Consider the following 144179-nt stretch of genomic DNA (forward strand, 5'->3'; position numbering starts at 1 on the left):
AAAATAGTCTTTTATTACTAAAATAGGATTTCCGCAGTTGTAGTCTTTAACAACAGAGCATGCATTTATATAAAGTTAACTGGCTACGAAGAAGGGAAAATATTTAGCTATAAACTAGACTTACAACTGCATGCCACTATTTCTCCAACCACATCTCTGTTTATTAAATATATATGAAGATAAAACTACAAAAAGCTAGTTATTCCAGTATTTACAGAGAACACAGAGTTCTAATTAACTATGTTCCAAATCTCTTTCTACAGCACAATCAAGATAAAGGCGGAATATGATACCGCTAATACTTTGTTGCCCTAGCAACAAAGGTTAGCACCACCCCCTGTCTGAAACATGAGTTGATGCTTTCAACCAAGCTAGTTTAATGGGGCAAAGGGTGGGCTTTTCTAGGGTCAGCCCTCAACTGTCTCACTCGGCCACAAGAAAGCTGCTCAAACATTTGCTCACACATTTATTTTTGGGGGGTTTCACCTGAGATTTAATCACTCACTTGTCTTCCTGCCAAAGTATTTGTGTGAGCAAAACAGGGGCAACCGAATCTAGGCAGAACCTGCTGTTTCTGCTTTTGTTCAAGGGGCCAGCCAGGGAATGACCGATCACTGTGGTTTTATAATTGAATCGGTAATTGCTTCATGTTCTTTTTCACTCCTCTCTCTTAAAAATCCCTATGGCTTGAGTGCTCTAAGATAAAGAGAACAAGCCACTTAAAATCCTATTTGCCATCTCCCAAATCTTTAGTGAGGAGAAAACACAAGAGCTTTGTTATATTTGGCTGGATAAAGTTGCACACATAATTTAGGTAATTGAGGCCAATGAAAAGGGTTGGACTTTTTTTCTCCGAGACACTTTTGTTTTCTGACTGGAGTTAATGGACCTAATTCAGGCACCTATCTTTGCTTATGGAATCCCTTGCCAATTCCTTGGCTTTGTTTAGTATGTTCATATGCTAAGACATTCAGAAGTCTGTGATATTTTGCATTATCAAGTTGTGAAGTTGTACACGCTGTACTTCATCATTCTATGGTTTTGCTGTTCGGATCACTGGGAATGTATAAAGCACGTGTCATTGAATTTCTGACACAGCGTACCTGGGAAATGGGAATACCATCCGTTTTATTTACTCCAATAACCAAAATATAATTATGATATTGCTTGGGAATATATATTTTAGGAAACGAGTGGCTATTTAAAAAAGAATCAAACTTTTTACCTAGGCAGATAAAGCTTTGCAATCTGAATCCAGCTTCATGTTTTCAACTTCTCTAACAAAACTCCAGCTTTTCTCCTTTACAAAGAGGCCTTGCTCCTGTTTTCCATCTGCAGACAATAGTCCTTTCTCATTATCTTCTTATCCATCTGAGCATGGCCTTCAAAGTTATTGCCCTCTGCCCGTGACTCTACGCCTCCCCAGACCAATTCAACCCAAGAGGAATATGTCTTCTTTACATCCATTCACAAGGCCTATGTTCTCGCCCACCCACGTGACGCTCATCTATGCTCACACTCATTTGGCAACATCCGACTGTTACTGAAGCGAATACATCCAGTTTCCTGTTTGTTATAGCTGGTGTACTTGCAGGTTACTAACTTCCTTGAGAGTCAGATCATATCTTAGATGTTGTAAATTTGCACACAGTCAGCAAAGAGGTCTAATAAAGAGCACACATTTACTAGCATAGTTTTCATGCACAATTTTCTACCTTGGTAAGAAATATCTGGGGTTTTGAAAGTATATGAATGGCCATCTAACAGGCAATTATTAGTTTCTCTCCATCTGAAACAAAGACGAGTGAAGAATATTTTGAAAATGCTTATAAATAACTAGTACAATGAACCAATGGACCAGAGAAATCCTGGCCCCTGTGCACCAGAAACCAAAAGAACTGGATGGTGCCCAGCAACCACTGCTGACTACCCTTAAAGGAATCATTGTAGGAGGTCCTGGATAGAGGGGAAGGAAAAGGTAGAACAAAACTCAAGATCATGAACACGGTGAGGTTTACTGGTCTGATACAGACTTGTGACATCCCCAGGGTTATGGCCCTCTGCTACCCATCAAGCCTGGCACTGAACAATAGGCCTACAAGGTGAACAGTAATGCCAGGAAGCATATGTACTGCTAAGGACATTCAACCATGTGAGATCAAACGGATACTTGCTCTAGGATAAAGCTCAGAGGCAGGGTTGGGAAAGAAGAAACAGTAAAAACCATAAACACAGGGAAAAATTGAGAAGACTGCCATTGCACTGTGGGAATTACAGTCAAGGTTGCAAATCAATATGTGTATAAATTGCTGAATAGAAAGTCAATTTTTTTCCTGTAAACTACAACCCAAATTAAAGCCAAAAGTCTTAACAAAATATTATAGTCAGCAGTCACTAGGAAAAATCAAGTCCTGGGATGAGCTTGAAAACATTGTGCCGAGTGAGATAAGTAATCACAAAAGGATACATATTATATGTCCTCACTTACATAGAAAGGCAAGAGACAGATGGATAAAGACCAAAGCATATTACAGGTCACTAGGGGTGGGAGAGTGGCATAGTGGCAAAGTGATGACGCATTGGGCTGCTAGCCTCAAGGTCAGCAGTTCAAAACCAGCAGCCAGTTCTGAGGGAGAAAGATGGGGTATTTTGCAACTGCAAACAGTTACAGTCTTGGAAACTCACCAGGGGGAATACTTCCCTGTCTTTCCGGGACACTATGAGTTGTCTTTAACTCAATGGCAGTGAGTTTGCTTTTGGGAGTGGGGGAGAAGGAATCCTGGTGGCCCAATGGTTAAGTACTCAGTTGCTAAGGGTTATTGGTTTGGACCCACTACCTGCTGCATAGGAGAAAGATTTGGTGATAGGTTTTCATAAATAAGTACTGGTTTGGAAGTTTTATGAAGCACATCTATACTATTCTATAGGGCATCTATGAGTCAGACTTGTTAGTAATGGATTTAGGTTTTTCAGATCCAGGTGGAGAGGAAGAAAGTCGTGGTTACTGCTTATAGAATACAGCATTTCTGTTTATGATTATAGAAAAATAGAATTAAGGGTAGGGTTCCACAGCTGGCCATTGTAATTGTTGTTAAGAAATTATACCCTTGTAAGTTGAAATGGAAAAGTTATGTGCTAGCCATCTCTAAACCAATGGCCTTCACCCCTCAAACAGAGTACACCTGAACACTGCTTCAACTATGCAGTTTGCTGTCTTGGTTGGGAGGTTGACAGCCAGTTTCATGAGACACCCAGTTAATTGGCCTATCTCAGTGGTTCTCCACCTTCCTAATTCCATGACATTTTAATACAGTTCCTCATATTGTGGTGACCCCCAACTGTAAATGATTTTCATTGCTACTACATAACTGCAATTTTGCTACTGTTATAAATCATAATGTAAATATCTGATATGCAGGATGTATTTTCATTGTTAAAAATTGAACATAATTAAAACATAGTGATTAATCACAAAATAATATATAAGTATATATTGTGAAATATTTCTAATCACAGATAAATGAAATGTTGGCTGGCAGCATGGTGTAGCATGGGTAACAGTCTTAATTTAACAACAGTAAACTACATTGCTACATTTTGTGACAGTATGCATAAAAAGCCAATGTCACTGGGAAGGTTGAGACAGCTTCTTTCTCACCAGCTCAGAAATGATCAGGGTAGTCTTTGCAAGAGCACAACGAAGATCATCTTCCACAACAAGTCTACTTCTGTATTTAGACTTGATTGCCAACAAGTTGGAAAACCCTGTTTCACAAAGATATATTGTTGGAAATGGAAGAAGAAGGCACAATACAGTCTGAAACAGAACAGGATATGACTGCAAACACTGATCCAGAATTTTGTAACTGGCATTGTAGAGAAATCTGTTCTCATTGCATCGCTGTTAATAAGTTCAATGAACTCCTCTTGTGCTGTCTCAGAAACATCTTCAACTTTGACTGTGAGTGGGCAAGTTCAAGTGGGTTATCAGGTAGATTTGGAAAGTACAATGAAATTCTGTCTGCAAGCATGTGCAAGTGTTCTTTCACAGAAATTATCATCGTAACCCTTTTGTCTGGTTCAATGTCATGTTCCTCAGAGAAAGCAGATAAGGTAGGAAACATGTAAATTTCATTTTCATCCAATTTTTTTGACAAAGCTGAAGTGTCATTTGGAATGATTGTCTCTTTTCAGACAAATTGAGGCACGTTGTATTCAGTCCACGCAGTGATAAATGTAACTTGTTCAAGATGACAAAGATGTCAATCAAGTAACCTATTTTCTGCAGTTCACTTTTATCGCTAAAAAGTGCTTCAAACTGCGGTCTTGCTTTCCGACTTAAACACATTTTGGGTTGATCACGAAGCTAAAAAACACGTTTTAAAACTTTTCCTCTTGACTACCATCTCACTTCAGTGTGAAATAGAGTATTATTTGGCGCGTCCAACTCGCCGCACAGTTGCCAATACAGTCGACTCTTTAAAGCGCTCGCCTTTACACAACTGACAGAACTTATGACGATTTTCAATACTTCTTGTAACTCTTGTGGCAGCATCTTCACTGCTAATATTTTCCAATGAATCATACAGTGAGCTGCGATAATGTTGGGTGACTCATTCAGTACCAAACGTTGAAATCCAGATCGACATCCTACCATAGCTGGGCTCCATCTGCGCAAACACCACACACCTTTTCCCAAGAGATCTCATGCTCTCTTAGAAATGAACCAACTGTCTCAAATCCACCACATGCACTAGTTGTCATTTCAAGAGCTTTGAAAAAAGGAAACTCAGCTTTAAATTCGCCATCATGAAAATTAGGAGGAAATGGGTAACGAGGGCACGGACACTAATCCACCCAAGGGGAGGATATTGTTTATATTTCCACAGGGAAAGAGGGACCAGACTTCAACCCTGTACCCCAAGGTATGAATGCAACATTCTGACATGGAGTAGGGAACCAGTGGAGAGTTCTGAGCTTAAAAGTAAACAAGCAACCATCTAGCTCAGAAGCAACAAAGCCCACATGGAGGAAGCACACCAGCCTGTGGGATCACAAGGTGTTGAAGGGATCAGGTATAAGGCATCATCAGAACAAAAAGAATCTTACCATAGTGAATGAGGGAGGGAGTGCAGAGTGGAGACCCAAAGCCAATTTGGGGAGGAGACGTGTCAGTCAAGGTGCAAAGTAGCAAGGATTAAAAATACAACTTTCTTCTAGTTCCTAAATGCTTCCCCCCACTCCCCTTACCCCCCACTATCATGATCCGAATTCTACCTTGCAAATCTGGCTAGAGCAGAGGATGTACACTGGTACAGATAGGAACTGGAAACCCAGGGAATTCAGGGTAGATGATCCCTCCAGAACCAGTGGTGTGAGTGGCGATACTGGGAGGGTAGAGGGAGAGTGGGTTGGAAACAGGGAACCAATTGCAAGGATCTACATGTGATCTCCTCTATGGGGGATGGACAGCAGAAAAGTGGGTGAAGGAAGACGGATAGGGCAAGATATGACACAATAAAAATTGATAAATTATCAAGGGCTCATGAAGGAGGGGGGAGCAGGGAGGGAGGGGAAAAATGAGGACCTGATGCTGGGGGCTTAAGTGGAGAGCAAGTGTCTTGAGAATGATGAGGGCAGTGAATGTACAGATGTGCTTTACACAATTGATGTATGGATGGATTGTGATAAGAGTTGTATGAACCCCTAATAAAATGATTTAAAAATATGAATAAATAAAGTTGCCATCCTTAATATACTTCATGTAAACCAGTAACTGTGAACAGTATGCAATGTTGGTAGATTCATCAAGCTGGATGCTAAATACTGGAAATGAAGCAGATTTAATTTCCTGGACCCCCTGATCAAGGATATCAGCAGACATGTCATCTCTTCTTCTGCAGACAGTATCGTTAGATAAGGAAATGGCACTCAATTTTGTAACAAATTTGTCTCTGATCATAACTCAGTGTCTTCAGCTAATGGCAACAGTAAATCCTCAGCAGTGGAGTGAAGTTTCATAGCTCTGGCCATTCTGAGTGCCACCAAATATGAAGCTTCAATGGCTGCTACGTTTTGTTTGTGGGAATTGTCACCAGTGTCAAGTCTGGCTCTCTTAAATCCACCAACTTTGCTTCTAAAATGATTGGTCTCCTTGCCGCCAAAGCTTGAATGCTTGCTATCAAATGGTGTTTTAGTTTGTTCAGCTTCACAACAAATAACACATGCTTCACAACAAGTAACACATTGCAGTTTCTCAATTCCTGCTGTAATTATTGAAGTGAAACCATGCTGTAAAAACATTCTCACTATATTTTCTTTGCTTAACGTTCTTCTCTACGTGATCCATTGTCATGGGATGGTTTGCTAATGAAAATAATATATAACAATAGCTTTAATAATACAAAAGATGATACGTGGCATAGTTCAGTCAATACAGTTCATTAAAGTTTCCCATGATTTAAAATTCTCTGTTGTTTTTGTTTTACATACCTGTTAATATCACAAAGGACAGTATTCACAGCAACCACAACTTAATATAAAAAGCTCAATCAGTATCCATAGTTCCCATGGTACAGATATATATATTTTTGTAGTAGTTGATGATTTTAAAGTACATGATTTTCCATTTACCTAGTAATTATAATTCATGAAGTATCATTTTACCTCCAATATTGCTGCTTTCAACACACTAGCTGCTTTTAACAGAGTAGCTGTTTACAACACAGCAGTTGCTTTCTACACATCTTCCCTCTACACATGTGTGACTGGTTCATATAAGCACATTATGGCACCAACCCTGTCACATACACCTGTATTTGTACGGGGTGTATGTGATGGGATTGACGTGATGATGTCATCATGCTGGGTACTTATATGTGGGCATGTCTGCATGTGGGTGGACCCGCCTGGAGATGGATAAAGGAGTGGTGTCTGGGATCCTAAGACCATAGGGAATATGTGTTTTCTGATGGTTTTAGGTGACCCCTGTGAAAGGGTCATTTGATCCCTAAAGGGGTCATGACCCACAGGTTGAGAACTGCTGGCTTATCTGCAGTTAGTGCTTCTGTTCTGCCCTCTAGCTGATTGCATAGTGTCTGAAGTCTTAGAAGTTTGAAAGCTGCATCCAAACACATTAATTGGCTCTATTCACTGAGAGCAGCAGAGGAAGAACCAGAGTCAGGGTTGAGAGAAAGGTATGGAACATGTAAGAATTACCTCTATGAACTGCTTCCTTTTTTTTTCCCAGGAGTTAAAAAAAATTGCATGGTACCTAACTATTATTACTGAGCATTTGGATCAAAGATTCCATAGAAGAATTCTGATCCAAAGAGAGGAAATGTAGAACAGAATTTTGAATTCTCATGGACTCCAAACTTTCCAGAACTGTGAAGGGGGATAAACCCCTGAAACTGGTACTTCCAGATAATCTTTTAAATGTCACCAAAATTATCCCCAGAGGTCTTCTTAAAATCAACCAACAGCTTAGTTTAACTTTAAAAAGAAAGTGGCTTTAGTGTTATGCTCTTTTAAGGACTAGCTAGCTACATGGGATCTAATAGACACAAGGAACAAAAGGTTTGATAAAGAAGCTTAAGAGGTGGTGAGTTTATGTTGAGGAAGGAAGACTGACTCAGAAAGGGAGACTGGCCATCCTTGCCCAACGTGAAGGATGTAACTGAATTATACACGAGGAAACTTAGCATGGTGTCTGTGTTGCTGTGCATGTACTCAATAACAACCTTTTTAAAGCTTTGAGAGCATATACCCAAAAAGTAGACCAAGAGTACATATTTGGGGGTTAGAATGGGACAAATAAGAATAAAAAATTAGGATAAGTACCATAAAGAACAGTAACTTAAAGTATCTATTTAAAAGCACATTGGGTTAGAGTATAACAGACCCCTCTTCTTTTTCTTCTACTTTTTAGGTTTGTGTCTATGGTGTTAATAGTGTCCATTTTCATACAGAATCAAGTTCTCTACAATGCATTTCACATATGTTCTTGTTACCTTAAGTCTGGGTATTCACAAGTACAGAATAGACTATATCGGCCAGATATACGCCCTTTGTAATCTATAGCTACTGTACTTTGTTAAAGAGCAACCCTATAAGATTTTCAACACAACTTGATAATATACTTGTGCAGGAGCAGTGAGTTATTGAATGTGGCTCTTCTATCCAAAGTCTCTAACTCCAACTAAAGGCCTTTCCTGCATGAGTCTGGTAAGAAGGTGGGGGAAGATACTGTTAAGATTCACCTATGAGTAATTGTCAATGGGGTTCTGTGGCGTGACACCCTGCTGTGTATACAGTGAGCCCTCTGGGAAGCAGGAGGAGGGAACTCATTATGAGTAAGACCCAAGAATGGAGTACACTTTTGAACCTGAGATCCCTGCACACGGAACCAGAAGACAGCTCTAACACCAGAGGAGCATTGGCAGAAGCAGGAACCAGAGCGTGTACTGGAGTGATGGACTGTCCATCCCAAGAAAAAGAACGATGCTTTAGTGCAGGAGGCTGGCTTGTGGAGCAGGGTGCCTCAAGGCATTTATTTGGGAAAGTTGGACTTGCTGACTCAAGGAAATAGAGCCCAGTGTTAGGGCTGAGGCTCAGTGAGTCTCTGGAGTGCCTCTGGGCACTTAGTTCACAGAGCTGAATGCCCTCGGGTTAAGGGTGACATCAGAGGGGTATGCCCCCCCTGAGCAACTTTTAGCAGACCTGACACTGTCAAGTGGCCCAGTAAACAACTACCCTGAGCTTTTCTCACTGGAATTACAATGGGTCAACGTTCTTAATAAACCTTTTAGTCATGAATTTTGCCTATGAGTTTCTGTGGAGCCATTGAGATGTATATTAGAACCGAGAGGTAAAATATAGAACATTAATTAAGTCAGTGTAGTCTGGCTTAGACAGTTAGATACCTTTTATACTGTTGGAAGGAATTAAACTAGCTACTAGTCTATCAATTTTCAATGACTGAAATGTTGTAAAAACTTTCTCAGAGAGAGCGGGAATAAAACATGGCCGACAATTTCAAATGTTGTCAAATAAACTTCCAAGGGTGGGTATGGGATGATGATGATGATGATGATGATGATGATGATGATGATGACGATGACGAAGAAGAAGAAATGAGAGTCCACACTTTTCTCAGAAGAGCAGAAAAACACCAAAACACCATGTAGCAAATGGTAACTTGTTCCTTTCATTCCTATACAAAATATTCAATGATCCTTTAGTTTATGTTGACCATCCTTATGTGGCAAAATAATTGAGGGTGGAAGTATTTTTTTAAATTTATAGCGTTTGAATGCCATTCCTTTCTAGAGGCCTGAGCTGCCTAGCTTTCTGTGATTTTTCCCTACCAACTGAAATCCCAAGGAGTCTTAGTGGCAAGTAGTTAAAGCAATCAGCTGCTTACCATAAAGTCAATGGTATGTCTCATCAGCCACTGTGTAATAAATTCATAAAGATTTTCCGCCTTGGGAGCCTTTGGAATCAACAAGACAGTCGTGCATTTTGACATCATAAAGCCTGGCTAGTAAGCAGGCCACTTTGTCGTTGTTAGGTGCTGTCACGTTGATTCTGACGCATAGCACCCCTATGTACCACACAACAAAACACTGGTCCCCTACCCTGGACCATGCCCACAATCATTGAGAGTCTTCCTCTTTTGTTTGCCCTTACACTTCTCTTGGCATGATACCCTTTTCCTTGACTGGTCTATCTTGATAACATGTTCAAAGTATGTGATAGAAATTCTTACCATCCCAGTTTCTAGAGAGCATTCAGGCTGTACTTCTAAGGCACATTCGTTTGTTCTTTTGGCAGTCCATGACACTTTCAATATTCTTCACCAGCCTCATTCTTCAAAGGCATCCATCCTTCCTCAGTCTTCCTTATTCAAGGTCCATCTTTCACTTGCCTGTGAGATGAGTGAAAATCTCACAGCTGGAGTGAGGCACACCTTAGTCCTCAAACAAATCTCCTTGCTCTTCAACCCTTTAAAAGAGAGCTTGTGCCGCAGATTTACCCATCGCCACAAGTCATTTTATTTCTTGACTGCGGTTTCCATGAGTATTGATTGTGGATTGAAGCAAGATGAAACCCTTGACAACCTCATAGCTTTCTCAGTTTATTCTGAAGTTGCCTATTGGCCCAGTTGTGAGGGTTTTTTGTTTCCTTTACATTGAGCTGTAATCCAGACCGACAGCTGGCATCCTTGATCTCCAACTGCAAACGTTGCAAAGCCTCCAAACTGATCATAAAAGAATATATAAAATTCTCATTTATGTTTCACAAAGAGGAAAGCAAATGACAAATAAAAGACGAAAATAAAGGACCAACTACTTGTGGATTGAGGAAATGTGAAAGCTATGAGGTGTTCTCAGAAATAGTCCTATAACACTGGGAAAACAGAGAGCCAGGTATTGATGCAAGAACTTGTGATTCATGTTTTCTACCACAATTTCTCTGGGGTCTAAGCCAACCAGCATATTCATCTACATATTTCAGACTTCTTAGCCTAAGAGAAATAACAAAATAACATTTATGTTTATTTAAGGTTCTAAATAAAAATGAAGATAAAAGTAAACATCAGTGAGTTAGATTTTATGGACTTGGCCAAGACTGTCTTTTGGTGCACATTTTCCAGTGAATCTAGCAATATTTTCAAGTAGAGAGGTCAGAGACAGAGTTAATTGACTTTTCAATGAGTCAAACTGTTTACAATACTGAAAAAAATTGTATTGATAGGTAGTCTTGAATTTGTATAGTTGAGAAGTTGTACAAGTTGGAAGAATCCAAAATCTGTTAGTATTATGTAATAAAAAATGTGATATGTGACACACACTCTCTATACATTGTCTATATGCATACACTGTATATATAGGGTCCCTCTCACTATCTCTCTCTACTCGCTCTGAGTTAGTGTACCCAGTGACATCTGGGAAAGTTCTCTCTGGTCAAAACTAATATTTTCATTAAAATATTTTCTCTCAAAACTCATTTGTTTTGTGTGATGGCCAATTTAAGAGAATAGCATCTGGCTGTGAAGTTTTGTTTCCTGCTTGGAGGGGGGAATTGCCGTAGAAAATGCTGTGATGTTGGACACAGCTTACAAAGACAGATCTATGGGAAAAACTCAAGTGTACCAGTGTTTTTCTCATTTCAAAAAGTGCCAGAGGTCGTTTGATGACAAACCTCATTCGGGATGTCCATCAACTTCGCAAACACACAAATGTCGACTGTGAGTGCATTTGGAGTTTGTTCCACCAGGTCTGACTGTTAAGCAAGTTTTCTATTTAGAGGTTCTGAAAAGATTATGTAACACTGTGGGAACTGGTTTTCACAATGCACCTACTCACACAGGCATCGCAGTGCACCCGTTTTTGGCAAAAAAGAATTGCATGTTCCTCTAGCCCATGCACTTTACTCACCTGACCTCTCTCCGTGGGACTTCCTTTAATTTATCCCAATGAGAGGGACATGAAAGAACAGAGATCTGACAACATAGAAGAGGCGAAGAAAAAAACACGAGGGAGGTGCTGTCGGCTGTCCAAACAGATGAGTTTTAAAAATGTTTCCAAGAAAAAAAAATGTTTCCAAGAATGGAATTGCAGATTTGACAACTGAATTAATTATAATGGAGATACTTTGAAGATGATAGGATTGTTTTGTAAAAATATTTAATACAGAGCTTTGGAAAAGTATCCATATATCACCAAACTCTTTCAGTTAGTATTGTGTAGTAAATATGTGGAGAGAAATAATAGAGAATGAGAGAGATAGATAGATAGAGAGAGAGAGAAAGAGAAAGAGAGAGAATATAGGCTCAGAGGATGAACTGGGAAAATATTTAAATTATCACACATAGTGGGTTAAGCACCAGTATGAAGTTGCTCTCTCATATTTATTTTGCCACCATATCATCAATTTTTATCTTGAGAGACCAGACCATAAATGACAATGCTATTTTGACATACAAAGAATGGTGCAATGCTTAAGCACTTGACTGCTACCCGAAAGACTGGCTATTCAAGCTCAGCCAAATGTTCCATGGGAGAAACGTAGCAGCTTGTTCTGGAAAGATTCTAACCTGGGCCATCATATAGGACAGTTCTAACCCGCTATATGGGATTGCTATACAAGTTTCAATAGACCCATTGGTTACCTGCCAGAGTGGCGGTTTACAGATGGTGCAAGGATCAGTGTAAGAATCTAAACTACAACCTCTGTAGTCATTGGCCCCAAATGGTCAGGCCAGTCAATGATTACCAACTTCCCCAATGTTTGCCCTTGTCTTCAACTCAGGACCAACCAGAGAAAGTAAAACATGCCCTCCAACCCAATCAAATAGGATGTATTTAGTCTGCTTTCATTTCCCCCATGCCAACCCAAGCCCTCTGAAGCCTTCCCCTTTTTCCACTATTAAACTTTCCCATTCTTCTGCCTCCTTCTGAGTCTCTGCCAAATACAATTGATGTTGGCTGACCCTTTTGCTACAGCAAGCTCTGAATAAATAACTTCTGCTTGTTCTCATTTGGGCTGCCCTTGTTTATTTCCACAATCTTTATTATGATCTCTATATAGAAATCTTTAAATGTCAAGATGAGCCATGCCTGTAGCTTAGAAAATCATTTAGGGCCCCAGGATACCAAAAGTGGTGCCAACTACATTGAATGCCAGAAACAGTATTGGAACTGGTTCAAGCTTGGGTCAAGATTCCTTTGACCTACCTCAAATAAGAGATACTCTGTCATTGGTGTTGTGAGTGCTGTTGGGAGTAGTAGAGTTGATCCCCATGCCTAGTGGCCCTGTGTGACAGAGGAGAATGGTCTGCTTGTGTTTTCTTGGCTGTGCCCTTTCTGGGGCTGGATGGCCTGGCCTTTCTACTGCAGAGCAGCTGGAGAGGTTTGAACCACTGATCTTTTGGTTCCAACACAAAACTCCCTGACTTCAAGTCAATTCCAACTCATACCGACCCTCTCTAGTGTTCCTCGGGCTGTGAATCTTTATGGAAGCAGATAGACCGGTTTATCAGCCCAAGGCTTACTCAACCGTAACAGCTTTTTTTTTTTTTTAAGAAAGGAGTTTTAATTGGATTTGGATTTGAGAAAATCACCTCTTCTTCATTAAAAAAAAATCTACCATAGTAGGAAGGGAACATATTTATAGTTGGAAGGATATATATATATATATATATATATATACATAATGTGATCCACCTTTTGGTCGCCCACAGTGGAATCTTATGCTACCGGGATTCCTTGGCATTTGCATTGTTATTGTTGTGTGTTGTTGAGCAGGTTCTGGCTCATAGCAACTCTTTGAAAGCTAAAGCCAACTGCCCCTAGGTCAATTGTAACAATAAAAAGTAGAATTGCTCCTTAAAGTTCCCTTGGCTGTAAATTTTTACAGGAGCATAAAACCTCATTTTTTTTGCCCATTGACTGGGGTTGAACCACTGACTGGGTCGTTAGCAACTCAGTCCTTGACCCACTTCACCACAGGAGTTCTTTAAAGCCCTAAGACACCCCCCCCCCAAATAATACCCAACATCCTGAGTCAAATATGATTCATAGCAGTCCTGAAGAAAGGTGTACACCTGTCCTCTGGGTATCCACAGCTGTGACTCTTTCTCCTGTAGAGTGGGGGGTGGCTCCGACTGATCACTTTGCATTTAGCAGCCCAACACATAACCACTATGCCACCAGGACTCCTCTGAAGTCCTACTAGGTGGTACATAGCCAATAAACAATAGCTGTTGTATTAGTGTGTCAAAGAAGATCTTTATATTTCCACATGAACAATCCTTTGTACATCTGAGGTGGCATTCCTACACAACATCCAGCAGTAAGACTGGAGGCTTTTGGGAGACTAGTGAGTTTTTCATATTTTACTTGGTGTCAGATAAGTCCTAGTGGCACTGCCAAATAAGCATTGGGCTGGGGGACCACAAGATTAGTGGTTCAAATCCACCAGACACTCCACAGGAGAAAACTGAGGTTGTTTGCTCCCATAAAGGTTTACAAAGCCTTAGAAACCCAGATAGGGGGTTGCTATGTATTAGAATGATTTTTTGTTTGCTTATTTTGTTTTCTCATGTAAGCAGGGGCCCTGGTGACACAAGAAAGAAGCACTTGGCTGCTCACCAAAAGGTTGGTGGTGTGCGCCGACTCAGAAACTTTTCAGGAGATAGACCTGGCGCTCTGCTTCAGTAAAAGTTCCAAGTATGACCATGCTAGGGGCCGACTCTACTCTCTCACATGGGGCCCTTATGAATTGACATAGAATGGATGGCAAATTCTGGCAACAAGATTGGATAGACGTTTGTAAAAGCATGGGCATTGTGTGGCCTAGAAAATGACAGCAATAACCTTGATCCTTCTGGTGATACTAATCTATTCTGGAACTCAAAACCCAAACTCAAGCCCATTGCTGTAAAGTAGATTCTGATTCACAGCAACCCCATAGAACCAAGTAAAATCACTGTTATAAGCTTCCTAAGGTTTCCATCTTTATGGAACCATTTGTCTCTCAGAGATCTGCTGTGGACTTACAGTTCACACCTGAGCACTCAACCTCTGTACCACCAGGATGCCTTTCTGTAAGTCGAAGACTCTTAGACTTGAGATAGTTTTGTGTGAGGCAATCAGAGATGTGCTTTGAACTGGACACTCTAAGAGCTTCTCCTGGTTGAGCAAGTTGCAGACAATAGCTTGGTTAAGGATTCAGAAGCTAAATGGACTCTCTGAAATGCCGGTAATTTCGCACATTTAAAATATGAAATTTAAGAGTCCCAGAAAAGGGAGAAGGTCGCATATTCTCAGATAGCTTACTGGCCATGACTCCCTTTGGTAGCCTCTTACATTTAGAGAGATGATTTGATTGGGCGGAATGCTCCTTTTATAGGAATGACGTATGAGAACTGAATTTCTGAATAAAACAAAGGAAATAGCTCCCTTTATGTGCATGTCTCTTAAGAGGATCACAGATCGAGTTGGCCTTCCCATTCCAAACAAGATATGTCCTTCCTGGAGCTTAGTTCCTGGACCCAAGTGTGGTGTTCCTTACAAAAGACAGCCTCCACGGCTTCTCCTTTCTACTCCGGTGTTCTCCGGATGGCAAGGCTCTTTCTCAGGGCTGTCGCTAGCACACAATTTAGGGACAAATGTTTTGTGGTGTTTTTCAATGTTCTTATCCCACAGGCTATGTAAGAGTCAAGCAGGAACCCAAGAATGGAATAAGTCACCGTGTTGAAATTCCAAAATCAAAAACTGTTTGATTGGTTCCGTGTCCTTGATTAGAAATGAGGGGACTGGGTGGTGATGGGGAAGAGGGAACACCTGGAGAGGTTTCCGACATGCACGTATTCTAATGGATTCTAGAAGAACTTACTAAGACAGCACTCGCAGTGCAGCCTCGCGTGACATGGACTTTCCGTTTCCCCGTGGTGACTATTTGAAGTGTTTTCCATTCCCTTTGCATCTCAAGTTGCTCTCTTTGTCCCCCCTGTCTACCAACCCCCCCTCGAGTTCATGGAAAAATACAACCATAACCTTCTTGCCACCAAGCCTCTAGGCGTGACTACAGCTAGAACATGCCTGCTCTTTCCTCCTGGAACTTGTCCTTGACTCATGTGTCTTCTATTTCTCTGGCTCCTTCCTTTCCATTATTTCCTCTGATGGATATCTGATAATGGTAGACGCTGGTGCCCAAGTATCTCTTGCATTGGATCACTTTGCTTTACTCCACTTGCTTATGCAATGACTTCCTTATTGCCCTCTTTGCTTCGAATCTGGCAATCCTTTCTCACTATCACAATCAGCATCTCACCAATCACAAACTCACTGCTATTCAGTAGATTATGACTTATGGCACCCTTGTAGGATAGGGCCGACCTGCCCCGGTGGATTTACAAGACTGTAACTCTTTATGGGAGTAGGAAACCCCATCTTTCTCCCATGGAACTGCTAATGGTTTTGAACCTCTGGTCTTGTGGTTCGTAGCCCAATTTGTAATCACTGCGCCATCGGGGTTCCTTTACCACATACTGAAGTTAAAACCTGCTTCTGAGATTGTGTCACTTTCTTAATTAAAATTCCTTATTGGGTCCTGAGAGTAGTTACCAGGAGGGACCAGTCCCTGCGGAAGGTTATCATGCTTGGTCAAGCCGAGGGCCAGTGTTGAAGAAGGCTATCAGTTAGATGGATTGACGCAGTGGATACAGGAATGAGCTCAAGCGTGGCAAGGATTGTGACGCAGGTACAAGACCAGGCGGTGTTCCCTTCTGGAGCACACAGGGTCACCGTGAGTCAGAAATGAAGGAATCTGACCCAAACAGAATAGTTCAAATGCCTTCCCCTGAGTTATCAGATACTGCTCACCATTCTAGTGTCTCTTACTGCTCCCATCATAGACTCCATGATCCAGTTTAAAAACATTTGCATTCCCCAACCCCCCTGCTGATTCTCCTTCTGCCTGCAAGACTTAATTGTGATATCACATCTTCCGGGAGAGATGTCATTGAACTCCCACAGTGAAGTTCTTTTCCTGGATGAGGTGAAGCCACACTGAGGAGCTCCCATGTCATAGTGTCCACCTATGGGCCACGACACTGTGCTTCTTAAAGTCCTAATGGGATACTTTAGCTGGATGGGATACATAGTAGGACTGCTGTTCCAGCAAGGTCAGTCCTCACTCTCTTCAAAGGACGGCTGCGATTATCATCAGGCTGCTAGAGGCAGCCCCTTTTAGAAGCCCCGAAGAAAAGATGTTGAGCAAGAGGCTGATTGCCTTAGGTGTAGGATCACATAGTTAGATAGGGTGTGTGTTTGCATAGAAAGCTCTTCACTAGATAACAACAGAGCACCCGCAGGTAAGAAGGCAGGCTGGGAGAAGTTGTTTAAATCCTAGATCTGCTGTCTGTCAGAGGAAAATCCAGCTTCCGGGACAATAGAACGTTTAAAAGCAATTTCTAAGATGTGCATAGATCCTTGTTATCGAATAAATCCACAATGAATTCATCGAAGGACAGAGATGAAGATGGACAAGGAGGAAGGACAGCTATTTTCTCTGCCTTCTTGTTTTCTGTAAGCGACCATGGCAAGACTGTCTTCTATGGGTAGGCATGGGAACGAGTTAAAGAAAGTGCTCATTCACCAGAGTGAAGGCGAGATCCCAGTGGCCTTTGTCCGTGGCAAATGTGTCCGGAAAGGCAAAGAGAGGCGAGATTCTCCTTCGGGTTGTCTGATCTCCATGGCGGTAGGTGCTGCCAGCTTCTGAGCGAGAGGAAACTCAGAGGTAACGAGAAAAGAATCCGGAGCTATTTCTCTGAAGTGCTCTGGCAAGATGGAAAGAGGAAGAAGAAGCTTGGATAGAAACCTCATTCTGTAATCAAGGTAAGAATATTTAGCAGATGACAAAGGGGATCCAAGCCTGAACTCATTGCTTGCTTGCTTAAGTGCTGTTTCTCTTCCAGATGTACCTACCGGTACTCAAGGGCACCTTGCTGGTGTTTTCTCTGGCTTGGGAGTCGTGCTTTATTGCTGTACTTTCTATGGCTGGGAATTGTGTTTGTTTCTCTCTGGCCGAATCTCTGGGGAGTGCTGAGACCAAGCAGATTAAGCATGTGATAGCCATTTATAGATTCGTTTTGGGAAGTACCATGCAGAGAAAGTGCCGAAGAGGGGGTGACTTAGCCAGCTGGCATTACTTATTGACATGGCACAACGAGAAGAGCCTGGTGCATCTTTTATTTCCTGTCGAAAGAGCCATTTACGAAGCTGTCTTGTGTCACCTTTCCCTGGTGACAAACTGATAGCAAATTACTGCCCGCCGTGGACCGGAAACCACGTGCGATGAAAACAGATGGCAATCGATTTGGAATTTATTTTGCAAAAACCATAGGCATAAAAACTGCTCTGGGGAGAATCAATCATGAGCCATCTTCCAGAGCATTGATAGCTGATTAGGCAGAGAAACACTGGGCTTTCTATATTTTAATGGTTTTCTTCATTGTCTTCTTTCGATTTGCGCTCTAAGACTAATAATACCTGATGTGTGCCAGGCCTCCAGGATTGTCAGTCACTAGTCGTCATGGCAGAGCTTGAGAAGCCCACTTATCAAAGTGAAACTTTCAGGACTGGATAGACGTCGAGTCAGTCAGGTCTCTGACCACAGCTCTGTCGTATTGGGGCCCTGGTAGCGCTGTGGTTAAAGCCTTTGGCTGCTACCCAAGGGTCCGGCCGTTTATGGGAGAAAGGTGTGATGGGCTGCAGACAATCTTGGCAGCCCTCGGGGTCATTCTTCTCTGTCATGTAGGATCTCTGCGGTGGAATCCACTCAGCAGCAGCACTTCCCTTTTCTGTTTCCTGTCCTATTTGGAAGCAGGTTTTCTTTCTGAAAATCATTACCATCGTATAAATGATCTCTCCAATACCCCCTTGTGCCTTGAAATGCTTCTAGGAGTTGAGAGGGAGTGAGAGATGATATCCCCAGTAATTATCAATATCCCCCAGGACAATACCTCCGGGACTTATTTGCAGCGTGGCTTTCCCAAGCCCTTTAACTTCGCTCTGCCTCGTTTTCAAAAGCTGTTAATTTTATCCACCCCTTGAATATTTGTTCATCTGATTTGCTATCTTACCTGATGCAGACTGAGTCCTAACTTAATGAGCACAGCTAGCCTCAGTTCCACTTTAAAGAAGAAGAAGGAAATATGGATAGAAAGCAAACCTGAGTAAATTGTCCCGATCTACCCTGGTTTGTTTCCACTACTAGAGTGAGTTAATATCGACACGTAGAATAACATCCCAAGTGGCTCAGTTCCAAGCAACACACGCTTTATTGCCAGGTTTGAGAAGATGCAAGCCATAACATAAAAGGCAATTTTGTAATAAGGATGGGCGACATTCTCTTGCCGTCTCAAAGGTGCTTCTGGAAGCTCCGTATGCCCATCCTGACCAGCTCTTGACACAGGTTTTGACCAGCAGTATTCAGCTTTCAGCTTCAGCTGTGCACATTCCATCCCTGAACCTCACCCCACTGATGAGTCCCATCTGTGCAGACCAACCATGCAGCTGAGGTCAGGGAAGGTAGCTGGGAGGGGCTGACCTGAGGAGTGAGAGATGAGGGTCAGGGAATATTTTTTTGTATGCATAACAACACAAATAATCCAGTCATTGCACATTTCGGTCTTTTAAACAAGTTCACTTCCAAATCTTTGGTTTATAATGGCTGTGTCCCATGGCCTCCACCATTGTCACCATGGCTGCTTCTAACCAGGAAGCCCATGCTCTGTTTCGTGTTTTGTCCATGTGCGTAAACTTCAGGTGGAATCCACAGACACCAATGAGGTGTGTGCAATTTCACCACACTATCAGATATCACTATCATCATGATCAGTTTTAATGGAATGGATGACTCATCTGAATCCATATAGGTAAATGATGGAGATGAGATTTAAACAGAAGTCATTTAGAAACTGATTGATGAAGGTAGGCGTGTTAGGTTGCCTACATGAGTTGCATACCTATATCTGGAGTGACAGGTCATGGCCAGAATGATTTGGATCCCTCATGGCACTCAGACCCTCTTAGTATCCAGATCCCCATAGAATCCAGACCATCAAATCCTGAACTTAGTTCCATTCCAAGAGACAATAAACTCAACATCACAGTGAAATTCTGCTACCCAAGGACAACTATTGTTGCCTGCCTCTGGGAATTTCCCTGGAAGCCATTGTCTTGGATTTTTGTTTAGTGCCTCCCCAAAAATCCCTTCTGGGCTGTAAACAAAATTGTAAAACAAAAACAAGTACTTTGTATGCTATGATCAAAATCATAGATTAACACCAAAACATGTGACACGGCAGGTCTTTCCCTTCAGCAATACAGGATGGCTCGTGATTATTGGGAAAATTGACAGAAGGGACATTCGTTTTTGTTTATTTATTTACCGTTTATACTCATTTATAAGCCAGTTTCCAGCACATTTTAATGCAGTTTTTGTGGTAAAATTAGGTGCCTTGGCTAATACTCAGGTCAGCGTATACTCGAGTATATGCGATATTTGGGTTTTTTCCTTTTTTTAAAGAGATGCACACGATCATGCAACTCCACAACACTGTTGAATTGTCATGCAAGCCTCATCTAGTGCTTCAGAGTAAATGTTCTTCACTCATTATTGAAAAAGCAACACAACAGATCACCCTTCGATCTTTGTGGTAAAATAAGACCACCCAGGTTATCTCATTCAATCTCCTAACTAAATTAGAAACTTCTCTATATTCTTCAAGTTGGCCAATCAAATTCTGTAAATACTTCCAATCTTCACGGGAGCATCCACTGTCAGAGCAACATCTAACCTTGGACACATTGTTTTGTTCCTGGTTATAAAATCAACATCTCTGTAAATTCCATGAACAGCCCTGCTGCTGTAATAGGTGAGCACTCAGCTACTAACAGGAGGGTTGGCAGTTCAGATACACCTAGGGGGTCTGTGGAAGAAAAACCAGGGGCTCTGCTTCCAACAAGAGTATAGCCAGCGCCCCTGGGGTAGGTCTACCCTGTCGTGTGAAGATGCAATGAGGTGGAATTAACTTGCCGGCATGCCACTACAACATATTCCACGTGGAAACGGTTCCACCCTCTGTAGCTTCCTAGAGGACCCCCTATCTCAACCGCAGGGATATACACAGCACAGCTCTTCATTCAAAGGTATAAGCTACATGGAGTAGGGATCTTGTTTTTATGATGGCAACACACCTACATCAGAGAGTACATGAATGGAGGAACATAGCTGGTATTCAAAAAAGGTTTTGAATAATGAGTGGACATCTTCAATAGTTACTTCTCCTTCATTTCTTATTCCCTGAGCAGCTAATCTCCTGCTGCTTAAGAATTAAATAGTATGCCTCAGAAATCATCTACAATTAAAATTTTATTATTCTCGTTGGAATTCTTTGTGGATGAAAAACTATTTTTGTTGCATCTTTGCCTTCATTTTTCTGGGAAAGATATATTTTTAACCCCATTGGCTACCCGTTTCTTTCCCAGTGCTCATTTTGGGGTAGCCAACTGAGATATCACAATCAGTTTCCAAAATTCCCTGAATGTATTTCTCCAACCCATAAAATGGAGGGCACTTGGTCCCACGTGCAAGTCCTTCCACCCAGAGGTGGGCCTCTGGGTGGGTCCATTCTTGTAACCTCTCACTGGCTCTAGAACACATCTCCATGGTCTGAGCCAGCAGCTCCTGCAGCCAAAGATGCTCTACATTTGTGGCTCCATGCCCACGACTGAGTTCCTTCGTATGTTTTTAAGCTCAGATCCAAGGACCTAAATTCACCCTCATTCTACTGCTAACAGCATTTTCTCATGTAGTATTCCCCCTCCCTGACCCCAACTTTGACTATTTAATTATAGATACATATAAGCTTAACTCTTTCATCCTTCACTGGGGATAGTAATATTAATATTGGGCTCTTAGGGGTATTGAGGGAATTTATCAAAGGAACACCTGTAAAATGCCCATCTTGTAAAAAACATTTCTTGTGAGGCTAAGGATTTGATCTGACTTGTAGCCCGTCTCAGACTGGAGCCCTGCTCCTGACCACTGACTCCAAACGTAGCCTTCTACTTCTTTTGGCCAGAGTTCTTTGACGTCGAGTGTCGCGCTGCCTAAGTATCTGCATGCTGCCGCCTCTCATCTCTCTAAGCCCCCCCAATCCCACAGCACTGTTTCATTGTCCTTCTTTCCCTTGGCCTCTTCTGGGGTCACACTGAGTAACTGAAGGCCTGTCCTTGATTTATCCCAATATTCGTGTCATTCAGAAGCTCCATTGGACCGCTGTGAAGCTCCCATTCCAGAGAGACCTTCCTTGGAGCTGTACTGGATTCTAAAATCTCAGACCTGAGTAGTCTGGGCATTACACGGCACAGTACTCTGCATGAGCCAGATTTTATCCTTAGGAAATACTTATCGTCTTCTCCTCAGGGACGTTCTCCCAGGCACTTGGGCGGTCATCTCTGCTCCACAGTCCTATATGTCATCGAGCGGGTAGCTTTGAGAATTTTATTGTCTAACTAGCTCCTTGGGCAGCATTAATAATAATCTCCCAGGACAGCAAGACTAAATACACACCACGTCTCCCCTTTAAAATATTAGGAGATCATCTCTTCCAAATGTCACCATCTCCACCTAGATAATATTCGGCACTCTAATGAGAAGACAAGCTTTCTCCTTGAGAAGTCGCTTTGAAAAGGAGCGTGGGTATGTTTGACTTTGTTTTTCTCAATTTCGCTTTGGACAGTCATACAGCTCGGACCTGAGGTGACACTGATTCTCATTCACCACCTGCCAAGCAAGTTCTGTCTTTTGAAATGGAGACTGGTCTGTCATTGATATGAGATTCCTTTTGTTCAGCAGCTCCACTTGGCCAGCCTCCCCCTTTTCATAGGAAAAACTCAGTCCAGGAGAAGGCAGATTTGACCGGTTTGAGAGTGTACTGGATCAGGACAAATCAAGTTTCTGTCCACTCTCCTAAACGGGGGCTCTGCTTATTCATGACAACTTTATAAACATCTCAGAGCGTGTGCAAGGAGAGATTGGAATGTTGAATCTCTAACTCACCCAGACCAGGATCCAGACGTTCACACACACACCCTCCTTTTCAACACCACGTCTGTATGATTAGGACAAATCCTTCTAGAAGAGCCAAGCTGCTGGTCGCATAAAGAATTCATGCCCGGACATGCTGTGTACTTTGGATCCATGCCGAAGGAAGCTTGAGCCTTGCAGCCTTCCTCAGGATGCTCTCTGACATCACTGGCAAGGGATTGTGTTTCCTTTGTGTTAAGGCATTTGGGCTCAGTTCCAAAGGGCATCCAAAGACAACAAGCCTTCCCTGATGTCAATCCCACACCATGAGGGCAATCTCAAGATTGGAACCATGATTCTCCGTGAAAACCCGCTGCCATCAAGCTGATTGTGACATAAGGACCCCATATGTGGTTTTCAAGACTATAAGTCTGCATTGAATCCCACAGCCTTGTCTTTCTCCCAAGGTGCAGCTAGTTTGAACCATCGACCTGGCAGTTAGCACACTAGAGCTTAGCCGACAGGGTTCCCTGAAAGGACTCCACAGATATTTGATCTTTTGACTAACATTGTGCAATAGGAAGAACCGAACCTTACTGCGGAAAGGAACTGAGTCACATGTCGGCTAGGTCACTCATCCCAACAGGTTGGTTCTGATACAAAGAGGGTTCTTTGATTCAAATGAGAAGCATGGATGCCATGGGTCACCCCAGCAGGGATAAGAAGTGAAAACTGGCTTTATTTGATGACACAGGCAAAGATGGTGGGTCGCAATTCATAAGGAACGCTGGAATCAAGAATACTAGAACCAAAAACCAACTTGTAGTCGCATTGCTCAGGGCTGGTCTTGTAGCTCTCTGATGTTTATAAGAGTTTTAATGTCAGAGAGAGAGAGAGAGTTTGAATGTCTACAGCTATGAGTGACATGCTCTTACATGTGTGTGGACATGGAAACTGGCATGGACATGTTCACATGAAAATGGCCATGTTCACAAATTGTGGGCAATCTGTCTTAGGGGATTGGCTTCCAGGGTTTTTCAATCGAGACATCCCATATTTCCTTCTATGGGAAAGGGACACAGATTTGGGAATGCCAGTGATGTTTCTTTTTCTGAGCTACACAAGGCAGTACTTTTGTCCTTAGCCTAAGCCTTATGCTGGTACCACTTTTAGGTGCTCTTGAGTTGGTTCTGACTCATAGGAACCCTATGTACAACAGAAGGAAACACTGCCCCATCCTCGACCGTCCTCATGACTGTTCTTATATTTGAATTCATTGTTGGAGCCACTGAGTTAACTCACTCATGGAGAACCTTTCTCTTTTTTTTTATTAAGTGATTTTATTGGGGGCTCTTACATCTCTTATCACAATCCATACAATCATCCATTGTGTCAAGCACATTTGCACATGTGCTGCCATCATCATTTTCAAAGCATTTTCTTTCTACTTGAGCCCTTTATATCAGCTCCTCATTTTCCCCCTCCCTCCCCAACCCACCTTCCCTCATGAACCTTGACCAGTTACAGGTTATTATTATTTCCGTATCTTACATCATCCTCTGTCACCCTTCACCCACTTTTTCGGTGTTCATCCCCCTGGGAGGGGCTTGTATGTTGATCCTTGTGATAGGTCCCCCTCCCCCCAACCCACCTTCCCCTTATTCTCCTAGTATCTCTATACACGTTGTTGGCTCCGAGGGGTTTGTCTATCCTGGATTCCCTGTGTTTCAGGCTCTTATCTGTAGCAGTGTGCATGTTCTGGTCTAATCTGATTTCAAAGGTAGAATTGAGGTCATGATAGTGGGGGGAAGGAAGCATTAAGGAACTAGAGGAAAGCTGTGTGTTCATCGGTGCTATACTCTACCCTGATGGGCTTGGCTCCACCTCACGACCCTTTTGTAAGGGGATGCCCAATTGCCAAAAGATGGGCTTTGAGTCTTCACTCTGCACTCCCCCTCATTCACAACAATACCAATTTTTTCTTATGGACTTTGATGCCTGATACCTGATCCTATTAAAACCTCATGACCACACAGGCTGGTGTGCTTTTTCCATGTGGGCCTTGTTGCTTCTCAGCTAGATACCCGCTGGTTTATCTTCAAACCTTTAGGACCACAGACGCTATATCTTTTGATAGCTGGGCTCCATCAGCTTTCTTCACCACATTTGCTTATGCACCTATTTTGTCTTCATCAATCATTTCGGGAAGGTGAGCATCACAGAATGCAGGATTATTAGAACAAAGTGTTCTTTTGTTGAGGGAGCACTTGAGTTAAGGCCCAGTGTGGGACCTTCCTCGCTCCTCTACTTTACATGGTGTCCTTTTTCGGGGATTAGTCTTTCCTGACAACATGTCCAAAATATATTAGGTGAAGTTTCACCATCCTTGCCTCTAATAAGTATTCTGCTGTACCTCTGCCAAGACAGATTTTTGTTGTCATTGTTCTGACAGTTCATAGTACTTTCAATATTCTTCTCCTGCACGATATTTCAAATGCATGTATTTTTCTTTGGTCTTTTGTATTCAAGGTCGAACTTTCACCTGTGTATGAGGTAATTGAGAATATCTTGGCTTGGGTCAGGTGCATGTTAATTCTCAAAATAGCATCCTTGATTTTCAATAATATATAGGAGTCATGTGCAACAGATATACCCAAATGCAATGCTTCATTTGCTCTCTCAACGGCTGCTTCTGTGAACGTTGATTGTGGATCTAAGCAAGATAAATTCCTTGACAACTACAACTTCTATGTTTTCTGTATTTATCCTGATGTTACATATTGGTCTAGTTGTGAGGATTTTGGCCTTCTTTACATTGAGTTGTAATCCATAAGGAAGGCTGCAATCCTTGATCTTCCTTAGCAACTGCTTCAAATTCTCATAGCTTTTAACAAGCAAGGTTGTATTATCTAAATATTAAAGTTTGTTAATAAGCCTTCCTCCAATCCTGATGCTGCATTGTTCTTCATATAATCCAGTTATTCTAATTATTTGCTCAACATACAGTGAGGAAGTATGGTGAGAGGATACAACCTTGACACACACCTTTCATGATTTAAAGACATGCCATTCTTGTTCTGTTCACACAATTATCTCTTAATCCATGTATGGGTTCCACACGAGCGCAGTGAAGCCTTCTGGAATTCCCATTCTTCTCTCCTTCTCTCTCCCTCTGTTTTGTTCGAGATGGGCTTATTTGTCTCTCAGAGTTCCAAATCCATTTTAATTTTACTTTTCTTCTTTTTTAAGACATTCCAGCCACTATTTAGATTTGAGGAGTAAGGAATCTGGAGGGATTTGGATGGTTTGTTTTATAGAAACATACTGTATATGTTTACATAAGCCATATCAAGAAATGAAATCACCAGTACCCTACTCAACCCTACATAGATGTGAGGTTTGGGGCCAACTGCCTCCCCCTGAGCTCCTCCCCATTCTATTCAAGACTATTCATAGTTGGTTATTATCCAGACACTTGAATGCCTTTGTGTAATCAATGAAAAATAAGTAAACATCTTTCTGGTATTCTCTGCTTTCAACCAAGATCCACCTGGCATGAATGATATTCCTTGTTCTGTGTCCAATTCTAGCCCAGACCTCTCAAAGCCCCTGTCAGTGTATGGGGACAACTATTGTTGGATGATCTTCTGCAAACTTTTATGTGATATCATTGATATTGTTCTATAATTTCAGCATTCTGTTGGACCACCTTTCTTTGGAATGAGTACAAATGTGGATCTCCTCCAGCCAGTTTACCAAGCAGGGTGTCTTCAAATTTCCTGGCATAGATGACTGGGTGCTTCCAGTGCTTCATCAGCTTGTTGAAATGGTATTCCCATCTATTCCCAGAGCCTTGCTTTGGGATAATGAAAGTATAACTTGTGCTTCTTCCTTTAGTACCATTTGGTTCTTAGTCATATACTACCTCTTGCAATAGTTGGATGTTGACTAGTTCTTTTTGGTATGGTGACTGTGTGTGCACCTTTCATCTTTTTTTTGGGGGGGGTGCTTCTTGCATCAGTCAATAATTTGGCCAGAGGATATTTCCATATTGCAGCTTGAGGCTTGGGGTTCTTTTTCTTGAGTTCTTTGCGTTTAAGATGAGCAGAACATGCTCTTCCTTTTTGCTATTCTAACTTGACGTCTTTGCCCAGGTCATGATATTGTTTTTACTTTGCCTTCTGGAGCTGCCTTTTGAGCAAAAAGTTTTCGATTCATAGGATGTTCTTTCCTTTAGAATTTATACTCATATAATGCTCAGTGAAGCTCAGCAATGGAATTCATTTTTTAGAAATAATATATGAGTATAAAATAGGTATTTTGGAGAAAAGTGTTTGGTTTTTCATCAGAGAAAACCTTTCTTTGTGTTCCCTCTTCAATTGATCTCAGATAAAAGACATTGGGTCTATAAGTTGCAATCGTTATAAATACTTCTTAAAGAAATCAATAGCTCAAAATTGCTGAATAATTAAAAATCCTGCAAATCTTTTTCTACATAGCTCATGTTGTATATACTTTGCGCTAAGTACTAGATGTCATGTGGATATGGAAAACCTCTTTAGCTCAAGCACCTCTTAGATTTTTATAGGCCTATTATCTGCTCAGTGATTTAGCCTCAGGAATAAAGGTAGGGTGTGTTTTTATTTGGGGGGGGGGGCAGAAACAGATCCTAAGCTACCATTTGCTCAAAGTGTTCCCCTTGATTTCATCTTGTTAATCGGCTTCTTTGGAGTCAGGGACCAGAAAATCACTTTAATCGCCTGCCATGTATTGAAATCAGGCATTTCCCCCCAAAGCAAATGATTTGTTCCAAGTTAAATGCAAATTGATTTCTGTAAGGTGCAGAAAGCAAACTGGCATTTGCTCTAAGTTCCTGAAGCATACTTGAAGTTAATGAGTGGTTGAGGAGGGGAGGGGCTGACCAAACCAAGATGGATCACTCGAGGGCCTAATGTTGCCTCACCTCAGAAGCATGATGTAACGTATCCTGGCTACTTGGTAAGATTAGTGGACGCCGAGTCCTAAGGCTCTGATGCGCTTCTTTGTGGTTTAGTTCATCCCAGGCTATGTTTTGCCCTATGGGCCTCTTTATATCCTTTGGAGCTATACTAAACCTTTACTTGCTTTTGTAAGTTAGGAGCCTTCAAATCCGTCCTGGCTCATAGCCACACTACACACAACAGAACAAACTGAGCGCTGCCCAGGTCTGTACCAGGATCCCAATTGTTATAGTTGAGCCCCTGTTACAGCTACTGTGCCAATCCACCTTGTTAAGTGTCTTCCTCTTTTTGCTAACCTTCCCCTCCCCCCACTTACCAAGAAAGTTGCCCTACGCAGGGACTCGGTCTCCCTGATAACTGGTTGGCAGGACAAGAGACCAAGTCTCAGGATCCTCAAATCCAAGGCACAATCTTGCCGTACTTCCTCCAAGACAGAGAGATGAGGCTATTGCTCGAGTCAAGATTGACCGCCTTCACAGTCAACAAAACATGACTATGAGGCAGGTTGACTCGATGGAAGAGGGTTGGGTTTGGGGTTTATTCCCCAAACTCAATGTCCTAGGAACAATGCAATGAATATGCCATCATTCAAAAATATTGAGAGTGCCAATGTGTCTCTTTCTAATACAGTTTGTACTAACTTGAATTACCTCTATTTGTATGGACATTCATGGGCAGTGAGATGCAAACCTTCTGACTCAGGGCAGGAAGATTGATTCTTCTTCGATAGCAATAGAGGGGAAACAAAAGCGTAATTTGTGAAGAAGGCCAAGAAAACTGAATGCATGGAAATTCAAGAGTCTATCAAATACACTAACTCCTGTCAGCTGCCTAAATCTTCTATTATCTGTATCAAGTGGCTGTGCTTTCCAGCCAAGTGACCTTGAGAAGGCGCACACTAATCAAAATCTAATCTGAAGAAACAGGCAACCTATTGCTTAAGGTATTGGCTCAAGAGCCTATCTGGTTCCTCCTTCGAAAATCCTTCATCTTCTACTTTAAAGCTTCCTCAATTTATTTGTATCCCCAGGAGAAAAGGGGAATGGAGACACCTTACAATAACAGCTGCTTTGTTTTTTCCAGGAAAGATGCCCTGAGCTCGCCTTCTGACAGCTTAAAATAGAAACATAATCATTCAAAGGCCAACTAAGTTGTAGGCACGGCCCAGGAAGTGACTGGTCAAATAGCACATCAAGTTGTGGGTTCAGTGGTTCCGAAAAGATTGAACAGACTAATAAGTAGCCTCGCTCTGACCCACGGAGACAATCTGCAGGCAGCTCTCACTCCCAAATGGAGACAGAGGCACAGAGGGGTAGGACTCGGATTTCTGTTGCAGTATGATGAGCATCAAAGTTGGAGCTGATGAGACATTGGGGCATGTGTGCATTTCATAAAGGAGATTTGTTGTGCAACGAGTAGCTGGGTGCAACAAGGTCCCCTCCCTAACATTTGGGAGCTAGGAAAGGTCCGTCACAGGCCATCTGGCAGCTTGAATCGCTGAAGAGAGTGCTATTGTCAGGGTGTTGTTGAAAAGCAAAGTGGGTGACAAGTACAAAGTTAGTTCTATTCTTGATGGGGTAGGTAGTCCTTCTGGGCATCTGCACTGTCCTGACACCTTCCCTGTAGACAATGGTAGCAGAGTAATTAAATGTATGTAGTGAACTCTTAAACAACCCTAGGAAATTGGCAGTGTTCTAATTCAAAATGGGAAGAAAAAAAATTGGTCCCTCTGGCCCTCACCTTTACTCCTAATTTGAATCTCAATTCCACTGAAGAATTAGATGAATTTCCCTTTCTGTTAGATTTTAGGTACTAAGGAGCTGAGACTCATAAAACTCCCTGCCATTGAGTCCACTCTGGCTCATTGTGATCCTATCAGACAGAGGAGCCCTGGTGGGTTTCCCAGGCTGTAAATCTACAGAAGCAGGAAGTCTCACCTTTCTCCAACAGATAAGCTAGTGGTTTCAAACTGCTGACCTTGTAGTTAGCAGCTCAACACAAAGTCCAGCGTGCCAGCAGGACCCCCAGGAGTGACAGCTACAGTATGATAGCAGCAAACCCTGTGATTAGGGTTTTACTAAGTATGCGGCATGTGATAGGACATTCAGACATTCATACTTACCTGGCAGGGGAGATACCATGATCATGAAGGTAGTCTTCACAGGGCGAGGCTTATCCATTGCACTTCGGATGCGCTGACCCCTGTGATTTCCCCAAATGCGGGAAATTCGACTGCATACTTTGTGGTAGTGGGGGACTGCGTTCACGTTCTCCCCTGATGGAAAAAAGAAAAGTAAAAGGATATTTAGACATCCAGGAGCATGGCTCATTTCATCTACAGAGCTACCCCAAGATCTGTCTTTTTCAGGTGGATGAAGGAAGATTTAAAAAGGTTGAATGACTTGTCTTCAAACTGCTGCACTAGAAATATAGCCATATTTCAAGCAAACACTTGAGCTCAGAACCTTGACTTCAGAATTCAGTCTCAGGTCTAGAAACTTTACACTTGGTAGATGCCAGTCTTGAGGCTGTTTAAGAATCAACAGGGACGCAATGGAATCAGGAGGACGGGTGGAGACAAAGGATCTGCAAATGTACCGTGCTCCTCCAAGGCTTCAGAAGACTACCAGTTGGGTATCCTTGAAGAAGAAAAGAAATGCTACCTTGCTATAATCCTGTGTTGGCATTGCTAATTGTCATTGCTATTGGCACTGTTCATATCACCGAAGGTGTCTCTTGCTCTCACTAGCCCTATCTACATCCTCAAATATGTTGTTTTCCTCTAGGGATTGAACTCTCTGGATGGTGGGTCTAAAGCCAGCCAGTCAGAGTTCAACATTTTGTTGTGTTCCATAATTGTCTAGTTATTTATTTATTATTTTTAACAATCGGCAGTTTTTTGTAAGTAGTTTGCTAGGTCTTTCCTCCTAATCTATCTTAGTCTGGACGCGCTGCTGAAACCTATCAATGATGAGTGACCCTCCTGGTATTTGAGAAATCCCAGTGGTACAGCTTCCAGCATCGTGGCAACAGGCAATCCACTACACTGTGCCAAACCGACAAGCTGCTTTAGGTCTGTCTGCATGAGGTTGTAGAGTTAATGAACATGCTTTTATTAGGAACTGGTGAAGGTCAGCCGTGTAGGCAGTGCGCCATCACAAACTCCGGCATTCTTCCTAGAATCCATCTGTTTCAAAAGGACCATTCCCTTGGATCTTAAAAGTCTATCAACACAGCCCTTTCAAGTAGCAAAGTTGCAAAATAGCACACGTTTTAAGAGGCTTTGTTGTTGGGTTTTTTTTTCAAGAGTTTCGAAAATATTAAGATAAAAGAGAAAGATTCCTAAAACAGACGTTGCCTGGGAGCCAGCATTGAAGGCCTCAATCCTTTCTTATGGGTTGGAATGGGGGACGGTGGAAAGTGGGAACCACGAGGGAGGGCTGCATTTCAGAGCCTGCTTCATTCGGCCTCTGCTTTCTTCTCTCCTTGTTAGGAACCCAACCACTTTCAGGCTCTCACCAATTGGTCTCCGGGGGCCAAAGCTGACCCAACTTTCCCCTTCCCCTGCCTCGTTTCAAATGCGATCTGGTTTTACTTAGATGAATTAAATGTCACTATATTTGTTTCTCTGTATTATTCCAGCAAAAATTACAGCATTCATGTCTGAAGTCTGTAAGACTGTCTGCCTTTCTGGGCTATTTATAGTTGCCTCTTAAAAACACTAATAAAGGCTTTAAGATTGGTATTGGTTTGTTTTCCCCGTAAGAAGCCTCAGAATCAGTACAATCCAAAGCATCAACTCAGAGCTCTCATTTTCATGGACTCATTGAATTATACAAGAGTGATGCACATTCAGAGTCAAATGTCAGCGGTAAAGCAGGCAAAAGGAAGAGGTTACAGAAAAAATATGACTGATAAAATGAACATGTTGTTGCCTATCGTGTTTCAACAATGGACTTGAACTGGAAGCAAATTCTATTTTACAAGGTTTTTCTACAGCCCTGTGTTGGGGTGCTTCTTCAGTGACCAGTCAATGTATTTATTTTTTGCACTGTGTTCCTTTTCTCTACCACTTTAACGACTATGGAGTCACTAGAGACTTTTCTGCGACACCCGTCTCCTATGTAACAGGCAGTTGGGGTCAGCGAGAAAGAGGAAGGTCCTCAACCTGATGAAATGGCACAGTGGCTGCAGACATGGGCTCAAGTCTACCAAGGGTGAGGATGAGTAGTGTGTCCTCCTGTTTGCTGTAGGTCGCGATGAACCAGAGCGAACAGCAGCTACCGTGAAGCACTAACAGGCCCTAGCCAAAATGTGGCCCCATCACCAGTCTGATAATGTGTCCTTCTCTCTCTGCTCATCCAAGCTGACTCCTTTAGGAGACATTTCTAGGAGAAAATTTGCTGGATCCGGAGGGGGTGCCAAATCCATTGAGTATTATCGTAGATTGCCAAAATACATTTAGAAATAGCTTGTACTTAAAGAGAAATGGAATTTTCTTCTTAAGCACGTCACAAGACTCGAAAGGTCAAGGCTTTTAGCATCCTTGGATCTGCAATCAGTGCTCATGAAGGCAGCAGTCCAGAGATCAAATGCCCTTGAAAAGCAAGGGCATTCCTTTCAAGACAAGGTGCGCCTGACCCGAGCCCGGGTATTTTCCAGTCACCTCATATGCATGTGAAACATTGAATCAAGGAGACTGCAAATGAATGGGCACGTGTGAATTCGGTGCCTGTGGTGCCTGGGGGGGCAGACATATGGAAAGTGCATGAACTACCAGAAGAACAAGCATCTGGCTTGGAAAAAGACTGCCACCACGCTGCTTGCTCAGAGGTGGGGACTTCTCTCGTGTACTTTGGACACGCTATCAAGAAAAACACGAGTCCCTGGGAAAGGGCATCGTGGTTGGTAAAATGGAAGGGCAGCAGAGGAAAGGAGGACTTTTGACCTAATGGATTGGCACAGTGGTTGCCACCACAGGATGGAGCAGGGCGGCGATTGCAGGAAGCCATTGTGAGAAGGTCACGGGATCAGACGGAATTCATTCTTTTGTGCACGAGGTCCCTGTCAGTCAAAACCAACTTGAAGACACGGAACCGTCATGACAACAGTTCAACTAAAACCACCATCAGTGGTTTTAAAGATTCGATCAAGCACGTCCCATGGCTGGGTGCACTTTTTTCTTTTTCACTACAGATTTCCAGGGATCTACAGCAGAGTCACTTATAGGCAATTGCCCTGTTGTTGTGTACTCTCAAGTTAATTGTGACACACAGAGGCCCAGTCGGAAGGAGTAGAGCACCCACATGGGTTTTCTTATGGGGCCATAGTCCTGGCAGCACAGTGTTTAAGCACTTGGCTAGCTCGTCTTCTTATTAGAATTCAAATCCCCTGAGGGTAAATACTGGCACTCTCTTTCCATTGCTCACATATATCTTCATTCATTCCTGCAACATAAATTGATGAGTGTGAGAATTCCATACCTTGTCCTGGCCATTGGGGATATAGTGTAGATAAGACAAATGTGGATGTGCACACTCAGCCATCAGGCGATCTGGTCACCCACCCTATCAATCAATCATGGTAAATGTCTTGAGGTAAGTAAATCCTGTTGATGAGATGGAAAATAGGGAGCGAGGACGGGTTTTGGTTTTTACGTCCTCATCAGAAAAGGCCTTGCTGAGAAGGGAGCATGATGGGGAGATTTGGGGCATGATACGAAGCCACACAGGCTGGGGGCGGGGTGGGGGAGAAAAAAAATGCAAAGGCTCAGGACAGGAATGTCCCTGAGCATTGACAGAGTAAGATTTGGTCAACTTTTCTTGGAAGGGCAAAGCAGAAACTGTCTTAGATTCTGCAATTCAGATGGTCTCCATTGCAAATATTCAAATGTTCCATGTTAGCGCAACCACAGGGGCTGATAGATGGACCATGCGTTACATGGATGGACCAGGTATTAAATAATAACAGCAGATGTGGCCCTCAGGCTGTTGTTTCCTGACTTCTGTGTTAGCCAGGCACTAAGGATAGAGACTGTACAGCGCTCAGTTGAGAGGGGCCTGGGTTGGATCACACATCTTGTGTGCCTCAATCTAAGTGCAAGAGGAAACCATGTAGAAGTTCTAAGCATGAAGTGACATGTTTAGAGTTTGTTTCAAAGAGAGAACAAAGACAGTAAAGATAGAAACAGAATGCCTGTTTGGAAGGTGTTGCTGTGGTTTGTTGAAGAGAGACTCATTTAGATGTATCTCTTACTGTCATCAAATTGATGTCAACTTCTTCCCCCCTCAGCTATGCACCATCCCATTGCTGGGATCTTGGCTCCTTATGAAACCCCAAACCAAACTCAGTGTAGATGCATAGTAAACCTATAGGATAGGGTTGAACTGCCCCTGTGGGTCTCTGAGATTGTAACTCTTTATAGGAGTAGAAAACCTCATTTTTCTCCCATGGAGAGGCTGGTGGTTTTGAACTGCCAACCTTAAGGATTGAAGCCATGCTCATAACCACTATGCCAGCAGGGCTCTTCTGATTCCTTATAAACCCAAAGCCAAATTCTGCCATCCAGTCAATGCTGGCTCACAGTGACTCCCTGTGGGTTTCTGAGACTGTAACTCTTTACTGGAGTAGAAAGCCCCATCTTTCTCCCATGGAGTGGCTGGTGGTTTCGAACTGCCAACTATGCACATGGCAGTGCAATGCATAACCACTGCGCCACCAGAGCCCCATAGAGTTGCCTCACATGGTAAGATTCAGCACCTTTGTGTCATTTCCTCAAGAATCAAAGTCTTGCTTTTGGAGTTCTGATTGGGAAGGCTGAGCATCATGATGGAAATCTTCCCGGCCTCACCTGAGTGTGCTTTTCTTTGTGTACTTCTAGGTTATCATGCATCTGTACTGGTTACATATTGGGCTGCTCACTGTCAGGCTAGGAGGGTGAAAACACTAGCTGCACCATGGGAGAAAATATGAGGCTTTCTAGTCCCAGGTACAGAATTATGGTCTCAGGAAATCCACAGGGGCACTTCTACTCTGTCCGATGGGGTTGCTAGGAGTCACAATTGAGTCCCATGGTGGTGAGTCTGGTTTGGGTTTTGGAGTCTCTGAGTTGTTCTAGTGAATTATTGAACCCAAAGGGGTAGTGGGAACCATGATGTCAGACAGTAAGGGTGTCACGGGGACTCCTGAGCTGGCAGTTGGCATGATGAAGGGGTGGAAAGAGCCATACCTGAATCTGAAGCCTGCAGGGCATAGAATGGGAGTGTCTTCTAGACTATCCAAGCTTAGACCGGCTGCCGATTTGGCAGTCTGAAGGCTGGGTGCTTTCAGTTTGTAAGCTCGGGCTAGGCAAGGGCCCCAGGGGAAGATGGTCAAAGGACAGTTCCAAATCTCATGCGGAAGCTCTGACCCCGTGGTTGGCGAGAGCGCCCATTTGATAGCTGACAATGAGGATGGAGAAGTGGGAAAGGGAGGACTGGATCCATTTCCATGTTGTCGAGGTTGGATGCAGGCTGAGTCTTAAACCATGCAATCGTCAAAACTGCTGAGAGTTCCCCCACTTTGCTCCTCCTTAGACCCGTGTTTAAACCACGTGCTGTCTACTGGTTTCTGACTCTTCGTGACTCACCTTCTAGGACAGAGAAGGTACCCAAGGCTATAGTCTTAATGAAAGCAGACCACTACATCTCTCTCCTGAGGAGAGGCTGATGGGCTTTGTCTATAACCCTTTCCCTTAGCAGCCTACGGTTCTAACCATGGTGCAACCAGGCCTCCCTGCCCTTCAGTTCAAACCCCAAAACCAAACTCACTGCCACCAAGTTGTTTCCACCCATAACTGTATAGGACAGGTAGAACTGCCCCTGTGAGGTTCCAGGACTGTAATTCTTCCTGGGAGTAGAAAGTCTCGTCTTTCTCCCTGGAGCTGCTGGGTGGTTGGAGCTAGTGTCTTTTAGCTAGCCACTATGCCACCATGCCCGGGGCTTCTTTGCTTGTCACATACTCCACCTAAATTTTGGGTATAGAGCACGTTCTTCAGATAGAGGGCTGAGAAAAATTAGGAGCCTGTTACATAAACCACGTGAACGCAGGTGAGAGATCAGGAAAGCCTTGGTTCTGAGATCAAATGCAGATAGGTTCCTGCAGTGATAGGTGCTGGTGAAAACCAGGTTTTAGAATTAGCTTCGAACAAGGCATACTGCAGCCAAACTCTACCTATAAATAATGCAAGCCATAGCAATCAGCTATCGGAAGCCTAGGGGGCAGGCATAGTGGTTATGCTGGATCAGCAGTTGGGAACCACCAGCAGCCGCTCCATGTGGAAGATAAAGCTTTCTACTTCCATAAAGAGTTACAGTCTTGGAAACCTACAGGGGCAATTTAACTTTGTCCTATAGGGTCATTATGAGTCAGAATTGACTCAAGGGCCAGCAGTTTTTGAGTTGGGTAACAACCAGAGAGTGATTCTTAGGTTTCCTGTATAGATTGCATACCTAAGACCCACCTGGAGATCCTATTAAGCTATCACTTCTGATTCCATGTTCCTGGGTCAGAAAAGCAAATACCCATCCAAAGGAGGCCCCGGCACCACTGGAGAACAGGTTGGAATTGAGAGTGTTTTGTCCTAAATCCAGGGCCAAGGAGAGCAAAGAGCAGGTGTGTAATATCAGGTGTCCATGTGTCTTCTCCAGTCATTCAACTCTCAACTTGAACCTCTGCTCTTCTGCAAAACCTTCTCTGGTCACCTGTCACAATAGCAACCTGTCCCCCAACCCTTGTTCTTGGTCCTTCTCCATACTATTACTTTTGTTTCCTTTCCCAGTTTGTTGTGTTTGTGTATAGAGGCTCCCAACCCCAAAGATGTAAACTTCCAAAGGCAGGGGCTCGGGTCAACAGTGTCTAGAAATGGGTGGGTCTGACACATGTTCTCACTCAATCTCATTGCCACTGAGTTGATTCTGATGCATAGAGACCCTCTTAAAAAAGGTAGAACTGCTCTTGGGGGCTTCTGAGACTCTTATTCTTTGGATTTATACAGGGTTAGAAAGCCTCATCTTTTCCCCAAGGAGTGACTGGTAGTTTCAAACTGCTCATCTTATACTTAGAAGTCCATCATGAAATCCCTTGACACAAGCTAGGAGCTTAATTAAAATAAACAAACAGATATTACAAGAATAAAAACCACCAGTGACAAATTCCTCAAGGGGAAATCTAGAGATCACTGTAGACATACTCACTTTGAAAATAAATGGGGGAATTAACTGTGGATTTCTTGGGGACCATCGCTTTTAATGGGCCTCACAATCGCAGGATACCTACCTTCCGCAGGAACCAAAATCCAGTTCAAGTTCCCATCAAAGCAACGTGGCTTGCCATCCAGGCAAGACAGGGATGTGCATGCCGACTTAGCATGAAAAGAACAAGAGAAACCTTCAGAACCATCTTAATAAACATGACCACATCATTCACAACAAAAAAGTAGGTGGGTAATGACCTAGTGGATTTCTGTAACCTTTTCATTCTGTCGATGTTGTAAATGTTGTTACTTGCCGTCTGATTCCTCAGACTAAAGAGGAATGGAATGCTTCGATGAATGAGAGGTAGATGTGGGCATAGATGTAGAGGTAGAGAGAGAGAGAGACGGAGTCCAGGGCTTTGAGTAGCTAGTGGAAGCATAGGGAAGTGAAGTAGGAGCTTTGTGGTTGGAAACAGCGGTCTCATCTCTGAGCTGAAGCTGAAAGAATGCACTGGACACCATATTGTCTGCCTTTATGTCATTGCAAGTGGACATCTCCTTGACCGAGTTGAAACAGATGTTCTGATATTTTGCAGAGGTCGACACTGATGCTTCATGAGATGCAGATTCAACCATTTAATTAGTAGGGCCTTGCTCAGTGAAAAGCAGCTTCCTATTCCTTATTCCATTCAAACGTCACAAACCACCTGGACGGACATCTACAGGAATAGCCCCATAGCATGAAGAAGACACGCAAGGTTAGGGAGAAGTGACCCAGAGAAAGCCACCAAGAAGTTAAGGATAGACCTGGATCCTGCCTCCTGAAGGGCACTTTGCCCACCATGTGCCAAAACACCATTTTATTTTGGACTATTGCATCTTCAGGGAATTTGTTTTTTAAACCAGAAAAATTTGGAATTATCATTCGTATTATTTGAGTATAATCTTGACACCCAGAATGCAGAAACATAATCCAAGCTCCAAATTTCCATCCCTTTTTAAAAATAAAACACAGCAGCATTTTTATATATATTTTTTGGGTGCGGGAGGACTTATGTAAGGATGTAGACCTTACACTTAGGGAAAGCGGTCTAGAAAGATGTCCAGATACAGACAGGAGCAATCTGCAAGTTTAGATTCCTGGTCTTCCTCCCCCTCTCTAACGCTTCCATTCTGTTATTTGCTCACTCCTTTATATTAGGAACCCCCCACCCCCAAATAAGTTATCATATAAGTTTTTAGAATGGAATTGGGATAAGGATTAGTCACTACAACCAAGTAAAGGGTAAACTCCATGATCATTGGAAAGTTAAGAGGGGCCAGGTTGAGGGGTTCAGGCAGAAGAGAACAGATCAGGAAGGTAGGGCCACTGCGTCGCCACCTGAGACCTGTTGTAGAACGATAGCAACTGAGAAGGGAATATGAGAATGCCACCAATTGACAACAAAGGAGAAAGCGTTTGAAAGCAAGAAGCCAGCGAGTAGTTGCGGAGGCATGAGCCGCATCTAGGAGGTTCTCTGTGAAGCAGAGACTCAATGAAAAAAGAGCTCCGCCTAAGCACGTCAGAATGTCTTAGAAAGATTCTAGGCAAGATAAGGCTCGGGTATCCTTCCAATGCAAGAAGTTGCAGGACAGGTTTTTAGCAAAAAAGCCCAACTAGTTAGACTTCAATCTTTCTTACGGATACCCTCTGCCTTTCTCCTGAGAAGCCAAGGCCCATCCACTTGTAACCATCTTCCTGCAGTCTTCCATTGACCCCCAGCGCATCCGCCCTCGACCCCACACACAGAGTTCTATGCAAGTCTATCTTCAAGGGCAATGACCGACACAAGGAATTAGGCCATCTTTTCAACTCTCTACCTCACCTGCTCTCACATTTCCACCAAAAACGTATCTCATCGAATCGTTCCCAGGGAAGTAACTTGATTACTCTTGACTTCTTCTTTTCTTCCTTGCTGACCTCACATGGCTTGTTGCTATGGGCCGTGATTTAATTCCAAGTCACAGTAACCCTACAGGACAGAGTAGAACCGCCCCGACAGGTTGGCAAAGCTCTCTAAACCTTTATGGAAGTCACTGCCACGTCTTCCTCCCACAGAGCAACTGATGTGTTTAAGTTGTCCACCTTTTCATGAGTAAAGCTTCATTCATTAGCTTAACCGTGGTACTGTTCAGTCTTTTATCAAAAGGTTTCCAAAACATAAACAGATAAGTAACCCAACTCACTTCTCTGGAGTCAATTCCGACTCCCAGTGACCCTAGAGGACAGGCTACAACTGCCGCCGTGGGTTTCTGAGACGAGAGCTGAAAAGCCTCATCTTTCTCTCCTGGAGCTGCTGGGGATTTCAAACCGCTGACCCAGTCAGTCCCTGAGTTTTGCGACAACAGGTTTTGTGACAACAGGCGGAGGAATGCTTTCAAATTTGGTGACAATGACTGGAATATTGTTGTGCATTGAGAAGCAGGCCAACCATGCAGGATACTCATTGGTTTTGCTGTGAAACTTCCGTGTCATATGGCTGGCCCACTGGCAGGCGGCTCATGTATAAACGTTTCCCCTGAGATCCATACAGAAAGGAGGCCTGAGAGCACATCCTACCAGCAGAAGCTGGCTCGGAAAGCAGAACTGTCCCCTCATCTCCTGCTCACGGTGGCGTCCACGTGTGTCAGCGAACAACTGTCCGATAGAATTTTCCATGGCTGTCTTTTCAGAAATAGCTTGTCAGGTCACATTAAAAGCAGCATGTTAAAAACAAATGAAAGGAGACCACCTCGTGGTTTTGCTGAGCCATTTCGAAGTTCAGATTTCCATTCCCTGCTGTTTGCTCAGTACATAAACAGAAACATGGGTAACGCTCACCTCCTTCGAATGGATTCCGACTCATGGCCACCCGAGAGACAGGGTGGAACCGCTCCCGTGGGTTCCCGACACTGTCACTCTTTACAGAAGTGGAGCGCTTCCTGAGTCTCCAGAGGAGTGGCTGGCGGTTTCAAACTGATGACCTTGTGGTTAGCATCCCACTGAGTCACTGCTAAGCCACAAGGGCTCCCTCAAACATGAGACTGAGTATAATTGATGTGGGTACCATTTCTCACTTACTTTAAAGTGGATTGGCATTTAGGAAATGTGCCCTTGATAGACCCGTTTGATGAAGCAAACAAGAGAGCAATAGGGTTGGAACTCCAATAGAACTGCCTGTTTTTGAGATTTCTGTCAGTTGCAATTCCAAACCAAGCCAAGAGTGTTTTCCTCAGAATAGACCTGTCCCAGTGGGCTTCCAAGGATGTACAGCTTTATAGAAGCACACTCCCCTATCTTTTTCTCCCAGGTGGTGGCTGGTGGATTTGAACCACCAATCTTTCAGTTAGCAGTCTAGGGCTGAACCACTGAGCCATGGGGGTTCTGAAATGGAAATTAAGACCCACCATAATGAGCCCTAACAAAGAACATGTGGTTTGGGAGTGGAAGTCTCACAGCTGCCACTTGCCTCCTGACGTGGCTACATTACTCAGAAATAAATTTTCCACACATATCCAAATGTCTTCACTGGTGGCCTGTATTCATTGGAAATCGGTTTACTGATCAGCAGACTTTTGAAGGGGCTGTAAAAGTGACTTGTTTATGACAATTGCTGAACCACTGGCATTCTAAGTGATGCCAAGGAATGCCATTTCAAATCATCTCTTTTTTTTCTCTCCTCCCTGTTTGGCAGCCAAAAAAAACAACCAAAAAAGCAGCATCCCACAGTCGCTGTTGATTTATGAACTGTGTTTTCTGACCCACAGATTCCCACAAAGTGTGTCGTTCCCTTTAAAGAACAGAGTTGGCACCGGCCAACCAGAGAACAACCCCATCTCCAAACAAGGGTTTCCACTTGAAGTCACCTGGGCCTGGGATTCTTTGTTGTCCTGGTCTCCTGCCTCCTCTGGCCAGGACAGGGAGTGGAGCCTGCGTGTTCCTTCCCTCACAGCATCCTCTGTGTGTAAGGTCTCATTCTCTGACAGATCAAGTCAGAACCCACAATCGGCTGTGGACCAGATCAGTTCAAATACATCTTGTACATTCAACCATCTAGCAAGCATTTCGGTAGCCCTGGGTCCCACCCTGAAATGGCACTATTTGGGGGCAAAGAGTGCCAACAGGCAAATGTGCCCACTAAGAAGAAGCTGCAGCCATGCTTCACAGGTGGGGAGAGTGATGTGTGATGGGGGGGGGTGGATGGAAAAGGATGGGTCATGCTCAGGTAGATATTCAGTATCTGCTCTATAGGGATTTTTTGTTCTGTATTTTGTTTTAAACAAGGAGAGATTTCCCATCTGTAATCAGAGTCTGTCCTCACAAGTGGCCCAGCAAACAAAGTACATATTGTAAAGTGGGCCTGGTCCCTGGAGAAGGGAGCAAAATGATTCCTTTTCAGCAGGAGAAACGTTAACCCTTCCTCTCCCCTGGCAGTTAGGAATTGCTTCTCGGGTTGGTTCCAAGGCTGAGGACAAGGGTAGTCTCTGCGTCAGGAATAACATTGACTCATCCCGCCTCTCCTCTCCCACCGTTTTTAAAGAGACTCTCTGTCCCCCAGGACTTCTGTCCACACAGGCAGAGAGCACTCAAAGCATCTTCCCACCCTTATGAAGCCCTTGGAAGAGGACTGCAGGCTCTTCGCCTTCTTTTGCAAAGAAGCAGCACCAGGACGTTTGCCCTTGCGCTTTTCAGACTTATTTTTAGACCACGGCAGCTGGGAAACGGGTTTCCCTGTACCGTGGATGCTGGCGCTGCTGTGAACTCTCTGCTTGACCTGGATCCGGGAAGGACGGCCTGTGCAGGGGGAAACCGACCTTTGGCTGGGCTGGCTTTGGGAGAGCAGCTCGGGATCATCGCAGAGCTGTCGAGAAGGATCCCTTTATCACATGCCTGCCCCCTTTAAGAGGGAAACATGACTAGCCCCGTTGGCAAATGTCCGCCTCCTGTTCCGAGGGAAAGAGAGGAGGTGTCAGTGTCCAAAAGGGATGAAGGGAGAGAGGATGCAGGTTACCGAATAGAGACCGAGGCAATTTTACACTGCGCTGAAAGCTGGCCCAGGACTGGTTTAGATTCCTCTGGGATTCAGAGAGGTGTTCCGTCTTGTTTGTCATCTTTCAATCTATTTCAAGACTAAAGGTGGAGCTAGGGAAAAAGGCATTTCATCCGAAGGCGGGTGTCCGGTCAGTTCGCTGCCTTCAGTTCGTTCCATTCTGTCCCGGGAAGAAGTCCATGGGGAAGAAAAGGTGAACAAAAGTCTCGGTGGAGTTGAGAAGACACAGCAGATCCGGAAGGTGTGGTACTGTACTGATGATGATGATGGCGGCAACCAGAAGGACGTGACTTTAGGACGTAAGGCTGGAGCACACTGACTGTGTTCTCTTTAAACCGCTAGAAACCTTGCCAGTCAGCTAGCCAAATGCCTGTATCCTATTCTGTGGATTGCTTTGCTCCCTGTGGGTCTTCATGCGAGAAATGCATGGGGTCGTGTTTATGTCAGGTCAGCAAAGGAAGCTCGGGATTCATTTGGGGTGGATTGTAGCATTTCCTCCAACCTCACGCATACGTAAACATTTGCTCTTCTCTAATTGCACCTTATTATTCCCCACCCGCTCCCCCCCTAACAGCCTGGCCTTCTAAACAGAATTGTATGATACAACTGGGGCGTCTCTACGGGTCAAGCTCTGTCGTAACGGTTTCGGGTGGCATGCAGGAAAATCTTGTATGAGACCACCTGAAAGTCTTGTATAAGACGACTGTTACCTGTGTGCAGAAAAGCAACATAAGGGTGTGCATTCTCAAAGAGAGACACTTGGGTGGTTAGGAAGTCAGGAAGGGGGAGGGTCCTGGAAGAGAGGGCAGACAGACAGGTGTTAACTTGGTGAAGAAGATACATTCCTGTTTCAACAGGAAGGCAGTGAGGGAAAGAGGGGAGGGGCCAAACTATTGGGAGGTTTGATAAGCTTGTGAAGTTGTTAGACACCATGGTCTGATAGGGAAAGCCCAAGTGAACTCTCCATAAACAGGCTTTTCAAAAAGGGCTTGCAGTTTGGCTGATTGCCGTAATATGGGACATTGAGAGCTAAAGAGTGTCTTGTTGCCTTTCCCTAGGTCTCCTCTGACCACCACAGCATCACCCAGCTCCCTACCTGGAGGGTTTGTTCCTGGAAACCAGCTCGGGGCCCGCGAAAGAATGAGCTATTACGGCAGCAGCTACCGGATTGTAAACGCAGACTCCAAATACCCGATCTACCCTCCGGAACACGTTATTGCGGAGAAACGGAGAGCCCGGAGGCGCCTTTTGCACAAGGACGGCAGCTGCAACGTGTACTTCAAGCACATTTTCGGGGAATGGGGGAGCTACGTGGTCGACATCTTCACCACCCTCGTGGACACCAAGTGGCGCCACATGTTCGTGATATTTTCGCTCTCTTACATTCTCTCCTGGCTGATCTTCGGCACCATCTTCTGGCTCATCGCCTTTCACCACGGAGATCTCCGAAATGAGCCCGACATCACGCCCTGCGTGGACAATGTCCATTCCTTCACGGGGGCCTTTCTCTTCTCGCTGGAGACCCAAACCACCATAGGCTACGGCTACCGCTGCGTCACCGAGGAGTGCTCCGTGGCCGTGCTCACGGTCATCCTGCAGTCCATCCTAAGCTGCATCATAAACACCTTCATCATCGGGGCCGCCTTGGCGAAAATGGCCACGGCCCGCAAGCGAGCTCAGACCATCCGGTTTAGCTATTTCGCTCTCATTGGCATGCGGGATGCGAAGCTGTGCCTCATGTGGCGGGTGGGAGACTTCAGACCCAACCACGTGGTGGAAGGCACGGTGAGAGCCCAGCTCCTGCGCTATGCGGAAGACAGTGAAGGGCGCATGACCATGGCCTTCAAAGACCTGAAGCTCGTCAATGACCAGATCATCCTGGTCACGCCCGTCACCATTGTGCACGAAATTGACCACGAGAGCCCTCTCTACGCCCTGGACCGCAAGGCGGTGGCCAAAGACAACTTTGAGATTCTGGTAACGTTTATCTACACGGGCGATTCCACGGGGACATCCCACCAATCCAGAAGTTCCTACATCCCCCGGGAAATCCTCTGGGGCCACCGCTTCAACGACGTCTTGGAAGTGAAGAGGAAGTACTACAAGGTGAACTGCTTACAGTTCGAGGGGAGCGTGGAAGTCTATGCCCCCTTCTGCAGTGCCAAACAACTGGACTGGAAGGATCAGCAGCTGCACAGCGTGGAAAAGGCCCCTCCGGGCCGCGGTTCCGGAGCTGCGGACAACAAGGTCAGGCGAAGGTCGTTTAGTGCCGTGGCCATTGTCAGCAGCTGTGAAAACCCCGAGGGGACCACCCCCTCTACCTTGGAGGAGTGTAAGGAAGCGCCTTATCAGAAAGCTCTCTTAACTTTGAATAGAATCTCTGTAGAATCTCAAATGTAGCCTTCCCCTTGGTGAGGCCAGGGATGTCAATGCCATCTTTTGATGGGCCAACCATCTGTTAAGATCACCTTGTAGAACATGAAGTCACTATTATTAATGGTTAGGGGTCGGGGGATAGAGGATTTAATAATGGTGGATAAGCCATGAACTTAAAAAAAAAAATCTCTTGGTAAGCGATGGCATCTACTTTTTTATCCCCCTAGGAAAAGTTTTCATTAGAATGCTTTTAAGAAATCACGCTGATCACTTGATATTTCATTTCCTTTTATCCACCCTCCCCATCCCCCACCCCCACTTGTATCTTTCCTCAGAGAAGCATTTCTCAGAGGTGGGGAACAAAGGCAGGATGCCATAGTAAACACAAATAGGAAGACAGGCGGGCAGCATGAATATCATTCTTAAATACAAGATAGTATGCTATCAGAATTGTTAGTGTCATGAGCGATTTCCTATAAACAACATGATGTCATCTAACCAAGAAATGTGCTCAAGACATTCCATAGATTGTGCTGCTTGGATATTTCACTTCAGAACCCGCTGGCTAGTTTGAGTCCCTGTCTCGCTCCTTGGTAGCTGCACAAGTGGTGACTATACAACCATCGACAATACCGGCAATGGAGACAGTCCTTCTGCCGGCATTTGCCCAGGCAACGATTGATCGTTATTAGTAGTAGTTTTGTCTCTGGCCCATGAGGCAGAAGAAAAGTCAACACCATTATTCACTGCCGAATTTCCTTCTCTACTGTCTGATCACCGCCAGTGAATGGCTTTATAGGAAAGAGAAGAAATGAGGCACACGCATGACACCTCTCAGGTTCTCCAACACAGTGGCTTCCGGGGGCCGTCTCTGACCTTCATCGCGAACATGATGAATGGGCAGGATCAGAGAGAGATGGGGTAAGGGACTGGACAGCAGTGACAAACTCGGGAACCCTTGGAGAGAAGATGTCCCTGAGAGACTGCAGCCGGGAAGGCAGGAACCCTGTTGGTCATTCTTCTTTGCAGGGGGGTTGGTGGTGGGGGATGTTGGTGCCAAGAAGCAATGATGCCTCCTGTCCTGCTTATCATACGAGGTGGTGGATGTTCAGAAACTTGTCCGTTGCAGGTTATTTTAATGGGTGACTTTTGTGAGATTGAGTGAAAATTATTATATGCAAATCAAGGAGAGTGCTTTAGAATTGTTACATTTTAGGACAGGAAAACAAATTTTGTTCTGTGATTTATTTAACCACCAATCCAGTTACCTTTGAGTGAAGAGTCTGTTTCAACCTCATAAAGAGTTATTAACCACATTCAGAACATCTGTGGGGTTGTTTAACATTGTTGCTGCATTGGTAGTCTCTAAATACCAGTTTTTATTGATTTTATTTTACTATCTATCACATTTTTTGGCTTTTCTTTCCTTTCTGTCTCCCCTCCCCTCTCTTTGTATTTAAATTAGACACAAATCAATCGAGCTGAATCATAGTTTAAGATTTCAAATAAGGCTTAATTATATACACGGATCAATAACCCCAGTGACACTGCAGGATGGGCATTGGGCTGCTAACTGTAAAGTCGGTGGTTTAAGCCCACTAGCAAGTCTGTGGGAGAAAAGTGAGGCTGTCTACTCCCATCAAGATTACAGACACCCAATAGAGAGATCTTATAACCTGTAACCTACTTGATGGCCATGGGCATGGCTGGGTTTAGATACACATATAAAGTATTTCCTTTTTCTCTCTTCTTCCTTTGTGCATTTCTTTCCCTGTTTCAACCCACTCCCCTTTCTGTCCTTCTCTGCATCCTTCCTTACTTCCTTTTTCTGGCCTCTGATCAATTAAAATGACTTTTTAAAATGCACTGTCTTATGGTCCTGTTTTATGTATAAGAGGCTTGTTCAGGTCACAGGTTGGAGAAATCTTGAAGCTTGATAGTCAGAGATCTGACAGGCGTACTCCCCCCTCCCCCATCTTACTTCAGGAATGCAAAATCTGTTCTTGAAATGTCCCGTGCACTGTAGATTGGGATTTTGTCACAGCAAATACTGAGCCGTTGACTAACTAGCAAACACCACAACCACATACACGAGCTGTTTGAGAAAGAGAACTGTTTTAGCTCATTTCTCAGACTTCAGGTTTCAGCTCACTTCACTTCGCTTCCCGGACTCTGGCTTCCCTCTAGGCTTGCCTTGTTAACATCAGAGTAGGGGCAAGAACATGCCTCCCGTGAAAGACATTCAGCTATCCTTCCTGTGTGTTTCCACAGGCAAATAAATCCTCTTTGCCTACATAGAATGGAAAAGTCGGCATTGAGATGTAATACATGTCTCCAATTTTCTGTTTTGATTTTTGGCACCCATTGATACCCCGCTGAGTTACATGACAATAAATATCTTCAAGTTATGCAAAAAAAAGCATACACATATTACTATATTTCAGGTGGTATAAACTTCCCTTGCAGATTTGGGCAGAGTAGAATGAACTGCACCAACCATGATAATGCCACTCTTGTAATCAGGGCAGAAGCAGGAGTGTAAACTGTTATTTATTTATTTATGATTAACTCCTTGTTGAGCAGCTACCTGGGAAGGGACATTCCATTGTTTTTATAAGCATTCCTAGAAGGCTTTATGCAAACTGATACATCTAGAGTTTGAAGACTCTCTTAATGATTGGTGCAAACAGTTGGCACTCATCTACCCAGATTGAATGTTGGAAGCACCCACCCATCCAGGGGTATCAGGAAGAAAGTTCTGGCACTCTATTTCCATGTGACCACAGACAACTGCCTGGAGCCGTTCTCCTTTCCCATGGCTCCATCTGAGTTGGGCTGGACTCCACGATGGGTGGGGATTTGCAGATGGACAGTGGTACACTACTGTTTGACTGCTTTCTTCTATGGCCTCCACCTTCTCCCTTTACATGGAATTGCTCAGAGGCGTTAACTGGTTGGAAAGCACCAGTCCACCTTTCGTTGTCCTCGTGAAGTGAGTGGGAGTGGGGAGGGAGAGGAAATGCTGACTGTCATGTGCCATCAATTCCTCACTCCTTCTTATATGCTTTAAACAAGTTAACTTAATCCCCACAACAAAACAGTGCTGGAAATATATTTATGTCTCATTTCATCAAAATAGTCAATTCTTTCTTGCTGACTGAAACTTTCCAATTGTGTTTGGAAGGATAAGATTCTTAGGCTAACAAATAAAATACACCCATGCTACCTGTGACCTTAAAAGCTTGTGAGTCACCACCCAAAGGACAATAATTGCTCTCTTCACCTGGAGCAAGGGAGGAATAGGAGGGCAATATGGAATGCGTGGCCAATGAACAACTGCGTCCTTTGCCATGAGACCAGGAGAAGTGGACAGTGCCCGACTACTGTCTCTGAGCCCTTTGAGCCACGATTTCATAGCAACATCCAAATCAAAAGGGGATAAATGTGGAACAGAATTGAAAATTCTCAATGACTCCAGATTTTCGAAAGCCACAGAGGGTAGATACACCCTTGAAACTATTGCCCTAAGGTCACTTTTAAACCAAAGATAGTCCCTGAGGTCATTTGAAAACCAACCATAGTTCTGTTTAACTAGTGATAAGTGTGTGTTTTGATAATAGTGAACCATCTATGTGGATTTAAATTGGCAGCAGCAACTCAAAGCATTACATAGGAACCTGAAGGGCAGGAAGTTCATGTTACTAAGGGAGAGACTAGTCCGAAATGGGGGGCTGACAATGATCTCACAGCGGGAAGAATGCAATCGATGTTATTAAATTGCATATGTGGAAAGTGTTGGGTTGGTGTGCGCTTTGCTAGGTTTATTCACAACCACAATAACAAATGAAATAAAACGTAGAAAAAAAAGACAACGATGCTTACCCGTTTCCTTGCCAAAACCAAAAACCCAACCCCATGCCAGAGTCAGTTCCGTGTCATAGTAGCTGTACAGACAGGGGAGCGTCGAAGTGCTTTGTAGGGTTTCTGAAGCTGGGAATCTCTACAGGAGCAGAAAGCCATGTCTTTCTCCCAAGGAGAAACAGGTAGGTTCAGACTGCCAACATTCAGCGACACTCATTACACCACCAGGTCTCCTTATAATTGGCACCACTCTGGCCAATGAGACGTCAGCACAGAAATCTGGGTGTGGACTTTAGGAATTACATAAACTCATGCAAAGGGTCCAGCTAAGCTGGCATATGCCCAATTATCCTTCCCTTTCATCTGTCTTCCCATTTGGACCTCAGACGGGGAAGCTGGAGCTCCCACAGAAAGGTTGCGATGGAGAGTCTCAAGGGGAAAGGGCGTGGTAGGGAACAACCCGGAGATTACAGCTCACTCGAGTGTTTTGGCATGAGCGAAAAGTCACACGATTTCTAGCTGACCACCTTGGCCAATGGATTAGAGGGAATTATCTAGGAAATAGAACTAAAGTGATGTCCCATTTAGGCCCCACTTGTGTTGGTACATGATGTCTGATGGGGCTGGTTACTGTGGAAACGGCATAGTTTCTGGGGCGCTGAGGAAAAACATCTATTAGCATAAAACAAACAAAGGAATTCCTTTTGCCCTGGAAACCCCTCTGAGATGCTGGTGGCTGAGTGGTACTGATAAAAGAATCCAGCAGGCTTGCTCTTTGTCTTCCTTCCTTCCTCCTGCCTGGTCCCCACAGAATCTTCCTTCCTTCCCCCTGATCCCTACAGAATTACATCCTCCTGTTTCTCTGGGGCTGTTAGCTGAAATCCACCAGGACCCAGAAGAGCAGGTACTGTACCACGTGGACCAAAACTAAGGTGCTGCTCCTGTGTTCGTGATGTGAAACTAAACCACATCCATGTAAACCATTTCAAAGGACTTCAATACACACCAAGGGACCCTGCTCCTTCCGTGAAGTATTTATATGTCCATCACTTCTCCGAGTGATCTGGAAGACGTTGTGAGTGACTTTCCTGAGCCATTCCATGTTAATGGATCAGGAACCAAATTCTACCCAAGTTTAAAATATTCCATTTGTACCATCCATTAAAAGTTTGTTTCTTCTGTTCCGAATATTCTGTAAGGCACGTGTCTCAGTCCTTGTGCTTTTTCTGAAATATGGATGATAAATATATATATATATATTCTGGTACACTTTGTCTGTGAACTCCTAGGAATCACCCCTGTACAACCACAAAACTCTACATTACTCTCTAAATCACAGAGCCAAACCTACTCCTAACTCACAGACACCCGTGCTTGTCGGAGCAGAACTGTGTCAAGGAGGTTTCCATGGGTAGATGCTCTGTTTTGTCTTTTTTTTTTTAAGCAAATCTCCATATCTTTCTTCTGAGGTTCTCTGGGTGGGTCCAACCTCCGACTTTTCCATTAATGGCTGAAGCCATTATGTTGCTCGGGAACTTCACAAACGATCCTCCTTGCCGCTGTTCAGTCACTTGTCAGCTCTCTGGACCCTACAGGGAAGAGCAGAACTGACATGCAGGGCGACTAAGGCTGCCTCATCTTACTCCCTTGGAGAAGCAGGTGGATTCAAGCCATGGACCTTAAGACTGACAGGTGGAGTTCTTCAGTCACTGTGACACCAGGGCTCCATCCATTTCAACCAACCAAAAAAAAGATGCCAAACTTCCAGCCACCAATTGACTCTGACTCATAGTCACCATACAGGACAGGGTAAAACTGCCCCTGTGTGTTTCTAAGACGAGCTCTTCCAACCATCCCAATTAATTGTCATCAAATCCAGTCCTACTCACAGCCACCCGGAGACCAGAGTAGAAATGCCCCTGTGGGGGTGCAAGACTATCACTCTTCCCAGGAGTAGAAAGCCTCCTCTTTTCCCCTTGCAATGGACCTTGCGGTTAGCAACTCATTGTGTAGCCTTGACACCACCAGGTCTCCAGCAACGACAAAGCCCTGCTATCATGCTAGCATGGGTGTAGCAGTTTTTTATTTCACTCTCACTTTCGTTTTTAAATGAGCCACGTGACCCATCCTCTGGAGAGCAGAAATCCTGGCAGCACACACAAATGCCTATTACGACCGGAGCCTGGGACAGGCAGGTCAGCAGCGAGGAAGCCCTTGGCAGAGTTTGTGCAATGGTGCGGCTGCCTGTGAGGTCTTTGAACTGGAAAGCTGGCAACGGAGGCTGCCTTCAGAGACCTCTCTGGAAGACCTTCCTCGGGGCAGTCCCTGAAGAGGCCCCAGCCCAGCATGGACTGCAGGGCTTTGGGAGCTTTTCCTCAGGAAAATCTATTCATCAAAAGGCTTTCTGAATGCCCAAGTGCCTCTTTCTTTCCTGGCTTTTCCGTTTACTAAAACAATTTACCAAAATCCTCTCATGGCTGTAGGTTTGGGTCCTGGTGCTTGACTGGGCCCAGCAGGTTCTTGTCTCACCATGTCACCCCGGGCCTTTCTTCTCTGGGAATTTCATGCCTTGGGGAGCCTTGGGGTAGAGTTGGGAGACCTAACTCTGTGCCCCTTCATGTTTTAAAGGCAGGTAGCATCTCTGTAGCTGATGACTAGCAGAGGCCATCAAACCTGGTAAGATTACCTTTATAAGGAGCCCTAGTGGCATAGTGGTTATGCATTGGGCTGTGATCCACATGGTCAGCAGTTTGAAACCACCAGCAGCTCCATAGAAGAAAGAATGGGCTTTCTCCTCCAATAAACAGTTACAGTGTTTGGAAACCCATTGGTGGGTCTCTATGAGTCAGCATTGACTAGATGGCAGTGAGTTTGGCTTGGGTTTGGAAGATCATCTTTGAAGGAACCTTGGTGGGTTAACAAGTTGGGCTGTTAGCCTCATGGTCCGCAGTTTAAAACCACCAGCTGCTCAGCTGGAGGAAGATGAGGCTGCCTACGCTCATAAAGAGGTAAAGTCTCATAAGCCAGACTCAGAAACCCACAGGGAACTTCTGCCCTGTTCTATAGGGTTGCTATGAATCAGAGTTGACTGGAAAGCAGTGAGCCTGATTTTGAGTCTTAAACGATCTTTTGTGCCTTGGTATCGTGGGTCTGATTCCTTCTATTTTATACAATCTGCAAAGTCAAAGAAACCTCATTTCTGTCCTCCGAGGATTTAGCAGCCAGGCTTCCATGGCTGGGGCCACTTGCAGATCCCCTCCCCACCAAGGGCAGCCCCACACATACAGAGTAGGGCTGTTCCCTGAGATTGTGTGTTCAAGCCTGTGGCCTTTCAGGAAGGAGATCGCCTGGCCTATTTTTCAAGGAGCTTTGAGCCTTGAATTGGGTTCAAATTTCCCACCTTTTGGCCAGTGCTTCCCATTTGTGTCCCTCAGGGATTTATCTAATCAATAGGGCAATCAGCGTCTTAACCACTGTTAGGACGGGTGGTGTGGAAACTTGGGAGTCTCTGCCGACTGTAGAGAAAGTGGTTAATCATCCAGTGTTCCATCCAGCCAGAGGACAAAAACACAAACAGATGCATCCCTATGTCAGAGTGCTTTCTCTCTGCGCTTGTCATTCACCCACTGGGGCCTAGAAGAAACGTCCCTAACCCCCATCAAAGTCACTTGAACTTGAGAGAGAAAGGGTCCTCCAGAGGGCTAGTCACTGTGAAAACCTCTTCACAGACAGTTATCAGAAAGTTTTGAATTTCCACACAAAGTGCTTCCATCACAGGCAGTCCCCACTGTGGTTAGATGCCCTTTATTTGAATTCGAAGCACATGTTCGAGATCAATTATTCATTTTGCTGTCTGCTGATTCCATCTGACACTCAGTTTTGCCTGGGGAAGGAGGCTAGCCTTCAGGGCCTCTGTGGGCTGCCAATTCCAAACCAGAGTGCCTGTGGGGGTGGGGGCAGGAGCTTGTGGTATGGATCATCCCAATTCATTCCGGACAGGGCCATGGTTCAGAGAAGTGCGGGAGACACGGTGCAGGAGCAGCGGCTGAGGAGACTTCAACCCACCTCTGACCACTGATGTGTGGAGGAGGTGGCTCAGTGCTAGAACTTTCCACCTCCGTGTGGGAGATCTGGGTTCCATCTTTAACCATTGCATCTCGTGTTGAATCCCAAGACCAAGACCAATGAGAGGCCTGATGGTCTATTTCTGGAAATCAGTCCAGTGATCATTTTCAGACCCCTTTACTTAAGGGAAGTTCTCATAAAAGCATCTCTCCCACAAGCTCAAACCAAACTCTTTGGTGTTGAGTTGCTGCAGACTCATGGCAACCATATAGGACAGAATAAAACGGCCCCTCATGTAACTAAGACTGTAACTTTTTTACAGGAGCGGAAAGCCCCATCTTTCTTCCATGACGTGGCTGGTGGTTTCGAACTGCTGACCTTGAAGATAGCCGCCCAATGAGTAACCATCATGCCATCAGGGTTCCTTGACCTCTTACTGGAGATTGTTTAGTCTGACAGGCTATGAAGTCGGCCTTTTCCTTTCTTCTCTTTCCTACTTTTTCTTCTTGTGAGTTAGGAGGTTTACAGAGCAGATCATCGATCTTCCCTCCAACAATGCACACCTTTTGTTGCAGCTCACCTGGCATTTGCCACAGCAGGCACCATCACCTGTGCCACTTCCGCCCTGTTTCCTGCTCTGTTCCTCCTTTGCCCCTGCCCCTCTAGACTTTGTCCCTGGGCCGATGCCACCCTGTGGATCCTCAGTGGCTGGTGACAGGGACACGAAGATAAGTTCAGTTCCAGACACAAAGGGTCACTAACACAGAATGGCAGGATGAGTGGGGCATTGACATTGGGTCATTAATATGCAGGGAGCCCTGGAACCCTGGTAGCATAGTGATTACATTTTGAGCTGCCAACGGCCAAGACGAGACTTTCTGCCCTTGTGAGGAGTTACCATCTCAGGAGCTCGCAGGGGCAGTTCTTCAACGTCCTATAAGGTGTCTAGAAGACAGCGTTGAGGTTGTCTGTCTGTTTTATAGGGTTGCCATAAATCAGCATCAACTCTATGGCAGTGAGTTTCATGGTTGGCTGGTTGGTGGGTGATATAGTGAGCTGTTCCATGTTGGGCTAGTAACTGTAGAGTCGGCAGTTGGAAGCCACCAACTACTCCCATGCTGAAAAATGAGGCTTTCTGTTCCGTAAAGAGTTACAGCCTCCGAAACTCACAAGGGGAGGTTCTGTTCTGTTTTGTAGGGCTCATTAGGAGTCTGAATCTATTCTTGATGGCAGCCAGGCCATTTACATTTCATTATTTCAATGTTAAATAAATATAATTATAATTTTTAATGGGAAACAGCAGAGACCAAAACAGCCATAACAAAGGTGGGTCGTCTTCACGTAAGCATAGGAAAACAAAAATGGGTGAATTAAGGAACAATATGCATCACACCTTAGTTGGGGCGGGGCAGGGTGGAGGTGGCTCGCTCATGTGCCCAAATTCAATGCTTCCAAGCTTTGGGCTGAGGAAGCAGAATCCCAGAGTGCCATGGTAGCCTCCCCAGGGGGGTGCCCAAACACTTCCCAGGGGTGTGGTCCATGTTTGAGGCTTGGGGCCCACCAAAGAGGATTCTGAGATGTGGGAATCTCAACCACCTGAGCTGACAGCAGAGAGCAATTCATTTGGCCTTTCTGCTGCGTCTTTCCCTTTGCTTTAGCTACTTTGTTGTGCTGTACTGAACTATAATTAAGAGCAACATTGCTAAGAAGAAACCTGCCAAGGTCCGTATTTCTATGATTTTCTTGCTGGGTGACTTCGGGCAGGTTTCCAAACCTCTCTATGTCTTAATCTCCTCAATTGGGAAATGAAACCCATACTAATACCAATCCCAGACTTGTTATAGAGGCTGGTGAGTTGGTGCCAACTGAAAATGACCCTACCTCCAACAGAGTGGAACGAACATTTCCCGTGTCGGCCTCCCAATCATTGCCATGTTCGAGCCTGGGTTTGTAGCCACAACGTCAACCGAACTTGCTGAGGACATTCCTCTTGTTCACGGATCCTCAACTTGACCTAGCATGATGTCCTTCTCCAGGGATTGGTCCCTCCTAATAACATGTCTTTGGTATATGAGATGAAGTCTTGCGAGCCTGTCTTCCAAAAAGCATTCTGGCTGTACGTCTTTCCAGACAATAGGTTTGTTCTTCTGGCAGTTCCAGATTCTTCACCAACACCGCGATCCAAATGCATCAATTCATCATGGGTTTTTTTGATTCGTTGTCAGACTTGGACAGGCCTATGAAGCAATTGAAAATTCCATGCCTTGAGTTAAGCCTACCTGAGTCTTCAAATTGACATTTTGGCTAATTAACATTTTAAAGAAGTCTGTGGCTGCAGGTTTGCCTGATGCAGTGAGTCATGTGATGCCTTGACTCCTAGGTCCATGAGTTGGTGTAAGAAGAACTATTGGGGGAGAGGCAACACTGACTCTGGGTGGCCCCTTGGGGGCCAGATGTGAACTGTGCTCCAAAGAGTTTTCGCTGGCTGATTTTTGGGGGGTGGGGTGGTGGTGGTAGAAGTAGATAGCTAAGCCTTTCCTCCAAGAAGCCTCTAAGTGGACTTGAACTTCCCATCGCTCGGTCAGCAGGCAAGTGTCTTAACATTTTGTGCCACTCAGAGACTCCCTGGTAAGCAACAGATGAGATGATATTTGTCAATGTCCAGAACAGAGCCCGTCACGCCGTGAGCAGTGTACTCTTCATCATGTTTGACGTTGCCTCCGGACTTTACGTTTCCTAACTTTTGACACTGAGCCAAGAGAACAGAGTAAAATTGCTGTAACCATTTCGTAGAGGCAGATGAGTTATTCCCTTCCGAATGTAAATGGATTCTGTCTGGGCTTACCAAACACAGTCCAGCTCTCCGAAAGCCCACCCTGTCTCCCCTGGAGTACAGTGTCAAGATTCCATGGAAAGACACTGTGAAAATATCAGTACGGCTCAGAAAGACAGCGAGCTTAGAGAAGAGTGCCAAATCAGGAAAAATGCAAGCTCCCTATTACATTGAGTGAGGACCCCTGGGGTTGTGCAGTGGTTACAAGGCTCCGCTGCTAACTGAAAGGTTGCAGGTACAACCCCACTACAGCCCCTCCCAAAGAAAAAGATATATAAATCTACTTTGTCAAGATAGTTTCCGTAAAGTTGTTTCTAAAAGTATTCATACTACTGAACGTCCTACTGGTAACATGACTGAAGATCATACTATTGTAGCTGTCTTATATCCCACTGTCACACGTCGATTTCTAGCTGAAGCAAATGCTCACTGTGATCCAGTAAATTAGAGAAAATTCAAGAGGTGGTGGCTGTGAGGTGCTGTGGAATCAGTTACAACCCATAGGCACCCGATGCACCACAGAAGGAAACCCTGCATGGTCCTGCACCATCCTCACAGTTACCCCTGTGCCTGAGCACATGCTTGCAGCCACCATGCCATTCCATCTCCTGGAGGGCCTGCCTCTACTTCACGGCCCTTCCACGTTACAAGCATGATGTCCTTCTCCAGGGACCAGCCTCTCGCAATATGTTCATAGTAGGTAAGATGAAGTCCTGCCATCTTTTCCTCTGAGAAGAATTCTAGTCATAATTCTTTTTAAAAATCGTTATATTATGGGCTCATACAACTCTTATCACAATCCATACACACATCAATTGTATAAAACATATTTGTGCATTCATTTCCCTCATCATTCTCAAAACATTTGCTCTCCACTTAAGCCCCTGACATCAGCTCCTCAGTTTCGCCTCCCTTCCCGTTCCCCCCTCCTTCATGAACCCTTGATAATTTATAAATTATTATTTTGTCATATCTTGCCCTGTCTGACATATCCCTTCACCCACTTTTCTGTTGTCCATCCCCTCAGGGAGGATGTCATATGTAGATCCTTGTAATCGGTTCCCTCTTTCCAAACCACCTTCCCACTACCCTCCCAGTATCGCCACTCACACCGCTGGCCCTGCAGTCATCCACCCTAGATTCCCTGTGTTTCCAGTTCCTATCTGTACCAGTGTACATCCTCTGGTCTAACCAGACTTGCAAGGTAGAATTGGGATCATGATAATGGGGGTGGGGAGAGGAGGAAGCATTTAGGAACTAGAGGAAAGGTGTATTTTTCATCATTGCTACATTGCACCCTGACTGGCTCGTCTCCTCCCTGATACCCTTCTGTAAGGGGATGTATCAGTGGCCTACAAACGGGCTTTGGTTCTCCCCCCTGCACTCCCCCACCCCATTTACTATTATAAGATTTTTTTTGCTCTGATGATGCCTGATACCTGATCCCTTGGACACCTCTTGATCCCACAGGCTGGTGTGCTTCTTCCATGTGGGCTTTGCTGCTTCTGAGCTAGATAGTTGCTTGTTTACCTTCAAGCCTTTAAGACCCCAGATGCTATATCTTTTGATAGCCAGGCACTGTCAGCTTTCTTCGCCACATTTGCTTATGCACCCATTTACCATCAGTGATTGTATCATAGAGGGCTGCACACAATGACATGATTTTTTTGTTCTTGATGCCTGATAACTTCTAAGACAGATTGGCTTGTCCTTTTAGGAGTCCACGGCATTTAGTACTGCAATTCAAATACGTGGAGTCTTCTTAGATCTTCCCTATTCATTGTACAACTGGCACATGCACCAGAGACCGGAAAATACCATGGGTTGGGTCAGGCACACATTAGGTCTCTAAGTACCACCCTTGTTTTTCAATGCTCTTAAAAGATCTTGTGTAGCAGACTTCCCTAATGCAACTAGTCTTTTGATATCTCTTGACTGCTGCTTCCATTGTGGAAAGAGTAGGCTTATTACCCAAAAATGATTGCTACCACTCAATTAATCTGGTGGAGTTGAACCTACATTGCCTGGGGACAGTGTTGTACTGGGGACCCCATGAGTCTTTAAACTACGGAATGTTGAATTCGTTTCAGGTGAGGAAAGGATGGTCCTTGATCTACAATGTAAAGCACACTTTAGTATGAGGGCACACTTTAGTACAAGGATTGTGCCTTTAAATCAGAAAAAAACTCTGGGTTCAAATTCCAGATGTGTTTCTTATCAGTGGTATGATCTTGGACAATATCTTAATTGTCACTAAGCATAGGTTTTCTCATGAGCATAAATGGAGAGATTACTATTTGCCTTGTAAGCTCATTGTGAAACATATCTCTACATCCAGAGTGACTCCAGTATTTACAAATACACCTGTTTTTGCTCAGTCTTCCTGAAGAAGAACGGAGGCTCCAGTCTCCAGAATGGGTTACACGTCAACCTAAACAAACACAAACCCTTACAACAGCACCAAGAAGTAACATCACGATAATTGGAGAAAAGATTGACTTTATTGGGAATTTAATTGTACTCTGCTCATACTCATGGAAGCAGCAGTCACAAAACTTCTTGCATTTGACAAGTTTGCAGTAAAAGGCCTCTTTTAACTGAAGATGTCACTTTGGAGATTGCGGTGCGCCTGACCTAGTCGCCAATCTTGTATATAAAAGCTGGGCACCAAAGAAGAAAAATCAAGGAATTGCTGCCTTTAAACGATGGTGCTAGTGAAGAATATCGAACGAAGTGTGGGATGTCAGAAGAGCAAACACAGATGTCTTGGAGGAAGCCCCTTCAGAATGTCCTTCAGAAGCGAGCCTGGTGTGACTTGCCTCGTGTCGTTTGGACATGTTAACAAGAGGGGAAAGTCCCTAGAGAAGGATATCATGCATGGTTGGTTAAGTAGAGGATTGGTGAAAAAGAGACAAAGACCCTGACTGATATAGACTGGCACATTGGCTCCAACAATGGGCTCAAACACAGGAAGGTTGTGCAGATGGTGTACGACTGGGCCGTGTTTTGTTCTACTGTAGATGGGATTGCTTTGATTTGGAACTGACTGGACAGCACCGAATGACAATATCATGTGCTCATGAAACCATTATTTCCTTGTTGGCTTCATATACATCAGTGATCATATGGCTCAGTAAAATCTAAAAGCAATATAAGCATTAGCTGGGATACTCTCCCATGGGAAATCACCCATAGTTAGGGCTTTAGTACTAACTGAGCCAGATGCCTGGGTACACTGCCTGCAACAGTGAGCTCAAACACAGCAAGGATTGTGAAGATACCGCCGGACCTGGCCAAGTGGGGTTCTGTCATACGTACATAGGGTGGCTATGAGTTGGAATTGACCTAACAGCAGCAACAACAAACTTCAATCGCAGCCTTGGAAGATAGATCACAACCCTGAACACCCTTGAAATGAGTGGCATTCTACTCAGAAGATCATGTGCCTCCTCGGGGTGCATGCCTTCTTCACAGCACCTGGCTAAGGTGACGCGCACGAGAGCACTGTTTCTAAATAACAATATGTCATCATGGTGTCGACTATAAAGCCTGAGGTCAAGTGTCTGCTGCCATCTTCTTCCTGCTCCTACAAGAAACTGATTTTGCCCTCCGCCCTGATATTAATGACCTGTGGGATTTGAGAGGAAAATCACCCAACCTCATTGATCCATGGTTTCAAATACGTCCACAGAAGTGTTGCATTAAGTTACTTTCTGATTCCTAGCAGTTGTCAACTATGATGGTTTCATCTGTTTTCAAACAAATGGCTTTAAAAAAAAAAGAGTGAGGTAGTTTATTGTGTCAACCTGGCCAATAAGCACATGTGGGGTAAATTGAAGGGCAGAGGGATAAACTGCTCGGTGAGACTCACCTTTCTAGTTCGTGGGTCTCTTGCTTTGTGATGGTAGAATCAGGATGCAGTTGCCTTAGCCAGTTCCCTGCTTTAGTTAGCAAGGTTGACTTCCTGCAAGACATCGCCAAGGAGAAGCCACATGGACCTACCCCAATGCAGCCCTGGGTGCTGGAGCAGCCGTGTGGAGACCCCTGCCAGTGCTGAGATGCTTACATGTTCACTGATTCAGCTTTCCTCCTGCAGTCGGTGTCATTGGGTCTGTTTTGTGAGATGGAGGAGGACTTTGTGGATTGGTGGCGGACATATGGGTTAATGTTGGACTTGTGGGCTTGGGCAGCACTGAGTTGGGATGTTTTCTTGATGTGCACTTAAACTTGATATAAAACTCTCTCTTATACTTGAGTTTCTGTGGATTTGTTTCTCTAATTTACCCAGACTAACTCAGGACAGAAGAAAAGGGTTTTTTTATTAGCATATGAAATTTAGTGCATTTTGAAAAATGTTCACAATTACTGCCCTCTCTGGGGAGGAAGAAGTAGCCTTCTGCTTTCATAAAGATGTACTGCTCCAAAACCCAAAGGGGCAGGTCTATTCCATCCTCTAGGGGAGCTGTGAGTTGGAAACAACTCAAGGGCAATGTGTTTGTTTGTTTGGGGGTTGGCTCATTTCTGAATTCATCTGGAGAGTCCCAACTTCGGGTTTTTTAATTGTTATTTTTCCTGCTTCTTTCAAAAACACAAGGCTGACATCTACCTATCTGTAATGAGCATGCCATACTTACCAAGAGAGTGAATTGGAAAGTCAATGGAAGTTCTCTGTATCAGGCCTACCCCGCAGGTCAGCTACCATGTTCCTTTTCTCATAACCAGGCGCAATCAAGAGCAAGCGTTAAGGCATAGTTGTAGCCTGACTTTTTAAAAGGTGAAATACCGCCTTGTAACAGTGGTAGCAGGAGGCAGGTGGTAACAGGAAAATATGTAGCAGCATAGAGAGTGGGCATTGAGAGTCTGGTGAGGGAAAGGACCTTTCTGCCGTGAAACCACAACAGGGCATCAACAGTCCCATTCCATTCTGTGAAGCACCACAGCTCCGAAAGTAAGCAAGTTGGAGAAGAACATGTGTAGTCAGTGGTGATTGATCCTTTGTGCGCCTCTATTTTCTGATCTGGGGAAGCCATCGCCCAGTGGTGGCCCTCCCATGTGTAAAACTGACTACCACGTCAGCATCTTGACTTCCACAAACCCCCGCTTCTGAGCACGAGGAGGGCTGGGCTGGTCTTAGGACCACACAGTGATACAAAGCAGAGGACCGAGAGCTCTACACAGTATTCCAGGTGCTGTTTCCAACCCCAAGCCTGGTGTGAGACCCCGGGAAGTAGCAATGCTCCTGTAACAGAGCTGAACCTTGACTATGAGCTGAAGTGTGCAGAAGGCCTCTCTCGCTATTCCATGACATCTACCGTGGGGAGTCCTTGGGGAACGGAACGGTCAACGGTCAACGATATAAAGGTTCGCTAATCTTTTCCCCAGAAATGCGACTTATTATGCAAACAGCGGGAGCACTTTTTTTGAAAGCTCTGGGCGATTAGGACACAGAAGACTCTTGAGAACGTATTGTCCTTCCAAGACTCGAGGTGGGGAGGGTAACAAAAGAGGGGGGTGTCTTCATAAATTTTGTGGGGGGAAAAAGATTCCAATAACTTTGAATTCCATTGTTTTTGAAAGAATCACCCCACCCCACTGCCATAAGAATGATTTTGCAGTCAGGAGGAAGGCAAAAATAAGTAAATAAATAAAATAAATTTCTAATTTTCACCCAAATCGAGGACTATGTTTTGACGTACATACATTGTGAAATGCAATTATGACTATGAAAAAATAACTACCTTAATAAGAACAATTATTTTTTCGAAAAGCCTCTGGTAATTGCCATTCTATCAGGAGGCTGAGTATTCTTGGTCACCATTGTGCCACCTTGTGGTCACAAGAGAACACATATTTTTCCATTAAGTAAATCCTTTCAGTCCCTCCCTACCCCCTTCACACACACACACACACACACACACACACACACACACACACACACACACACCCGAAAGGATGATGTTTACATGACTAACTTGGAGAGTGCATTGCACAAAGCACATATGAACCAAATGAAGAGGATCCCTCTCAAATCTGTAATACAGCTCAGCTTAGGCTGGAAAGCAATACACGACTTGGTCTAGGTATGAATCATAGTCCCTAACTTTCCCTTCACTTCCCCAAGAGGGATTAGACATATTTAGAAGATGAAATTGAAATTCCTTGATGCTGCCATTCTCGATCTATAAAGATAAATACAGAAGTCTGCATGGAGTCCACTGAGAAGTTAATTAACAATTTATCCGTCCATTTATAGCCGGAACTTAGATATCAGTGCTCAATACTATCATGAAAACCAAATCAGCCTTAAGTGTATCTAGAAACATCTGACTTATCGCAATTTTGCTAGCACGAGCATAAGCTTGCTTTGTACATATGTGTATCAAGATCTCATACTGCTCATGAATTTCAAAAAGTCGGAATATTTGTGTAGAGAATTTTTATGCTTTATAAATTCCATTTATGTCAGCAGCCAGATGTGAAGAACAGAGCAAGATATGATTGGCCACCTTCCCATAGAGCACTGTCTGCTAAGGACTAAGTAATACATTTGGTAATGACTCAAAAATTTCACGGTCACTGTCTTATACTACCATGGATTGTTTTTTATTAAGGCTACAGTTTTTCTGTTGTTTGTTTCTATCAGGAAAGAACATATTACAGAAAAGGAAGTTCCAACGATTGTCTCATTATAATATGTGTGCATGTGTGAATGTGTGTAGAGACATAAGTAATCTCTACGAGAATTTTAAAAATTCTTACAGATGTTTTGTCATGCTAGTATTGGTTTTAAGTCTCTTCCTCTCCATTTCTCTTTCAAACTCTGCTCTCTGTCTCTCTCTCTGTCTTCCTGGCTATATTTTAGTGTTTTAGTGTCTCTCACTGTTTGCCAATCTAACTTAATTAAAATCTCAATCTAGTGAGTCAGTGGATTAAGATTTTCTGTGCATTGTGATCAGTATGGTCCTGGAAAACAGTATTCCAATTTTTGAAGTCCTAGTTTCCTTATCTGTTACATAGGGTGACAGCCCATATGTCACAGAACTGTGACAATTATATGACACACTGCACGGAAAAGCACAGTAGGCAATGCCAACATGGAGTAGTGCCAACACATGGTGTTGGTCTCTGTTTTTATTGTCTAAAGAAACTGTTCTGTTCATAAAATTCAACTCTCTGTCAATTACAGAAGTTCCGAGACTTACAGACTTAGAAGTTTGGTATAGTCATAAATTAGAGTTTTATGTCGTAACAGTTATGGACAGATTCTCCCATGTACCTTTCCCACGAGAAAGGTACACCTTTCGAGGTGACAAATTATGTATCACAAAGTATCTTGCCTACCCACTCTCCCGATACCATCGCTGAAGACAACATGGGTGCATAAACAAATGTGGTGAAGAAAGTGGAAGATGCCCGGCTATTAAAAGATGAAGTGTCTGGGGTCTTAAAGGCTTGAAGTTCAAGAAGCAGCCATCTAGTAGGGAAGCAACAAAGCCCAGATGGAAGAAGCACACCAGCCTGTGTGATTATGAGGTGTTGATGGGAATAGGTATCAGAATCTCAAGAAACAAAACAAAAACAAGCAATCAAATATAAATGAAGAAGTGTGGACAGAGTGGAGGTCCAAAACCCTCCTGAAACATAATTGGTCAGTCCCCCACAGAAAGGCCACACAGAGGGAAGTTAAGTCCAGGATGCAGTATAGCACTGATGAAATACACAACTATCCTCTACTTCTTTAACATTTCCTCCCCTCACTATTGTGGCTCTTGTCTTACTGCACTAGCTCATTTAGACATGAGTACGCTCGTGTGTATAATTCAGATTGTTTGATGCCTGAAAGTCAAGCTAGACAACCCTTCAGAAACAGTAATGGGAGTAATGATTCCCTGAGGGAATGGAAAGAGGGGGTGGGAATGGGGGGACTGATAGCAATAATAACTGTATAATCCGACTCAAAGGGAACAAATAACAGAATTGTAGGTGAATGGATATATTGGACATTATAGGATATAGATGCTGATTATTTATAATATATATAACATAAAAATAAGGACTCCTGAGGAGGGAGAGTTGGGGAGGGAGAAGCTAAATGGGAGCTGATTTGAAGGAGTTCAAGAAGAATGGAAATGTTTTAAAACAGATGGTGGCAGCAATTGTATAATCATGCGTGATATAATTGAATTACAAATTGTTACAACATCTGTAAGAGCTCCCAATAAAATGATTTTTAAAGTATCTTGCTTGCCTAAAATTATTTAATTATTAAATGGCAAAACAGACACATGATTCATATCTTCTAAATTCTCACCCACAGTTCATTGTAGTGAATACTGACTCTTATTCTAAATCATGGTTTTATTTTTAATGTCTTCATTTTACCCTGTCTTTAATAATCTTCTTTCTTCTTTTTTCTATTCTGCCAAGCCTAGAATCAAACTTACATAATAGTTTTCACTCGTCTGTACCTGATTTCTTTCAAAATCCATTCATTCATTTATCTACTGAGCACTGACTGTATGCCAGGTTATATGATAACCACGATTAAGGAAACAATTAACTAAACAGAAAATAATATTGCCCTCTTGGGACGTACATGCCAGTCAGATAGACACAAAGTAAATAAATAACTATGTAATATCATTTTAGATAGTATTTAGGTTTTATTTTTTAAAAGTTTCATTTTTAAAAGATTCCATTGAAGTAAAAGAGGAGGACCTTCGGCAAGATGGATTGACCCAGTGACTGCAACCATGGGCTCAACCATCAGAGCGGCGGGAGGATGGCGTAAGACTGAGCCCTGTTTCACTCGACGGCTCAGGGGGTTGCTCTGAGTCAGAACCGACTGGCTGGCACCTAACAACAATAAGCGAAAATTAACGGAGGCAGCGCACCTCTACAAAGAGTGATGGAGATGGGGGTGTTGGTCTAGTGATGGTAGTCGTCCTGGAAGGCCTTTCATCTGAGGGGATGTACATGAAACAAACAACAACCAAAAAAAACAACCTCAGAGGTAAGAGCGTCAGTATGGTGGCTAGCTGAGGAATAGTGCTCTAGGGATGTGCAAAGGCCCGTTGGAGAGTCTGAGGGAGTAGCAAAGAGTTCCTTGTGAGGCAGGGTACATTTAGATACCTGTTGGATATACAGCAGCCCTGGTGGTGCAGGGGTACCTGCTCCGCTGCCCATCCAAGAGGCTTGCAAAGAGAGCGGCTCTGGGGGAGAAGTAAGTCTAACGACTTTAAAAACCTGAAGGGCATTTCTACTCTATCCTGTATCTCTCCCTGCCATCTAGTCGATTCCCACACAAAGCGACCCTTTCTATGGTTACTGAGGCTGGAAATCTTTACAAGAGCAGATCGCCTCATTTTCCTCCCTCAGAGCAGCTGGGGGTTGGAAACACTGACCTTATGGTTAGCAGTCAAAGGCTTACCCCAAAAGCACCAATAGGACTCCTACTTTGTCCCGTAGGGTCACTATAAATTAGAATGAGCTTTAATGGTATTTTTTGTTGTTTGTTGTTTTGTGAATTCGATATCCAAGTAGGAACCAATTATGGAATGTTGCATACATGAGTCTGAAGTGGCTGGGAAAAGTCAAACCTCAAAATGAAAAATTGGGAGCTGGCTGTCAAGGGGTGATATGTTGTCCTGACGTGCCATGCAGTTAGTTCCAACTCATAGCAACCCTGTGGACAACAAAACTTACTCATTGTCCAGCTTCCACATGTGTAAGAGGCACTTGAATGTACCACGACTCAGCCATCCATACCTGACTTCTCAAAGTGACGGCTTTAGCTTTTGACACGTGTAAGACACCTTTTGCTCTAGATCTGTTCAGGACAGTCATTTGACTTCTTTATTGTTGCTCTCCTGGGAACTGATTGTGGATGCAAGGGAACTGAAGTCTTGACACCATCCATCTTTTCTCCATGGATGATGATGATGAAGATGATGATGAAGATGCCGTCTATTGGTTTGGTTGCGACGGTTGCTTTTGCTGTATGTTGAGGTATCATCTACAGTGAAAGCTGTGGTCTCTGTCTTCATCAGGAAGTGCCTCAGTCTTCCTGCTTTTAATGAACCAGTCTTCCTCCACTCCTAATGTCAAGTTTTTCATCATGTAGCATTTAATCTTACAATTAAAAATTACATCCATATGGTAAAGGATATAACCCTAATGCACACCTGTCTAGATGTGAAAGTACACAGCACCCCTTTGTTCTGCCTTAATTACTGCCTCCTGGTCTATGTACAGGTTCTCCATAAGCCAAATTAAATGTTCCGGAATTCCCTTTCTTCACAATGTTCTCCATAATTTGTTATGTTGCTGGTGTTTTCTGCTGTCGGTTAAGACTCGTTTGCCAACAGCAGTGATATCACTCATCTGTGTATTCTTCTGAATTCAGATATAATTTCTGGCAGTTTCCTGTCCATGTATAGTTGCATTCATTTTTTATTTATCTCCGTACAAATTTTGTGGTGGGTGATATTAATGACATTGCTTGATATTTTGCATATGATTGGATCACCTGTCTTTGGGACAGGCACAAATATAGATCTCTGCTAGTCCATTGGCCAAGTAGCTGTTCTTCGATTTTCTTGGTACAGATGAGTGAGTGCGTCCAGTGCTTCATCAGCTTGCTGAAACATTTCCATTGGTATTCCATCATTTCTGGAGACTTTGTTTGTCATTCAGGCAAGCCCAGTGTCCTAGCAGTTATGAGTTGGTCTGCTAACGACAAGGTCAGCAGTTTGAAACCACCAGCCACTCCACAGGAGAAAGATGGGGCTTTCTACTCCCATAAAGAATTACAGTCTTAAAAACTCAAAGGGGCAATTCAATCCTGTCCTGTAGGGCTTCTGGGAGTCAGTATCCACTCAACAGTGGTGAGTTTGTTGGCTTTTTATTTGTTTCTTTGTTTACTTTTGGTGTTTTTCAGTAAACCTTGGACTCCTTCCTTCAGTATTATTGGTTCTTATTCATATTCTACCTCTTCAAATGGTTTAGACTAGTTCATTTGGGTACAGTGACTCCGCGTTTCTTTTCATTTTTAATGCTTCATGGATTATTCAATATTTTCCCCATCAAACCTTTTAATATTACAACGTGAGGCTTGATTTTATTTTCCCCTTGAGCTCCTTCAGTTTAAGATATGCTGACCATGTTCTTCCTATCTGGTTTTCTAATGCTAGGTATTTGCACATTTCCTTCATAATATTTTTACTTTGTCTTCTTGAGCAATCCATGTGCCTTAGCTAATCTATGATGAAGAGCAAGTTTCAGAGTCTCTTCGACAGCCACGCCGATCGTTTCTTTCTTTTTCTGTCATTTTAATGATGTTCTTGATGTCCTCCCACAACTCCTTGGGTCTTCTGTCATAAATGGTCAATGCATCATATCTGCTCTTAAAATCAAGGAGGGATAAGCTCAAGCTTGTGTTTTGCTTCTCATAGACTTGTTTTAATTTTCTTCACCTTCAACCTGAACTTACATATAAGCAATTGATGGCATATTCTACAGTCAGCCCCTGCCCTGGTTTTAGTTGCTAATATTGAGTTTCTTCCTCTTCTCTTGCCAAAAATATAATCACTTTGATTTCTGTGTATTCCACCTGGAGAAGTACATGTGTATAGTTGCCTTTTGTGTTGTTCAAAAAAGGTATTTGTGATGAAGATGACATTGGTTTTGCAAAATTCTCTCATGTGATGTCTGACATGATTTCTATCACCAAGGCCATATTTCCCTGTTCCCTTTCCTTCCTCTGGTGTCCAACTTTTGCATTCCACTAGCCAATAATTATCAATGCATCTTGATGGCATATTTGATCCATTTCAGACTGAAGATGTTGAATTCTTCAACTTCTTCATTTGAGTAACAGTTGAATGATAAATTTGAATAATAATTGGATTGATTAGATGTCCTTGAATGAGGATATATAATATTATCAAGGACAGCCTTGTACTTCTAGATAGATCTTGAAATGTACATTTTGTTGATGGATGTCATTTATCGATATCAAGAACATAGCTCACATAATTGGCAACATGGCGAAGTCTGGTTCAGACATTAAGCTAGAGACTTTCTCTAAGTTGAGTAGTGGCAGAAGATGATGAACCAGGAAGCTGGAAGAGCATGGCTGGTGTGGATACAGAGGTAGAAAGGTCTTGTTGTGTGTTGTCATGTCTGCTCAGACTCATAAGGATCCTGTAAGACAGAATAGAATGTCCCTATAGGGTTTTCTAGATGTTAATTTTTATGGGAGCAAATTACCAGGCCTTTTCTCCCACAGAGCAGCTGTTTGAACCACTGACATTTCAGTGAGCAGCTGAGCATTTCAATTATGGAGCCACCAAGCTTCTTGTGAATTCACCAGCAAAGTAGACTTTGCATGTAGTCATCCCTGTCAATGTGTGTGATCAAACTTTAAAGGTATACAACTATGTGCATTTTCCCTCAACTATTATATTTGTCCCAGTATTCCCAAGAACAGATTTTTTTGACCTCTTCTTTTTAAGTCCGGCTTTTGAAATGAACATGCTTCTTTTCATGAGTGGCACCGAGTCATACATCGAACGGGTAAATAATGAATTTTGTTTGTTATTGAAACATTGCTGAAGAAAATCGAGGAGTAAGTGGCTGGGTCATTATTTTGATTGAAGAACACCCACCACCTAAGTACACTAATGACTGAGAACTTCTGATGCCAGCTCCCTCTGTCTTTGTTCCTATATGACAGCCAAGTGTGGAAAGGAAATGTGGAGAGCATGTTGGGTGTTAACGAAGTACCATTAGTACCCCTGTGTCTTCAACCAATGTCTGTTGGCATATAAAAGAATAGATTAAGTGAGGAAACAAGCAAGCAGAGATGGGGGAGGATGGATGCCATTCTACATGCAGACCCCCCAGGAGCCAGAGAGCAGAAGCTAAAGGAGACACAAAGCCAACAGAGAGGGAGAGCCTTCCCCTAGAGCCTTCACTCTGAGTTTGGACTTCTAATACCATAACCTGTGATATAGCACTATTTGTTAAAGGCTCCCACTCATGGTATTTCCATTATAGCGGCAGTCAATAACCCACTCTGTTTCTCCTTACTTAGATCCGAGAAAGGATTCCAGAAAATTGGGCCCACAGATATTCTGAGATTTGATGGGTAATTGTTTTTTATCAAAGCACAGCCATCAGTTCTACTAACTCATTGTGTTAAGAAAATCAATATCAACTGATAACTGCATCAGAAACAGTCTCACCGAGACCCAGAATTGTCAGGAATATTTGTACACATTGGAATTTGGTTGTCAGGGCAGGCTGTAGCCTTTGCCTTCTGTACTCTCGATAGCACAAGGACCAACAATGGAGGAGATGTGCTGATGATGTCATGGGCTTTCTCTTCTCCTTTTAAGAAGCTTGTTCAAGTGACAGTGAGTCCCAAAGTCCCATATAGTGAATGTTGAACTTGTAACATTAAAATAAGCCACTAGATTGACTCAGCATAGAATAAGGTTCATGGAATTTTCTGAGCCTCTTTCACCAGTAAACCTAATGGAATATCTAATGATAAATAATGAAATTAAAGTCAAGATTTGTTGAGTTGAAACAATCCAAAGCTAAATACTTGCCTGAAAGTTTCCCTCATTTTCAGACCCCTCTAAGGCAGTGGTTCTCAACCTGTGAGTCGTGACCCATTTGGGGGTCCAACAACCCTTTCAGAGGGGTTGCCTGATACATAAGAGTAGCAAAATTACATTTATGAAGTAGCAATGAAAATAATTTTATGGTTGGGGAGGGGTCACCACACATGAACTGTATTAAAGTGTCACAGGATTAGGAAGGTTGAGGACCACTGCTCTAAGGGATAGCAAATTACAGACTTGAGAAAAATCAAGAAAATACATAAGAGTGAAAAAGAAATAAAATTTTATTAAACCTCCCAGAGGATATTTTGACCTTTATCAATTTTTATGATGGCTCTTAATAGCAGCCTTAATTTGATTTTATGATCCAACTTAAAAGACATTTAAAAGTGGCAGGCAAGTGTCATTGTGAAGACATTTAATTTTAACAGACAAGGGCATTTGGTCAAAACATGTTAACTTGAATTAAGTGGAATACAAACAATTTGTTTGAATGCATTTTTTATGATCATTCTATCAGTGAATCTAAAAGATCAAAGGGTACATTGTCTACATGTTAATACAAGTGTGCGTGTGCATGTGTGTGTAAGAGAGAGAGAGAGCTTTCTTCACTCCTGAATTTGAATGTCTAACATGCTCAACTGTGAGACAATATGTTTGTTTGTTAAAGCCTTCCACTTGTAGTGTATCTATGTCCAGAAGCCCTGGTGGTGTAGGGGTTACTCATTGGGCTGGTAACCACAAGGTGTGCAGTTCAAAACCACCAGCAGCTCTGTGGGCTTTCTACTTCCAGAAAGAGTGAGTTGGTCTCAGAAACTCATAGGGGCCATTCTATCCTGTACCATTGAAGTGTCATGGATTAGAAGCAGCTCAATAGCACTGAGATATGTAGCTTACGGCCACAGCGTCTATTCCAACTCACAGTGACCGACCCTATAACAGCATAGAAGTGCCCTTCAGGGCTTCTGAGGCTGTAGCTCTTTAAGGGAGTAGAAAGCCTCATCTTTCTCCAGAACAAGAGTCGAGTGGATTCTTACTACGGATCTTGCCAACACCCGCCCAACCATAATCCACTCTACTCCCTCGATAATGGATATGTCAAGAAACCAAAGCTTTCCATTTTGATATGTATTTATTGTTGTTCAATAAGTGTTTTTATGATTTTTTTCGTAGCAATCCTGTTTTACTTACCCTTGTATTTCTCTGCAACCACTTTTGCGTCGCTTACATGTACGGCCCTCTTCCTTCATTTTTTCCCAAAAAAGTGTGTGTGGGGGAGGGGGGGGCACAGTACTCTGTCTAATGAAATACAACAGAACTGGGGCCAACCCTTCTACTTAAGTGGCCCCAGTGGCTTTTAGCCACTCTGAGTTCCTTCTGGAACCAATGCTATTGAAGCCAGCCCCCTCCTGGGGAGTTAAGATGAGGGCAGGGCAGTTCTCACTCTAGAATGTGTCAGCCAGAATCAAGTCATCGCATTCCAACCCCACAAGGTTGTCCCTGATGTTGATAGGGGAGATGATATGTTCGTGATGCAATGCACCTTTGAGTCCTTTTGGAAAGCAAGCTCACCAGTCAGGGAGCATCGCTCTGGCCGTCTGCAGCTCCTTGCCCACCAGAAAGTGATTGAGAACAGCTGCGGTAGATGCGAACAGGTTATTTGGGGAGAATAATTAGATCAGAATCATTCGTTATGGGGGTTGTCATTATTATCGTGCCCTGCAAGGAAGAGAATAAAAGTGTAATCGCACTAGGTCCTGTGTAAAATTTATGCTGTTTTTACTGGCTCTTAACCCTTTTCCTTCCAGGAATTGTTAAGTTCCTTTGCGGTCATATATCAGCCCTCGGGCCAGTTCTCACCAAGGGTGGCCGCTGACGGTAAGGTCCCTCAGTAGACGAGCAGAATTGGTTTCGGGTCATGGAATCGAGTCCCTGGAAATTACGTAAGGGGAATGAAATATCCTGCTGTTTGAACAGGAGGAAATTGTGAAATCTCAGCAAACATGAGCTCGCGACTCTCCAGTTCTTCTGTGAGAAACACTTGTCTTGGGCTGAGGGGGGCGTCGGTGGCATTAGGGGTGGATGCGTCTCCAAGAGCACTCTCTACTTCCTAGGCTGCTTGACCCGATGCAGGTTAGTCCGTCTTCTGGAAGAGGCTCTGAAGGGGACCCAGGTGACAGGAGAAAGAACTGAACATCTGTCCGTGCTGGACCTCTTCCTCCTTTCTTTATGTCCCCCTTCTGCACTGCTTCATTCTAACCTCTAAGTCAACCCACAGCGAATTGTTTTCCATCATAGAGTAATACTTCCCAATATGATTTAAATTAAAAAAAATTTTTTTGAACTCAATTGCCGCTGCCTGCTGGGCTGGGGTGATTTTATCTGACTGGCTGTTATCGGCCATGGTACTTTATTCGGGAGCCCGAGCAACTGGAATTAGGCAGACTCTGAGTTGCATTCCCAGAAATGAAGCGAATTCCGGATGATGGGAGTAATGTAATTCAGAGTGCCCCACCTGGAACGCCGGCTGTGCCTGGGCTCTCCTTCTCGTGCTGTAAGGCTTGAAATAATTTGTGGATCACAAGGAAGCAGAAGCAACAAAGGCAATTCATGCCCTAGGGAAAGAGAGAGAGCAAAGAGAGAAGTAAACTAATTTCTGTGCTTAATTCATTTCGAGAATGGCCCAGGGTTTGAAGAGAGTTGTAGACCTTGCTATTCCACTTCCTGGATGTGGGAAGTATGGACAGGTCATGGGTGACAAGTACATTGTGTGGTAAATGATGCTCTTGATCGGATCGATATTCAGATGACTTAGGGAAGGTTAGACCATAATGTTGCCATCGTCTTCTGCTCTATGGGAACTGCTAATGCCAGGTGGGCTTAGATAATAGTATTTGATGGAAATGTTGAAGCTGCTAAGATGAAGAGCATTACAGATGATTTGACTTTGAGAAATTGCAGAGCAGGGGGTGGGGTGCTGGGGTCTACTTGACTCTTTCATGTTTGTGATGCGTAAGAAGTCTGTATGCAAGGAAGTAAGTAGGTGATCTTTCTAAGTTGTCAATTATGAAGTGTCGCTGGACTCAAAGGATTCTACGGTCAGATTCATAAAGGCAAGTTACAGAGAAAGGACTCTCGGTGTCCAGCACAAACCCTGTGTCAGAACAGTGGAAATGCAACCCAAAACTTGCCCCACTCCCTCCTCCCAGAGGTCTTTGGGTTGATCATCACTGAGTCAACAGACAGAACGTTATTTGTGAGTTTCTGTGTGTGCAGGTAGGCATGCATGCAACTCGTTCATGCAGAGGAGGGGGGGCTTCAAAACATGAGGAAAAATCCCATGGTTTCTCAATTCCATTTTCCCAGACACTCTTTGAAGTCCCCTCGTATACTTTGATTTCACTTTTGGCCAACGAATTTTCTCAGTGCCTTCCTGCCTTCTCTGAAGCCTATCTTAATGAGGCACTGCAGTTTGTATATAAAAATAATATACAGTAAGGACAATAGCTTTGGGGGCTGACTTTTATCCACGTGGGAAAAAAGATATTGACATTTTTCAAAAGTTTTTTCAAAGAACGATGGCATGCTGTTAATATACACAAGAGACTTAACACTGATAAATGGGAAAGAGAGCCCTCTTGATTTTCTTTTCTTTTTCCAAATTGCTTTAATAGGTGCTGCGTGAGTCTTCACGTACTTTAGCTTACATGCAGCGAAATGGCAATCAGGTTCAAAAAAAGGGGGGAGGGATCAAAGTGTCATTTAGCAACTGCCTTGCTAAAATTTGGTGACTCTGCTTTGCAATCTATAAAGAATAATAGATTTTGGTGTAGATACAAGTTTTGAAATGAGATCATCTTGCCGGATATAAGGAGCTGAAGTTGAAACATTGGTTATAGAATTTAATTCTGTGTTCATGATTCAGAGTTTTTGTATTGTGAAGCCGGAAAATAAAGAAGAAGAAAGGCGTTTAGAAAACGTTCCTATGTCAATTCTTTTGAATGCCTGAGACCTTTAAAGTGGGCTGGCGGTAGCACATGTCCAAACACAAGAGAAGAAATCCTTGGAGTTGACCTTAATTCTCACTGCCATCGCGTCGATTCCAACTCCTAGTGACCCTACGGAGAGCCCATTCTTTCTTCCCTGGGGCAGCTGGTAGTGCAATTAAAACATGGAAACGTGGGCCTAAAAATGAATAGTAGTCTAATTTTTTTATGATTGCATCATGCCATTAATGCTATTTGTTGTGTTATTGGTTATCACTTGATCTGGGTGGGAGTCCTGTGCAACCATTTGGCTCTGCATAGTTGTAACACAAGTTCGGTTTAGTTGGGACTTCTTAACAAGGGCTTGATTATGGAAACAAACTTATTTAAAGCCTGGCATTAAATATCCACAGAAGATATGGGACAATAGAATGCAAGCTGGTCAATGAAGGAGGGGATAGATATTGCAATCAAGCCTGGAAACATTGCCTACAGTTATTTTCGCATAAAAGAAACACTCCCACTGAGCAGCATGAGAACTGAGCCAAGCTTTTGGAATTAAGTACAAAGTGAGAGGTAAGTGGCCGAACTTTACGTATCCAATGAGTAGAGAAATAATGTGGTGTCCGCTTAGAATTAGTCACTGCCCTTGGAATCTATGATTTCTACATTTGTTTGGATAGAGATATAGTGGAAAGTAATCTTCTTCTGCAGAAGCTGCAGGAAGACATTGGGATTGTAATCTGTAAGCATGGGATCTATACATATAGTGTTTAATCATGGAGGGTCTTCTTGGAGCAGACTTTCTAGACATTTCTTTCTTTAGTATATAATGAATGCTAAATGTAATCTTTAGGACACATATATAATACATGTAGAAAAGGTGAAGCACTACTTATAATAATCATATCCTTATGGTAGAAATATGAGTTTATTTTCAGGATCTACATTTTCCCTCATTAAAAATATATTTGACATATGGGTACACACGAATTACTTGAACTATAAAAACAAATGTTTTAAAAGATGCGTTAAACACGTGGTTTATAAAAGTCCCCAAAGCTAGGCAGCTATGTATATACACTTTGAAACCAAGGGTCTCATCCCAGTGCTGTTGACAGCACTCAAAATAAATTTTCCATTTTAATAGCTCGTGCTATTAAATATTATTCATATTTAATATTAATCGATGGTGATAATTAATATTCATTAAATATTATCCATAGATAGCTACACTGGTGACTCACATTGTGCAGCCCTATGGCAAGAATGGTTGGTGTCAGCGTTGGTAAGAAGGTGGGAGTGTGGAGACCTATCTCTTCTAGCCGTGGTCTTTGTCACTGATGCTAAATAACATGTGAAGCCCTTGTGACCCAGTAAGGGTACTGGCTAGGCATCATATATATGTGATATGATGATACATACATATAATACATGGTAGCCATATGGGGTGCACCCATGCAAATAAGGTTTCTGGATCCCTAAGGAGGCAATTGGCTGATTTTGCCATCCCACTAGGCTGAAAAGGTAGCCATTCTGGACGCTGCAAAGGGACTCTCACTACTATCAAGAATGAAGAGCCGTCACAGTATGACAAACCAACAGAGAGGTGGTGGGCATAACTCGGAGAAGGTATTCAGTTGTTGTCTCTAGATGTTTACTCATCTTGAATTTCATATAAAGAAAAAAATACCCAAACAATAACAACGACAAAATAAGACAACAAAAAAATCTCATCCCCAAAGAAGCCAAGCATAATTAAAACTAAAGGAAATGTAAAATGAGTCAAAAGGAAGAACAAAAAATAAGGTGTTAAATTTTAACTTAAAACACAAAATAAAACAAATGCTCACTGCGCGTCTATTCGGACTCAGTAACCCGAGGACAAAGCAGAATGGGCCTGGTACTTTCCTGAGACTGTCATTCTTTTCAGGGTAAAGAGACTAATCATCCATTTTCCCTGGCTTAAACCAGATGGGGACCCTGCAGATGGGTTGGGGACTTTCACTGTCGTCCACAGCCTTCTGCAAACCGGGTGATCAGAATTTAGGCTCTAATACAGTTTTCTCCTCTGATCTTGTTATTTACAATAACAAAGTCCTATTGGACCTGCCTCTAAAACTCACTCTCATTGAGTCGATTCTGATTCATAGCACGCCGGTAGGACAGAGTAGAACAATCCAGGTGGGTTTCTGAGTCTGTGATGCTTTATATTTTTTTCTTCTGCAGAGAGGCCAGTGGTTTTGAACTGTTGATGTTGTTGTTGGTGCTGGCAAATCGTATTAAGAGTACTGTGGAGTGTCAAAAGAACCAACATATCTGTCTTGGAAGAAGTACAGCCAGAATGCTCCTTTGAAGCAATGAGACTGTCTCACATTCTTCGGACTGTTACCAAGGGAGATCAGCCTCTGAAAAAGGACGTCAGGCTTGGTAACGTAGAGGGGCAGCACAAGAGGGGAAGACCCTTGGCAAGGTGCATGGGCACAGTGACTGACCATGAGTCAGAAGCTACAAGAAAACACCTAATGACAACAACAAAACCTGCTCCGTGGAGTTTTCAAGGCTGTGGCCTCCAGAAGCAGATGGACAGGCATGCCTTCCTCAGTACTTCTGGGTAGGTTTGAACCTCCAACCAGTGAGGCTAGTGGTTTGCACCATGCAGGGACTGCTTGATACTCAACAGACGCAACTCTCAGGGGGTTCTGGGTTCTTCATAAGTGGCAACCTGGACTGCGCATAGGGCACATGGAAGCCTGAAAGTATGTCTAATTGCTGGTGAGAATTTTATACAAGTGCAAAGGAAAGAGTTGTGTTCCTAGTGGAACAATTACCCTCTGCGTCACCCCGGCAGTCCCAATCTGACCGCGGATCTAGATGGTGACTAATATTTGGCTCTAATATAATAGGTGGTTCTCCTGGTAGGAATCAGTGAGAGCATAATTGTCATTTCCTTAGAAAAAAATGTATCCACCGATGGGTCCCAACACCCAAACTGTGCTGGTGCCCAAGCTTTTTGCTAAATAAGGACTGCCTCAGCCCAAATGATAAACTCTAGCTACAGAAATCTGCATCGGATGTCATCCCCCAAAGCACACTTTTACCTAAGTGCCAAAGGCTTTGGAAGATCGTGAAAAGTCATTTATTAATTAACATGTAAATTTCCCCTCCCATTTAAAAAAATCAAGCCACGGGGCCATGCAATGGTGTCATGCATTTAGAAAGTTCCCAATACTTGCAAAGTCCAATCCTTCCTGTTTCTGTAGCTAGCCAAATTATTTAGCCAAAAATTCTATCCAGAATGGGAAGCTCCTTGTTAAAAGCATTAACTCCAATTGATTCTTCTCTATGAAGAAATGCGTTTTGTACAGATCAGTCTGTAGGGGAGAGAGAGAGAGAAAGAGACTGGGGTACATTTATTACATACGCACACCCCAGCTACATTTATCCAATCAAAAGGATGTGTTCATGTCTTGAAAGATGTTCCCAGTAGAGAAGACAATGATGTTCTGCAGGGGGTTAAAATAAAACGTTTAAGTGAAGTGATTTTCATTCGGTGTAGCTTTCAAAAACAATTCATTCCCTGGACATTATATAAGGCCTGCCTCTGACTGCACAGGGGTTAGAGAATTCTTAGCAATCTACAGAGACGCAGACTGAGTTGGAATCAAGAAGAGGATATATGAACAATTAATTTTCTTTTTCCATTTTAGTTCGTGTGCTCGGAGGGTTAATTAACCTTCTTCTGCGTCGCTGGGGAGTCCTGGTGGCTAGTGGGTTACATTCGGTAGCTAACCTCAAGGTCTGCAGGTCCAAAGCACCTGCTGCTCTTTTTGCCATTTCCAATCTCAGAAAACCTCCAGAGGCCATCGCTATGAATGGCATAAACGCCACGGCGGCGCGTTTCGCCCTATAGGGTGTCTGTGAGTTGAAACCTACTTGACTGGTGCTGTTTGTTTTTTTTTTAATTTGGATTGGGCCTGTTTCGGAGAACACAATCCAGGAGGAAACACATTCCAGAAAAAGTTTATTGAACTGGAGTGAGCTGTGATCATTCTCTGCCCTTTGGCTACCGAGTTGTCTGCCTTCGGTGCCAATTAGCTTAGGGCTGCTGCCTGGATTCGGATGTATCCATTTATTTTGCAGCGTTAATTCATACTGCTTATAAATAATGCATGACTTAATGCGTGCTAAAACCAGACCTCCCGTGTGCGAAGGCTTAGTCAGCCCTGCACACAGTTCTGAAAAGGCCACACAGAGCAAAAGGGCGTTGAGCAGGCAAAACGGTACAAAGTCAACCAATGGACGCAGGGACACAGCCAGCTCGCTATCAAGAGAGCAGGCACCAGGGCATGCCAGGCGACACCACACCCTTTTGATTGAAGTATTTTAGCTCAGCTGGGGAAGCAAGGGATCACTCACACAGCAAAGCAAACCTAAACGCACCCCACGAGCACCTCCTAGAGGCTGGGCGAGGAGACGCGGCGGGTGCCCGCGCAGACCCCCGCACACCAGCGGGGTGCGTGTCACCTCCTCCAGAGCTGGAGCCGGTGCGCTGCGGTCCTCTGGGGACTCAAGGAGGCCCTTCGAAGTTCAAATAAAACGGCACAAAATAGGCGGAAACAAAACACTGACGCGCAAAGAAGGGAGCTGATTTTTTTTTACTGATTTCAAACGCGCTGGGAGAGAAAGAAGGCGTACTGTGGCATGCCCTTCTCCAGCAAATCAAGCGGCTGTGAGTCAGATCGAGTGTGGAAGGTAACGCTTTTTACAGCACGAAAGTTCGAGGTGCAGGCAGTAATTCTTCAATGCGCGCGCACTCACACACACACACACACACTCGCACGCACGCCCTCGGACTGCATGCAGCGTTCCAGGGTGCAGAGGCGACTGATTCCAAGGGACGTTTACACGGGATTCGGGAAGGGTCTCGGATGCTCCTGCCTGGTCTCTGCAGCGCGCAGGCAGAGCTGAGTGGCCGTAGGCGTTGCTGTTCCCGAGAAATCATTACTGTCGGTCTAATTGCTCTGATTTTAGATCTGCAGACCAAGGCGGGCGGGCGGTGGTGGAGGGAGCGAGTGAGGGCGGACCAGGCGAGAGGGGACGAGCGCTTTGTGAAGTCACGCCTCCATCGCTGGCCACCGCGAAAACGGGGGTCGTGCGCGCACACCCCAATCCTTTGCCCCGCTCAAGGCCCCGGCTCCTCCGCGCCCAGCGGCTCCCTCCGGGGGGTCTCGGGATCTGCTGGGAGGGAGGGGACAGGGAAATGCGCCTGGGCAGACGCGCTCAAGGCCACCCCGCAGTCAGAGGCTCGCCCCAGCCTTGGCACTACGCGGGACCCCCGAGGCGCACGCCGAGAGCCGCCTCCTCCTCCAGGGAAAGAAATACAAACCCAGAAGGGGAGGCGTGGGGCTGGCAGAGCTGGAGGAAGTCCTGCCCAAGGCCAGGCTGCAATTAAGCCGCCGCAAAAGCCCGGCCGGGAGCTTCCCACCTGCTGCTGTCCCAGCTGGGACGCCACTTCCTCCTTCCCGGCCCGGCCCGGCCCCCGAGCCAGCCGGGATCGGGCTGGCGGGGGGAGGGAGAGGCGGCAGGTTCTCAGCGCCCGCAGAGCCTCGGCTTCGCCAGCAGCATCCTCCGGGCCCCGCCCCGCCGCGCTTCCCGGGGCCGGCTGCGCGTCTGGGCGCGCTGCTATTGGGCGGCGGCGGCCGGGGGCGGAGCCAGCCGGGCCGGTATCTCGTGGACCGCCTCAAAAGAGCCCAGGATATTGCAGTGCGCTCCGGAGCCCCGACCAGCTCGCAGCCTGCCCCAACGCCGGCCAGCTGGCTCTTGGAAATTCTGGTTCGCTTTGGCTCCTCTTTCGCCTTTACAAACGACTGGATCTTACATGCCTCTGTGCCCCCCACTTCCACTCCATGCCCCCAGGCTCCTGCGCCAGCAACAGGTAAGGGCTGGGGGGGTGTTTGCTCCCTCTCCTCCAGGGTCTCCCTGCTGGGGTGTCTGGGGAGGGAGGCTAGAACGCTTCTCTGGCCCTAGCCCTGCCTGGCTGCTCCAGGGGTGCCCAGCTGTCAGGCTGCTGGAGCGCACTCACCCACGCTCTCGGGAGCCTCAGATCATGCCCATGGTCGTTTGTGTGTGTCCACGACCATGCTTAGAGCTAAAAATACTGAGACATGCTTGGAACAGTTGAGCAATAGAAACAGATTGCGCTGCAGCATCTGTTTGTGCTCATAACTTCTAATGCACCAGCTGCAGCGAGATACCGAGTTAGGAGGCTGGGGCCCGGGCATCTGCGTCTGCTTGAGGATCTCTCTCCATGCAAGAGGAGAGGGGCGAGGTCTCAAACGTGGGTCTCAAACTTGGCAAGCCTTTGGGGCTGAGTATTCTTCTTGGTCTCCGTCTTTGTGGCCGTGTGTGTCTGCCCTTGCTTTAAGTGTGCTTGACGTTCCGGAGCGAGATCTGCAACTTGCTTTGCTGGCTTAAGGGCGCCCAGCAGCCCGAGTTGGAGCCGAGCCTGAAGACCGCAAAACTTTCTCATCCTATGTCATTTTGGCTTAGACCATTCGCTCTCCTTAAACATAGTCGTGGGGAATCCCGAAGTGGAAGGCATTGCGCTTGCAAAGCACCGCCGTGGTCAGAACGACCTGATTCTGCAATGATGTTGCATCATAACAAGGACTCATCTTGACAGTTGGGGGGAGGCGGAGAAGTGGTGATTCCAGATAGGAAGTGTCCCCATTTTATGTCCATGCCTTGGTGAGCTTAGCAATAGGATGGTAACTAGGATAAGTTTGTGATCCTGGGTGTTTGTTTTTTTTTAATGAAATCAGACTGCACCAGCGCGAGGGTGGGGGTGGGTGGGGGGGGAGACAGCTTTTGAACGCCTGTTTTGGATATGCAAAGAATGAAGACTGGTTTTGACACCTTTGCCATCAAAAGGTAGTCCATTTCTTTTCCTTTTGCTAAGCTCGCTTGTATGATTTCCAGCGGTTAATCTTTACATTCCTTCCTCACTGCCACCCCCTCCTCAAGGGTTTTCCATCCCTAGTTTCCATTATCCAGAAAGGAAAAAAACAAAAACCAACCTCCTGTTCTGAAAGAGCAGTTAGATGTTCCTTCTAGGATGGTGGGTTGCACAGCATGGGGTCAAGGTCATTTCCTTTTGCTTTCTGCCCCTCCCCCTCACACTTTGATGGTCATTGGTATTATAGGATTCTGTACCTAGACTCAAGAATTTGATTTTTATTTGCTTGTTTTCTCTGAAATTTTCGGGGGAAAGCGTTCAGTATTTCTCCATCCTCCAGACCTTTAAGTTTCTGGAATCTCCGGATCTCTGGTCAGTTCTAAGTATGACTTCTGAGTAATATAAGAAGGATGACATCTTTACCTGAGCAGGGTGACTAGTGCGCCAAGGTTGGGCTTGGTGTGTGTGTGTGTGTGTGTGTGTGTTGGAGGGGGGATTGCCGACCAAATATGCTTATTTTCCAGCCTATGCAAATGCCGAGTGGCACTACTTACGCTGTGGAGTGTAAGGGTTATAGGTAGTGTCCTTACAGTTACATGGTTATTCCTCCGTTCTGCCCTCCTCACCTCTCCCCTCCCGGCTGGCTTCCCCTCCCCTCTCCCTTCTGTTTACTGATCTTCCAAGAGGTTGATTTGCAAGCATTTTCGCTCACATAGCAACATGTGCCCAGAGCACACTGGGGCTGGTCTATATGGCGTCAGCCAGGGAATAACTGCTCGAAACACTCATTAGCAAACCTCTTTCTCAGCCCAGTACACTGTCCTGCGCTTTCTGACTTTCTTTTTCTCTGCCAGCAACTTTCTGATTCCTTGCGCAGCGTACCATAGGATGGGACATATTTCTCTTTCATAATGCCTTTTGGTGTCTATTTCCCACATAGAAAAAACATGCTATCATCACCACATATGCCCCGTGTCTTCCGTGACCTTGTATCTCTCCAGAGCCCCCTCCCTGTAGCATCTACCTAAGATTGAAGTGCTGAACTATTTTTTCCACTGCTTATGCTTAATTCTGGCTCGGCCTATAAATAGTCTTAGCATGAACAGCACCACATGTAACCTCTCAATTTCCCAGAAAGACTTTCAACATCATTGGTTATGGCCTGGGTAAAGTGATTATCTGTTTCCATTCAATTTCTAGTCGACCCCTAAGATATTTTGGAGGAGAGGGAATTTTTTTTCCGTCGTGCTTCTCATCAACTCAAATATCGAATGAGGCGGCACCTGAGTTGTGGGAATCTAAGCAATCAAATACATACCCTGGTCTTATCTGCCTGTCTTTGAATGCTTCTGAAGAAACCATTGCAATTAAATGCCTGGAATAAATGCCCATGGAAGTTCCTATATCTAATGGAATCTTTCTCCCAGATGCCCTGCTGTGGGCAATGACGAGAGAGTGGGATCGGAAGTTTTCTATTTGCCTAAAAGTCACTGGGCTGGTAACAGGAAAGGCTGGCTTCATACTAAAATATTAAGACTGTGACCCTATCAAATCCTGGGAGGTTCTAGAATTTTGCTACAGCATTTCACTGCCATTGAGTTGATTCTGACGGATATTGACACTCTAGGACAAAGAGGAACTGGTCCCCTGTCATTTTCTGAGGCTATAAATCTTTGATAGGAGCTGAAAGCCTCATCTTTCTGCCAAGGAGCAGCTGGTGTGTTCAAACTACAGAGCTTGCAGTGAGTAGCCCCAAGCAGAACTTGCTAAACCACCAGGGCTCCTTTGTAGTCAGCTCCACAGCCACTGAGTATATAAAATACATGCTCACGCTTGTATACGTTTGGCGGTGGAGGGGGGGGGGCTTATCTTTACCAAGTGACAAAAGTTTTCATTTTGCCGAGAAAACCTTCTCTTTTGCACGTGGGCAGAAATGATCCCATTTCTCAGTGGCACTCTGCATGTGGAACAATTTGGTCAGTAGCCCTGGGAATAAGGCAGTAGTGGTCACGCGCATAGGACGGGTTATTTTCTAGGGTCTAAAAGGAGAAATCTGCTTTGGAAAACAAAACAAAAAAGCCCAAACCCACTGTTCAGGAGTCGCTTCTGACTCATGGTGACCCATGAGACGGAGTAAAGTGTCCCCTTAGGGTTTCTGAGGCTGCAGATCTTTACGGAAGCAGACTGTCACATCTTTGTCCCACGTCGTGGAAACTGATATTATGCCCTTGGTGGACTCCTCGGGTCAGGATTTCTGGAATGCCACAATTGGGTCTGTTGATCCCATATGATTCTTAGAACTTAGTCTTGGCTCATGAGTCAATCCGTTTGGTTCCATGGGGAGTGATGTGTAGTCAATCGTTCATGCCCCTCAAAAAGCATGCTTTTATCTGGAGATCATGAAAAAATAAGTCCAATGACATTTGAGACTGGCTCCTAATGGTAACTCAGGGAGAAGGCTGGCTTTGACTCACACAAAGAGATTGTTTTGAGATTGCCTTCCAATAAATAGAAGGTTCTGAAGGCAATCAGGGTATAAGGATCCACGCATTCTTCACATGGGCCTTAGGCCTTTCGGTTGTCTGAAAGCGCACCTGCACTTCAGTGGCCTGCCGTTATCTTCATCGGTCCAGGCTGAAAGCTTAGAAATCTCACAGAGTGAAATTCCTCTGAAAGGCAATGCCTTCCGTGTACACAGGTTCTCAAACCCTGGGGAAGAAGAGGCTCGGGCCTTCTGTCCAAGCGCAAACCTCCCAGGGAGACAGACAAAACATTGAAGCAGGTGGAAGGTGAGGGAGGCGCAGTAACTTCTCTTTATAAAGCAATTCAAAGGCACTTTCAAAGCGGGCATCATTTAGGTGTCAAAAGCTGCCAAAATGTAACACACATTGCAATTTTCACAGATGACTCATCTGGGGAAAAATGTGTTGAGGCACATTCTTGCATAAGAACTTGGATAAAGAGAGCGAAGTCAAAAGACTGCGAAAGACAGTTGCAGGGGAAAAGCACCTGGCCTTTTTGTCAAGGGGTGTGCAAACACAAGTCCCAGGCTTTTCTTTAATGGGCAGTGGCTGGCCGGCAGAAACCGATTTTGTGAACTGTTTCATCTTCAACTCATCCCTGGCCCAGTCCGCGTGGTATTCACCACCCCCTTCCAAGCAGGGGCTGGGTTTTGTGGTTGGAAATGAGAGAGCCCCTCTGTTTTGTATTAGTTCTCTGTGTTAGTAATGTTGTTCACTTAAATTTGGAAAAGCAAAACCTTAGACGTAGGCTCCGTGAGCGAGTCAGCTGACCAACCTGTCCCTTGTAGTGGAGCTAGGATTGTAAAGTTGATCATTTTTACCTAGGCGAGAGGAAATAACCGGAAAAACTATCATGCGTTCGCATTAAGTAAAGGTGAGTGCCTTCGCCATAGAAACAGATGGCAAACAACAATGCTGGAAGTGAAAGTAAGCAGACTGGCATTGGCCACCTACCCTGACAAAGTTGCCTCTGTTGGAGAAAACATGGAATTGGACCTACATGAAATGAGTCCCTGCCTGATCTCAATCCGCTAAAGACCTTGGTCCTTTAGCACCAAGGTGCTTACTTCCAAGCCTGTCATTACACATGGCAGTCCCATCTCTCGGGAGATTTTCAGGACTCTTATCACTAGGCAACAGAATCGCTCTGTATCCCCCAGAGCAAACCTCACCTTCAAGGCCGCATCACTTGCACTCACAGAGATGTTATCAGGGACTTCTGCAGCCTGGCTGCCTGGAGGATGCCAGGCAATGGTGCAAGCCTCCACAATTTCCAGAAATCGGGAACCAGCTCCAAGGGTTAGAAGGGCTGCCTGCTCAGTGTGGTCTTTTACATCACAGTAGGCTGTATGTTCTGATGCCAGGGGCTCTAGGAGCTACCCCAATAGAACACAGATGCAACTCAATGGATGCCCATTATCCCATACACTCTTGTGATGTGCCCTCGCTCTCTTTCCTACTTCTTAAACCTGCATGGTACCATCCATTTTGAATCAGAAAGCTCCTCTCTCCATGAATAACGTGGGAAGGCCAGAGAAGAGACTGGGAGGGAGGGGGCCCACCTACAGAAGAGAATATTCCACGTCTAGGAATAGAGTATTCTAAAGAACTAAGGAAGAATGCAGCCAGCAAGTATGGCTGAAAGATTGCCACAGACCACCGTTCTTGGTTTAATGACTTCATGCCTTTCGAGAAAGTCACGCACACACACACTCAGCGTGTACAGAAATTAAAATAAATTTAAAAAAAACTCTGTAAACCAATGAGGTGAACCGTCACCTCTCTCTCTGACCCCTGCTCTTATTAGGAAGTGTCTTTCGGGCAGTAATGAGACTTTATTTTTGTAACAAGCAATCTCTCTTTTCTTGCAGGAAAAGCCCTCTGAATGTCCGCTGAATTCTTAAGGTAGCTCTGCGCTTGGGGAGACACCTCCTTGGCAGACCTTCGAGTTTCCTGGAGCCCCCCTCTAGCCTGCCGTTGTTTTCCGACGTGGGCGTCGTCACCGAGCATTCAAAACTGTTTCTCCAAAGGTTTTTGCAAAAACTCAGACTGTTTTCCAAAGCAGAAGCACTGGAGTCTTCGGCAGAAGCGATGGGCAGCGTGCGGACCAACCGCTACAGCATCGTCTCCTCGGAGGAAGACGGCATGAAGTTGGCCACCATGGCCGTGGCGAATGGCTTCGGGAACGGGAAGAGCAAGGTCCATACGCGGCAGCAGTGCCGCAGCCGGTTTGTGAAGAAGGACGGCCACTGTAACGTGCAGTTCATCAACGTGGGGGAGAAGGGGCAGCGGTACCTGGCGGACATCTTCACCACGTGCGTGGACATCCGCTGGCGATGGATGCTGGTCATCTTCTGCCTGGCCTTCGTCCTCTCGTGGCTCTTCTTCGGCTGCGTGTTTTGGTTGATTGCCCTGCTGCACGGGGACCTGGACGGAACGAAGCAGAGCAAAGCGTGCGTGTCCGAGGTCAACAGCTTCACCGCCGCCTTCCTCTTCTCCATCGAGACCCAGACGACCATCGGCTACGGCTTCCGGTGCGTCACCGACGAGTGCCCCGTGGCCGTGTTCATGGTCGTGTTCCAGTCCATCGTGGGCTGCATCATTGACGCCTTCATCATCGGCGCCGTCATGGCCAAGATGGCCAAACCCAAGAAGAGAAACGAGACGCTCGTCTTCAGCCACAACGCCGTGATCGCCATGCGGGACGGCAAGCTCTGCTTGATGTGGCGCGTGGGCAACCTTCGCAAGAGCCACTTGGTGGAAGCTCACGTGCGAGCGCAGCTGCTCAAATCCAGGATCACGTCCGAAGGGGAGTACATCCCACTGGACCAAATCGACATCAACGTCGGCTTCGACAGTGGGATTGACCGGATCTTTCTGGTGTCCCCCATCACGATCGTCCACGAAATCGACGAGGACAGCCCGCTCTACGACTTGAGTAAGCAGGACATTGATAACGCAGACTTTGAGATCGTGGTGATCCTGGAAGGCATGGTGGAAGCCACCGCCATGACGACCCAGTGCCGGAGCTCGTACCTGGCCAATGAAATCCTTTGGGGCCACCGCTATGAGCCGGTCCTCTTCGAAGAGAAGCACTACTACAAGGTGGACTACTCCCGGTTCCACAAAACCTACGAAGTGCCCAACACGCCCTTGTGTAGTGCCAGAGACTTAGCCGAAAAGAAATACATCCTCTCCAATGCCAATTCCTTTTGTTACGAAAATGAAGTTGCCCTCACGAGCAAAGAGGAAGACGACAGTGAAAACGGACTTCCCGAAAGCACGAGTACAGACACGCCCCCTGACATTGACCTTCACAACCAGGCCAGCGTACCTCTAGAGCCCAGGCCTTTGCGGCGAGAATCAGAGATATGACTGAAATGACTCCTTCTCTGGAATATTTAGTGTCGCACACAAAGTCTATAGCTCAGAGGCCCAAGTCGGTTATACAGACGACGGTACTGGTGACGAAGTGGGTCAGGGCGCGTGGCCACAGGGACTGAGGCGAGCTGGACGGTTGCAAAGAAAGACTGGGAGTGAGACGGTTCCGTACAACCCACGCTATGCGTCGGCCTGACTCCGTGGTTCGCGCGCCTGTTGGAGGATCAGTGATGGGTTTGGGATGCCCTGTTGAGTGTGCTTACAAAACTTGAACTTGCAGGCAAGCCTGGGTTGGGTATTTGACTTACCAGCATGCAGTCTGTAGGGAACAAGACTGTTTTTAATGGCATCGCAAAGGCAAGACTCTGCCTTAATTTTTGAAAAGCTGCTAACTACATGAGCACAAATTGTATTTTTGTGGTGGTGTAGTTTTTTTTCCCCCTTTTTCTCTCCTTTTTTTTTTTCCTTCACTCCTCCTCTTTTGTGTAATTTAAAAGTCAGTGTTCAACGTCGTTGAAAGCTCATGATGCACTTCGGACTGGCAAGTATTTGGCTATTCGCTGCCAAAACAAGAGCCTGGGTTTTTGAGGCCAGTAATTTGTTTGCTCGAGTGGATTCTCCATCCCCCACCCCACCCCCCCTTTTCTCTGTCTTTGGTTACATAAGCGCATTATGTAACGCTAGCCAAATGGTAGCCTCCAGGGTTGGCTATTTTTGTGTGCGTTCCCCTCTCGCCCCCACCCCTCAAACCCCCCATAATGTTCATGGGTGTTCTCAAATGTTAAGATAGGCTACCTAAAATGAATACCAAAGATAATGCGCATTTTTTGCACAGTGGAGATTGTACTCAAAAAGGAAACAAAGCCACCCCTCCCTCCCACCCGCTGGCCGGCTTGGAATCAAGAGACCACAGCATTGAACCTCAGTCAGCCCTCACACGAGCCCCTCATTTTGCACCGTATCCAGAAAGTAGAGCATCTCACACACACACACACACACACACACACACACACGTGCACAGTCACAGGCTGAGACGTGCAATGGTTTCTAAGGTCGTTTCTTTCACATGGCTTTCTTACTGGAAGAGGAAGAGGAGAGGGGAAGTCAAATTGCACACACACACGCACACACACACCTATCACATACCATCTTTTCTCCACCTCCCTCCCCCGCCCCCCAATGCTGGCCATGCTAAAATGAAATCAAAGAATGGGGATGGTGCATGCTAGGGAAGCTGTCCTGGGTCTTCCCATTTTGCACATTCCTGAATTTATTTTGGAAGCTCAGACCCTGATTGAAGTGAACGTTGGCGTCTCCAGACTGAGCCAGCCAGCATGAAAGACAGGTAGATGCAAGCCCTCAGGACCGGATTTTTTTTTTTTTGCTGCCAGGCCATTTCCAGCTTGATTTTGCCCCAGAAACGATGTCACCCATTTGGCCTCTAGGCTCCTCTACTCAGTCTGAAAAGATCCAGAAGGAGCCCAACTGTGCCAGGCAGGGCTGCAGATGCCAAAGAGGGGAGGCCCGAGTGTGGACAAGTCACGGCCCTGCAGCCCGTCAGCTCAAGTATTCAAGGGGGGAGAGGAAGGATGCTCTTTTGATGACCGAGGGTAGGACTGGAGACGTGTCAGTATTCTAGGCTCAAAGAAAGCCATCCACAACGGACAGGGCCACACTCAAGGGGATATTGCCTTCAGGTGATTATTCCCCGTTCGCTAGGCACACTCATTGAATGCAATCCCAGTGTTGACCCTTGTCTCCTCTGGAGCCAGAGAACAAGGTACTATGACTTCCCTTTTCCAGAAGCCTCTCTTGGCTGCCTGCCTTGCTAATTCCCCCCCCCCCCATTCTAGTTCAATCATAGAACTTATTTTTTATTTTGTTAAGTTCCCTATTTGTGAATTCTGGGGCGACTGACTTTTCTTCTTAATTAGGAGTCTTGGAATCCACTCTCTTTTGGTGTTACATCCCTGGATGCCATTAAAAACCAGCTTGTTCTAGAGTCCTGTCTTCTGTGCACTGATGTGGGCAATGGCGTCTCATTCTGGAAGAGCTAGCTCAGAATGAGGGGCCTGTAAGAAGCGTATGCTGTTGGCAGCATTCAAAGTCGACTAGTGGTATGTTAATGAAATTGAGTGAGGGATGTCAAACGCATGAATGCTATTCTAAATCCAGGCGGAAAGGCAGGCTTGGGACGTGGTCTAAAGAGTCGGAGGGTTTGGGGGATCGAGTGGTCAAGAAGAAATAGACGAGGCAACAATTTGGCCGATGACAGAGAATGAATATCGAAGACTTCAGCTGCTGCTATTAAAATGATTTTCAAAGGAAAATAATCAAACCAAAGAGTATTCAGTGATCTGTAAACTATAGGAAGATTCAGTGGAGACTGGGGGTAACCACACAGGTAGCACCCCAAGCACACAGTACTGCCATGCACACAGACACAGACACCTACACACAGACTTGAGATACTGGAGAAAGGGTGTGCTGGGGGTGAGGCTGTGGGAGGGAAACCTTTCAGCTTATTTCTGAAAAAATGATTCTAAAAAATAATCTAAGAATTCTGGTGCACAAGTTTGTTTGTTTGTTTGTTTGTTTTTTCAAGAAAATTTTGCAAAAGCTATGTTTTTAAAGTGTACATTTTATAAAATTTATCAGATATTTTCATATTTAAAGCCAAATGTAAATAGTAGTCCGGAAAGGAAAAAAAATAAAATGCCATAGAAAATATAACTTCAGTGCATCAGTGTCTGAGAGCTAGTGCCGATATGCTGCCGGTTAGCATGGTCGTAGCAACAGTGTACCAGCTTTATAAGGTCCGTATTGCTGTGTTCTTCTGTTATTTATTTCAGCATGGGCTGCTCTTGGAAAAGCTTTCTCTAGTTCTTAACATTTCAAGAATTACAAGCTTTAAATGGCAACTTTTTTTCTGTTTTGTTTGGTGTTGTGTTTGTCAAGAGTCAAGATACAGGTTAATGCATGCCACCTTTTGCTGCATTTTACCTTCAGAACATTTGTCCTTATTTACCGGGTCTCTTTTGTGCCCACGTGTCATCAGAATGCGGATGTCAGGGACCTCATCATGAAGATCTGGGGGTTTGGTCCCAGATATGCATTGCTTCCGTCATGCAAGCAAACCCCATCTGAATTTTCTGAGAATGTATTCTCTTCAAAAGCATTTTGCCCGGATATGAATGGGCATTCTATTTTGGGGAGGTGGGTGGGGTGGGAACAGGGTGGGAAGGGCATAGATTCCTTGTTATCCTATTTTTGAATAACAGTAGAGAAAGTGAATTATATTTTGATTATTGAGAAAGGAATAGTTTTCTATCCCTCTTAAGAATATACTTGAAATCAGACATTTTCAGGATGTCCCGATAGCACTGTAGTCATTTCTAAATTCCTGGAGGACGTTTCTTTTGCTTTTTCCTACTGTTTCTGTTTTTTTAATTTCTGTGATGTCACAGTGTCTTTCTTCCCCTGACTGCCTTTCTTCCCGGTCCAGCCCTCTCCCAAACCTGGATGGGTATTGGAGCTGGTCTGTTCCCCACAGCACATCCCCCTGCGGATGGATGATGCACGTGTGTCCGTTCCTATTTTCTACGAAAACACTCAGCCAAGGCGAGATGCTTGCTCTGCGATATTGAGTGAGCTCCTTTTCCGCCTGTGTTTAAGAATGTTAAGGTGGAAAAGAGAAATACAGAGCAAGTGGTGCATCATCAACCCCCAGCCCCTCACCCCTCAGCCAACTGGAGTTTCTCCTCTCTTCTCAAGCTCTGGGCTCTGGCGAGTGGAACAATCCTGGCCTTCTGACAATCATTGATAGTTATTCGTGGTAAAATAAAGTTATTGTGGATAGTTCGTATTTTCCCCGTTGGCCGTCTTTTTTGTATCTAATGTCTTTCTATTGTACTGCACAAACCATGGATTGTACATATTTTTATATATTATGTCTTATTTTATTATTTCTAAATAAAAACACTCAAAATGGAAAACAAATGGGTTCAGGCCTCTGTGTGCTTCCTGGCAGAGTCTGCGGAAGAGCTGGGCCCTGAAGCAAGTGCTCCGGGGACAATAGGACAGAACCGCGGCTGCTGCAAATGAATGGAGCCATAGAAATGGGACTCAACGGACAGGTGCAGTGGCCTGGTGGATTAGTTTAATCTCTGCTAGAGGAAGTCGGGCTCAGATTCTGTTTTCGGACGGACAGAATGGCCTCAGTAGCGAGAGGATACCCAAAATCAAGTGAGCAAATAAAAGGAACAAAGATTTTCTTCATGCGCTATGTTCTCCCTCTATTGATAATATTGAAGCCCAGGCGAGGCAGTGGCTGTGGAGTTGATTCCAACTTACGGAGACCTCAGGAGTTTTGGAGTGGAACTGCTCCACAGAGTGGATTTTCGCAGAGTGGCTACAATCCTTTGGAAGTAGATCGCCAGGCATTTCTTGTGAGGTACCTCTGCGAAGAGCTGAACCACCAACATTTACAGTTAGTAGCCAAGCCCTTACCTATTTGATTCCAAGCATAGTGACCCTCTGGGACAGGCTCTACCTGCCCCTAACTGGGCTTCTGAGACTACAACTCATCTTTCTTCTGAGGAGCTGCTGGGGGTTTGAACTGTTGTCCTTGCAGTTAGCAGCATAACGGCTAACCATGACTCTATGTGGTAACAATAAAACTCATTGCCATTGTCCGAACCTCCTCATCTCATTCTCACAGAAATCAGCCAGGTGTTACTGTTCCTTTATTATACTTCAGGGTCAGCAAACATTTGGGGCACCTGAGAGCAAAGCTTTGCAGACTAGGTGGTCTCTGTGGGAGTACTCAAGTCTTCCTAGTCACAGACAATATGAAAAAGATTGGGCAGGGCGATGTTCCAATACAACTTTATTTATAACTATTCAGGTTGTGTACTGGAGTTGGGTCTTAGCCATTCCCAGTGGGGTTCAGTTTGCGGGTCCTTGTTTTGGATGGAGAAGTGGGAGCTGAACCTTAGAGTTCATGGATCACCGAACTGGTATTGGGATTTTGGTCGGATCTACCTCCCAGACTTATAGGAATATTATTTTAGGACACAAAGTCACCAAGGATATGGAGTCTTACAAAGAAAATAGCACTTCCTCCAGCGAGTTTGGAATCATTTAACTCAACGTTTTCCAAAATTGCGAATCCTACGGACTTATGGCTCTGGTTCCTTAACAAGGACTCGCATGACCTTTAATATCAGTTCTTTACAAATATCATCAATTTAATCTAGGCATATGTGACCGGGTTTACTGGCCAGTAGGGTTTTCTTAGTAACTTTGGTGGCTCAGCAGGTTACATGTTGGACTGCAGTCTTGGAAGCTCACAGGGTGAGATTCTACCTCGACCTATACACAGTGCTTCTCAACCTTCCTAATCCCGACCCTTTCATACAGTTCCTCATGTGGTGGTGAGCACCCCCACCAACCATAAAATTATATTTGTTGCTATTTTATAACTGTCATTTTGCTAGTGTTATGAATCAGGCGACCCCTGTGAAAGGGTTGTTCAACTCCCAAAGGGGTTGCGACCCACAGGTTGAGAACCGCTGTCTGATAGGGTCATGATGCTTAGGAATCCACAGGAGTAAGAGCGTTTTCTGGACTAGAATCATTCCAGGATCAGATTGCCCGATCTTTCTCCCAGGGAGCTGCCAGAGGAGTTTCCGACCAACCAGCCTTTCAGTTCATAGCCAAGGGCAAAGTCCTCAACAATTGAGTCCCCTGTAACAGTACAACAGCTAGCTAACCAGTAGCAGCGACCCTGGGATCACAACCAAGGTCATTCGCTCCAGGCTCCATCCTTCATGGATGTAAACATTTCCTTCAGGTTAAAGTGTCCTTGGCTACAAAGGTCATACTTGTGTTCTCCTTGGCACTGAAAATGCATATTCTCCATCTCCACCCAGGGCCCAGAAGTTGCTCCGTGTACAACCTGAGCCTCCAACTGCTGGTTTTCATTCCTGGAGAGAGGGGACAACTCAAGAGCGGTGGCGTGATTCCCAACTTAAACATCGGTTGTGGGGTTTGGGTAAATTTCAAACTTCAAATTAATTTCATTTCAGGAGGCCAGTCTCTCAGCAAAACCATAAAGCCTCCTTCCCAACGGGAGGGCCTGCACCCACCACAGCCCAACTGCCGCTTTCCACCGCCCGCAGGCAGCCCATGGAGAAATGCCACCCTCTTTGGGATGGGGCCAATTAAGGCAGGTACACAGTGCTAACACCAGGCCGTGAGCTGGGTACTCTGGGGAGGACCCCTCCTTGCTTTGTGGTCCTGCAGCTGCAGGGTCTTGCTTTAGGTCTATTTTGGTTTTTTTTGCATCTCAGCCTCTGCAAGGACCCCCAGCATGGGCTTCCTGGAGCAAGCATGTCCCCAGAAAGTACCCATGAAAGAGGAAAGGCCTTTCCCTCCAGACGTCCATGCTTAGAGCAGGGAGAACGGAGGAAACAAGCCCGATGTATTCCTCCCTAGGAAATAAATAAGAAAGAGGAAGTCAAAGAAAAACAGGGCAAGAACCCCAACGACCCTGACGGGCCTGCTTTGCTGTCTGGGCCTAGGTGTGTTGGCACGAGGCGAGAATGCCGAGTATCTCACCAATGGGAGGTTCGTGGCCACCAGTGACTTAGAGCAAGGCCTTAGGGATCCTAACACTTCCTGCTTCTGTGTCACATGATCACACGTGGATCCTTCTCACACCGTTTCTAAGGTCTTCATAATGCGGTTACACACTTCATTGTCTACAGAGGCACGCGTACAAACACCACTTTCAAAGGCACTGGGAAACCCCCCCACAAAGAAAAACACAAACAAACCACATGACTCACGTTCATTGTGTGATAGACTGTTTCATGTTGAGACCATCAGAACCAACCAATAACCCCCTGCCCTGCTAATATCTGTGTGATATTCCTGGATTTGTGTAACTCACGCCTCCAAAGCCTTCCTGACCTGCTCCTGCCCCACCTGCTTCAACAAAGTTCAGATCTAGCAGCTTGATTACTGAGGTAAGCATGGGGCTGCTAGCCATTAGGTAGGGAGTTCAAACCCACCAGGCAGTCTGAAGTAGAACAATAACGCTGCTTGTTCCTGTCAAGGTTTACAGTGTTGAAAACCAAAAGGATCGGGTCTGCCCTGCCCTGGGGGGACCAACTGGATGACAGAGGTTTTGGGGTTCACTCCACTTGAAAAGCCCCTCTGTGCCTCCAGGTCAACACATGCGTGGGGAACATCATTAACCTCTCCAAACTTCAAATGCTTTGGCATTGGGGCAATTCGTCCTCATCGCAAGCCTATAGGACGGGGGGAGCTGCCCCCATGGGTTTACAAAGCTGCAACTCTCTACAAGGTAAGAAAGTCTTGTCTTTCTCCTATGGAGACGTTGGTGGTTTAGAACTGCCGACCCTGAGGTTAGCAGTCCAAAACATAACCACTAAGCCACCAGGGATCCCCTGATGCTTTGAACTACTGCCTTGCAGTTGTTATAATGTGGTTTTGATGGTTGTCTGCCACCTCCCAGGTAACAGAGTTCAAAGTTGATACCTGCAAGGGAGAGGTAGACATCAGAATGTCTCTGTAATAGAAGGACCAACTCTCTGGCTGCCTGGGATGCTGGAGAACCGGGGACGTTCTGAACCCCTCAGTACAGTCAGGCTTCCTAAAGGGAAGCTAGGCAAAACCAGGGAGGAGCAGGAAGAAAAAGGAATGTGAAAGGGAGTTGAAAAAAGGTGAGGCAGCCTCAGCACAGAGTAGCACTGCATAATAATGATGTGTAATTACACATAAGTGGTTCTCTTCAAAGACCTGAGATTTGCTGCCTCAAGGGCATTCATTATTTGGGAGGAACGATTTTGTTCTATAAGATCCCACAATTCTCTGCTGGGTTAAAAAAGAATGCATATTATTTAACGTTTTCATGGGTGACTTAAGTTAATGGGTGTATTGCTTCTCGTGGGTCTGTGATTTTAACGTCTGTCTTTTTTTTTTATATAAACACATTAGTGGCTGTGTGTGTGTGTCTACTGCCCAAAGTAACTTAGCACTATTTGTTTTCTTGTTGTTCTTACTGTTGTTGTTTCTGATCCGCTGGGTGACAGGAATACAATCTTCTCTTATAGATCATCTGTGGCTAATGTCACCCAGGAGCTTCCAGTGAACGGCCTGGCTAGAACATAGAGCTTCATTCTGGCTGAATTTTATTTCAGAGATTTTTTTCCAGGTTTGAAATTATATTCTGAAACTTTGAGGTTGTTAAAGGATATAACTTCTAAATAAATATTCGCAATTTAACCGCTGATCAATAAGTTATACACCAGGTGTGGAAGTGGATGTGAGGTTCCCAGAGTTTTCTAAATGGATTTTGTCCTCAACAGATTCCCGCTTTGGAAAAATGGGGAGTATGATTTTTTATTCCTTATGTCTGAGAGTGAAAGAGTAAATGAGTTTTAGATATATTTTTAAAACCAGGTACTTAGTGTACATAATGAACATTATGCACTGTGTAATGAAATCGAAGCATACAACCAACGTGTGCCTATAAAAGTATGTGCTGAGATGACTGGGTGGTCTGGTGGTGCAGTGGGTATCGTGGTGGGCTGCTAATCCCAGGTGGAAACCACCAGCCCCTCTACGGAAGGATGAGGCTTTCTACTCACCTAAAGAATGACATCTCCGAAAAGCCACAGGGGCAGTTCTGCTCTGTCCTATGGGGTCCCCAAGCGTTGGAATTGAGTTGACGGCACTATTTGGTTTGGGGATGGCTCTCAATGGCCCCAGGAAGCCGTTACAAATGTGCTGCTCCCAGGGAACTTTAGGATGGACACCACACGGCCTATGATGATGGGAAGGCTATCTCACTGTGGCCGACATAACTATCAGGCTGGGGGAAAAAAATCTGTCCATCGATGAAACATCTGCCTCTCTCCGACCTAATAAGGATGGCAAATTCTATCTTTACTTTGAACTTGACTTGTAGCATATAGATACATATTACTGGAAACATTCGTGCCCAGGTATAAGCTTGGTCAGAAAAATCTATTTTCCCAATCCCATAATATGTCAACATTAGAATATCAAAACCATTACAACTTGATAGTCCATGGTTTCCTCGCCCCACTAATCTCTCTGTATCCAACCCCTTTGAATCAGTCTGCCATCATCGATCACTTAAAGGTGCCTGGTAAAAGCAGTTACTTAAAAAAACAGACACGCCACAGACAGATAGAGGCCCAATCTGAACACATGACTAGAACAGCCATTGCTTATTTATTTATTTTTGACTCTTACAGTAAACTTTTTGTCCCCTTCCTCTTTAAGTCAATCATTCCTTTAGTTGGAAATTTGAATATTTGCATGTATCTGATCTGCTTTGGAACACATGCATCTCTTGCACTCTGTGCTGTGTAAACAAATACATTCCCATGCACTTTGGCCGGTCTGAAAGTTAGGGGACAGGGAGGCAAAACAACAACAAAAACTTTTTAATAATGTGTTGGTTTAGGGGAATCTGAGACCATGAAGCCAGAGCGCCTCTAACATTTCAAACCCAGTTTGCCTGCTTGCCTATCTCCTTCCTTCCCCTCTTCCTCCTTGTACCCCTGTTCTTTCTTCCTTCTACCTCAGTGGTTCTCAACCTGCCTAATACTGCGACCCTTACATACAGTTCCTCATGTGGGGGTGACCCCCCCAACCACAAAATCACTTTCTTCGCTACTTCATGACTGTAATTCTGCTACTGTGATGAATCGGGCGACCCCTATGAAAGGGTCATTTGACCCCCAAAGGCATTGCAACCCACAGGTTGAGAACTACTGTTCTACCTGTTTTCCTCCCTCTCTCCCTCCCTTCTCTTCTTCCAAACCTTCGGGGGATGCTGTGTATTATGCAGTGTTTATTGCTATTAGGAAGAGTCCTCTGGAGTAACGCATACTAACATGACAATAAAGCTAGTTGCTCTTAAAACATGGTTACTTAGCATTACCAACCTACAATTTAGAAATGTGAGTTCTTAAATCAGAAATGGATTTTCCAGAATCTTTGCTCCCAGGAGCCGTGTTCTTTCCCTTGGTCATACACCGGATCCTCAGTCAGTGCCCCTGCAGTCTTGCCGCAGGGGCTGAGAGATGTCCCTTGAGCCAATATTTGGGCTCATGGCTCTATAACAAACACACGAACCATGTCCAACGCGTTGTAGTGTTATTTTGCTTTTGCTTCTCAAAAATTTTGCCCATGTGGTTCTCCATTTGATGTCCTGGTTACTAGTTGTGGTGAAGTCTCTTCTGACCCACAGGGACCCACAGTGAACCAGCATAGAACTCTGCACCCCAGGATTTGTTTGTTTGCCTGTTTGTTTTCTGCCATATGCATTTAATTGTCTGGGCCATGTATGTATTTGACTTGGATGGTTAGTTCATATTAGGCAGTGTCTTTAGTGCTTTGAAGTAGGCACGCTAGCCATCAGCTTACTCTCGCCATTTGCACCACTGGTTCCTTCCCCTCAGGCATGTGCGTCTGTCATTCTCTGCCAGGCCTCAGGTACCAGGAAGTACTGCACTGGGCTCCTTGCAGAGCCTATTTGAGGCTGCTGACTATCTGATAAGCACCAGGTTACCCAGGATCGTGCCACAGGGTTTTCAGGGACTGGTTTTCCTGGAAGTAAATCGGGAGATCTTTCTTCCCAGGTGCACCTGTGTGGACCTCAACTCCCATTCAGTTGAGCTCGTTAACTGTTTATGCCACGTTGGTTCTGGGAGCCCTAGACCAGCAGCTCTTTATTTGATGGAAACTGTACTATTAGACTACACTGAGGGAGTCCCTTGTTAAATAGAATTTGGGATAGGATGTCCTTTAAAAACTTTAAATAACTCCATTGGGAACCTAGACGCAGACCCTAAATACCAGCTTCTTTATCAATAGAGAAATCTCAAAGGCGAGCGTATCCCCATCCCTAATGAAACCCTGCTGGCAGTCTCAGACGGCAGCCATTCGCGCAAACCCTTGAAAGTGGAATCAGCACAGGTTTCCCCAATCCCACGGTCAGTTATTTTGGCCAAGCTGAGATCTTGGGAGGGCACCCTTCCCAGGCCCAGCTGAAAGTTGCAGCCTGCCCTGGGTACACTCCATCAATGAGGCGGCTGACTAAGATACCCCAGGGTTGCCATAGAAACAGAGAGAAGCCTCCAAGCCCCAGCTCCTGCACATTCTCTAATTTCATCTGAGTGACTTGACTCAAACACCCCAAACACAAAAGCGCACAAGATGTAATTATATAAAAAGCTGTGTTCAATGAGAAATACAGTACATACTTTCGCTTCAGCCTCCAGCTCACTTCTCCCTTCCATTTAAAAGCACTTGAACTTTGCAAGGAGGGAATCTTTATCAAAGGTCTAATTGAAGGGAGACCCACAGTTACCAAGGCAAGCACATGAGACTGTTTTCTCCCCTCTGCACATCTACCTTGCTAGGCTCACACTGACAAATGAGTGCCCAACCTATTTCTAGCTCATGTTCTTCAAGGTTCATCAGGACCCCCTCAACATACTTGCCATTCAGGCATCTACCATGTTGTAGGGTTATGAGCACTTTGAAGGATCCTAAAAATAAGTGCCAGGAAAAATGCTAGCATAGCAATGAGAGAATAGAACCTCTCTCTCTCTCTCTCTCTCTCTCTCTCTCTCTCTCTCTCTCTCTCTCTCTCTCTCTCTCTCTCTCTCTTCCTGTTGCTACTTGCAATAAAGAACTTCTTTTGCCCAGGTGGGGCTGGTGAAAATGCGAGAACATTAAACAGTGGTCTTGTGGCAAATTTCACCTGGGGAGAAAAGCTCACAATTTATCAGACCTGTCACTGTTCTTCATACCTGCTCCTGGGCCGAAGGATTGGAATTATCAGATGGAAAAGGTACCCCTTCTTCTTAGGATTCTGTCATGAAACGAGGCAGCCTGAACCTGTGCCGTGGCATGATTTGAAATGTGTTTAGGCAGTTACTTCCTGCTAGTGATTTGCATAAAGCCCTGTGCAATATGGAAAATGCAAAGGAACAAGGTGTGTCTGATGAAGGGCTCCGAGCTGTTTGTTCTCTGTGACTAGGCTGTGCCTATTCTCTGGGTTTAGAGGACTCGACCCTCCTTCACCGCAACATTGTCCTGGTATGAGTGTTCGCCACTAGGACTTGATTCAAGACTGAGCAGGTCTGTGGGAATAATCTATGGGAGGACTTTCCTTTTGGGAAATTGGCTGGTGCACGAGACTGGTCATATGGCTCACCTGGCTACTGAAACCCTCTTTTTAAATAAATGAGGAATTTCCTTGAGTGTCTGCATTTGTGAATTTTCACTTAACCGAATCTAGAGTTTCCAGAGTTCAGGCAGAAGTTCCTCGAACATAATCCATTGAGATCTATAGTTTCCGGGTTTTTGTTTTGGTTTGCTTTTGCCCCAAGTAGACCCACCAGGAGATCTCAGATCCTCTTTTTTTCCTGAGTTTTTCCACCAAGAAGCAAACAACCTATTCTTCTTTTTTTTTAAATCATTTTATTGGGGGCTCATACAACTCATCACAATCCATACATACATCAATTGTGTCAAGCACATTTGTACATATGTTGCCAACCTCACTCTCAAAACACCTGCTTTCTACTTGAGCCCTGGGTATCAGCGCCTCCTTTTCCCCCTCCCCACCCCAACTCCCCCATGAACCCTTGATAATTTAAAAATTATTATTATTTTGTCATATCTTACACCTTCTGACATCTCCCCTCACTCACTTCTCCGCTGTCCGTCCCCCAGGGAGGATATATATAGACCTTGTCATCTACAACCCATTCTGGACAAGGGTGGTTTCACAGTATAGTTTGGATAGGAGAGGGGATTCTAACTGTACATTCGATGAGGACCCACATCAAATTTTTTGCATTTCTAATCTTTAACGTGTCTTCCAGGTCTCACTGCTGGAGATGTCCCTACTTTGTAAGAGAAGCTCACCCAGCCACATCACTCTCATCCCGACTTTTTTTTTAACTGCCTGTAAACCATCAGGTGGCCTAGCACAACAAGTCCTATAATTAGTAAGACAGTGAGGTTCCACACACTCCTCAGCAGTTCCAGTATCACAGGTTTCTTCTTGTTGTACATCACAAAAGTGCCACCCAGGTTAGACCAGGTAACGCAGTTTCATTACAGAGGCCTAGGGGTGGGCTTCAGTCACCCAGGCTCAGAAAAGCAGCCACTTTCAGGAGACAAATGTCTGGGATCGAAATATGTGTTAATAACAAGAACCAAGTGATGGTGCAAACTGAGGTCTCTTGTTGCTGGCTCCTATCAAGTTGGCTCTGACTCACGGCAAGAGACCTCCAGGATGAAAGGAAAAAGGGACCCGGTCCCGTCATCGTCAAGATCACTGATACACTGGAGTTGTACAACCACGGTTGTTGCCCCTGTGTATCTGAGTGACTTTCAGCCTAGGAGATTCAACTTCACATAGTATATTTGACAATAGTCTGTTATGATCAATAGGGTTTTGATTGACTAATGTGCAAAAAGGTATCCCTTGGCCTTTCCTCCTAGCCTCTTAGTCTGGAAGCCCTGCTAGCGCCTGTCTACCATGAGTGACCCTGATGTGTTTGAGACATGGCACTATAACTACAGACAGCCTCCCTCCCATCCCCCAAAATGACAAAACCAACCGTCACTGTGGAATGTCCTTTTCTCTTTGCGTGATTGGTGCAGTGATTAAAACTGTGGACTGAAGCCTACTAACCAGTTGGAGGTTGGAACACAACCAGATACGGTTTCCTTTTTCTCTCCAGAGCACTGTTAAAAGAGTTGGAATTGGCTGCCTAGCCATACTATCGCCTATTATTCGAAGGGCCAATTGACATCGTTTTCTTTCGAGAAAGCTGCAACTTTTAGAAATTCTCAGAAGGTGTGCAAATGGGATTTATGCACTGGATCTGATTTTCTCCTGTTTGTTTATTTAAAATTTCCATTAGTGAGATATTTAGTTCAACCTTGTGAGTTGTAACAAGGGCCCTGGTGGTACTGTGAGTTAATTGTTGGTGGTTCAGACCTAAATAGCCACTGGGAAAGAGAAATAGGAGGCTCTCTGCCCCTGCAAAGTTTTACACTGTTGGGAATCCTATATAAGGTCCCTATGAGTGGGACTCAATTAGATGTCAGTGGGTGGATTTCAGAGTCAGAATTGACTTCATGGCTGCAGGTGCGGTGTTTTTTGGTTTTCGTTTCTTTTTGTTATTTTTAACTTTAGTGGATTATTACTTGTGACCTGAGTGGTCTTCCACGGAGAAATGGCTACAGAACATTGTCTTCCACATACAAGTCACAGAAGAATGTCCAGCCCGTGTCTACCCTCTAAACATGCAGAACAGAAAGGAAGTTTCGTGAGCTTTAAGAGGAAATTGATGATATAGAAGAGGGCTTCAGATATTATAATGTGCCATATCTTTTCCTTATTCTTAGATGTTTAGGGGCACCTTTTCATGGACTATGCAGGTTTTCTTTATCTCGCATCTCAGGCATATAAGTCTATTCAAATACGAGTTAACTTTTCTTATGTAACAAGCATCAGGCATGTGGAAATATGATGGGTATTGAGGAGTCAAACACGGTCTCCCACCCCCCACCCCCACCTTTTTTTCCCTCTTTTTTAAAAAAGCTCTCCGTTGACTAAGAGAGATTGGAACACCAATTACAGTCATCTAATTTTAGATTTCTATATTTGTGCTCTGACCTTAGCCATCAGTCCTAAGACCTCCAATACAGTGTCAGCTCCAGAGAGCTAAGCTTCCTCTTCCCGACCCCCACAGAGATCGTCAATAGCATTCTATCCCATTCTATCCAGGATCAAGGAATTTGTTGGATTTTTTTTTCCCCTTGAGTTTATAAGGTTGGAGTTTATGCACCTAGGCCCTGGCACTGTGTGGAGGGAAGGCAGTGTTCTTGGCAAAATGCTCGCTAACAAGCCTATCCAATTACACCGTGGATTTCCTTTATCTCGGGCATTGGACTCTATTCAGGGGCAAGCGGGATAGGATTTCACCACTTGTGTGGACACGCAGATCTTGGGCTTCTTTATTTTCTGAGAGAAGCTGGAGTCTTCTGGTAAACCTCCTGGTCAAGTCAATGCCCCAACAAGAAATGCAGTTTAGCACCCACAAGGCCCCATTCTAAAACAGATGGCCATCTAGGCTGACTAGAAAGCATGACAACTGTTTCCCAAGAGCAAGAGGCCAGCCCTCCAGCCAAACCAGACCCATTCCTTTTGACAGCCATTCAGCATCTTTGTATAAGAAACCTCCTCTGTAGTCTTTGTCCTCAGTGGTTTCTTCTTCTTAGACTTTGAGGAACTCTTTGCCTGAAATTCCTTAGAGGCATTTTGGTTGTCTCCCAGTCTTCATCATTTTCCTCTTTCTGGCCAGATTATTGCCAAATTCTTACGTCCCTGACGTCTTTCTGGAAAATGTGCTGAAATAAACCATTTCTTTTCTTCTGAAAACTCTTTCCAAAAGGAAAGCATCACCCTACATCCCTCAAGTATTCACGAGCCTTAAATGATTTCTTATTTTTAAGCTGCTTACAATTGAGAAGAGAAGATACCTATGTTTCTCCCACCGTTGGTGAAATAATCATAGGTCAATCTTGATGGAAAATTATAACTTTGCGAAAGAAAATAGCCCATTCTTTATGCTTTGTGTTGTCGGAAATCATTGTTGTTTTGTCTGATGTAAATATAACAATAATGTTTTATTTTCCTTGTTCTTTTTCCTATATATCATTTTCTTTCTCTTCGTTTACTATCCCTGTATGCAATTGAAAAAAAACTTTTCATTTTTATTATGAATTAGGTGAAGATTTACAGAGTAGACCATAGCTTTGCATTCACTAGTTCTTGCACATTCTGATTCAACTCACCCACTTCCAATATCTCAGTGAACCATCGCTTGTACCATAAGTCACCTGGGGGAAAATGGTGTGTATTTGATTTTTACAGCAAATTTGACGATACGCAAATATGTTCTAGATCTTGCCATGTTTTCTATTTTCCTTATATTTTGTAACTTAATTTTATTTCCTGTTCTTTCTCTCGTTGATGACTTCATCTTGACTTTTATTCCCTTTGGTTTATGCTTCATAGATTTGATTTTCTTTATCTTACTGACAGGTTTTATCTATTGGCTATGGTGTTCAAATAAAGCATGGCGAACATATCTAAACCTTACTAATACCTAGATGTGCAGATTGTTAAATAAGACACAGCTTTAGCATATGCTTCTCCTCACTTTCATGCCCCTCTGCTTAGCATCTCTCCATGATAAAAATTAGACCAGAATACATCGTTCTTTAAAACTCAATTTGCCACTGTTTGTTTTGCACATTTTGCTTTCATTTTGCTTGCTAGTCAATGTCTTTTTCCCAAACCATTCTATTAGGAGCGATTCCAGACACCAATTCCATAGTTCACTCACATCAAGCAGTGTTACACGATCACTACTCCAATCACTTTCAAAACATTTTCTTCCTTCCAGCTTCCTGCCCCACCCCCCACCGTAAACGTCAGGAACCCCTGTTCTGGTTGTTTTCCCTATAGATCCCTCAATCCTGGGTTTTTTATACCGTAAAACAAACAAACATGTAACGAAGAATCAAGAAGGCTATCCACAGTGACAAACTACATCAGAGATAAACCTCAATATGAAAAAACAAAAACAGCCACAGAAAATATTGAAAACCAGGCGGATCCTAAAGTGTGTTAGAGGGGAGGGCAAGTGACAAAGTTTTGACTGTTCAAGTCGTTTCATTATTTTAATCTACTACAGCCATCTCTCCAATACTCTCTGTTTGAGTATTGCCATCCCTAAATTATGGTTAGTGGGAAGTTTATGTGCAGATCTTGAAAATGGACTTTGGGCTTCTGCTCTTATTCATAGCCTTCTGCAAGCCAGAATCTCACAATTTAAGCTCTGATGCTATTCCCTCCTTTGGTTTTGGATTACATAGTTTGCGATCCTTGGGTCACAGATGTTAGTTAGTGTGATTCTTCCATGTGGACTTAGTTGACATATTACTTAGATGGCTGCTTATTTGTCAATAAGCCTTGAAGACCCCAGATGTTATTCTTTCTGAGAGCCAAGCACCGTCTAATTTCTTCACCCCACTTTGCTATAGCACTCATCTCTTCTGTGTTTCCTCCATGAGGGCAAGTGTCAAGCAGGGCCATGTCATAAGAGCCAATTGTTCTTAAAGGAGAACTAGGATTAAGTGGAGTCCAAAAATCCATTCTTGGATCTATTTTTTATCTGCTTCTGGCTCCCCTTAGAAATCCCCTTGTTAATTTATGGTAGAGAATCTCATCTATCATCTCCCTGGCACATAAAAACCTTTTGTGAATAGCCCATGGCATTAATTTATAAACACTGTTAAAAGAGGGAGATTGGATGATTGTAGGCTAACTACATATCACAATACCTGAATTATTCACTTGTACAGAATAAATTCTTACATGGCTGGATGCTATTTACAGAAAAAATGGGAGTTGGTTGTCTGGAAATATTTACAAGAATATTTACTGACAATGTCAAGCACAAGACGGCCAGAATACTCAATATATGAATACAGTAAGTAGGGCATCAGTGTACTCAGTCAATGTTGGAAAGTCTACCGAGAGTTCAAAAACTCTTGGTATAGCTGTTTTCGGCTTCTTCACACACCAGGTAATTCCAGTTTTAAGTCCTCAGGTTACAGATGTTTTTCTAGTTTCCACTACGAATCCCTCTGGTATGGCCTTTGGAACATGGTGTACACCTTGGTGTTCCAGGATTGAATGCCCCAGTGTTCTGTGCACAAGGCCTGGGTTCCCATGGCATGTGCAGAAACCTGGGCCGATGTGGCTTATTCAGCACACATTATCAGGCATACTCCCCCTTAGGATCCTTAAAAGAATTGTTGATCATTTTTCCCTACTCGGAAGTTGATCCCCGCACCCCTTTTTTCTGCCAACAGATAGGCACTTGTGCCCAGAACTGAATACATCCTGTTGGATTTTCACTTTAAACTTCACACAAATTCACGTGCTACCTTAATTAGGATGAAACAGACACTTCGGTGATTACAAGTAAACGTTTATTTATTGACTTGCTGATTTTTCCAGCAGCAACAGAGGAATTCTGGATGAAGTTGCAAATTTCAGGAAGTGGGTCGGGTTGGTAACTTGATAGTGCGTGCAGCTGCCTTGCCTGATCTTCAAGGACACACATCAGCTCACTTTCCACTGACCACTGCGTGTGGGACATGAAACAGGCAGTCTATGCTTTAGCAAATTCTCCCAGCCACTACAGTGAAGTAGGGTGACAACTCCCGCAGCAAGGCAGGACACTGATGGTGCTGTCCCCTCCCCAGGGTTTCCGATTCAGCAGGTTTGAAAGAGACCTGTACACGTTGTATTTCTCATACGGGTCAAAACCATGCACATTGTGCTGCCCCGAGACTCTACTTGAGGAATCCCTGGGGTAGTGCAGCCAGTTCTGGGCAGGAACTCCTGGCACTTGATCTGATTCTAGAGCAGGTGAGCTAGTTGTTCCTTGCCACTTGGTGAAGCGATTTGCCCTTGACATTTCCAGTTACCTACGTAAATAAAGAGGTAGTGGAAGAACCAGAACGTTCTTAAGGTCCCAGCTCTCTGTCGTTTTTACCTACTTTATAAAAGATTGCGGCTTATTTCAATTACATTTGATTTTATAAAGAGCATCGCATTGAGCAGTCACCTTGAGTCAGAGTTGACTTGATGGCACTGAGTTTGATTCAATAGGTTTTTGAAGTAACTACATGTGGACTTAGTCTTTGTAAATCAGTAAAATCCCATGCATGAGATTCAAGGATTTTTGTCTCATTTTGTGAGCCTCAAATGAGAGAATTGAAAAATAAGGAATCCTTCACATTAGACATATTATTAATGTCGATGAATTTCCATAATTCACTCGAATTAATGTTTTTAAGCAACAAAATTACAAAAAATAAGTCAGAATAACATCAATGCTTTCAATAATGCATCACGTTCTATGGTGATCCAAAGGTGAAGGAACATATTTATATTTATGGAGATAGAAATAATTCATAAGTGATGGATGTAACACTGTGCTAGTTACATCATCTCATGTCCTCTTGAGGGCATTAAGAGTGAAGGGGTGGAGTCTAACCTGTAAATCAGGACGCAGTCTGATAATGCCTCTTTGTGGGCATGGCCTTCTCATGAGAATTTTCAGAACTTCCTCTCTCTCTGCCTATTCTTCCTGCTGACAAGCTACACAGAGACATGCTGAGACCCTCAAGAGCTCTCTCTCTCTGCTTCACCTTTTGGTTCAAGAGCCACACTCAGTGACCTGGAGGAGCTTCTTGGAGACCCCTGCCAGTACTGAGATGCTTTCACCGCATCTCTTGGATCCACAAGACTTTTCACCCACCAGCCTGTGATCTTTCTGAATTTGGCATCATTGCATGACTGTGAGAGTCTGAAGAGGAAGTCGTAGACTAGTATTGGACACATGGGCTAATATCGGACTTATGGACTTGATCTGGACTCGGCTGGGATGTTTTCTCAATATACAATTGCTCTTTGATGTAAAGCTCTCTCTTACACATATATGAGTGTCTCTGGATTTGTTTCTCTAGTCAACCTGGACTAACACTGATACCAATAGGGAGAAGGAGAAGGGAGGGTATTTCAAGAGAGTATATGGACATGAGAAAGCCTAAAGCACACCTTGATAACCATAAGAGATACATTGCTAGTAACTGCCTTCTCCCCATTCATAGGGAAATTGACAATGTCTCTAGCTCAAGCTCTTTGCCATTGAGTGGATGCAGACCCTGTAGGGCCTCACAGGACAGGGTAGAACTACCTCTGTGAGGTTCTGAGTTAGTTCTACTGGAGTGAAAATCCCTTTCTTTTTCCTGGTGGTTTCGAAATGCTGACCTTGCAGTTAGCAGTTCAACTTGTAATCACTCTATGGACAGGTTTCCTGACAATGTCTATAGGCACTGGGTTATGACAGCTAGGAGGGATAGTTGACTACTGGCATCTAGTAGGCCGATGTCCTATACCATATACAGCATAGCTTTTGACAATAAGGAATTATCCTACCCACAATGTTAATAGGTCATGGTTGAGAAATCCTGTTCTAGATGGTAAGTACTTTTAAGCATTAGTGGGGACTGGGCTTGCAAGAGTAGCTGAAAGCTTTTAAATACTTGGCTAAGATAAATGCAATGGAAACGGAAAGCAGTGAACAAGCACTCGAGATTGTTTGAGTACTTGAATGCATACATGCAGTACCCTGTAAGAAGATGAAGTGTCACGTACGTGGAGTCACTTAAAGATGAAGGAGACAGGAGCTGGCTAGACCAGTTAAAAGGCTATCGCACTATTTCAGGTAAAAGGTAAGAAGTGGTTGAACGTGACATTTCAAAGGAAGGAATCCGTTCTGGGGAAATTGCATTATGGGGAGGGAGAAATTATTTGGGGGAATCAAAGGTGATATCGCAACGCTGTTGAGTGGAAGTAGGAGAGGGATATGCTTCTGGAGGGGGATAGATACAGATGAATTCTGAGGCATGGACAGGTCATTCATAGGTGGACACCCCATGTTAGTTGCTTGAAGGAAACAGATTCCACCTTAGCACTTGTGTCTGCATTCCAGAACTCTTCAAGCTGAGTTCAAGCCAACTATTTGTCAGCCAGATAGTTACCAGCCTCATGCACAACCGAGGAGCCTCTTCACTCTCAAGTCTGGCAGTGGTGGGACACCCCGTAAGAGATCCAACCAGTGGCTCCAACTCACCCAGGCTCATCCTAACAGCATGTTGTTAGTGTCCGTGGCATGTTTAGCAGTAGTCAAGGAGAGTTATGGTTTTTGCTTATTGCCAGTCGGGTCTGTGTCTATGTGCAGCTTCCATTCTTTCAGGGCAGTAAATCTGCAAGTCACATTGGTTTTCTGGCCATGAGTTCACATTTATGTAAATCACCTCCACATGCTGCTACAAATCCACTCAAGTCGGCTCTTCAGCACATCCCAACATGTACATTTGAGATGATTCCATGAAGTGCATTCTTTGTTTTAATCCAGGATTGACTCATTCCCGTGTACTTGCCATCGTCCTGCTGAAACTTGACCCGCAGAGCTTTCTTAGCTTCTTTATGGATGTCTTACTTTGCAGTGGCTAAAGGTGCCTTCCCTCCTCCCTTTATGGCATGGGTGGAAGGAGAGGAGGCCAGGAATTAATTACTGCCCACAGCTGATGGACATGACAACCAAAACAGACATCATGAGGTATTCATTAGACTGGAGCATGACCCGTTTAATTCCCTTTGACTTTTGCAAGTTACACTTTCCTTCCCTATAGGATTTCCTCCCCCCTTTGAGATGCATGGGATCATGCAATGCCAGTGTGCATCTACTTTGTCCCTTCTAACTTTATCCTTTCTATGCAAACAAATGTGTGCTATGAAGAGCCAATGAAAATGCTATAAGGCTAGTAAACCCTGTCCAGTGGAACAACTTATTTCTTCTGTCTGTGAGGTAACCATGAGCTTCCTGTTAACTGGTTTCTCAAAACACCGTGCCTGTTGAGGAATAGATCTCTTCCATAAACTGAGTTGGCTGGGCTGGGCTCAGTACTTCTGGTTCTTAAGGTGTTCTACTGGTTTCCCAGCATCCAAACTCACCTCCAGGGAGGTGAACATAAACCAAGGAGCTACATCATGACGCCTCTGCTGAGAGCCTATTTTTGCATGAAGCCCTCCTTTTACATCAAGAGTGGGTATGATCCTCTAGCCCTAGGGCCTTCCATTTTCCACGAGCAAACCAGCTGTCAGTCAGACAGATTGCTCATTTATTGGTCATCCATGCTTGGCATGCATGCCTCTACTAGGGGACAGGTAAGTTCCTCACTGGCCCAGGACCTAAAGGAGGTCATGTCTGCTGAGGAAAGTTCTCTTCCTCATTGATGAAGCACCGAACTCTGGGATTATGTTTGCTGCCCACAAAGTCATAATCCCTCCCTTGTCACTATGATTTTCCTGTGGCAACTATGTTGCTCAGAGGTTTGCAGTAATGGACCACTAATGCTTCTGAAGCATCAGAAGGTGCCTTGGCAGGTGGCTTATAGGAAGAGGGAGACAATAAAAACTTTATCAACCTCACACATCTCTAGGACAAGTGCTGCTTCTCGAGTTCATTTTAAGTGGAAGTTAGGTGGAAATGCCTCGGTCGGAAGACAATGCAATATCAGCTTTAATAAAATCATGAGTAACAAACGTAGAGAAGAAAATTTGGGGGGGGAAAGATTCTTGATATAAAAAAGACATGAATGCCTAGGCGTATGTTTTATTTAATCAACTGAACTTGAAGTTAGAAACACGATTCCCTGGAACGTTGGCAGGGGGTTTCCAGAATGGTATATGCAACAAATTACTTCCTTCCAAACCAAACCCACTGCCATCCTGTCGATTCTGACTCACAGTGACACGATCTAGAGTTTCCAGGACTATAAATTTTTATGGGAGTACACGGTCTCATCTTTCTTCCACAGAGCAGCTGGCGGTTTTGAACGGCTGTCTGTTGCGGTTATAAACCCAGTGTTTATCTCACAGTGTTACTGTGCTTGTTAAGGCGATCACGTCTGTTTCCACTCATAGGGACCATCAGTCAAAGATAAGAAACCACTGTCTGGTTCTCAGCCACCCCATCATTTTTAAGAGCACACAAAAAGAGGTAAATGGCTTTAGGCATTTCTTTCTTCCACATACACTATAATCAGTAATATCTTTTTACCAATTTGAGAGTTCTCTTTTTGGAATGTCACCTTCCAGTTCTAAAATTCAGTGGCAAACACGCCCATCTCTAAAGTTCACTTTCAGAGCAGCCATTACTGATGGTTTAGAGCCAGGGAGCACTCTGCTCCAAACTACCAGAAATGACCACAGGTTTGAAGTGGGAACCCTCAAAGATCTTTCTGATCTATTTGTTCCTGAGAGTTATTGACTCGGCTTGACAGCGTTTTGCTCAACACATACAAATAAACATGCACTAAAATTCGTTCCATACCCCTATTATTTTCACATGCACTTTATAGTTTTCAACATCATGTTCATCCTTTTGCCAATCTTGGATTACAAAGAGACAGATTCAGCCGGATATTGTCACGTATTCTTTTACCTGAGCATAAAAAGGGGATTTTAAAAAATTCAATGAACTGATCTAAAATTTGACCAAACCTCAGTATTATTTAGGAGTCGGTTTTGACTAAGGCCTTTAAAAATCATTCTTAAATTAAGTATGTTATTCAAAAAAACCTTTGGAACGAAAATGATTTGGGTCACCAATTTAGGCCCCACTGCTATATTAACTAAACCAAATTCAAATTTCTGGTTTCATCACAAGTTTATAGCATCTCAGGATGCATTTATGTGTTCACTTTGTAGCCTTCTTCTCCTATATTCCTTAAAATGAGCCTTAAGAAGCAGGTGTTAACTATTGCTGATGGCAAGGAAAATGCACCCTCTAGGCCTGATAGCTGCCAATCTTGTTAACTTTAGACCTTCATTCTTAAGTAACATAGGAAGGCTTAAATTATTTCAGGATAATTCTGGAAAATCTTTGAAACCTGTTAAAACATTCCTAAAGACATTAGTTTTGAAAAGGATGATCATAATCTTTAATAATTTTTTTAAAGTGCAGCCTCTAACACCTTATTGAATTGTATAGATTACTAGACATTTCTGTCTCATGAAAATAGTAAAATTCCTGAGAACTGAAGCACTCTGGTACTTCGGTAAATTGGCACAAAACTGCTACATGGCTATTGGTGTCAGAGTAAAGATAAAGCTGCTTCTAAAATTGGCAGTTCTATCTCAGCCACGCTGGCAAAATTACAATAGTTGCTTGGTTCCAGGTGACTCTGAAGTGTGAATGGAAGGTCATGAAAAAAGAGTGGTAAACTAGGGTAGATGCCTCAGTGGATTTTAATAAAGGGAGTTGCCGTCTTTATTTCCCAGACTCTTTCCACAGAAGTTTATTGGTTGATAACGTTCAAAAGTTTACCTGGCCTCTGGGTTGGATGTAGATGTAAGCAAAGGGAGAGAAAGAAAGGGAGAGCAGGGAGATTAGCGGGAGAGAACGAGAGAGAGAGAGAGAGAGAGAGAGAGAGAGAAATATTTTTGCTGGATTTCTTGGTAGATAAGAGTGGAATTTTGCTTCTCCTATTGCTTTATTCAGTCAACTAGCTGTTTGCTATCAGGACAACAATGACAATAAAAGCAGCGGTCATTTATGGAGCTTTGAAATGCTCTGCTGGTTATGTGAGATGTAAATCTCATCTAATCCTCGCATGATTTGGGGGCTAGGTGCTATCATGATACCTTTGCCATGATAAACCAAAAGGGGAGAAGGTTGCTCAGGGTTGAGTTGTTCCTGAGTGGTCGAGTCACGATTTTCACATAGGGTCCTTTGTTTTTTTTTTAACATTTTATTAGGGGCTCATACAACTCTTATCACAATCCATACATATACATACATCAATTGTATAAAGCACATCTGTACATTCTTTGCCCTAATCATTTTCTTTTTCTTTCTTTCTTTTTTTTTATGGAACCAGTCCCAACACTCTTAGGTTTACGTGCGCGGGCTGAGTGCCCTCAAGTCAATTCTGACTGGAAAAATGACACGGAGTTCAAAGCTTTCCACCTCTGGCTATACAAATGAGGACAAATCCAATGCCACCCCAGGCCGAGGTGGATGATCACAAGGCAGAGGTCAACCGTGACGCCGACCTCCATCTTTGACCCCACTCAAACATCCCCCATCCCTCACTGGGTAATAATACTTTGCAGTGACTACACAGAACAAGTGAACAGTGCTCACAGTTGATGGGGTGTATTAGTGAGGCGAACAGATTGCCAACTGCTAAGGACACCGTTTTGGTGTTTTGCTCACAGTACCTCTTCTCTGCCATGCTGTCAGGACTGTCCATTCACCTTGTGGTTCCTTAGCCAATACCCTTGTTCCACGGGCCAGGGTGCCCTCCACTCTGCCTCACCCTCTGGATGGGGCTCCCGGGCTCTGTCTCTCAGTCTTGGTGCTGAGGCCTCTGTGCCTTTCCTGCTTCTGTGACTTCAGACAGGGAGCTTGTACATGATTCACTGGTGGCTCTTCTTTCTTGGTAGGCACAGGACTCTCTCCCTGCTTCTGAAATGGCTCACCAACATACTCATTGTCATGGCGGAGGCTAACCAATGTAACCGACTAGGTTTCCCATACCCTATTGACATTGTCCCACCTCAATACCCCAATCATTTCATGGAAGTTACCAAGATGTAGATAGGAGCATCTTACCAAGTAATTTCCCTTCATCATACCAACCCACAGGACAAAGTAGAGCTGCCTCCTGGGCTGTCCTGGCTGTGTCCTCCAGGAGGGCAGCTGGCCAGGCCTTTCTCCTGCAGAACCACTGGGTGGGTGGCATTGCCAGCCTTTGGGTTGGCTGTCAAACAACACTTGTGTCATCACAGCTCCTTAATAGACTCCATAGAACCATTATTTTTGAAACTCCTTAAATGGGGGATATAGTATGCCCTAACTTTAGACATAGGTGGATTTAGGTTGATACATATTTATTTTTTTGCACTGTATTCTGACTTGCCGATCTTGTGGCTTTCATTGACTGTCTTATACTATGACCCTTTGGGGAACTGGGGGCGTTACTGAACTTTTACAGTATTCTCTCTCGCTCCCCAGATGCAGATATAGGCTGGCCCTCAAGGTACCGGCAGCTGTTTGGATCACACGTTGCAGAACTGTCGGTCATCTGCTTAAATCAAAAGTGGACCAGTGAGCATAGTGAAACATCTACAGAAATCAAACACGAAGTTTCTAGGAACCAATAAATAACTCGCTATCACAAACCCATTGCTGTCAAGTTCCTTTCAGCTCAGATAAACCCAGTAGGACATGGTAGAACTGCCCTCATCGGATTCCCCAGGCGGAGAATCTTAACTGGATCAGACTGCCCCATTGTTTTTCCATGGAGCCTAGGATGGGTTCGAACCGCCAACATTTCAGTTAGCAGCTGAGCACTTAACCACGGCGCCACCACCAGGGCTCATGCACTATCACAAGACATGCAAAAGAAACTTTCAAGAAAAAGTTAAATGTGGGTGTCGAAAGCTTGACAATTTCTAGTAGTTAGCGCGCCTAAGCTTAAGAAGATAATGTTTACAAAGTTAAAAGCGTTTGCCAGATTGGTTACTGAAAAGCTGGTAATGTCCAATAAGTGTGTAATGAGTTGTTTTGTGCACGTTTTCTTTTTAGTCTAAGAAAACCTTTACTTGTTTTCTTTAATCTAGGCTTACTGAACTCAGGGTGGAAACTATATTCACTTAACCCTCAAGATGCTTGGGTGAAGACATCATTCTCAGTGTCACGTGTTGCTTGGCAGGGTTTCCTTAATGAACTGGTGTTTAAACCATCTTGTTTTACTTCACAGTTGTAAACAGGCTTAGGGGCAGTTACCTTGAGTGACATTTAGGTGCAGTAACTAATTCCATCCCCATTTAATCTGTCTGAAGCCAGTACTTCTAAAAGGGGTGGCGGAGGAAAGCACTTAGCAGTACTCCATAAAAGACACTAAAATCAACAAAACGAACAGGAAGAAGATGGAAGAAGACATATCTTACTTAGCGGAATGAAGAGATGATCACAGAGGCAACACTGATCATTTTGTTGAAGGACAAGAGTATCATTTGGAAAATAAGGCCACTAGGAGAATCTTCAGAGCTTAAACAATGTGATTTGTCCCTGTCTAAATGTCGAAAAATAGCATATCCAAACAGTGACCCCCTTCCTTGGAGTAGCAAAGGAAAAACATCACATCCAACCACCGCATGTAATGGAAACCCAGGTCCAGCCACGGGACCGCAAGGAAGCACCAGAGGAGACACCGCCAAGCTGCATTCTTTCCAAAAATCAGGACTTTTTAAAAACGCCACAGGACACAGGACAAATTGTTAAAAATCGGGACTGCCCCGCCAAAAGCGGGATGTCTGGTCACTTATCTTAGATGGTCACTATGAGTTGGTCTCAATTCAATGGCAGTGAGTTTGGTTTTGGGTTTAATCCCCCAAGGTGAAATCTAACAAAATGTATTCCCTCCACAGTGAGGTCTGCTATAAACAGCCAATCAACTGAAAAATGTTTACTCAGGGTCATGGCCTACTCCCAATATATATGAACACTGGAAAAATATTGTCTGTTATTTTTTTTTTTGCTGACCTTGGAGCTGGCATCTAGGTTGTTGACCTCTGGTTCCCTGGACTTTAGCCAGCTGCCTGTCGCATTGCCTGCCAGTCCTGGCATGAAACCTGTCATTTTAGCAGCTGACCATGGACTCATTCTCCTCTGCAGCCAGAGCTTGTTATCTGACCTACTGATCTTGGGTTCATCAGCCCCTGCAGCTATTAGAATCAAGAGGAGCCTCTAGTCTGGCATCTGACCCATATACTTCAGACTTGTCTGCCTGTACAACTATGTGAGCCATTTCTTTGAGATAAACCTCTCTCTCTTTACACACACACACACACACACACACACACACACACACACACACACACACACACACACTTCACTGGATTTGCTTCTCTAGAGAACCCAGATGAAGACATGACCCTTCAGGTCTGGAACTGAACTAACCCCTTATCGGATTGATCAACCATTTAAGACAAAACGGGAAGCGGTTACCCAAGAACAAAGTCCAGAGCCCTCGGGAAGAAGAAGCAATGGAAACAGGAAACCCAGAGAGGAAGTGGGATAAATGACAGTACATTGAGGGGACTATAATGGAGGCGTTGAAACAAAATGGGTATGAATTGGTGAATGTAAAACTGATGATATACTGGGTAAACCTTCACTTAATTCACGATAGGACTTCACATTGCAGGTAATTACCACAAAAATAAAATAAAAGAAAGAAAGAAGAAGAGGGAGAAGAGAAAGAAATTCTCAGGTAAAAGGACAAATTAGCAGTAGCACATATTCAGACATCTGTTAAAAAATGAACAAACAAACTTCTTGCCCTCAAGTTGATCCCGACTCATAGCAACCATGTAAGACAAGGTGGAACTGCCCCTGTGGGTTTTCTGAGACCTCAACTGTTTGTAGGTATAGAAAGCCTCTGTTTTCTCACAAGGGGATTGATGGTTTCAAACTACTGACCAGATAGTTAGCAGCCCAACTCGTAATCCACTGTGCCACCAGGGTGCCTTGGCATCTATTAAGTGCTCAGTGAAGACTCTGGGTGATGGAAGGATATAAAGAAGAAAAGGAAGAAGCCAGGGGATGAGTGACAAGCAAGTGACAAACAGATTTCCCTTCTTGCTTACCATGCTATATCCTTGCCACAGAGTGATGGAGTCTTTATTCCTCTTTTGGTCTTCAGTAAACATCCAGAGCCCTTATGATATTCTGGGCATACGTATGTCTGAACCAGGATGGGTGCATTATCCCCTATCCTTAACTCTCAGGCCATGCGGCAGCAGCCTGTCTCCTGAGAAATCCTAGAGTAATCAACGAATATGCTTTCTCTTTCACAATTCTCAGAGCAATCATTAAATATAACTGAGACAAATGGAATTAAAGCCAAGGGGCTATCTTTGGACGCTCTATGGATGGGATTGGAGAGAGCATGTATTTAATTTACTTTAAGGTTGGTGGCAAAATAAGTATTTCTACTCATGTCAAATTTAGAAGCACATGCACGAAGAAAGATGAATTTTTTCTTTTTTTTTTAAAGGGGAGCATTTCTTATTATTGGTTTTATAGAGTTTCCTAAACTTTGGTTCAGTTGTGCTGTGCATAAAGTGGGAATGTCCATATTGGCCATCTGGGCCTGGTTTGAGGATGTAATGAGAAAATTGTTATTCAAAGTGTGTAGCACAGTGCCCGTTATATTGTCAGGCAAATTTCCCCATTCCAGAAAGTATTCTGGTTTATAAGCAATATTTTCTGCCACTATATTTCCCAGATTTCTTTTGATCTAGATCTTCTCTACCAGGCTACCACAACACCAAAAGTTATGAAATAGAGGTGATAGAATCTGACATTTGTAAGATGATTAAAATGACTATGAAACAAAAAAAAATTTTTACGTGGGTGTCAATGACCCATTCCAACACATAGCGACCGTATGTATCCCAGAAGGGACCCTTGTCTGGTCCTGGGCCATGTGCAGCATTGTAGCTGAGGCTGAGCCCGTGGTTGCAGCTGCTGTGTCCACCCAGCTCCTTGATGACCTTCCTCTTTTTCGCTGACTTTCTTCACCTGAACAGGAAGGATCATTGACCCGGTTGAATCTGTAATATGTGCTTATGTGTTTATTGCTTGCCGTTTCAACAACATCTAAAGTGGACAGCTTTTCCCTGGGTTTTCTCTACCTGCTTCCCAGTCACTTTGTTAATGTCAGAGACCCCAAACTACGGAATACATAGCTTTGTCACACAAATATTCTAAGCTGGCTAAGTTGGACAATGGCTTCTCACCAAGCCCATCCACAGAAGAAACTTGGTGTGTGGGGCCAGGGGCAGGAGCTTCTTATAAGCAGCCCTTGAGCACAGGGACAGGGATGTGACCCAACTTTGTTGGGGTTATTGTTAGTCACCGGAGTGTCCCCTGGTGACCTCATTCATGTAGGAACATTTTCCAGGCTATAGCTTTTCTAAGGCAGTCTGTCTGCCAAGTCACCTCTGGGAGTATTTGAACCAGCAACCTTTGCTAGTAGTCTAGCACTTAACCTTTTGCACCACCTTAGGACTCTTAGATCCAGGCTTCCTGTATTCTACAGGGATCAGCGGCTAACATATCAGTCTGTTCATATAGTAGTTCTCCATTGGGCCAGTAGCTATCTCTAGCCTCCCTGGCAGTCTAATTATGTCAGTTACTTTGGAACTCAAAGCAGCACATTGTTTTGCATAAAATTTGTTTTTTCATATTGTAGGCCTGTAATTCTTAAGAAATGACTCATTGTAATCTCTCTAGTAGAAATTCTAGATACGAGGAAGTCAGATTGTTCTGTGATCACAGCAGAGGACACCTCTGGACCAGGGAGCAGATAAGGGACTTCTCTGCAGTGTAATCCCAAGTGTGGCTCGGGGTTACCTGTGTGTCAAACAACCCTTTCACGAGGATCTTCTAAGACCATCAGAAAACACATATTTCTGATCGTTTTTAGGAACCGAGACACCACTCCTCTATCTGTCCTCAAGAGGGTCGCCCACATGCAGATATGCTGATCTGGTAAGAAAGAAGCTATCTCAACCTTCCCACTGACATTGGCTTTTTGCCCATTATGTCGCAAAATGTAGCAATGTACTTTACTGTTGTTATATTAAGACTGTTACCCGTGCTACACCATGCTTCTAGAAAAAAATTTCATTTATTTGTGATTAGAAATAAATATGTCACAATATATAATTACATATTGTTTTTGTGATGAATCGCTATGCTTTAATTACGTCCTATTTGTCATGATGAAAATACATCCTACCTATCATATATTTACATGACAATTCATCACAGTAGCAAGATCACAGTTATGAAGTAGCAACGAAAACAATTCTGTGGTTGGGGGTCACCACAACATGAGGCACTGTATTAAAGGGTGGTGGCATTAGGAAGGTTGAGGACCACTGGGCTAGAGGATGTGTTTACTATTTAGTGACAAGGAGCCTGGAATGCTGCATCCCTGCCATGTTGTCAGCTTCAATTTGTGTTCATGTCATTTATAATGGAAGGAAATGCTTCCCAGGCCTGCACCATAGCCATGATCATGGCTGTGTTTGAGCCCACTGGTGATGCTACCATGTTGTCCATCCCCCTGGTGTTTTCTGACCCTCTGCTTTACCCATCCTGAGATCCGTCTCTCGCCACTGATCTTTCCTAAAGACATACGTAAAGCAAGTGAGCTGAAATGTAGGGGTCTATAAGGAGAAGACACTTTGCATCCAAGATGCCAGGACTGATGCAGAAGTGTGAGCACAGATGATGCCACGGTTAGCAGGCTTCTGGAGACCAGATAGTTTGCTTTGTATTCTTCCAGAGTGTCAAAGCTGCCTCTTTCTCTCCCTGTGTACGTGTGCATATATTTGCCTATGCAAATACACATGGATATGTAAGTGCATTTGTACCTGCACAATATAGGAAGGTGGCCCTAACAAGAGCAATGTTCATCTCAAGAAGTTCCCATCAATAAACACCGAGAAGGACTGATTCTTTATCTTCCCGAGATGAGTCTATAATTCATCTTGTTTTGCTCATGCTGGGATGTTGCGGATTCCGTCTTGTGCATCTTGGAAAGCTGATTTTCAAACCGAGCTCCAGAGAGGCAGTCCATTGGTGTGCCCCGCTCCCCCTTCAATCCTGTTGAGTAGCTACTCTTGCTATGTGCTTCTAAGAGTCTTGCATCTTGTTTAATTTTGACCAAAAGTTGAGTCGCTCTGGAATAAGCCATTTCGGAAGGTTACGTTAGGTGGGTAGTAAGCCGGTGTGCGAGTCTCCAGCACTGTGTCTTCTTCAGCAACGCAGGCTTTTTAAGGAAAGATTCTTGGAGGTGGTTCTTTTTGTTCTGACATTGCGTTTATATTGGGCTCCACCCCCACATTCTTTCCTTTGGTTGCATTTTTCAGAAAATGAACGCATAAAAAGATCAGTCTTTTTCTTGGTCCTATACTGGGGTGGAACTGCTCGTATTTATACCCACTGTCATCCACAGACACTATAGAAATGCAAACTGATTTACTTCTGGCAATTATGATTGGAGCTTTCTTGTCTTCCCTGGTCTCCTGAAGACATAGAGACAATGGCCTCTTGAGAAAGGAGGAGATGACTCCCTGGTTGTGTTGTGAGCTGTGCCCTCCAGTTATACTGACCGCATAAGAGAGAGCAGGCCTGCCCAGTAGGTTTTCCAAGGTTCTACTTCTTACAGAAGATGATTTTTAGATCTCCACCACCACCACCCCAACACAGAGCTGCTGGTGGGTGAGAATTACTCATCTGTCAATTAACCCTCTGAACTCTTAACTATTACCAGAAAACCTGATGAGAAGGTGAGGTAGACAGTCAGGAGGGTTAGGAGATCATGCATGTGAGAACCTCTTCCTCAGCCACAGTAGGACGAGAATCCAATTGTCCCCGCCACAATCCACAACACGCAGGAAAAGACAGTGGAGTTTTACGAGGAATATTTTGCTGACAAAGTTAATCATGCATTGTTTTCCAAAGCAAAAGGGAGAGTGAAGAGGAGAGTGATGAAGCAAATCAAATGCTTGCACGTTGTACATAATCATTCAAATAACCATTGAGAAACATGCGTGCTAGTCTATCCTATGGTGGATTCAGCCACTGGGAGTGTGTCCCTTACCAAGTACACATCTTTGTATTATACCTTGATTTCTGAAAAATAACAGTGACAATGCTCCTACTGTTTTTTTTAGCAGTTGACATCTCCTCTCGTGCTTATCTTAGGAGAGGCTTTTTCATTACATGTGGGATGAGCATACTTTCACCAGAGACAAACCTTTCATAAGATAGTCTCAGAATGTAGTATTTCCACTCTAAGACAGCTATGAGTTCACTGGATCACACTGGGTCTGAACTCCCTCTATGGCACAGTCCTCCACTTTTGTGAAAGAACAGAAATTCTGCTGGATTTTCCACCCTCTCTCTCCTCTCCCCTGCTCTCATATTCAATTACACTTCCTGGTTCTGCCTTAGGCTGTGAGGGCCAAAATGTGGCAAGAAGAGAGAGCTAGGTTTACCAGAAACAAGAAGTACTTAAAGGTTCATGGAAACAAAGGAAAGCTCTAGTTGTGCAATTCTTAATCTAGTTGAACGCCTTGCCTTTAGGAGGGTTATTTTAGTTAACTGCTTCCAATTCTGTTTGGCCCTCGTCATCTCTCATCATCTACTTCAGGAAAAAGCTGTGCTTTTCACTGAACTAAATAGAGAGATGGTAAAAGGTAAGAGGCTTCAGACACACACAAATGGAGATGGATCGTTGAGTGGGTGCCTGGTCATTGAGAAGAATGCTTAACACTATTTACAGAGACGCCAAGGGGAGAATATGCCTGGTCTTATGCTCCTATGTGGGCTTTGTTGACTGAGTTTATAAACAGACTCTGGTGACACAGACAATGTGACACAGGCAACTGGGACATTACACTCTGTACTTCCAGGCACACAGTACTCTTCATAGACCACGCCAGACAGAACCCGAATTGGAAACTCCACTTAGTGAACTTAAACTCACTTGTAATAAAACTAAGCAATTGAATACTCCCTTGAACAGTAAGATGAAATGCCCTAGTGCGGGAAGAAGCAGATGATCATTATCCTAAGATTAGGGGACTGTAGGACATTGGACTTTGAGTGGACTTGGACCTATTACTTTGAGACTCCCCAACGAATGGTGATGCAGGAACAAGATACATTGGGCATTTTCACATTCTCTATGTCTATTTGGGTGATATTTGTTAGTCTTCCGGACATGGCTCAGCCTTCATAAATGAGTGTTACTCAAAGTATTGCCATCTCTCTAAACCTCGCGGCCTTGTGCAATTAGTGACCAGGCACCCATGTTTTGAAGATGTACATTTGAACCGCTCATTTATTGGAGTCTGACAAGAAGTCCTACACATGTATAAAGTCCTTTGCTCTATAATGTTTACCATTGACTGCCATGATGACCATGTGACCATGTGAGCATCAGTAGAATTACCTTTCGCCTCATTGGGAGAACTACGAGGCACTACTCAAATATAGACCAACTGGGAGACGGCAAAGAACCGGGCAGTGTTACGTTCTATTGTACAGAGGGTTGCTGTGAGTCAGAACACACTCAATGGCACCAACACAACACAATCGAATGACAATAATGTCTCTAAAAGTGAATCAGGGTCATAGAGAGCCCACAGTTACATGATAGATTTTGAACTCTCACTTGATTATTGCCCTAATCTAAGAACAATTTGTTCTTGTGACATATGGTCACTCTTGGAATTCACTCTCGAGGAGATCACTAAATATATGGGTGCTTGAGAAAATTATGATGCAAAATCAGATGGTATCTAACTCTCAGGAAAAATAACATCTGGGGTCTTAAAGGCTTGTTTTAAAATACACAGCCATCTAACTGAGGAGTCAGCAAAACCACACAGAGGAAGCATGCCAACCTGTTTGATCATAAGATTGCAAATCATAACATCCAAACTCAGAGAAGAGAGTGATACTGGTACCCAAATATTATCCAGTTTGTAGAATACTATGGATGATAATTGGAACCCCAAACGCCATTTGCAGGGTCCCTTCATTGAATTCCTGGTGAATCTCCAAGGTCCATAGAGTAGGAATGTGAATGACCATAACATCAGACAATGAACTCTGTATCGTGGATGTTAGTGGAATGGAGCACCTTGTCTTTAGAACTCTCTTCGGACCCATTTTTAATTTCTTCTAAATTTTTAAAATTCTCTGCTCTTTCTTAGATTGAGGTATTTTTCTGTTTTATATGGTCATTATTGCTGCTCTCTCCTCCTCCTCCTCCTCCTCCTCCTCCTCCTCCTCCTCCTCCTCCTCCTCCTCCTCCTCCTCCTCCTCCTCCTTCTTCTTCTTCTTCTTCTTCTTCTTCTTCTTCTTCTTCTTCTTCTTCTTCTTCTTCTTCTTATGTTTCTCTGAGTAGGGAAGCCAAGAAGGGTAGCTTTATGAAGACAGTAACTTGACTAATGATTTCCTAGGGCCAGAGAAGAGGAGGGTGGGGGAAATGGAGAGGAGGATACCTGACACCTATAGGTATAAGAAGGAAGAAACATTTCCAAAGTTGATTGTGGTGTTGGTTATACAAGCCCTCCTGATAGGACTGAAGGACTGAATTGCTTGTATGTTAAGTGTAGCATAATAAAATGATTTTACACTAATGATGGATACTTTCTTTTCACTGGGATGCTTAAGGAACTCACCTTATTTCTTTCTGAATATTGCTGTTCTCCCTTGAACCCATGCCAAACAGTGGCTTCTGACACATAAAGACCACATAGGACAGAGGAGAACTTTCCCATAGGGTTTAAAGTTTCTAAATCTCTCTGGAATCAGACTTCCCCCTTTCTCCTGTGGAATGGCTGGTAGGTTCAAATCGCTGCCCTGGTGGTTAGCAGCTGAGGCAGTTAGTTTATTGTGCCAACCTGGCTGATAAGCACATGTGGGGTTAATTGAAGGGAGGACGGATAAATGGCTTGGTAAGCCTGGCTTTTCGAGTTCTCGGGTCTCTTGCTTTGTGATGGTCGTACCAGGGTGCAGCTGCCTTAGCAGTTCCCTGCTTCATCTTGCAAGGCTGACTTCCTGCAAGACATCCCCAAGGAGAAGCCACATGGATCTACCCTGATGCAACCCTGGGTGCTGGAGCAGCCATGTGGAGAACCCTGTGAGTGCGGAGATGTTTACACATTCACTGACTTGGCTTTCCTCCTGCAGTCGGCATCATTGCATCTGTTTTGTTAGATGGAGGAGGACTGCGTGGATTGGTGCCGGGCATATGGGTTAATGGATTGATGTTGGACTTATGGGCTTGTGCAGCACTGGGTTGGGGTGTTTCCTTGGTACACACTTAACCTTCATATAAAACTCTCTCTTATACATGAGTTTCTGTGGATTTGTTTCTCTCAAGTACCCAGACGAACACAGCAGCGGTGCTCTTATCCACGGCACCACCAGTGCTCCTTCCTGTCTCCTGATAGCTCTCGGAAGATCACTAGGTTGCTGAGTACAAGACAGTAGCTCAGGAGAAGTTAGCATTGGTCTTCTCTGGGCAAGAGTACCACTCACCTGGCTGCTTTCTGCGATGTTATAGAAGCCAAACCAAAGTCACTGCCATCAAATCCATTCCAACTCTTAGCAACCCTATAGGGGAGGGTAGCACTGCCCTCTGAGATTCTCAGAATCTACCCTTTTATGGGACTTAAATGGTGGTTCATTTTGTGAAACAAACCAGTGCATGCCAGACTGACTCAACTTTTTCTCTCGGGCCATACATTTATTATTTTTTAATACCAATCTTATTACCCACAGAAGTCATCTTATGAACATCTAATGATAATATTTGGTAGCAAGCAGACCTTCCTTTAATGCTTGAGTACAAGTGTTTACCTATTGAAAGCAAGCAAACAAACAAACAAACTGGTCACCCTATTGCTAGCAGCTCATCTGCTAGTTCAGGATTTCTCAACCTGTGGGTCGTGACCCTTTTGGGGGTTGAATGACCCTTTCACAGGGGTCGCCTAAGACCAACGGAAAACACATTTTCCAATGGTCTTAGGAACCAAGGCTCCTCTATCATCTCCAGGCGGGTCCGCCCACATGTAGATACGCCCACCTCCAAGTACCTGGTGTGAAGACTGTTACCCAAGCTACACCATGCTTCAAGACAAAATTTCATTTATTTGTCATTAGAAATAAATATTTCACAATATATAATTGCATATCATTTTTTGTGATTAATCACTATACTTTAATTATGTTCAATTTATAACAATGAAAATACATCCTGCATGTCAGATATTTACATTACGATTCATAACAGTAGCAAAATTACCAGTATGAAGTAGCAACAAAAATTATTTAATAGTTAGGGGTCACCACGACATGAGGAACTGTATTAAAGTGTCAAGGCATTAGGAAAGTGGAGAACCACTGTTCTAAGTCATTGTTCTTCATAAGACAGCATTGCTATGACTTGTTTACCTAGTGCTCTTGATCTCTTTTATCTTTTAAACACAGGAACCACCTTCCAGGAAGAGCAGACTCGCAGAGCATCAGTGCAGATACCTAGCCCAGCCTGTTTGCTTTGTCTCTTCAGGCAATTACTCTGTTTAGACCCGTTTGAGGCTCTGCAGTTTGATGCAGAAACACAATCCAAATGTCCTTACAAGTCTTTATGTAAGCAAAAAGAGAACATGGGTTTAATGGCTATAATTAAAGTATTAAATATAGTACTTATCTCTCTATATATACGTGTGGGGTATGTGTGTGAGAGAGTGTTGAACGCTCCTAAAAATATAGCAACTAGTTTATAGTGCTAATCCCTGGGGGATGAGATTAGGACTAATTTCATGTTCATTTTTAAAATGGTGTGTGGCATGTGCTGGCTTAGTGGTTACACGTAGGCCTACTCACCTTAAGGAGAGAAGTTAGAAGCCCCGAACTGCTCAGTGAGAGAAAGATGAGGCTTTCTGCTCTCGAAAAGAGGTAGTTTTAGAAACCTGCAAGGGCGGTCTTACCACGTCTATAGGACTGCTACAGGAGACCTAGTGCTGCAGTGATTACGCGTCTGGCCGAGATCCACAAGGTCGGCAGTTGGAAACAGCAGCAGCTCCCAGGGAGAACGCTTGGACTTTCTACTCCAGTAAACAGTGACAGTCTTGCCACCACCACCACCCTGGGGGGTCAAAACGAGTCAGCATTGACACGATGGTGGGGAGTGAACGAGAGAGCTTGCGATGGTTCAAAATCCATGGAAGTGAGATTTTTTTGTTTTGTTTTATGCTTTATATGATTAGCGTGCTCTTATTATCAGAAGAAAACAAAAACACTGGGTGTCATCGAGTGTCGAAATGATCCCTATGCAATTTTCACTTGCTTTCGAACACCAAGAACAACAATGGTGCGCCAGGCCAAGTGGGAAGTTAGCAAAATGGAACATGGATGGGAGGAGCTGAGGCTATGAGCCACATGTGTTTTCCTCAGGGAAAAGGGTGCTGGTCTACAGCCAGGTTTTAAAGCCATGGCCAAACTGTTGGTAGCCCAAGGACAAATGTGCCCTTGAAGAGGAGTTACTGTTTTAATCTGAGAGCGAGCTCTTTTGTGGAGATGTCTTGAGCCCACCTCTTTTGAAGCAAATGATAGGGTGACATTTTCACGTACCGAGAGAGTGCTCACTTGTTTTGCTGCTGATCTGCAACGTGCTTCCCTCAAAGCCTTGGGATCTTCTTCAATACCATCTCGCATAGACTTCTACCAAACCCCTAGTCCACAGGGCCTGCTACTGATGGGCACTCTTGATAGTTTATAGAGAGGAGATTTTGCCCCACGCCATTTGTTATTGAGGAGCCCTGGTGGCATAGTGCTTACACATTGGACTGCTAACTACAAGGTGGGTAGTTTGAAACCACCAGCCTCTCACAGGGAGCAAGACATGGTTTTCATTTCTACTCACATGAAGAGTTAGCCTCTGAAATCCACAGTGGCAGTTCTACTCTGTCCTATAGGGTCTCTATAAGTCAGAATCTTCTTGATGGCAGTTAATCGATCTGGTTGCCTATCATCTTTCTATTCATTTGTTCACTCACTCATTCATTTTTTGAATTCTTCTTTTTAAAAATCATTTTATTGGGGGTTCATACAACTCTTATCAAAAGCCATCCATCCATCCATTGTGTTAAGCACATTTGTGCATTTGTTGCCATCATCATTTTCAAAACATTTGCTTTCTACTTGAGTCCTTGGTATCAGCTCCTCATTGTTCCTCCTCCTTTCCCTACCCTCCCTCCCTAGCTCATGAACCCTTGATAATTTAGGAATTATTGTTGTTTTTTCATGTCTTACATTGACCGATGTCTCCCTTCACCCACTTTTCTGTTGTCCGACCCCCAGGGAGGGGTTACATCTAGATCACGATGAAATATTTCTAATTCTTTATCTCAGGCTCCAAGCAGGTAGGCTGTTAACCCCTTTCTCTTGCAAAGGCAAGTCTCTTGGGGAGATTGGAAAATAATCCTGGTTTTAAGGATCACGTGATGGCACTCTATTGGAAAGTTTCTTTGTACTTCCGTCAAGTTTGAAGCTAAGTCCTGGCAACCCAAGAGGTAAGGGCATAAAGCAGAGGTTGTGATCTCAGGCCACTACACAAGGCACAGGCTTCCTTTTGTCCTTTCCCGAATAGAGATCTCTGTCCCCAGGCCTCAGGGAAGGCTGTCAGTCTTTGGCTAATAAACAGAGACACATCTTTCTAGCTGTCGGCTTTGCAATAAGGACTATGTATTTTACAGGTGATCCTTCAGACTTTACTCGAGGAGATGTTCAGACATCCCATTGAAACCCCAAAGATGGCTTTTACAATAAGCCATCACATTGGGAATTCTCTTCTTGAGATAGAATTTACTGTCATTCCAAGAAATCTCCAAGCCTTTACACATTTTATTATAACACTTTTATCTTCTTGGACGGCCCTTTGGGTTCTCCTGTTGCATTCTTTCAGGTCATCATCTTTTCTGCTCAGTCTCACTACTCTACATGAGAGAAAAATTTTCAGACTCTTTATTGACACCTATATTTATCTGTTTCATTGATGTTGCACACACATTCTATGGAGTACATCATAAAAGCTGCAAATACTATTGGGAATAGTGGGAATTGCAGAACATTTTGCTATTCTCATGCAGAACCCATGTGTAGAAGCAAATCATTGCACCAAAACAAGGGTATGGTGTGTGTCCGGACTGCATCCTTTCACCATACTTCACTTGCATGCTACACAAATAATCCAAGAGCTCTGATTCTCTGAAGGAAGGCACAGCAGCAGGATTGAAGGAAGACTCATTCACAACCTATGACATTCACCCCAAGGTTGATCTTTCAAACCCACCAGATTCTCTGTAGAAGAAAGATGAGGGTGTCTTCACCCATAAAGACTTATAGCCTCGAAACCTATATAGGGGTGTTATGGATCAGAATTGAAGACCTTCAGCAAATGGAATGACAAAGTGGCTACGCCAATGGACTAAACCATGGCAATGATTCTGAGAATGGAACTGGATGGTGTTTCCTTCTGTCCTATATAAGGTCACTATGTCATGGAAGGGACTAGGTGACATTTAACAATAACAACCAATGGTAACCAAGAACCCAGATATTGGAGAGAAACAGGAGAAATAAGAGGCATCCCATCTTTATTTTCCATCATCTGCGATGCCTTCTGAGAAGAAGGCTAGGCCTTCACACGCTTGGCCCGTCCTGTCTGCAACCACCCCAGTAATCCAATTTCATTTCTTCAGGAGGAATCCTCTGTCCCTTGTCCCCTACAATCTGGGTTTTAGATTTCAATCATAGAAAAAAATTATACTCCCTCTAATTCTTTTGTAGTCATCTAAAAAGGTCTTTTGGCCTGGGCGTAAAAACCTCATGATAGCAAGGATCTTGTCTGTTCCTTCTTATCACCTCACTTCGTGTTCTCACGTCCTAAAACGTAATCGGTCCTTAAAAGGGATTTTAAGGTGCCCTGGTGGTGCTGTGATGAAGGAATGGGCTGCTAATGGGAAGATGGGTTGTTTGAGCCCACTCTCCGCTCTCTGACATCCTGCTGCGGGCACATTACACCCTCAGGGCCATCTGGGGAAGTTCTGCTTTGTTCCCCAGCATTCCTCTGAGTCCGAATAAGAGTCCCCGTGAACAAGCTCTGCTGGAATATGTACTGAGTGAATGGATGTATGGAATGAATGAGTACATCAATACGTGGGAATCCTCTGGATCCCCATGGTCCTCCATAAGTCGTTTCAGGTTCCTTAAGCCGCTTCTTTTGCTTACGCAAACGATGTACTCCTTCTTCTCTTTCTCCACATGTTTCCCTGAGTCACTTCACTTGTTGCAGCGATGTTCACCAGTTCTGGGACTCAGGGCTCCCAGGTTTCTATTTCCTAGCGTGACATCACCTGTGATTTGACAATTACTTTTCCGTTAGGCATTTCCAAGTGATACGGTTGTCATGGCAATCCCTAATCAACAGCCAAAGTGAAAGCAAGTCTTACCTTCTCTCCTGCGTCACGCTTACCCCACTCCTTAACTGAAGCACTCATTTCACGGTTACCCAAGCCAGACAAGCCAGTATTATTTTTGATTCTTTCTTTTACCTCAGCCATCACTTCCTCACCACATTTTATCAACCTCACCTCCAAATCATCTCAAGAGTCTCTTGGCTTCATCCACCCCCACTGTCTGTGTCTCCACGCAAGCTTTCATATTATACCTGAGCAATTTCCTCCCTGAACTTCCTGCCTCCTCTCTCCCTCTAACTAGCATCATTTTTCGCATTCTGTGGCTGCCAGATTTATTTTTCCTTTAACTCAAACATGCTTCTGCAAAGCCGTCGGCGGCTGCTCTTTACCACTTAAGAAATCTCCACAGTTGCCATGAGCCCAGCCTCAGCCATCTCCATTTTGCTTCTGTCCTTGCCGCACCAGCCACAAAAATTTCCTCCAGTATACCAAATGATCCGCATCTCCGCTGGCTGTTCACGTTAATTGTTCTGAATGGAATGTCCCCTTTTACCTTGTGGGAACAAAGCCTCTCCCATGTGTGCTGTGAATCCCAGGGTTACATCCACTGAAGCTATTTCCCCTGCTTCCTGGGAAAAAGCTCATTGGTTTCCCATTCGCAGTTGCACAACTTTTCCTGCACCCGTGAGAGAGCCGCCAATAGCGCTCTCAGCATTCACAGCAGCGCCTGAAAATTTGTGTTTTTGTTTTGTCTTGTGTTTACTTAACAGACACTTGTCTGGAAATTAGGACGTTCCAGGCTCGGTTTTAAGTGTTTTGCAGGTGTTAACTCATTTAATTTTCAGAGCAATTAATGAGAAGCCCAAACCACCAAAACCATTTGCAGTCCGTCCACGAGATCCTATTCACAGCGATCTTCAGAATACACCGAGCTCTGGGATTTTCATTGGCTAATGACTTTTCAGATCTGCTGGCTTTCTTCTGAGGTAGTTCTGGGTCGATTTGAACCATCATCCTTTGGATGGTAGCCCAGAGCTTAACAATTGGCACCAGCAATTCCAAGCAACTCATGTGATGAGCCTTGTTAGGTTTAGTTTAATGGATGAAACAACACATTCATAAAGCTTCAGTGACATTCCCAAGGTTACACACGTCAGCGTTTGAGCCTAGCTGTTTGAATCTGTGGTCTTACCCATATGTAGTCTTACAGATGTGGTCTTACAGATGTAGCTGTGTCTTCAGGGCATGGGCAGCAGTAGGCTATCGGTCTCCTGAAATCTTTCAAAGCAGATGAGTCCATCTCCCTTATTATTCAGGAAATCATACAGCCATGGAGGGCGCTCACCAGTGTTTGCCTTTGAAACTCCATGCTTGATTCAGACAGGTGCTCAACAGCACATCCTTTATGGTCTTATCATTCACAGAGAGCAGACATCAGAACACCTTGTTCCTGCTGACCCGAGTCTTCATCTAGCGGGAAGAGATAGCTTGTTCTCATTAAGCTTTATGAAGCCCCGTACTAAATGGAACTCAAGTTGCTTGGAGACTGGCTGTTCTTCTGTCTTCCGGTTGCCCAGGGTATTTCCTGAGGCAGAGAGCGCAACAGTTGAAAGTCCACAGCTTGGGAGTCTATTTTTTGCTTCCTGGACAAGTCGGCTTCTCAGTGGTAGTTAAAGAGATTCCAAAGTGTGTTGTTGTCAGGTGCCATTGTGTCTGCTCCAAGTCATGGCAACTATACAACAGAACCAGATGCTCCCTGGCCTGTGTCCTCTTCACAATGGCTGGTGTGCTTGAGTCATTTATTACAGCCACTGCATCCATCCATGCGTGGCCATATAAAGTATGCAGACTCTACATGAACTATGACCTGTTTGGGATGCATTTCTTTTATGATGGAATGGCAACCGTACTTAATCAACCAGCTTTGGCTTACATATGTATCTTCATGGCGAATAGCTTGCCCGATGCTAACAACATATCTGTGCTTTTAAGCTGCGGTCCCTTTAACGATTGCTCTCTTAAATGAAAACAGTGAGTTGTTGCTTTGGAGTCTCAAAGGATCACACGTTTTGTGCTTTATTCTGTTTTTCATTTTTATTACAAAAGTATTATAATAAATGAGGGGGCTTGATCAAGTTTGTGGAAGAATTCCTTTACTTTTAATTCTTTTTTTCCATCAATGTTTTACCACCCAGTGATATATTAATTATATATTATTCCAACAGTAGTGGGGGAAGGGGAAAACATACCATAGACTAGGAAAGGTCCCTGAGAACAGTTTCTCAAAGATAACTGTCAACAAGCACTCCAATTGGATACATTCTAACTTGTAGCCACCCTACTCTTATCGGAGTAGAAAGTCTCACCTTTCTCCTTGGAAGCCATGGCTGGTTTTGTAGGGCTGACCTTGGAATTGGCCGTTTATTCTCATTTGGAGTCATGCCATCTCAGCCAATAAAGGTCCCAAAGCTTTACTCCGAATATGGCATACAGATTGGGTCTGCATCGAGCCCGCTCCCTCCAGCTGGATTGTGAATGCTTCGCAGTGTGAGGCGCTCCTCCTCCAACGCCATTTCAGAGAACGTTCTGCTGGCTGCTCTTTTAAAGGAGTTCATCACCAGGTCTGCCTTCCTACTCTGCTTCCGTCCAGAAGCTCTGCTGAAATCTGTCCATCACACATAACTCTGCTAGTATTTGAAATGCTGGTGGCATAGCTTCCAGCCTCTCAGGGAGACACAAACTACTGGAGTGTAATACACGGATGGGCAAGTAGTGCACCATTTGGCGCATTCATCTAATCTTATTACATTTTCACATACAAGAAGAGCATAGGTTGTTAAGTGGGTAAGCCCTTGCCTGCTAAAAGCTGGAGGTGGGAACCCTCCAGCTACTCAGCAAGTGAAATGCATGGTGGCCCGCTTCCATGAAGACCACATCATTGGAATCCTGATGGGGCTGTTCTCCTCTGTTCTGTGGAGTTGCTTTGAGTCAGAATTAGAACCATAGCAAAGGGTCTGGTGTAGTTTGGGTTTTATATACATATATGTGACATATTACTACTAACAGAAATTATAAAGCAAAACTATATTAGACTCCAAGTGAGCAATAATTAAAGCCCTTGATTCCTAACTGAAGGGTTAGTGTTTCCAATCCCCCAGAAACTCTGTGGGAAAAATACATGGCATTCAGCTTCTTTGAAGTTTTACAGCTTTGGAAGCTGTGTTAGGTTGGGTTGTCTAGAGACATAAGTCTAGTAACCTTCATCTATGTAGAAGAAAGAGAGAGATTTATGTCAAAAATTAATTCTATATCAAGAAGGCCTCCCAGTCCGGTGCCACCCAATTCTCTAAGACCCAGGCTAGTCTGTAAGTCCCTCTCCAGACTTACATAGCTGCAGGCTGCGGATGCAGAAAGCAGAAAGAACATAGCCCGGTGAGTGCAGAGTCGTGGAGAGCGAAGGTTGGTGGAAACCTGGCAGGGTACAGACAGCTCTCAGGGTCAGGGGGCCCACATGGCAAGCAGAGTGCCAACAGGAAGGTAGGCCGTCTTGCTCTTATACAATTGACTTATGGCATCAAGGAGGTATCATCAGATTGCGACTTGGTCGACAGACTTGACTCTACCTCTAGCCAGGTTGTCTGATTGGCCTAATCTCTAACAACCACAGAAACCTTATGGGACAGTTCTCTGTCATGCAAGGTCCCTATGATTTGGAATGGACTTGATGGCACTTAGCTGGGGGTTTTGCTTGTGTGGCTACTAGTTGCCATCGACTTGATTTTCACGTGGTAGCAACACCAAGTGACAGAGTTTCTAAGACTGTAATCTTTATGAAGCACCTTGCCACGTGGCTTTCCTATGACAATTGGTTCAAACCACCAATCAGCGATTAGGTTTGTAGCTCAGCACTTCATCATTGTGCCACTGGGACTCTTTGTGACCCTGTAAAAAAAGCAAAGGCTAAAAGTCTTTTTCAACTTCCTCCCCATCGTTCTTGGAATCTTCTGAGTCACGGAACTGAGTCAGTAGACTTTTCCATCCCTCTTTATTTTAAAGTCATGCAGAAAACCTATCATTCAAATGTGGTGTTCACAAGATTGGCTCCCATTTTCCAATGAGCTATCTGTCTATGCATGTCAAAGCCTGTCCATCATGAGAGCTACCATCCTCAACATTAAAAAAAAATTAAAAACCAACAAACAAATGTATGAAAACTCCCTGGTGTGGCTTCCCATTAAACTTTCATGGCAAACAAGCTTAATAATTTAAGTGAGAAAACAGAAAGCGCACGCAAAGGGGATGAATGGGAAAGACACACGCTGACAGATAGAATAGCAATGACCCGAGTTGACAGAGGCTTATTCGCTTCTTAGGTGATTTTCCACCTTCAACAGTTATTGTCTAGGGACTACAGAACACACGACCGTCTCGTTTTTAGACAAAATAACACTCTGTTAAAGCACTGTAAAACAATCGGCGAAGCACCTTCAACATCCGGTGAACAGAACAGTGTCAGAATCTGTAACCTGAAATCCACCCAGTTCATTCTGACCCACAGACTCTCTAAGGTAGAGTAGAACCAACAACCCTTAGGGTTGCCAATCTTTACAGAAACAGTTTTCCTCTTCTTTCTCCTGCAGAAACGTTACCAGGATGGAACCATCAACCTTTCGGTTAGTTCATTCGTGATCCACCCCTCCACCACCAGGGCTCTTGTGTCAGGCACCAGACCCAATCTGTGCTTAAAGAATTGGGGCACATATGTCTGTAGCCAGGATAACAGGGCAGCAGAGTTTCCACTCTTCTCCTTCTTCCCTCCCCCTCTCCCTCTTTATTGTAGGCTGGGGTTAGCTGGAGGAAGAGCAGAATTCGGACTTTCACCAGGGACATGGTAATAATGACCGACGTGACTCAATGATGGAATCAACTGCCTTGTTTATTTATTTTTTCCAAGCGAGGCAAAATTAAGATTAATTGGTGTGCATTTTAGAAAGCCCATTCTCAGTGTAAGGGCATGTGTTTGTCGTCAGAGCTCTAGATCGGCGGGTCTCAACCTTCCTCATGCCACGACCCTTTCACACGGTTCCTCATGTGGTGGTGACCCTCGAGCCATAAAATTGTTTTAGTTGCTACTTCATCACAGCATGTTTGCTACTGTTCTGAATCGGACGACTCCTGTGAAAAGGTCGTTCTACTCCCAAAGGGGTCACGAGCCACAGGTTGAGAATCGCTGCTGCGGATGAATGAAATTGGTTGTATTGAGTGTCCATGGAGATGATGGTAGTATAATGAAGAACATAAAAATCATTGGTCACATGTATTGATCAGTCAGGCGCATCTCCTACACAATCATATTTAATCCTTACAATAACCTCCCGATATATGAGGGCTTCCAGTAACAGTTTTGCAGATAGCAACTTAGTGACTTTAAAAGTTGGTCGGTGCCTTTAAGCTAATAAGCTTGTTTGTAGATAAGCTTGTCTTGATAAGACGCCTTGTAGGGCATCTCTGACTCTCTGGATAGAATTCCTAAGTACTTTTCTGTATTGAATATTCATGAATCGCTTATTGCTAAGTATGAATAATCCCTTTTCCGCCATTTGTTTATATGCAATTGCTCAGCAGGGTTGCCGAGGCTGTAAATCTCTTGGGAAGCTGATGATCTCACCTGTGTCCTGCACAGCAACCAGTGGGCTGGAACCATTCACCTCTCTCTCAGCAACCCAGTACTTAGTGTACTGTGTCACCAAGGCTCCTCATGAGCGTGACAGCACAGCGAGAGTTAACCAACTGGACAATTAGGGGACTAGAATCCACTGGCTCCATATTTTTGTGACCACCCAATGACTGAAAACAGACTCCGCCACAGCAAACATGAACAAGGTCACAATTTCGGCCATGACTATTTTAGAGCCAGGAACCCACCAGTTGCTTACCCTGCATTTGAGAGTGAAACCGTGCTCCATGGGGGACTCAGGGGCCAAGTTTTCACTACTAGATTCCCAGAAATTTCTTCAGAGGCACGTGGCTATCTGCTCCCACTGGAAACCTTATGGGGCAGCTGAACCTCCAACTTTCTGCTTAGCAGAAAAATTCATACTTCGTGGCTGTGGAGTCAATTCTGACTCAAAGGGAACTTATAGGACAGAGTAGAACTGCCGCCTTTGCCACGAGGCTATAAATCTTTAAAGATGAGCGGAAAGCCTCATCTTTCTCCTGAGGAGTGGTTGGTGGGTTCAAACTGCTGACCTTGCAGTTACCAACCCACCGTGGAGCACAGCAGGGCCCCGACTCTGAATCTCTGGCACCGGTTATGCGGATCTCATCCTGTAGCAGAAGTATTTTACAGGTGCGCGTGTGCTCATTTGGTAGACACCCCTTTTTCAATCTCCCCTGGGGATTTAAAGCTTAAGAGAAACGCGACGACAAAATGCTTTTCATCAGATGATTCGTCCCGATTCCCGAGCATGTTTCCAAAGGCGGTTTATGAGAGTCAGCGCCAGCGCAGACCCTGGCTTTTAGATAGGTTGGCTGGGACGCAGGCTGACAGCACGCGGCTGTCACTTCCATGGCAGCCTCGGGCTAGTTTCCATGCCATTCAATTACCGGAATTTCCATGATGTCCTCTGGAGCCTTTTTATCCCATGATGCACTGTGGCATGACTTTAAAATAGAAATGGCAAGAAGAAAGCCTTCCACCCCTTCTTTCTATTGATCCCTGTTCCTTTAAAGTGTACGCAGCACCCAGACCCCCTTCCATTTCGTCCTCTATTCTTCTGAGTCTGCACTTGCTCCCCTTTCTAAGGAGTCCCCCACCCCCCTTGACAGGACGGATGAAAAACGGAGTGGGCAGTGGGGAGTTTTGCATATTGCCCAGACTCCCACTGGGTTGACATTATGAGTGAAGCTGGGGTGGTGTTGGGGGTGTGTGGGTGGGTAGGGGGTGGGGTCCATGGTCTGGCCTCTTTACTGTTAACGCCTTTCAGCAGCCTTGTAACCGCAGAGGGGGGGCGGGAGTCCCAGGGTGGTGTAGATGGTGTATGTGCTGAGTACCTAATAGCAAGGTTGAAGGTTTGAGTCCACCCAGAGGCACCGTGGAAGAAAGGTCTGGTGATCTTCTTCCCAGACACAAGCCATTGAAAAACCCCATGGAGCGTGGTTCTACTCTGGCTTACCTGGATTTGCCAAAAGTCAGAATGGAATGGGTTCACTGGTTTTAGACAAGGACAAAATGAAATATCTCATTCCACTAACTAGACTTTCCAGAATCATGGTAAGATGTAAAAATAATTACCAAATGAATGACAGTGTTTTGTCATTTATAAGTTCTGATCTTACCTATATGAGGTACAAATACATTTAGGACATATATTAAAATCAACATACTGGTGTAAAACAATAATTGAGTTTTCAGTATATAAAATGTTTCTTCTTCCTCTTTTTAATACTTTAAAGTACTACGAGTTCACACCGACTCAATGGCAGGGAGTTAAAGTACATTGCCCTGGTGGTGTGGTGCATTACACATCAGGCTGCTAACTGCAAGGTGAGCAGTTCGAAACTGTCAGCCCGCTCCTTGGGAGAAAGTAGATGCTTCCTATTCTTATGGGAGTAGAATAAAGCTACAGTCTCAGAAACGTACATGGGCAGTTGTACTTTGTCATACAGGATGGCTGTGTGTCAGAATCGACTTGATGGCAGGGAGTTGAAACTTACACTGGGTTCTTAGTGCTCAGGTTTGTGAAGACTCCTGAGACGCGGCATCATGAGTTAGATCAAAGTGTTCCTTTGGCTATGCTTGGAGGCCTCCCATATGCTCTGGAGAACATTACTCATGTGATTATAGGGAGCCTCACCCTTTTTCTGAAGAACGGGGCCTTGAGTTTACCTTATAATTTCCTCAGGTTCATGCTTTCATTGTCCACCTGCTGTCCCTGAAGCCTTTGTCACCAGGCTGCATGTTAAACATAATGTTCTTCATTTCTTCCACTCCTGTTGGCCCTGAAACTTACACCAACCCTGTGCCCGCCTTCTTTTCAAACTAGAATTTCTTTGGCGAAGCTTACTTTAATCCAAGGGTAAAGATCCCCGTTTGTTAACAGGCGTCGCAGAAATGAAATGGAATTTTATATTGATGATCTTACCCTCGATGTCAGCAAAGGATTAACCGCACTTTTGTGATAAGGACTTTGTGTTTCATCAACAAATCAGGGCCTCGTAGATGGTACATGTCAGCACAGATCTCTCAAATTCGGGAGCTTGGAAGCCATTTCAAGTGACCAAGGGTCTAAGCAAACGTTTCAGCATCTGGAAACATGGCAATATTCGCCTGAACTGTTTCATTTTAGTTCTTCTTTCAGTAAATGGTAGAGTTCTGATGAAAGAATCCAATGAATAACAAGTGTTAGGTTACCTTTTCAGTTATTTTGGGATGGTCCATCCTCCTTCAGGCTGGCAGAGTTTTGTTTGGTTGTTATTGCTCTGTTTTTAAATAAAATAGTCTTTTTACGTTCGTGTTGCTTGTGAATTGCTTCATGTAATATCCTCGATTACATGAGGATATTGAGTTGCTTCATGTACTAGTTTATCACCCTGAATCCATTGGTGGCATTGTGGTCACTGGTTGGGCTGCTAACCACAAGGTCAGCACTTCAAAACCACCAGCTACTCCATAGGAGAAAGACGAGGCCCCGACTCCAGTAAGGACTTACAACCTCAGAAATCTACAGGGAAAGTTCTACTCGGTCCTCCCAGGTCCCTAGGTGTCGGAATCGACCCAATGCTAGAGTTTTGATATTTAAGGGTGTTCCATGGTGCCGGTCAGATATAGAGAACATCAAATCGACTTCCTTTTTGTAATGTAGATTGCGAAACCACGATACGGAAAATAACCCCAGATATCTTGCACCAAAGTAACCCCAGCAAATAAATTTTCCACAAACAGGATTTTGCTTTTTTGCTTACAGGGTTCTTTTTTTTTTTTTTTTGCTGAGTAGTGGAGTTACACTGCTAATCCAACAAAATCTGGGGTCAGAATTTCACTTTTGCTTTTAACTTCCTCTTTCATTACCTTATCAAGTGAATATTAAGTACAGTGGAAGATTCTTATTTCCAACTCTGGTTACACATGCAATGCTCTTATGGAGAAGATAGTAACTGTATTAGAGCCACCGCAGTTGTATACTAAAACAGAGTGTCACGTTCACAAGCACATCTTCCCCGTGGAGTTCTTGTTTGACTTTCATAACATGCAGAGGAGGAAGGAGATTGGGTAAATGTGCATGATGATTAAGGTTTTATAGGGAAATATAATGCTTTCTGGACAACAGGTGCTCCGATGGACTCTCTCGCATGGACTTTAAGTTGATGCTGACTCATGGCCACTCTATAGGGCAGGGGAAAACTGCCCCTTCAAGTTTCTCAGACTGTAACTGTTTATAGGAATTGAGAGCCTTGTTTTTCTCCCTCAACGTGGCTGGTGGTTTTGGACTGCTGACCTTGTGGATTTCAGCTGAACACTTACCCACTAAACCACCAGGCCTCCTTCTCATGGGAAAAAAAATATATATATATATATATTTACGTATAATGTGTGTGTGTATATATATACATACATATATATATAGTGATACATTACCTATTTACTTAATAGGACGTTCTTAAGTGGGCAAGTGTGAGGAATGCATATACTACTTCAGGACACAATCCTAATCGTGTCTTGATTCAGTTTAGAAGAATATGGTTATCAGGGAACCAGAAGTCTTCATTGATGAAATCTGCTGCTCTAAATACAGTTTGAGTTGAACACAGAAAAATGTATCCTTTTGCATATGGTTTCTGAAATATTTCATGTGACAACTGCAGAGTTGAGTTGTGATGACAGGGAATTTGTGGTCCACAACATTCAAATGTATTTACCATTTGACCCTTTACAGAAAAACAAACCAACAAAACCTTTTCTGACACCTGTTATATTGGTCAGAATCTATTCATTTAATTAGCAATAAAATGATTTAACACATATTTACTGAGCATTGGCAATGTGTCCAATGGAAAAGCATACAAATACATTGTTTTTTACAAAGCTGGAAATAGTCCATGCAAGGAGACCAAAAAATGTACACAATTTATTAATCCAGACTCTTCTTATTTAGAGAAAATAGAAATTCCTAAATATTTCCATGATTTTCTTTAATAAGCTTCTGGGAAAATAATTTCTCTACATTTATCTCACAAATTGGACTGTATTTTGGCAGGAGGTGTATTACAACTCTTTTGGGGACCAACAGGAAAATTGGACTAAGAACGCCACCCTGCTTTAGAGAAGAAAAAGAGAATAAGCCCTGTTTGACTAACAAACACACACAGAATCAGAGGAAACATGTTGTCCCATGATGCAAAAATGAATGTGAAATACTTCTATTATTAAATCTCTGTGATATAAGAGGCAAGGTGTTCATGGATTCTGATTTCAGGAAGACAAGGGATCTATTCACTCAATTCCAGCAAAGTGATGGTACTCTTTTCAGTGCTAGTCTTGGTTCTGTTCTATGTGCAACAAAATGAACGTCCCTGTTCTAAGGGGTTGCCGTTGAGGGATGCCTTATCTCTCCTAATATCCATCTGGGATCCACCATGCCTGTGTTAGGCAAGGAGACGCAAGCGTGTTGGTCTTGTGTTTTGAGATTGTCAGTGGATGGATAGGCATGTTCCTGGCGTATTCTTTTTCATTTCAAGCTAAAAAGTAAAAACAAAAGCAGATAAACCCCAAACATTTCCAGAGAAGTGAATTAGTCAACCAGACGACTCTGCCCAGGGCAAATATGAGGAAACAATGTCATGGTCAGGGGAAAAACCATTTATCAGGATTGTCATAAGAGAACTCTACATATTATTGCTTCATCTCAGAAGGTGACACCACGCATCATTCTCATCGCCCATGTAGATTTCCAGACCCTACAAAAGGATGCTAATGTCCAGCCTTGATTTGGAAACACACAAACTACTTTTCAATGGTTGGATCTGATGCTCCACATCAGGGTAAACATCCCCAAAGCCCCTTAAAGCGTGTTCAGCTACATGCAACATAAGCTTTCCAACTAAATCACTGAAGACTATAGAGACAAAATGTATCCCCCCTCTGTTTGTCAGAGACGTGATGAAAAGAGGCGATGGGAAATTCACTCATGTGTTTGAATCTCTACCATCAGTAGATACTCATGATTAGTTGGACACACAGGACTGGACAACATTGCTAGCTCGTGCTTGGAAGTATTCTCAAAGGGCAAGCTGTTCTTTCCTTGGGGGTTTTATTTGAGAGCTATTGATTGGGGCCATTAGAGCTTAGGAAATTCAGACGGTGAGCCTGTCCTTAGCCCTGAAAGCCTTCAGGGTGTTCTTGTAGCCTTCTGAGCGCACCAACCACCAGATACATTGGACAAAGACACAGAAACAAGCAGGCAGTGGTTTCCTAACATTTGCAGGACACAGAGTTAAAGTAAAGTAGGCCTGCATACCATATGTCTAAATATTTACAGTTATAAAACAAACTAAAAACTGTTCAATGATTGCTTTTTTCCATGATCTTGACAAATGCAGCTTCTCTGTGGTCCTGAAAGTGACTTGAATTTCGAAGCCGTGGACTCTTTGGAGCTCCTCAGTGTCATTGAAGGAGGTGGGAAAGCACCAGCTCCTGATTTTGCAGTCCCAGCCCAGCCCTGAATCTAATCCTCATACATTCTTCTTATTGCACCCAAGATATGAAGGGCCTACAGACATTGGTGTAGATGCCTACTGTGAAATGTAAGATCCTTCCATATTCTGTGTCACCTTGATTCCCTCCCCCACATTGCCACCTTTGACTGCTCCTTGGGCCTAAGTGCAGACATCTGGTAGAAGACATAGGTAGAAGGCTTGGTATGGAAGTGGACTGGAGTCCTTCGGGAGAGAATCATGTGGTTCTGGAGTTTGGGAGTGGCATAACAGTTATGCATTGGTTTGCTAACTTCAAGGTCAGCAACTGGAAACCACCAGCTGCTCTGCAGGAGAGAGACAAGGCTTTCTACTCCCACAAAGAGTTAGAGTCTCAGAAACCCACAGGGGAAGTTGTACCTTGTCCTCTGGGGTCTAGAAGAGTCAGCTTAGACTTGATGGCAGTGATTTGGGGGGGTAAGGGGGATTGGATACTCAGAGTTTAGTGTACAAAGGATATAATTTCTAGATGGAAGTGCTGCCTTCTTTTTTTGTGTGTTGAAGGGTGCCTCCAGACAAGAGTCCCTGGGCTCTAGAGGCACAAAGAGACACACAGGGCCTGTTCATGCCTAAATCTCATGGTCATGCTACCATGTCCTCCCATGGCAGAAATTTTCCACTCCACCATACCCCATCCTATGTGTATTTTCTGCTGGCCCTTAAAACATGATTCAGGAAATATGGAACTCTCAGCTGGAGGATAGAAAGAGAACTGTCACAGGGTCTTATTGACCAGCATGTCACAATGACTTAGGCCCAAGTTCTAACTTGCTAGCATCCAATCATACGGCCCATGCCTCTGTAATTATTTTGTGAAGGATTTATTGAATTTAGCATGGGTGACTGCAAAATAGGACATGGCCCAACAAGCACGGACTCATTGTCGACCCAGATCAGCGTCCCTTTTTGCTGTTCACACTGATTTTTCTTATGTCAGATGGATGGCTTACAAAAGAAGCTCTCCTGTAGATGTGCTTCTTCAGAGAGGGGCTCCCCAGAGGTAACTGGTGCCCCTCTCTTACTCTCAGTGTCCCTTGTAAGATTTTCTGCATCCCCAGAAAATGCCATGCGGAGCTCAGTCCTTCATCTTCCTCGAAAGGCATTTGGCCATGACTGGTTATTTGCTTCTGGATGGAGAGAGATCTCAAGCAGCCACGCTCCTTTGTAAATCACATGTTTCGCTTTCCAACGCTGAGTCAGGGTTGGAACGGGTGAGAGGAGAGAAACCAAATCATGTCAGCATACCAGCCTCACAAAAGCAACACAGGCCTTTGGAGAGTCCCTCATCTGGATACCCCCTCTTTCCAATCTGGTGGCCATCTCAACCCCCATCTGAAAATAATCCCAAGGTTAGAGCCAGTCCCATAAACCCATGGAATTTTCTGAGTTGTATTTCCTTATGTTTTATAAACTATCTACTTAGACTCGCTCGCTGCCATTGAATTGGTGCGGACTCATAGCGACCCTCTAGGACAGCGTAGAACTACTAGGACTCTTGCATAGTTAAAGGAGTAGATACAGGAATGGAAGGCAACCCAAATAACCTAGATTTGGCTGAATCAAATGGGTCCAGGTTCATATGTGACCTGTGGCAGTGGCATATGGTATATATGACAATCCCTAACATATTAGATGGGTGCCTAAACTATAAAACTATAGTTTATCAAACTTAAAAACTGTAGCCCACCCACCCCTATATCTTACACCCCACCAGTAGTTGAGCTTAACTCTCTCACTGCCATAGAGGTGATGCTGACTCATAGTGAGCCGAGGGGACAGGGTAAAACTGCCCTGTGGGCTTCCAAGACATGAATTCTTAAGGGGTAGAAAACCCCAACTTTCTTCTCGGAGCAGCTGGTGGTTTCAAACTGCTGACCTTGTGAATCGCAGCCCAACCTGTCACCTTATGCCACCAGTGTCATGAGCACTATACTCTCTTAAGAGTGATCTAAATGGGGTCAAAGTGACAACAGCATTTGAAAGACTCGATAGGAATCAGGGAATACTATGTTGAGGCAACAATGAAGTGGAACACAAGAATATTTATGAGAGTGGCGTAGGACAGGTGGGTGTTTTGCTCTGTTGTGTATAGAATTTCTATGAGTTGGAACTTATTCAACCAATGGCACCTAACAACAACAACAACATGTTGATGCTAATGGGGGAGGAAAGACTCCTAAAGGAGCTTTAGACTCCAAATCTGAACAACTTGCCCAGTTGCAAAGTTTATAGCATGGAATCAGGATAACTGACTTGCGTCTATAGAAATGGCTGACTTGATATATGATCTGTGTATACTCTCAAAAACAACAACAAAAAACAGAAAGAGATTGTTGACAAACAAAACCAAAGTTCCAAACCTCCAATAATTTTGAGTGCTATGCTTATCATTGATATACATAGTTGGTAATAAATAGAGTTTAAAAAAAACAGTTTTATGGGCATATAATTTATGTGCCATGTATAATTCAATGGTTCAAAGATATTAAGAGTTGTGAAATCATCACCACAATCCATATTAGAATATTTTCTTCATTCTTGTGCTCATGATTATTAGCTCTTTATCCCCCCCCCCAACCTCTCCTTCCATAACCCTAGGAAACTAGTATCTAGTTCCTCTCTCTAGAGATTTCCCTATCTTGGATTTCATATCAAGAAATCATCCAAAACAACAACATCAATGACAGCAAAATTAAAAATAGACTCTCAAACAGACTACTTAGTCAGGCTTATCCGAAACAGAATGGAGAGAAAAGTCACACTACCTGAGAACTGAGGGAACTGACACAATTCTCATTTCCCACATGACTGATGCATTGAGATGATTTTCCTATGAGTCAAAATGAAGTAACACTTCAGTTTTCCATTTAGAGATTTTAGACCTTTTCTCATACTTTTAAACTTTTCTGTCCCATGTTTTATTTCAATAATGTTGGGGGTGAGAATCATAACTACAGTTTATGGAGTGAAAAGGGAACCCTGGTGGAGTAGTTATGCAGTCGGCTGCTAGCCCCAAGGTCAGCAGTTTGAAACCACCAGCCATTCATGGGAGAAAGATGAGGCTTTCTACTCCTGCAATGAGTCACAGTCTCTGAAACCCACAGGGACAGTTCGAATCTGTCCTAGAGGGTTGCTATGTGTCAATATTAACTTGAAGGCGGCAAGGGGTTTCGTTCTGTTTTTTGGTTTATGGAGTGAAATGTTTTAAGTGCTAAGTGCGTCACACATATCAGCTCATTTGATCCTTCCTCACAGTAACATTAGTACCACCCTGAACCAGGCCCCCTGATGAATCTCCTTGCTGCTTAATGCTACATAGACCCGAGTTCTCGATCTAAGTCGGAATAACTCCATTTAACTGCGAGTCAACTACTGCATGAGGCATTTTAGTAAGTGACCAAGATATTTGGCCTCAGAATGCTCTTGTGACTTTCTAGTATCCTCTTCTGGAAACCTATAGCAATATTTTTCTGTTGAATTCTTGAGTACCAACCATGAAACTATTCAACCAGGGCCAAAACCCAAGCCCTTTTCTAGGAATTCCCTAGCCTCGCTTGCTGAAATCCCTACGGGTTACACAACACAACGCCAGTCTTACTTTTCCTCCACAGCTCTGTTTTCTTCTGTGGTTCCATGTGAGCCCAGAGTCTCCCAATGCCTCTCTCAATCACCACAGGCTACCGTATGCCAACTCTGTCTCTGATTGTGGTCATGCCTTCTCTGTGTATCTTCAGTGCCTAAGATGATGACACATATCACTCTCTTTGGGCAGTTTCAAAATGTATGAATCCATGACATTCAATTATTTAATTCAATTGTTTAATGTAATATATCAAACCACGTCTGGGCATATTTGCAAGTAAGATACACAATAGAACCAAAACCAAACTCACTGCCATTGCCTCAATTCAGACTCATAGTGACCCCATAGAACAGGGAAGAACTAGCCCTGTCAATTGCTGAGAAGGTAACTCCTTTTTAAAATTTATTTATTTATTTCTCTATCTGTTTATTTATTTGAGAAGGTAACTCTTTAAAGGAGTAGAAAACCTCATTTTTCTCCAGTTATTGGACAGGTGGTGGTATCAAACTGCTAACCTTAAGAGTAGGATAGGCTAGCTCTGTCCCTGTGGGTTTCTAAGACTATGCCTCTTTAGGGGAATAGATAGCCCGTCTTTCTCCTATGAAGAGACTGGTAGTTTCAAACTGCTGACCTTATAGGTACTAGCCCAGTGTCTTGACCATTATGCTACCAGGGCGGAACACAGTACCACCTGCTCTTTGGGTCTCTTTCAGTTGACCATGGGAGAATCTTACAAAGTGAATCAAGTGATTTTTTGAACCCTAGCTAGCATTGATCATGATGACATGGTAATCTTACCTAATTTAGGGTCAACTTTGGTAACCTTATCAATACCCTAACTTCCTCAGATCAATTGTTTTCGTGCTTCTCCCTAATTCTAAATTAGATTTCAGTGGCTCCGAGACCCAGCTTTTTGGAATGTAGGACAGGCAATGACAATTAACCCAAGGACCATTGCTCTGCATGTGTGAACCAACCTGCTTCAAATTAAGTTTGGGACTTTTTCTACTCTCTTAGAGTTGCTCAGAATAAAGGCACATAACTTCCTAGTAAGTAAAGAGAACAATCTGTTCTTTTGAATATACATGCAGCTCCAGTCATTGTTTAATTTGCTCGTGATAATGAGCAATTTGCTGCATCCATTTTTAAACTGAGAAATGTTCACACGAGGCAGTGGCATTTAAGATCGGTTTGTAGAGAGTGTCTTGTTTAATTCAGGGGTGAAGGCGATTTAGTCCGAGTCATTAAGATGCTTTCTCTTTGCCCCCATTTATTTTGTTACTCAACTCCAAACTGCAGAAAGTATAGCCAGCCCCTACGTACTCACTCACGAGCCAGCTCAGCCCGGAGTGGGCTGGAGCTCAGAGTGGACGGTGTGGACTCATCTCCTCAAGTTAATCTTTAATCAGAGACTCGTTCGTTGTGCAGTCATTCTGCCATCAGGTTAAATGACACCAGGTATTTACAGAACGATTAAAAAAAAAAAAGAAACAAAAACCAGCTGCCACCCAGGACACACTGTCTCCTGGTGACCCAGTGAGTGTCAGAGTGGAAAGTGCTCCACCGAGTTTCCGATGGTTTGGCTGTCATTCTCCTGAGGCGCTTCGGTGGCGGCTGGGCCTCGAAACTTTGGGGGAGCAGCCAGTCATTTGAACGTGCACTACCCAGGGGCCCTTCTAGAAAGATGAGAAATGAATGGAGCCAGGGACGTGATGAGTTCAACCTTCGAATCCTGCGCACGTGGACCAGTGTGGCCAAAAGCACGGTGGTCTTCCTGGGATGACGTTTGTAGCTCTTCTTCCAGACTGCTGTCTACATTGATGACCCCACGGATGGAGTTGTTGTTCGGTGCCACCGAGTCAGTGCTGGCCCTGTGCACAGCAGAAGGAAACCCTGCCCGACCCCGCGTTGGCCTCACAATGGTTCCGATGCTTCTGGCCATGGTTGAGGATCCTGTGTCAATCCATCATCTTGAGCGCCTCCTCTTAGTCGCCGCCCTTCTGCTTGGACTTGGCATCGATTTGCACAAGGATCCAGCATCCTTTTCACTGACGTTTTAGAGACTATTCATGGGCAGCCAGATAGAGAGCTTCCCGTGGTTATGATACAAAAGGAGCTTCAGAAACGCACAGTATGTATTTCATCATTTGCAATTCGTATATTACAAGTAGGAATATTGAAATAAGTAAAGTGTGGCTGGCAAAAGTAATTATTCTTTACTTCGTGAAACAGGGCCGTAAGCAGTTGGTCTTGGATACGTTTTGGAGAATCCTCGCTCTCATTTTCATTGAAATGGTTCTACACAGAGAGGCCGCTCCTTCTTGCATTCAACTTCAGCACAGGTGACTCTCAGCCACATGTGAAGAATTTGTATCATTTTTTGGAGTCCTTGAACAAAACATCAGTCCCCTTGGATCAGTCTTTTTGTTGTTGTTGTT

The 144179-nt window shown here is 44.1% G+C and overlaps 2 protein-coding genes and 1 non-coding gene across 3 annotated transcripts; all 3 read left to right on the forward strand.

Annotated features, from left to right (window-relative positions):
- Positions 1 to 16571: 16571 nt before the first annotated feature.
- KCNJ16 (potassium inwardly rectifying channel subfamily J member 16) lies at positions 16572 to 46250 on the forward strand. The gene is made up of 2 exons (XM_075559432.1): positions 16572 to 17405; positions 42965 to 46250. Exon 2 carries the CDS (start codon positions 43047 to 43049, stop codon positions 44304 to 44306), a length of 1260 nt encoding a protein of 419 aa, XP_075415547.1. The 5' UTR covers positions 16572 to 17405; positions 42965 to 43046; the 3' UTR covers positions 44307 to 46250.
- LOC142460261 (U1 spliceosomal RNA) lies at positions 29720 to 29883 on the forward strand. Its single transcript, XR_012786505.1, has one exon. It is a non-coding gene; the product is annotated as a U1 spliceosomal RNA (small nuclear RNA).
- A 32164-nt stretch (positions 46251 to 78414) lies between the features above and the next one.
- On the forward strand, positions 78415 to 86418 carry KCNJ2 (potassium inwardly rectifying channel subfamily J member 2). The gene is made up of 2 exons (XM_075562151.1): positions 78415 to 78596; positions 84010 to 86418. Exon 2 carries the CDS (start codon positions 84230 to 84232, stop codon positions 85511 to 85513), a length of 1284 nt encoding a protein of 427 aa, XP_075418266.1. The 5' UTR covers positions 78415 to 78596; positions 84010 to 84229; the 3' UTR covers positions 85514 to 86418.
- Positions 86419 to 144179: the final 57761 nt, after the last annotated feature.

Source organism: Tenrec ecaudatus, chromosome 10 (genome assembly GCF_050624435.1).
Source record: "Tenrec ecaudatus isolate mTenEca1 chromosome 10, mTenEca1.hap1, whole genome shotgun sequence".
NCBI classification, from domain to species: domain Eukaryota; kingdom Metazoa; phylum Chordata; class Mammalia; order Afrosoricida; family Tenrecidae; genus Tenrec; species Tenrec ecaudatus.

Bases quoted from the DNA above. Each gene is read 5' to 3' on its own strand.
- KCNJ16 (XM_075559432.1), top strand. From the start codon at position 43,047: ATGAGCTATTACGGCAGCAGCTACCGGATTGTAAACGCAGACTCCAAA.
- KCNJ2 (XM_075562151.1), top strand. From the start codon at position 84,230: ATGGGCAGCGTGCGGACCAACCGCTACAGCATCGTCTCCTCGGAGGAA.